Genomic DNA, 125,711 nt, shown 5'->3' with positions numbered 1-125,711 from the left:
GTCCAGAGGGGCAATTTTTTCACTCAAAGGGTGGTGAGTGTCTGGAACGAGCTGCCAGAGGCAGTAGTAGAGGCGGGTACAATTTTGTCTTTTAAAAAGCATTTGGACAGTTACATGGGTAAGATGGGCATAGAGGGATATGGGCCAAGTGCAGGCAACTGGGACTAGCTTAGTGGTATAAACTGGGCGACATGGACATGTTAGGCCGAAGGGCCTGTTTCCATGTTGTAAACTTCTATGATTCTATCCAAAGATTAGATTATGTATTTTTGTTTTTTATAGATTAATCCAAATTACATTCACATGCATGTAACCAAAAAAAAAAATTGGAATACAGGCATGTCAATAAAAGGGAAAATTGCCAAAGACATACATTTAAAATACTTAATAGGACCTTTCCCACAAGATTCTCCCTTTCCTGTACAGTCAAGAAGTCTATGAAATACCCCATCAGCATTTTCCATCCTTTCCTTAGCTGTACTCAGTGATTCCATCTATTGATTATAATCATTTAGATCCCTCCTTTCTACTCCCATGATGGTGTCTTTTATTAATACTGCCACCCTTTTCCTATGTTCCCTGTACTTTCTATATTACCTCCCAGGCTTGCTCTGGCTGCAGCTAGGTCTCTGTAATTGCTAATGCATTAACTCACCACATAAACACTGACTTTTGGCTGTTCTCCCACTTTACAGATGTTTTTCCACCTGCTCTATTATGTTCCTTACCCTCGTACTCAAGAGGCAAAACCCCTTGCAGGCCCCCTGGTCACAGCTGCAGAAAAGGTGATCTATTCACCTAAGCATAACCACCTACAACTACCAGCTGCTTGTGTATATATTTATCATTTCAACAGCACCTCCCAAACCCAAGACCTCCACCACCTACAGGGCAGCAGCTACAAAGGAACACCATCTCCTCCACGTTCCCCTCCAAGTCTCACAGCAACCTGACTCGGACAAATATCGCTGTTCCTTCATGGGCGCGGGATCAAATTCCTGGAACTTCCTACCTAACAGGATCGTGGGACTATCTTCACACGGACTACAGTGGTTCAAGAAGACAGCTCACCACCACCTTCTCAAAGGCAATTAGGGATGACCAATAAATGCTGACCTTGCTAGCGATGCCCATATCCCTAGAATGAATCAAAAAAAACCTTGCCTACCATACGTTTGTGTTGCTTGGGATTACCCTTCCCTGTATTGTATACTGTTACAGGTTCAGACTCACGTATTGAATATCCCCAGCTGTTGCTGAAGCCTATTAACTGAGTTCCTGCAAGTCAACCCGAAGACATTTCTTATATTTGCGGTTGTCTGGGCTACACTCACTCACTCCTACATCAAGTACCTTCTGCACAGTTCTGGCCTGCCCTCATATGATTGATTAATTATCAATTAGCTCTTACCTTATCTAGCCTGATAGCCGCACGAGATGCAGATCACCACATGGTACATATGCAGACGACCATTCTGCCCATTCCCAAGCATCCAGCCATTTCTCAAGTGAATCCAGGGCGTTTGCCTCCACTACCTTACCTCGAAACCCATGCCACATGTTTTTGAACTTGTGCCTCCTTATTTCTACTATGACTTTAATTAGGATATTTAAAATCACTTAATAGAGGTGATAATGACCTGGCTGATAATGAATGGGAAACAACAGCATTGCACACATTTGCAAATGGTAGGTTTTTGTTGCCCCTTCCTCTCCAAAGGCACAGACTTATGCTGAGACAGCAGTTCCATGAGCATCACCCTCTGATACCTTATCCAGGAGGCCTATGAGTGCTGGCAGGCTATTCAACTGGGGGTGGGGCGGTGTGTTCACAGTTATGACCAATGCTGTTCTCAGTAAACGGCCATGGACAATGGAAACCAGCCCAAGTTTTCTTCTCTTTTGCTAAGTATCTTTAAGCTCACTCTAATTCCCTATCGCTGCCCCCAACTGAGATCAGCTCTCTCAGCACATAACAGGCTAAAATCTACATGCATCCTGGTCTGTACGGCTGAGACCTACACTGACCAATTCATTGATCGACTGATCAGACAGGGGAGCCTGGTAGATTTTTAAATCAGCTGCAATCAGAAGGCAGTGGAGGCCAAGTCATTAGATGTATTCAAGAAGGAGATAGATATATTTCTTAATGCTAAAGGGAGCAAGGGATATGGGGAAAAAGCAGGAGCAGGGTACTGAGTGAGACGATCAGCCATGATCATTTTGAATGGCGGAGCAGGCCCGAAGGGCCGAATGGCCGACGCTTGCTCCTATTTTCTATGTTTCTATCCCATCACAGTGCCACAAAGTCTATTGGATGGGATGCAGGTTTCTGTTCTCAAACTTTCCAAAATTAACTTCTCACACACAACTTATAAGTGTGAAAGAGGGAGGAGGAAGAAAATAATAAAATTCACCCTAGGACCTTGCCACCACTAGAGCTCAGCAGAAACCTGCATTCTCAGCCAAGAATAATTTATTGCATAGATCCAGACTTTCACTTTTCTTATAACCAACTGTTATATGCCCATTCCCAGTTATATAGGTGTGTCATTAGAAGACCACTGAATTGATAGCTCTTTTATAATAGCTGATTTTCTAAGAGTAACATAAGAATCAATGCTGATTACCCGCTCCAGAAGTTTTCCCACTGAATTCTTTCCCCATCTCGCTCAGCAATGCCAGCTCCTTTTTTGAAGATTGTTTTTAGAAACCTAGCTCCATGACCATGGTGCAGGGCACCACAAAGCAAAACCCCTCCAGAACTTTCACCTAATGTTCAACTGCATAAGATATCACATAGAAACATAGAAAATAGGAGCAGGAGCGGGCCATTCGGCCCTTCGAGCCTGCTCCGCCATTCAATATGATTATGGCTGATCCTCTATCTCAATACCATATTTCCGCTCTCTCCCCATACCCCTTAATGCCTTTTGTGTCTAGAAATCCATCTATCTCTTTTTAAATATATTCAGTGACTTGGCCTCCACAGCCTTCTGTGGCAGAGAATTCCACAGGTTCACCACCCTCTGAGTGAAGAAATTTCTCCTCATCTTAGTCCTAAATGTCCTACCCCGTATCCTGAGACTGTGACCCCTGGTTCTGGACCCCCCAGCCAGGGGAAACATCCTCCCTGCATCCAGTCTGTCTAGCCCTGTCAGAATTTTATACATTTCAAAGAAATCCCCTCTCATTCTTCTAAATTCGAGTGAATACAGGCCTAGTCGACCCAATCTCTTATACGACAATCCTGCCATCCCAGGAATCAGTCTGGTGAACCTTCGCTGCACTCCCTCTATGGCAAGTATATCCTTTTTTAGATAAGGAGATCAAAACTGCACACAATACACCAGGTGTGGTCTCACTAAGGCCCTGTATAACTGCAGTAAGACATCCTTGCTCCTGTACTCAAATCCTCTTGCAATGAAGGCCAACGTACCATTTGCCTTCCGAACTACTTGCTGCACCTGCATGTTTGCTTTCAGTGATTGGTGTACAAGGACACCCAGGTCCCTTTGTACATCAGCATTTCCCAATCTATCACCATTTAATTAATACTCTGCCTTTCCTTCCAAAGTGGATAACTTCACATTTATCCACGTTATACTACATCTGCCATGTATTTGCCCACTCACTCAACTTGTCTAAATCGCCTTGAAGCCTCTTTGCATCCTCCTCACAACTCACAATCCCAACTAGTTTTGTGTCCTCAGCAAACTTGGAAATATTACATTTGGCTCCCCCATCCAAATCATTGATATATATTGTGAATAGATGGGGCCCAAATACTGATCCCTGCGGTACCCCATTAGTCACTGCCTGCCACCCCGAAAAAGATCCATTTATTCCTACTCTCTGTTTCCTGTCTGTTAACTAATTCTCAATCCATGCCAGTATATTACCCCCAATCTGATTCTCCCTTATCTATTCTACCAGTTACACCCTCAAAAAACTCCAGTAGGTTTGTCAAACATGACTTCTCTTTCATAAATCCATGTTGACTTCGTCTAATCCCGTTGATATTTTCTAAAAGTGTCCTGTTATCACATCCTTTATTATAGACTCTAGCATTTTCCCTACTACTGATGTTAGGCTAACTGGTCTGTAGTTCCCTGTTTTGTCGCTCCCTCCTTTTTTAAATAGTGGGGTTATATTTGCCACCCTCCAATCACTGATCAGAGACTGGCGGGAAGAGAGAAATGTATCAGAAATGAAACAAAATGAAGTTTTTAAAAATCAGTCATGAAAAGAAAACACAGCAATGTTAAGTACAGGACTGAACAAAGTAATTGTGCAACATTGATCCTGTTGTTATGAATTTAAAATACTCGATGCAAATTGGTGAGTACAGGACATAGTCCCGACTTCCTTATTTATACAATCATGAATTTGACTCCATTCCCGAACCCTTCTTCAACAGAACTTTTTTAAAAATCTGCAGAGTGGGGAAAAAACTCTGCAGACTCTTATTAAAAATTGTTGCAATGAAAGCACACTCCCTTATCCATGATAAAATAATTCAGTTTGATGTGCTAAACCTCCACCAGCGTAAAGTAACTCCAACATAACATTAGAATCCGAACTCTCAGATCTAAATAGTCACATCCATACTTTCTGTACTCTTATCCATGCACATTTGAGAACAGCTAATAAGTTTTTCCCTTCATTATTCCCCCCCCAACTTCCTCCCCACCCCGGCCAAAAAAAGGTAACATTTTCAAGTTGATTCTTGCTGAGGTCTAGTTTTAGATTGCTCTATCAGTTTGCTAAATATCAATGATTAATTTAAGTAAAACACACACAAATTAGCTTTAATGAGTGGGATGTATTTATTCTGGTTACAGAACCAGTAATTCATGAAAACTAAAACTTAATTCACTACTCCCCCACCAAAACTATAAAGCATTAAAACAATACAGGTCCAAAACAATTCACTCAAAGTTCTGTTTAAAGGATTAGAATTTTTTTGCGAATATATCAATTTGGTCTTTGAGAACACCAGCTGGTTGGAGAATTAATCACCACTGAATAAATTAATGATCGCTTCCCATGCAGAACTGGTCTGTTCTATATAGGCAGGTTTGGACAGAAAGCTAATAGGCAAAACATTTGGACAAGTTCAATACTCCTCTCAACCAAACCCACTAGTTAAGAGCAGGCCTACTAGGCACATGGAGCATTCATAATACTTCCTCCTCCTTCAAAAGAATGCTTTGCCAAACTGTTTTAAGTGACATTTTTTCAAAAAAGCAAAGTAATGACAAACCAAACTTCATTATGATCCAAATATTTACTTGCATTTGTGCCTCAATGAATTTTGATGCATCTGCATCATTATTAGGTTATCAGCGAAGTACACAGTCATCAAACTGCACTCTTAAATTAGCTACTTATATTGACAAACTTACATTTGAAATTCCACCAATTTATGGTGGAATGTTTTTCCTCTTAAAGCAAAAACACTAAGAAATAGGATTTCATTTTATACGTAAACTGCATATTCTTAGTAACACACTGCATGTTCTTCCTGTGACTGCTTCCAATTGATAAACATCATTTCAAAATTTTATGGAAGGGGAAAAGTTTGAGTCTTGAAGTAAAAGCATCAATATCATTAATGGGAGTCGTATGTCCCATCAGAGAAGACACAGGTAAGAAAGTAAGCTGAGACACTTCTCCATACATTGGCTTTGTGGAGTCATCAATGGTTTTATCTGGTTCATGTTGCCCATGTCCAATCACCTACAAAACCACAAAACAACAGGATTTAGTACAGTAGGATCCTCCTATTAGGTTTCCTCACATATCAAAAACCGAATTTCAATCTGTTATTTGCATCTTACAGCACTTATTCACCCTCTACAAATGGACAATAAATCACAAAGCTGCACAGTCCACATTTTCAGCTTACTGAAACTGCATTTAAAAAAAATTAAAGCTGCATATGAAAAAGTTCTATCTACCTACTGCTGAAAACCCTTTCAACAGGCAACTCTAAGTGCTTAAAACGAATTTTTTAAATTGATCCTAGCGTAGTCTTCAATAATTGTAATTTGTACAGTTGAATTTAGTCAACTACAAGTTTCCTACAGTAACATGGCCATAATCCAAACTCTGTATACAAATCCGTTAAAACGGATTGTGTGGAACTATCTGTTACAGATTCTCAGCAGGGTAGCTCGACTTTATTTTGCAGGCATGTGCACACACCATTTTATTTTAAATTACCGATGACCAGAACAGACAGCTTGGAGATTTGGTCTTAAGTCCGTATGAAAGCTACCATGTGTCTGTCTTGAGCTTATACTGACACAAAATCTACCCTAGGGGAGTCCTGATTAAAACAACATGGATTCTGCACACACAACTTAGCAAACAGATTTTTGTAATCAGCCAAAGCTGGGTCGAACTGATCTCGTTTGCCTATTAACATATTAATTTTTTTCTCTGTACAAAATTCTTTCCTTGTTTGCTTGAATAAAATTCTGTTTGAACAGCAGTTCTTGGTAAAACAGATGAACTGGAGACTGTACATTCACATTTGTAAGTTTAAAAAAAATGTAATTAGCAGTTTATGCTGAAACACCATTTACAGTACAGGAGCCATTTTATCAAAATACAGTAATCAAATTGGAAATGGAGGATAGACTCGAGAGAGATGGGAATGGAATGTGATTTGGAAAAGCATTGTGCTGAGGAACCCTCTATATTTTGAATGTTAGAACCCTACTATGCAGTAATCGATTAATTTGCAAAACAAAATTTGTGCCGACTGGGAAATAAAACAATTAATTAATTGAAAAAAGTTAACGACAACAGCCCCTAATATGAACAACAATGGTACAGAATGCTCATTACATATCAGAATGCTTTTATCATCGATTACATTTTACAACATATTCTTAAGTGTATTTGAATTTGTGCCAAATTCTTTCAGTATTGATTTACAGTTGTGACAAAGAGTTTGGATAGCACAGGAGGACATAATTCCGGATTAAATCCCAACCGTATGGCTCAGCTACTAATGCATTTGAGGCCATGCACTAAATCATTGGTGGGGGGGGGGGGGGGCGGGGTTTGGACATTTAAAAACAAATAAGGACAATAAAAATGTTTGCACTATTTTGGCATCTCATTCAATCTAAAGCAGATGACATTTCCAGTAATGTCTTTCTACATATGTGGTATATACATAGGAGATAAGTTAAATGTAAGGACAATTCTGGTGAGTGCACTGCACTTACATGAATACTAAGTTTTTTACTCTTGTGTCCCTGGTGGGCTTTGAACCACTCCACCATGTCTGCTTTGGTGAATGACTTAAGAGCTTGAATCTGTTAAAATAAAAGATACCATGGTAATAACACGTTAGTTGCACTTTTTAAATACAATCATATAATTTTGCTAGGGCTGTTCTGAATCAATATTAATCAGAGAAAAAAAACCAAACTAAGAAAAACTTTCTGCTCACTTGCCTGAAATTCTATAACTACTGTATTATGGAAGAAGTTGTAGTGTTCCAACGTACATAGAATGGTGCATGTAGGTCCAAGCCCACATTTCCTCATATACCTTAGTGACCAGTTACAGAATGTTAGTACGAAAGGATTGGGAGGGAGGTCTCCCACTCATCCTCAGCTGAGATATATAAAATGTGGATATTGTAAAAATATAACAATATCCAAATTCTTTAAATATAAAAATATATAGAACTTCAAGTAATATCACAAAACACAGCCAATGCGGTAATCTGCAGTTTTACTGCACAACCCTCAACTATAACCAGTATTTAGCCCTTCTTTACCTCTACCTGCATAGAAAGATGATAAAGAACTTGCATTTGTATAGCACCTTTCATGTCCTAAGAACATCCCAATGCACTTCAGCCAAAGAAGTTCTTTTGAAGTGTAATGAATTTGTTACACTTAGAACCATAGAAAAGATACAGCACAGAAGGGGGCTATTCGGCCCATCGTGTCCGCACCGGCTCGAAGAACAAACAGGTGCCCATTCTAATCCCACCTCCCAGCACCCGGTCCGTAGCCTTGCAGCTTACAGCACTTTAGGTGCAGGTCGAAGTACTTTTTAAAAGAGTTGAGGGTCCCTGTCTCTACCACCAATTCGGGCAGCGAATTCCATACACCCACCACCCTCTGGGTAAAAATGTTCTTCATGTCTCCTCTAATCCTTCTGCCAATCAGCTTAAATCTATGTCCTCTAATTCTTGAACTCTCCGCTAGGGTAATGTAGGCAGATTACCTGACTTATCAGGTCTTCATTCTTTGAATAGGGATCCTTCACATACTATAGGAGTAAAGTCTAACTTGACTAATTTTGGGTAAGCTATAAGCTGGGCATGTACATAAAAATATTAGGATGTTGCTGCAGATAGCAGGTGCTGCACACAGATTCCTGCATCATATAAAACCCAGGACCTGAAGCATGGCCTCAACTCTTTTTAACCTTAAACTGACTATCCATTGATATCTAACTCCCCCACACCCCAACAAATTATACCCTGCAGGGATGCATGGGTGGAATCGTAGCATGAGGAGAATGTATAATGTTTGTGGAATGAAGGAGACTTTACAAGGAAGGTAACCTATCCATCTTCTGTATTATGCATCCTCCACATACCAACAGAAAGAGTAGACATGGGTAATGCAGTAGATGTAATATATTTGGATTTTCAAAAGGCCTTCAATAAGGTCTTATCACATTGTAGACTCATGACTAAGGTCAGAGCATTTGGAGTCAGGGGACAGGTAGCAGAATGGATATCAAGCTGACTACAAAACAGAAAACAGAGAGTAGGGGTTAAGGGTAGCTACTCAGACTGGCAAAAGGTGGGAAGTGGTGTTCCACAGGGATCGGTGCTGGGACCACTGTTTACAATTTACATTAATGATTTGGATTCGGGAATCGGAAGTACAATTACAAAATTTGCAGATGACACCAAATTGGGGGGGGGGGCGGTGTAGTTAATACAAAGGAAGAATGCATCTAAATGCAAGAAGACATTAATAAACTTGAAGAATGGCTATGTAATTGCCAAATGAATTTCAATATAGATAAGTGCGAGGAGGTGCATTTTGGTAGGAAGAATAAGAAGGCTAAATGGGGTAGAGGAGCAAAGGGATCTCAAGGTACAAATATACAAATCATTAGAAGTAGCGATGCAAATTAATAAGGCCATAAAAAAGGCAAACCATGCACTGGGATTCATTTACAGACACATTATAGTGGAGAAAAGAAGTCAGAGATTATCTTTGCTGTCCAGGGTGCTCCTGGAGTGGTGGGTGGTTTTGGCAGAGTAGAGTGATGCTAGATAGTGCTTGATGTAGTTCAGCCAGATCTGGCGATGGATGGCTAAACCAGTTGTGCACTAGATACGCTCAAGTCTGCGTTCCTTGGCCTTGAGGGAGAGAAGTTGGAGGCCACACCAGGGGAATGACCAGGATGGGAGTGTGTAAAGGTTTTACTCAGGACAAGGGCATCAAAGACAGAGGTAAGGGAGTGGTTGAGCAGGTCTACAGCTGCAGAAGTAATGTGGAGAATGGAAGGTCAAAGGCTAGGCAATTGAGAGTTTGAAAGTGCATTTGTAAGTGACTTGGGTGAGTTTTTTTCCCCCCAGAAATGGACACAAAGGAAGTGGGGTCAGAAGTGAGTAAGAGGATATGGATGGTGAGAGATACAAGGAAGTGGTCAGTGATGGCTTGTCTGTGATTGAGACATGGAAGTAGAGAGGCCACATGAGATGCCAAGGTTAGGGGGTGGAGAGTTTATATGGAAGGAGAGGTTTAAAGGAGGACAAGAGGGCAGTCAGAGGAGAGAGGAGAAAGTGAGATGAGATGGAGATTGAAATCATTGAGAATCTGGATTCACTCAGTGCAGAGGCTGAGGGAGGGGGGGGGGGCAGTTGAAAACAAGGATTTTAAAACAAAAGAAAGAGGGGTGGAACAAGGTGAGGTGCTCGAAGGAGGAGAAGGTGCCTGAGGAGTAGAGGGAAAGACCAAGATGCGATTTGGCAATACGGGACAAACTGCCATCATGGTGGTTGAAAGGGCGGGGCAGGGTGGCTGCAGTAAGGGGCAAGGTGTCACCATCCGTGAACTGAGTTCAAGGAAGAAAAATAAAACAAAGGGGAAAAAAAAGACAAAAGAAATAGGGAATTTTGAAGCATTCTTCCCCTACCCATTTCTATTAAATCAACTGATCCATTTAATTGTCTCCCAAATTAAAAGCCAACATATATAAGGAAGTCAAAACTTCCCGTCTTTCCCTTCCTAATTCCTGCAAAATGTAAGTGAAATAGTTAAAGTGGAATTAATGTAATGTGGTCCACTACTAAGAAGATGGCTTATTCTCACAACAGTTATTCAAATTTTTTTTTTAAATAACAAAACTTAAAATGCACAAGCTAGAAATTAGTTCGAATATATTAAAAGAAATAAAATTCTCTGCTGAGTCAAGTAAATTTTCATGAACAGCTTGGCCGTGTAGAATAATGCATTGTTGTTTCCTAAAATTTCTTATTCATACTTAGTATTTTATCTTAATACCTCCAGGGTCAGCCTGTCGAAGAGATATTGTTGCGTAAAAACTTCATCCCAGTTTCTGTCTACTTCTTCTCCTAGATGTGTGTCTTCACACAGTTTAAGCTTTATCAATGCTGTAACCTGTTCAAATAAAAACAGGAGTGAGTTTGCAGTAGTGAAATATTTAATTGGGAATGCAGGGTGGCTGAAACCATAGATTACTCACCTCCAGGTGTAGTATTCCTCAAATCAAGCTATCTTCAACACAAAGGGGAAAGAGGGAAGGAAATCCACTAGAAGATACCTTTCCCTGTAATCATTTTCAGCTTGAACATTTGACCTGTTGGGCATGATATAACCAATATCTGCTATGAATTGTGGCCAGTGTTTTGTAATGGTGAAGTTGACTAACCTTCCCTAAAAGATTGTAGGACTCTAAAGTTGGTATGTACAACACTAAATAAAATGGTTTGGGAGGAAGTTGGAATTTTAAAGGCTAAATGTGATGGAATAATTAAAGATGGAAGCAAAGTTATTTAATGAGTATTTCCAAAAGTATTCATGGAGGAAAATAATCGACAAGGGCATTGTTACTCTTCCATGTGACAATGATTATGGATGAAAGGTCTAGAATACCATTCATGATTTGTTTGATCTACTTAAGAGAAGAGAACTTAACTTGGCCCAAGGTTTATTGCCAAAGACCAACTCTAAAACCAGATTCCTGAAAATCCTTAATCAGGATAGCTGGAAAAACACCAAGGTCTTATTCACAGACACACACTGGAGGAAGCTTTTAATTATTTTGTGATTAATGATGTTCCAAATGGGTGGGAAAGCTGTATCCTTAGCTTGACCTTCAAGAGTTCTTGCCAATTCATGTTGGTGTCTTAGTACCAGATGCAATTTGAAGACAGGGTGATCCTCTGGTGTAAACACCAAGAAGCCAGAGTTACTGGGCTCAATTTTCTCACCCGCAATCGGGTGCGTTCGTGGTGGGGGGGGTTGCGAAAATCCGGGATTCCCGGGACGGGTCTGGAGCCCGGCTCCAACCCGCCCGCTTCCGAGTTCCCCAGTGACGTGCTGACATGCGCGCGCAGCCCCTGCATGTGGGACTCCCGCCGGTAATTGAAGCCGGCGGGGTGCCACTTAAAGTACTTAAACAGGTACTTCAGATCGTTTACAGACTTGATTGACCTGATATTTTAGGAGGGATGGGATTTTGAAATTAACTGAGACTGTTTCCCGTACTGGGGGAAACACTCCCAGTTGAAATGGACGTGTTGCAGCCATCAGCCTGTGGCAGCTGCAAAGGTCCATTTGACAGGTGGGGGGGAAAAGAGACCCTCACGCATTGCAGGAGGCCATTCTGTCACTTTGGACAAAGTTTGGCCTCCACCACCCTCCTCCTAACAATAAAATTCACAAACTTGCATACTTACCCCGGTGTCCAGACACATTTACCTACCTTGCGGACCCCCTCAAACTTCCGGATGGGGGCCGCCGTAGCTGCAGTCATGACCTCCTTGGACAGCAAACAGCATCACCAGCCTCGCCGTCCACCTCTGACACGTGGAGCTCCACAACACAATGCTGTGACACATCCACCTGCACAACAGGAGGGAGGGCAACCGCAGAGAGAGATGCATCGCAGAGGGCACTACCCTCGCCACAGGGTCTACAGATCGAGGCTCAGCTTCCTGGACCTCTCTGAGCAGCAGTGCACATGGAGGCTCAGAGTCACTCGACATGTAGTCGTGGACATCTGCAGCCTCCTTCATGCCGAGCTGCTCCCGGCTGGCCCGAGCACCATCTTCTTACCTGTCGCTGTCAAAGTCACCACTGCCCTCAACAACTTCTCCTCCGCATCCTTCCAGGATGCCACCGGGGACATCGCCAACGTCTCTCAGTCGTCTGCACAAAAGAGCCCTGCAAATACACCTACACCCACTCTGCAGTGACACAATGGGTGGCATCATCCCCCATGAAAGGGACCTATTCCACAAGCCAGTCAAGAATGGACAAGACATGGCAGTAGTGGTGATAATAAGATTTATTGTGCATGTGAAATAAAACAAATATAAATAAAAAACATGACAAATCATCAGACACCCTTGTGCATTCCCTTTGTGCTCACAAAACCTTCGCCTTGCGTGTCCGGGAACCCCTAAGTGGTGCTACTCCTGTGGCTTCAGCAGAGGTAGTGGCAGGTTGCTCTTGTCATGCCCTGACCGATGAGATGCTTTGGGCCGACGCCCTCTGGGTTTCGGTGCCCTTGAGGGCCCCTCCAAAGACTGCTCCACCTGCACAGGGGCAGACTCGGCCACCTAGAGAGGAGGCAGCATTGTGGGTACTGGCTGAGAGGGGAGCAACGGGTGAGACGTGGGAGCGCTTTGAGTGGTGTCCCCACTTCCATGACCCCTTTCACCATCATCCCTCTCGTGGCCCAGGCCCACATCACTCCTTCCACCCTGCTGGACGGCAGTTTGGAGAACTTGTGTGAGGTCTTGGAAGGCTACTTGTAAAGTATCTGTCAACCTGTTCAAGGGGGCAGAATGTTGCTCACCCTGAATCAGGCCATTGTCAGGGCCTGAATGGAGTCATTGTTGAGCCGTGCTTGATGCTCGAGGGAGGCTAGTCTTTCCGTCATCGCACATATTCCCACACCTACCCGCGAAACTATCTCAGAGATGTCTTCATGCGCCTGCGACACTATCTCGGAGATATCCTCCTGTACCTGTGCCACCATTCCCCTCATGCAGGAGTTGGACTCCTCCATCCTCTGCGCGATTGTGGAGAGTGGGCGTGGCACCTGTTCCAGCGCCTCGGCAAATTGCTGCTGCCCCTCGACGACTCTCCTTTTCACGGCTGGCTCCCAGGGTTCAGCATCTGGGTCCAGCTGAGCAGAGCCTGGAGAAGAGTACTCCCACCGACGCGGACTCTCCACTGCTGCCCCTGCCACCAGGGTCTGCTTGTGCTCACATGTGCGTGGTGACTCACCATGTGCAAGCCCAACTAAGTGAGGACAGGGACCCACCGAGGTTTATGTATCTGCGCTGGTGGATGTATGGCTCTGATGTGACGATGGACCCTCAGAGGCTGGCAAGTCCTCTGAGGAATCGCCCTCCACAGTCACGGCGGTCGCAGATGGCCCTGCAAGAGAACAGAAAGCAATATTAGGCATGTGGACAGATGTTGAGGTGCTGCAGATGCCAAGTGATGCTAAGATCATTCGTTATCATGAGTGCTGAGTGTTAGCTTTCTGTCACCGGCCACTTGTGCAATTCCAGCCTCGGCATCCGCCATAGACAGGCACTCCAGCGTGCGGCTGATGTCCAATGCCTGCTCCGCATCCGTTAGGACCATCTGGTGTGGCGGGCTCCCTCCGGTCCGTGCGCTCTTCCGGGCGTTCTGTCATCTCTTCTCCTATCAAGGCAAAACACAGAGGCGTGATTGAGTGATGGTTGCATGGTGAGCCGCTGCATGCATTGGTGTAGGTGGGGTTGTGCGTGAGGGAGATGCATGGGAGGGTGCGTGTGCAACATAGCCATGATATTGCATGAGGATTGGGTTGCGTGGTAGTGTTCGAATGGGGACAGGGGCGGTGAGTACATGTAGGCAAGGTGAGGATGATAGATGAGTGGATGTGAGAAGTGATGCAAGAGCGTTGTGGTGGCAGTGCAGAAGGGGTTGTGTGGTGGTGGAGGTGATGTGGAAGAAGGAGTGTGGGAGAATGCGTAAGTATACTCACTTTGCCTGACCTGGTTAGGTCATTAAATCTCTTCCTGCACTGGACCCAGGCTCGTGGCACATTGCCACAGCTGGTGACCTCTTCGGCCAACTCCAGCCAGGCCTTCTTCGTGGTGGAGGGAGGGCACTTCCTCCCATCAGACGGGAAAAAGATTCCCCTCCTCCTCCTCACCCCATCCAGCAGCAGCTGGAGTGAGGAGTCTGAAAATCTTGGGGCAGCCTTCCCTCTGGCCTGCTCCATGGTTCAGCATTGGTTGTTTGCTGCAGGAGGAGCATTGGTGGACTGCCCTTTTAAATAGGGCTCCTCCAGCTGACAGACCTTACTGCACATGCACACTCCACCCGCCGCGCAGCTTACCAGCGGGAAACCCGGAAGCAAAGGTAAGTGGCTCCAATTAGCTGTAATTGCATGTGGAGCACACTGAGAACCCGCTGCCCTGCGAATATCGAGCCCACTATCTCAGCTGGCAAAAAACTACTTTCCTCTGTTCATAGAATCATAGAAGGTCACAGCACGGATGGAGGCCATTTGGCCCATCGAGTCCGCGCCGGCTCTATTCATGAGCAATCCATCTAGTCCCACTGCCCCACTCTATCCCCATAGCCCTGCACATTTTTTCTTTTCCAGTACTTATCCAGTTCCCTTTTGAAGGCCATGATTGAATCTGTCTCTACCACTCCCTCGGGCAGTGCATTCCAGATCCTAACCACTCGCTGTGTAAAAAAGTTTTTCCTCATATCACCTTTGGTTCTTTTTCCAATCACCTTAAATCTATGCCCTCTGGTTCTTGACCCTTTCGCCAAGGGGAACAGTTTCTCTCTATTCACTCTGTCTAGACCCTTCATGATCTTGTTCCAAGATTTGGGCAGAGATTTGCTCAAAGACCTTCTGGCCTGGTCAATTCCCGGAAGCCACTTCGGACGCAGTCTCGAAGACTTTGACTAAGGTAGGAGGGGGACATCTTGCTCCATGGTGGTTGAATTTTACCTGATGACAATTGGGATCTGAGGAAGAGTATTTTGAGAAAAGAGGCTTTATCTCGTACTGGAGACTAAAAAATGGTCAAGTGGTGAGAAACTTTTATAAGATTTGTAACACTACCGTGTGCAACAGTGCATTTTCAGTTTCAATAACAATGGCCAAATACTGGATTCTGTTAACATATTTTTAACTACTGCCCTTCAGGCTTATTTTTAAACTCTAATAAAACTGCATACATTGTACAAGTTACCAACAGCAAGGATGAACACAAACACAGTAATTTGTGAACAAACACAAACTCTGAATTTACCATGGGAGCAAAATATGCACTCTTATAAGTCTTATCTAAAATAGTTAAAAAGAGTGATCCTCAAGTGACCCACAAAGAGAAAGGAGGACTAAATAAAATTTTAGGCCATCACTGGAGAATCAACTCAATGTTGTAAAAATCAACAACTTGCATTTATAGAGCACCTCTAACATAGTAAAACATCCCATGGCACTTCACAGGAGCATAAATCAGACAAAAATTGATACCAAGCCAAAGAAGGAGACATTAAGACAGGTGACCAAGAGAGTGCTGCTGAAGCGGAGAGGTAAAGGGAGGGAATTCCAGAGCTTAGGGCCTAGAGGGTTGAAGGCATGGCCGCCAATGGTGGGACGAAGAACATGGGGGATGCACAAGATGCCAGAGCTGGAGACAGCTGAAAACAGCTACTTGAAGGTAAATCAATGTCAGAGCAGTGGGAGACATTCAAACGGGTGATTCAAGGGGTTCAGAGTAAACATGTTCCCACAAAGAAAAAGGGAGGAGCTGCCAAATCTAGAGCCCCCTGGATGTCAAGAAGTATTCAGGGTAAGATAAGGCAGAAAAAGAAAGCCTATGATAGACTCTGGAAACTCAATACTACAGAAAGCTTAGAGGAGTATACAAATTGCAGGGGTGAAGTTAAAAAGGAAATTAGGAAAGCAAAGAGAGGCCATGAAAAAATATTAGCAGGTAAAATCAAAGAAAACCCAAAGATGTTTTATAAATACATTAAGAGCAAGAGGATAACTAAGGAAAGAGAATGGCCTACTAGAGACCAAAAAGGTAAACTATGTGTGGAGGCGGAAGATGTGGGTATGGTTCTTAATGAATACTTTGCATCTATCTTCACAAAGGAAAGGGATGATGCAGTGAAAGAGGAAATATTAAGGGGATTAGCATCTTTGAAAGTGGATAAATCACCACGGCCGGATGAAGTGTATCCAGGCTGTTAAAAGAAGCCAGGGAGGAAACAGTGGAGGCTTTAACAATCATTTTCCAAACTTCACTGGATAGAGGCGTAGTGCCGGAGGATTGGAGGACTGCTATCGTTGTACCATTGTTTAAAAAGGGAGCAAAGGATAGACCGAGTAATTACAGGCCAGTCAGCCTTACCTCGGTGGTGGGCAAATTATTGGAATCAATTCTGAGGGACAGGATATAAACTGTCACTTAGAAAGGCACAGACTAATCAAGGACAGTCAGCACGGATGTGTGAGGGGAGGTCGTGTCTGACTAACTTGATTGAATTTTTCGAGGAGGTGACAAGGAGGATTGAAGAGGGCAATTGATGTAGTCTACATGGATTTTAGCAAGGCTTTTGACAAGGTCCCACATGATAGATTGGTCAAAAAAGTAAAGGCCCATGGGATCCAAGGGAATGTAGCAAATTGGATCCAAAATTGGCTCAGTGGCAGGAAGCAAAGGGTAATGGTCAATGGGTGTTTTTGCGAATGGAAGGCTGTTTCCAGTGGGGTGCCGCAGGGCTCGGTACTAGGTCCTTTGCTTTATGTGGTATACATTAACGATTTGGACTTAAACATAGGGGGCATTATTAAGAAATTTGCGGATGACACAAAGATAGGCCGTGTGGTTGATAGTGAGGAGGAAAGCTGCTGTAGACTGTAGGAAGATATCAATGGACTGGTCAGATGGGCAGAAAAGAGACAAATGGAGTTCAATCTGGAGAAGTGTGAGGTAATGCATTTGGGGAGAGCAAACAAGGCAAGGGAGTACACAATAAATGGGAGGATGCTGTAGAGGAAGTGAGGGACCTTGGAGTGCATGTCCACAGATCCCTGAAGGTAGCAGGACATGTAGATAAGGTGGTTAAGAAGGCATACGGAATGCTTTCCTTTATTAGCCGAGGCACAGAATATAAAAGCAGGGATGTTATGCTGGAACTGTATAAAACACTAGGTGGCCACAGCTTGAGTACTGCGCACAGTTCTGGTCACATTACAGGAAGGATGTAATTGCACTGGTGAGGGTGCAGAGGAGATTTACGAGGATGTTGCCAGGACTGGAGAATTTTAGCTCTGATGATAGATTGGAAAGGCTGGGGTTGTTTTCCTCGAAACAGAGGAGGCTGAGGGGTGATTTGATTGAGGTGTACAAAATTATGAGGAGCCTAGATAGAATGGATAGGAAGGACCTATTTCTCTTAGCAGAGGGGCCAATAACTAGGGGGCATAGATTTAAAGTGATTAGTAGAAGGATTAGAGTGGAAATGAGGAAAGAATTTTTCACCCAGAGTGTGGTGGGGGTCTGGAACTCACTGCCTGCGATGGTGGTACAGGCAGAAACCCTCAACTCATTTAAAAAATACCTGGATGTGCACCTGAAGAGCAATGACCTGCAGGGCTACAGACCAAATGCGGGAAAGTGGGATTAGGCTGGGTGGCTCGTTTCTCAGCCAGCACGGACACGATGGGCCGAATGGCCTCCTTCTGTGCCGTAAATTTTCTAAGATTCTATGGAGGAACGCAAAGTTCTTGGAGGGTGGTAAAGCTGGAGAAGGTTACAGAGTTAGAGAGGGGTGAGGCCATGGAGAGATTTGAACACGAGGATGGGAATTTTAAAATTGAGGCGTTGGTGGACCAGAAGCCAATGTAGGTCAGTAAGTACAGGGATGACTTGGTGCATGTTAGGATACGGGCATTAGAGTTTTGGATGAGCTTAAGTTTATGGAGGGTGGAAGATGGGAGGCCGGCCAGAAGAGTGTGGGAATAGGAGTATGGGAGTGGAGGTGACAAAAGCAAGGGTGAGGGTTTCAGCAGCAGAAAGGCTGAGGCGATGTTACGGAGGTGGAAGTAGGCGGTCTTTGTGATGGAGATGATACGGGGTCGGAATCTCAGCTCAGGGTCAAATAGGACACCAAAGTTGTGACCAGTCTGGTGCAGCCTCAGACAGTGACCAGGGAGAGGGATGGAATCGGTGGCTAGGGCACAGAGTTTGTGGCAGGGGCCAAAGACAATGGCTTCAGTCTTCCCATTGTTTAAATTGGAGGAAATTTCGTCTCATGCAGGATTGGAAGTAGGATAAGCAACCTGACAACATAGAGGCAGTGAAGGGGTCGACAGTGCTGGTGGTGAGGTAGAGCTGGGTGCCGTCAGCGTACATGTGGAACCTGATGTGTTTTCAGATAATGTCACAGAGGGGAGGATTGTAGATTAGAAATAGTATATACTGCAGGTACATTTGTTCTCTGTAATATTTATGTAACAGTTCCATTCAAATTTTTTTATTTTAAAAAAAAGGTCCATTGGATGGATGAGATCCAAGTAGAAAAATTGGTCTTAATTCAAGACCATATAATACAGTTTTTTAAAAATTCTTTGTAATACGGTTAATATTCCTCACCTGAGCAGAGAAGGACTCTTGACTCATTGTTGTTAGCTTTTTATAAAAGCTGTAAAGAAATTCTTCAATTTTCTTGTCTACTACTTCAGTGCTGTTTAAGATTTTAAATACAATTAATAACATTGAAATCACAAATCAGTAATGATATCTGGGAAATTAGCTCCTAGTATATGAAACTGAATTTTCATTACAAATGTAACTGTTGAGAGTGGGGAAGGGGGAATTTCTATTCTGTTAAGACTTAAATTAACATAAGGTGGTTTTACAAAATGTCAAGGGGTCCAACAGACCCCGAGCATGTTGCAAACCAGGTTTGACACTCTATGCGGTGTCACAAAGTGGTGGGGACCACCCTCTCACACCTTATCACTTTGGAACCAGGCTAGGTCTTCACTTTGAATTTACACTGCCAATTTAGCATTGGTACAAAATGATTTTTGATTTGCAACAATGCTAAATTGGCAGCATAAATGATCAGAGATTCACTGAAGTACAATTTGATCTTGAACATGACCTCAAGTAATGGAGTTAATTCTGTACAGAACACAGATTGTACAACATTTGATCTGCAATAGGATATATTACATATAAAAATTAGAATTATTCAGCTAGGTAATAATGATTATTATTATGCTTCAGTATTACTAAATAAAAGCTAGACATTCCTGAAAAATGATTTAAGCCTTCCAACATGCACTGTACTGAAAGTAAAACAAGGTATTATATATTAAACTTTAATTTTGTTGCTATAAAACTATTGCTATCTTTTTGACAACATTATAAAGCATGGTATAATTTTAGGGGACTGGATAAAGTTTATGTTGGTGAAGTAATGGGTGGTCTTCTGAGGTTGTGGCTTAGACGCATTGCTAGGCAGAGTAAAAGGAAGGCATCTTACTCTGTATCTGGCTATGGTCTACCTGACCTGGGACTGATTGATGCCAACACTGGGTTAAAAATTGGAAGAGGTGCTCTACTCCTCAGCATAGAATCATACAAAATTTACGGCACAGAAGGAGGCTATTCGGCCCATCGTGTCCGCGCCAGCCGAAAATGAACCACCCAGCCTAATTCCACTTTCCAGCACTTGATTCATAGTCTTGTAGGTCACGGCACATCAGGTGCACATCCAGCTACTTTTTAAATATGAGTTGAGGGTTTCTGCCTCTACCACCCTTTCAGGTAGCGAGTTCCAGACCCCCACCACCCTCTGGGTGAAAAATTTTTTCCTCAGCTCCCCTCTACTCCTTCTACCAATCACTTTAAATCTATGCCCCCTGGTTATTGACCTCACTGGAAAATAGGTCCTTTCTATCGACTCTATCTAGGCCCCTCATAATTTTGTACACCTCAATTAAATCACCCCTCAGCCAAAGAGAACAGCCCCAGCCTATCCAATCTGTCAACACAGCTAAAATTCTCCAGCCCTGGCAACATCCTCATAAATCTCCTCTGCACCCTCTCTAGTGCAATTACATCCTTCCTGTAATGTGGTGACCAGAACTGTACACAGTACTCAAGCTGTGGCCTAACCAGTGTTTTATACAGTTCCAGCATAACCTCCCTGCTCTTATATTCTGTGTCTCGGCTAATAAAGAGAAGTATTCCATATGCCTTTTTAACCATCTTATCTACCTGTCCTGCGACCTTCAGGGATCTGTGGACATATACTCCAAGGTCCCTCACTTCCTCCACACCTTTCAGTATCCTTCCATTTATTGTGTACTCCCTTGCCTTGTTTGCCCTCCCCAAATGCATTACCTCACACTTCTCTGGATTGAATTCCATTTGCCACAATAATCTTTCTCACCATAGCATGCAAAACAATTAAAAAAAGATAATTTCCCGAGAGGTGCCGTGCATTGATACTATCCACACTGTCATGAGTGGTAGGACAATATTTAAGATTTCCTACACAATCTCGGCCATGCTAGCAGGAAAGGTGTTCGTCAAATGCCTGTCGGCTACCCACAGAGAACAAGGAACAAAGAAGAGTCACCACCAATTCCAAGCATTGGAGCACTGGCGAAGGTGTGGGAGCATATTGCCCCGCCCCCTCAACCGGAGAATTAGGGTGAGCCAATACAATCTATACAGAAAAGAGAAAAATGCGTAGAGTGGATAGGCTCCTCATGCCCACATGTCCTTCCTAAAAATCCATTTTCTGTTCCCTGTTCTCCTATCTCCATCCTGCTTGTCCAAATATCTTGCATTCCATTCTTTCCTGGCAGCTTTTCCCATCTATCCCTAGACGGTTCGTTTTCCTCCTTGATGTCTTCTTGCTTGGTCACTTATCTCCAACAGGGACAGCTACCTCTCTTTACTCTGCCTGCTTTAATTGTTCACTCATTGGAATATAAAAATGAGCAACAAAAACTAAAGAAATACTAAAGCTATATGAGAATCTGGAATGGAAGAAACAGTGATGGGGGGGCAGATGATTGAAAAAAGGTGCCCCTTCATTCCCTCCTAATTCAAAATTGTGGCTGGGGAGGGGGTGTCATCCCATTTGACAATATACTTGTAAAATCCTTGCACCAAAACTAATATTCAAAGTCAGTCCACTTCTGTAACCTTCATTGAGCCAAATACTTTTATGATATTACAGAACAAACTACAATCAGAACTCACTTAAACTTTGTTGCCTGTGTTTCCACTGTAATAGAGAATCCCAAGATTCCCGAGGTATTTCGGCAGGTGGGATACACATGGTACCTTAAGTAGAGAATACAAAAATGTATGAAGGAAGCCACTTTTTTTAAATTAATAAAATAAGTAGTCAATATATAGTAATAAGCTGCATATTACAGTTGTTTGTTATAGTGGTGAGGAATATTGACATAATACACAGGTTAGCTTTTTATCAGGCAAAAACATATTGAGGCTACCAGTCTTAAGTAACCCAAGCAGCATCATTTTAGTCTTGACTGAAATTGATTCAATAAGATACGGTAATTTCATTTGAGTACAATTGTTTATTTGAGCCTTGTTTGTACCTGTACCTGAATACCTGTAAAGTCACTATCGTGGGCTATATAAACTTTAGGATAGGCACTAGTGCGTGATGAGCACGAGTAGCAGTTTCTTAAAGATCGCATCGCACTGAAACTTACGAGCAAATTCTCTCAACCAGTAGCAAACTTGCCAAACATTTTCAAGTAGTTTGCAAACTATTTCAAGTCTCATTGGCAATCCAATGAACCAATATCTCCCAATATTTTAAAAGACATTTTCCACTATAAAATACCAGAAGAAAAAGATATTACCATTAGATTCTGATTACAACTTCCTTATAACTAACTATTTAACATTCTGGAAAAGCCAACTTTTTTTTAATTTCTATTTCGCCACCACTTCCCTTGACCCCTCGACTGCCTCCGTGCTGTGAGACTGCTTGTCTGACATCAAGTCCTGAATGAGCCACAACTTCCTCCAGATCAACATCGAAAAGAAAGAACCCAATGTTTTTGACCCTTGCCAGACTCTACTCCCTTAACACCAATTCATCGCCCTCCCTGGCATATTTTCAAGCTGAACCAGACTATTTGTAATTGTGGTATTACATTTGACCCTAAGCTGGGCTTTAAACCCCACATCCCATCCATCACTAAGGTTGCTTATTTCTGCCTCTGCAACATTAGCCTGTCTTGTCCTTTTTCCAATGATGATGTGGAGATGCCGGTCAATTGTAAACAATTTTACAACACCAAGTTATAGTCCAATGATTTTTATTTGAAATCTACAAGCTTTCGGAGGCTTCCTCCTTCCTCAGACAATTACCTGAGGAAGGAGGAAGCCTCCGAAAGCTTGTAGATTTCAAATAAAAATCGTTGGACCAAAGCTTGGTGTTGTAAAATTGTTTACAATTTTTCCAATGATGACAGACCTGCTGTGAATTTCCACCATTTTGTCTGTGTTTTTGTGAATTTCTCCTCCTCCCCACCCAAACACCATTTCCCAACTGAAAGGATGTCATCCCAGTATTGTCCAATACTTCATAATAATTTAAATACTGTATTAGTTGAAAAATCCTGATTGTGCAATGACAAGGAAGGCACAAGGGTTTAAAAATCTTCTGTTGATATTAAGTGTCCAAATATTCTTGAAAACAAAATACATAGCTTTTATTAATGTAGTAATGCAGTGTCCTGTTATTAATCAACACACACACACATTGCTGTACTATTGCAGTATTACTGTGCACATTAAAAAGAATCTTCTTAAAAAAAAAACTTAGTTCTACTCTTTTTCTTCCTTATTCTCTTGTCCACATTTTAATTTTTGATTCATATTTATGTTTAAACACTAAACTTTCCTGTGCTGGTTATAAACTACACTATGCACATCTAGCTTCCAGTCATCTATCTGGAGCTGGGACCCACATTATAAAGTTTGGTTTCTAATTAGCTAAAACAGGTCTCAAAAGCTGTGCTTTTAGATAGAGAGTTAGCTCATTGAAGTTTTGCCTAGCTGTATCATTGGAGCAACCAGGTCAAACTTACTACTTTTCTTCAGGACCAACGTCAAGAACTCCAGCTACAGAAGGTAACTCAATGGCAGCCCAGGGAGCTGGGCGTACAAGAACAAGTTATTTACCCTTAGCCCTTCTTCAGCTATCCACTCTGACTGAAATGGAACTCCCATATCTCTACTGCAACAGTTGTCTCCGAGCCCGATTTCCTCTCTTGTGCCAGACATTAATTTCCCTCAATAAGTCTACTCAAGTCCTCCAAAGATTTATCTGGAGATGCTCTTCCAGCATCTTTCTTGCACTCTTGAAAAAGATACTAGAAGCTGGTTCCCTCTCTGAGCCTGTCTCCCTCTCTGCCCCAACCTTTGTCTTTCTCTATTTTACCAATATGCTCAGTGCTCCACTGAACTTTCCTCGTTTGTCCCTTTAAGTTCTAAATACACCATTCTACACAATTTCGCATCCCTTTAACCCCAATGGTTTGAAATCAAGATTAATTACATAATCTCCCACTCTAAACAGTGGAGCTCCATGGGCTCGATTTTCCAGTGAAGTAGTAGATGCGTTTGGCGCTTCGAAAATCCCGAGCGGGTTCTGAACCCGGCTCCAACCCGCAGACTTCCGGGTTCCGCACTGACGCGTCTGGGTGCGCGCGCGCCTCCCAAATGCGGAAGTCCACCAGCAATTAAAGCCAGCGGGATGATAGTTAAGAGACTTATGTAGATACTTGAAGTACTTAATTTTATCCACATTAAAGCAGGGGTTTAAATATCCTCAGCGTGTTTCCCGTGCTGTGGGAAACACTCCATGTTCTACCAGACGTGTTTGAGCCAGCAGCCAGTTGCACATTCAAATGCTTGATTGACAGATGCGGAGAAAAGGTGAGTTCTTGCTGCAAGGCACTCAGTTCTTTCACACAAACTTTTGGCAGTGAGATCTTTATGTTTTCACTGAAAATTCTTACTTTCCACTCACAATTCTTCTGTTCACATATTTAACAACTTTTCGGACCCCCTCAAACTCATACCATCAGGATGGGAGAGGCACCATAGATGCATTCACCACTACATCTGAGGACGAGCAACATCAGCCTCGCCAGGCACGGCGTGCAGTTCCACCACTCGCAGCTCCACAACACAGTATTGCGCCACAGGCACCTGCACAAGAGCACAGAGGGCAACAAGAGAGAGAGCAACATCGCAGGAGGCACTACCCTCGCCATAGGGTCTACAGACCGAGGCTCAGCTTCCTGGACCTCTGAGAAGCAGTGCATATGGAGGCTCAGAGTGAGTCGCCAGGTAGTCGCAGACATCTGCAGCCTCCTTCATGCCAAACAGCTCCCAGCTGGGCCGAGCGGCATCTCATTACCCGTTGCTGTCAAAGTCAACACTGCCCTCAACTTCTTCGCCTCCGGATCATTCCTGCGTGCCACCAGAGACATCGCCGGGGTCTCAGTCATCTGCACACAAGTGTACAAGGCAGATCACCGACGGCTTGCTTCGCAAGGCCTCGCACTACGTCAACTTCCCCATGGACGACCTCAGCCAGACGGAGAGGGCAGTGGGATTCCACTCTGTGCTGGCTTCCCATGGGTGCAGGGAGCAATCGATTGCACCCATATAGCAATCTGAACATCTCCACACGAGCCAGGACTGTTCGTCAACAGAAAGGGGTATCACTCCATCAAAACTCAGCTCGTTTGTGACCACCGCAAAAGATTCCTTCACGGTGTGTGCCAGATTCCCTGGCAGCTGCCACGATTCCTTCATCCTGAGGGAATCCAACATCCCGCCCCTCTTCCACACACAAAACACCCTCAAGGGCTGGCTCCTCAGGGACAAGGGACACCCCCGCACACGTGGCTCATGACACCTCTGAGGAACCACATCACCAAGCAACAGCGTCAAAATATAACGACAGTCCATCGCCACCAGGTCTAAAATTAAGCATGCTCTGGGCTGCTCAAGATGCGATTTAGGTGCCTTGATCATTCTGGGGGAGCGCTTCAATACGCACCAGACAGAGTGGGACGCATTATAGTAGTGTGTTGTGCCCTGCACAACATGGCACAACAGAGAGAGGTGCCGCTTGAGGAGGCCCCATCCACATTGAGGAGGAGGACGAGGAGACAGAGGAGGAGGAGGATGAAGAAGAACCCATGGGCAGAGCATCGGCTCACCTGGCTGCTCGTGAGGCCAGGGAGTCACTGATATGTGAACGGTTCTCCTAACATCAGACAGTGTGAAGAGTCCAGTCGTCACACCACCTGGAAAGAGCAGAGCCCACACCAGGCCACCCACCCCCCCACCCCTCCCTGCACAAAACAGTCCTGGAACTACACACACACCCACTGTAAAGTGACCCAATGGGTGGCATCAAGTGTCGCCGTTCATGGTGAGCCTGATGAAAGGGCCCCATCACAAAAACCAGTCAAGAATGGGCAAGATGTGGCAGTAGTGGTGACAATCATAACATTTAATGTCACTTTAACAAAAAGCAAATATAAATGAAAAACATGACAGTCTGTCAAACACCCTTGTGCATACCCTTTGTGCTCACAAAACCTATGCCTTTCTCTTACGACTACTTCTACGTGGTGCATCCCCTGTGGCTGCAGCAGAGGTAGTGGCAGGTTGCTCATGTTCATGCCTTGACTGCTTAGATGCTTTGGGCCTACGCCCTCTGGGTTTTGGAGCCCGTGAGGGCCCCTCCAAAGACTGCTCCACCTGCACCTGTGCAGGGGCAGACTCGGCCACCTGGAGGTAGCATCATGGGTACTGGTTGAGAGGGGGGCAATGGGTGAGACGTGGGAGTGCTTTGAGTGGCGTTCCCACATCCATGTCCCCTATCGCCATCATCTCTCCCCTGGGCCAGGGCCACATCACTCCTACCACTCTGCTGGACAACGGTGTGGAGGATATGTGTGAAGCCTTGTAAGGCCAGTGCTCGTGTATCTGCCTGCCTGTTTAAGGCGGCAGAAGTTGTTCACCCTGAGTCCGAACTAATTTTGTTAGGGCCTGAATGGGCTCATTTGTGAGCCGTGCTTGAAGCTCAACGGAGGCCAGCCTTCTCTCCATCGCAGACATTCCTGCACTTACCTGTGGCATTATCTCAGAGAGTTGCTCACATCCCTGTGACACTATCTCAGAGATTCCCTCCCGTACCTGTGCCACCATTCCACTCATGCAGGATCCTCCATCCTCTGCGCTATTGTGGAGAGTGCACGTGGCACCTGTTCCAGTACCTCGCAAATGTGCTGCTGTCCCTCGATCATTCTCCTTTCAAAGGATGGCCGCCGGGGTTCAGCATCTGTGTCCAGCTGAGCAGAGCCTGGAGAGGAGTGCTCCCACCGACGGGGACTCTCCAGAGCTGCCCCTGCCACCAGTGTTTGCTCGTGCTCACGTGTTAGCTGGGTTGGTGACTCACCAGGTGCCAACCCAACTAACTGAGTACTAGGACCCACGGAGGTGTGAGTATCTGCGCTGGTGGATGGCTTGCTCTGATGTGATGGTGTGTCCTCAGAGGCTGGTAGGTCCTCCAAGGAATCGCCCTTTGCCGTCACTGCGATCGCTGAAGGCTCTGTAAGAGAACAGAAGGCAATGTTAAGCATCATCACAGATGTGTCATGTTGCGATGAGCATACTGAGGTGTTCAAGATGGTAAGGCATGTTAACATCAATTCATATTGTGTGTGATGAATGTTAAAGTTGCGTCACCAGACATTTGTTGGGTGCCAGTCTCGTCGTCCCCGAGGGTGCAGCTGAGCTCCAGCACCTCCTGCCCATGTCTGTGAGGACCACTACTTGTTGTGGCCCCCCTATGGTCCTCGCCTTTTCGCGTGCATTTTGCGCCCTCTTCTCCTAGAAGGGGACAAAGAACAGACGTGTGAGTGAGTGATGGTGAAGTGGCTAACCATGAATGTATTGCTTTGGGTGAGGCTGACCGTGAAAGAGGCGCATCAGAGGGTGAGTATGAGACAGAGCCATGACATTGGATGAGGATTGGGGTGAGTGATAGTGGTGGGGTGACCATTGGGGAGGTGAGGAAGTGCAGGTAAGTTGAGGCTGAGCCTTAAGTGGGTGTGAGGAGTGATGTGATAGAATAGTGTTGGCAGTGCAGAATGAGTTGGGGGGTGGAGGCAGTGATGTGGAAGACACAGTGTAGGAGAATGAGTAAGTGTACTCACTTTGACTGACCTAGTTAGGTCATTGAAGCGCTTCCTGCACTGGATCCATGTGCGTGAGATGTTGCTGCTGCTGGTGACCTCCTCTGCCACCTCGAGCCAGGCCTTCTTGGTGGCAGAGGCAGGCCACTTCCTCCCGTCCGCCAGGTAAAACACGTCCCTCCTCCTTCTCATCCCATCCAGTAGCACCTGGAGTGAGGCATTGTTGAATCTTGGAGCAGCCTTGCCCCTGTGCTGCTCCATTGTGGTTTGTGGGTGTTTACTCCAGCAAAAGCCTTTGGAGCAATGGCCCTTTAAATACAGCTCCTCCAGCTAACAGCCGGTGATGTGGGAGCACAGTCTGCCCACTGCGCAGCTTTCCGACGGCAAACCCGGAAGCCACGTTAAGTGGCACCAATTGAATTGCGATTGCGTGGGAAATGGACATTTTTTATTGGTCGGGTTACCTGCGCGCCCATTCACCACCTCCCCCCCCACCCCGCTGCTATCCTGCCTCCACTCTAATATCAGGGCCCATATCATCTTCACTTTTTTCTCTCTTTTTAAATCCTGAGCTTGACATCTCCTAACCATTATTTTCTGATTTAACTAGACTTCACATTTACTCTTTTCAACCTTGGTGACATCATGCAATATGAGCCTTATTCTTTCACCTTATTTTCTCAATAAATTAGAAAAAAAATCTTGCTGGTTGGGACCCAGGCACAATGCACATCATTAAACAGGAGTAGAAAAATATTTACCCAAGTGTTTCTTTTGTCCTCAGAAAATCAAAGCAAGGTTCTTCCATGTGCATCTGAAATTCAGGAACAAAAATATTTCAGCAAAAAAATATCTTGTGCTCTATGCAATATATAGTAGCCATTTTGTTAATTTTTGTGTGTGTGTGTGTGTGTTTGTTTTAGGCCCCCCTTTTATAAGAAGGGGGGATTAGGGTGTGTTCATGTGCAGAAAAACCAAAAAACCCAAAATAAGTGTCAAATTAAAATTTTACTATATCGGTCCAGGATGCATTCCAGTCCCTGCGGTGCCCACCTGTCACGGAAAGCCTCAAGCGTACCGGCAGATACCGCGTGCTCCCTCTCCAGGGCCATTTTGTTAATTGTATCCATGTGATTTATATCAATTAGTGTTAATTGTATTCAGGTGGTGTGTGTCAATTGGGCCCTCTCTTGTATCCATTTATAAGAGAGCTCATGTAAGGTGTGGTGTGAGTGTAGTGTGCAGCTCTGTCATTTCAGTTGAATGTGACCGAAATATTTGTGCCAAATTGGTGGTGATTGATTTATTTTTTGTTCTTGGGATGAAGGCCACAATTATTGTCTGTCCCTAGTTGTCCTCAGAAGGTTATGGTGCATTTCCTTCTTGAACTGCTGCAAATAGTTGCAGTGATGGTGCTCCCATGATAAAATCTACATCAGGGATGCAGGTTTGGCTATATGCCAGGATAAATGCAAGGAAGGCTTATTTGAAACAGGGTCACTGCACTCCCTGATGGACTAGTTGGTAAGTGCAACTCTTGGTACTTAGACATATAGACAAAAGTTCTCTTATCTGTGTTCCAGTTTGGTGTTGAATTAGCTGATCCCAATCGGGGTGCTAATAAAGGCCTTGGCAGCCCTGAGTTAAAGAGGAGTGAAAATAAAATCAGCTAGGGTTGTTACTCTTGATTGTTATCCAGTGACACATGCTGGAAAGTGCAGGTATGTGAATGGACATCAGGTGATGTCAGGATTGAACTCAGATGTGATACCCTCCATAACTGAAAAACCTGCTGACACACAATCTGCAGGCTCACACCTGAAGACAGGACATTTGGATCAGGCTGCCAATGCTAGTGGAATTCTACTTTGGTGGCTTCAGGAGAGATGGGGAGGAAAAATTGCCCTGCCCCAAAAAAGTTTTTTTTAAAAAAACTATAGATTTGAGTTTCACATCAGTTGTAGAGGAAAATCTTTGAGATGACAAAGACCAAATCAGTGAATGTTGGAAAATCTTAACTTGTTAAAGGACAATTGACATTGATTCAGAATGTTTAACTAACCTGCTTTTTTAAAATTGTTACTGAGTGTGGACAGGTAAAATGCAGTTGATAAATAATTGTTTTTTCAAAAGCTTTTGACAAGCTGCCACAACAGAAATCAATAGCTAAAGAGGAGGAGGAGGAGGAGGAGGGGTGGGGCTGATTAGGGAGCATAAAGGAGATCTTTTCATGGAGGCAGAGAGCTTAGCCAATGTACTAAATGAGTACTTAGCATCTGTCTTTGCCAAGGAAGAAGATGCTGCCACAGTCTCAGTAAAGGAAGATATAGTTGAGATACTGGATGAGCTAAAAATTGATAAAGAAGAGATACTTGAAAGGCTAACTGTACTTAAAGTAGAAAAGTCACCTGGTCCAGATGGGATGCATCCTAGGTTGCAGAGGGGAGTAAGGGTGGAAATTGCAGAGGTACTGGCCATAATCTTCCAAATATCCTTAGATATGGGGGTGGTGCCAGAGGACTGGAGAATTGCAAATGTTACACCCTTGTTCAAAAAAGGTGTAAGGATGAATCCAGCAACTACAGGCCAGTCAGTTTAGCCTCAGTGGTGGGGAAACTTCTAGAAACGATAATCCATGACAGAATTAAGTCACTTGGATGAGGGTGAATTGATTAAGGAAAGCCAGCATGGATTTGTTAAAGGCAAATTGTGTTTAACTAACCTGAGAGTTTTTTGATGAGGTAACAGAGAGGATAAATGAGGGCAATGCAGTTGATATGGTGTATACGGACTTTCAAATGATGTATGATAAAGTGCCACATGGTAGGCTTATCAAGATTGCAGCCCAGGGAATAACGGGGGGCAGTAGCAACATTGATACAGAATTGGCTAAGTGACAGGAAACAGAGTAGTGGTGAACAGTTGATTTTCAGACTGGAGGGAGGTGTACAGCGGTGTTAACCAGGGGGCCACTGCCTTTCTTGAGAGAGAGAGAGAGAGAGATAGATATATATATATATAATTAATGACGTGGACTTGAGTGTACAGGACACAATTTCAAAATTTGCAGATAACACAAAACTTAGAAGGAGGATAGTGATAGACTTCAAGAGGATACAGGTGGTGGCATAAGTGGACACATGGCAGATGAAATTTAACGTAGAAAAATGTGAAGTGATACATTTTGGTAGGAAAAATGAGAAGCAGCAATATAAACTAGAGTGCACAACTCAAAGGGGTACAGGAACAGAGATCTGGGGGTATATGTGCACAAATTGTTGAAGGTGGCAGGGCAGGTTGAGAAAGTGGTTTTTAAAAAAGCAATCGGGATCCTGGGCTTTATAAATAGGTGCAGCATACAAAAGTATGCAAGTCATGATGAACCTTTTATAGAACACTGGTTTGGCCACAACTCTAGTATTGTGTCCAGTTCTGGGCACTGCACTTTAGGAAAGATGTGAAGGCCTTAGAAAGGGTGCTGAAGAGATTTACTAGAATGATTCCAGGGATGAGGGACTTCAGTTACGTGGATAGACTTGAAAAGCTGGGGTTGTTTTCCTTGGAACAGAGACTGTTGCGAGGAGATTTGATAGAAGTATTCAAAATCATGAAGGGTCTAGACCGTGTGAAACTGTTCCCATTGGCGGAAGGGTCAAGGAACAGAGGACATAGATTTAAGGTGATTGGCAAAATAACCAAAGGTGACATGAGGAAAAACTTTCTTACACAGCGAGTGATTAGAATCTGGAATGCACTGCCTGAGGGGGTGGTGGAGGCAGATTCAATCATGGCCTTCAAAAGGGAACTGGATAAGTACTTGAAAGGGAAAAGGGCGGGGGAGTGGGACTAGCTGGATTGCTCTTGCATAGAGCCGGCACGGACTCGATGGGCTGAATGGCCTCCTTCCGTGCTATAACCTTTCTATGATTTTAAGATATAGGTCAAAGTAAAGTGTGGTGCTGGATAGAAAATTGGCTCAGAACAGGAAACACAAGATTTCCATAAAGGTAAACTGCTCAGGCTGGAAATATTTTAAGAATAAGGGTACTTCTTAAAAATTTGTCCTTGCGATGAGGGCAGTACTGGCAAGGCCCATCCCCAATTGCCCTGAAAAGCTGGTGGTGTGCCTTCTCTTTATCCACTGTATGCCTTACATAAGAAATAGGAGCAGCAGTAGGCCATCTGGCCCCTTGAGCCTGCTCTGCCATTCAACAAGATCATGACTAATCTTCTACCTCAATCTCTGTTTTGAATGTACTAATGTCTTGGGACCTCATGTATTCTTGAACATGTGTGCACAGACACAGAGATACATCATATTTATATTACTGACTTTGAAAATAGTAAGATTCCAAGATTATCACTGGAACAAAGGGGGAAGTTAGAATTTTATAACCATTATTAGAACATGGAGTACTTTTTACTTCAAATGTCTATTGAAGCAGAGATTATATATTCTTTTAAAAAGGGAACTGGAAAGGTAAGCAAAGAATTTGAATGGACAGTTCTAATTGAAGAGCTAGGACAGGTAGAGGTGAAACAGACCAAATGAACTACATCAGTGCTGTAATTTCTATGAACCTAAGGTAACATAAGCAAAATCTCCTAAATTTGCAGATACCACCAAGATAGGAGGTAGGGAAAATAATGAACAATTCAACAAGATTTAATATTCTAAAGGCTTTGTGACAAACATTAACGAGGTCTCGATCATTCTTTCAACTGTTAGCCTTTTTTTATTCTAAACATACAAGAGCACCTTGTACACAGATTAGTAGAGTTTACTTACAATAAGTAGTTCCATGAGTGCGTATTCCTTTACTTTCCGAGGACCTGACTGAAAAGTAAAGAAAAATGAAAATTAACCCTTTTCTTCTTTTTAAAAAAAAAACTCAACTGTTAATGGCCACATTAAGATAAGCAACAGAATGTTAAAACGAAAGGGCAAAAGGCCTGTATAATCATGTGAGCTGAGATGGATTTTGTTTATATTAATATTTAATACAGTTCATTCATAATATCATCCAGCTACATGGACAACTTTAGATTTGGCAAAATTAATGTCGAAATAAAGTTCACATTCTCTGCAAAAATTTGTTGACTAAAGAAATAAAGGAAAAGATCACTGTACATGAAGATCATCTTGTGCTTCTGTGATCTTTTGTACACAAGTGTGCAATTTGGATATTAGCCCCACTGTTTTGATAGACATTTTACGATAATATTAATCCTTTTTGACTCTGCTACAATTATAATTAGGATGTTGCCTGTAAGGGCCTATGAGTATTACAGCACAAAGGTGCTCCAAAAAAGTTACTGAAAGCAGAATGTAGTTATACTTTTGACTGTCAACAATGTGTGTTTGTTATCTGAGGAGGTGCAGAGTGAACGTTAGTTATTTCCTCACAGGGAAAAACAAGTAGGTATAAGTCAGTCGCATTAAGAGAGCTGAAAATAACTAAAATTGGATGAAAAACAAATAGATTGCTATTAGTGACCCACCTGGAAATAAACAGTGACCTCTGAATTGGCATCACATTTGTTAAGAGATCTCACTTTGCACACATGTGGTTTATTGGGTAGTTCCACTACCTTGAACTGGACAGGTATATGCTTCAGCAATGACTTGCACTGCAGCTTCCTGTTATATAATTAACATAATTCTTATTCACCAAACAAAAGTAGAGTAACAATCAGTCTTGTTTTTAAAATGTTGTTACAAGATGGCAAATTTCATATAATTAGCAACACTTCAGAGCTTTAGGAAAGAAAATATTGTGCTATTCATTAGAACAATACACTAAAAAATCATTTATGAATTTAGTTTTTTGGACAAAATGCTTAAAATGCTGAGAAGAAACAAAGTACTTACTTCACAACATAACTTAGAAATTCAACAGACTCCTTGGGAAAGGAAAAAAAATGTTAGTTTCATACTTTGATTAATAATCATGAACTTTTAGTAACAATTAAAAGTAATTTGATTAAAGTGAATAAAGCAGATTTGCTCCATATACACAGCATGAAAGAGGATATTTATATCTTAACTATCCTTATACCAGAATGGTTTTTTAACATGCTAAAATGTCATCAGAGGCTGCCTTCTTCCCAGCATTATATATAAATTGAGTAGACCGCAGCTTGTTGGGATGCAAGTTTGATTCTCCCCCTCTGATATCTCCTTGCAATGACATTAAAATCTCAGCAAACAGGGTGTCTCAGTTAAGCCGCAAGTTTTCAGATTAGGGTCCCTGGACCCCGGGAGTCAGCTAGATTATCAGACTTCTGTATTGGTTTACTTATGTTATTTCTGTTGCAGTGTATGAATTAAAAACAAGTGTTCTGCAATCAAAGCAATGTTTTACTTTGAACTGCTGACACTGCCTTATGGAAGGTAGGATGGTACTCTTTGGGATGTCAACATTTTCAGTTCCCCACACAAGTTGGAAAACCACTGCACTTGGCCTCATTTGCCTCCTGGCAGCCAGTTCCTAGTGACATCGGCAGCAGCCTGGGGCTAGATTACCTGCCCAGTTGTGTGAAATGGAGGAGTTGAGGGAATAAGGTCCACCAGCAATAACAATAACTTGCATTTACATAGCACCTTTACTGTAGAAAAACCACCAAGTACTTCAGAGGCTTATGGAAGAAAATGGATATTGAGTCAGAGGGAGATATTAGGAGGTGTAATCAAAAGCTTGGTGAAAGAAGTGTGTTTTAAGGAAGGTCTTGAAGGAAGAGCAGGAGGTGGAGAGACAGGGATTTAGGAAAGGAATTCCAGAGCATGGGGCCTAGGCAGCAATGCCACGGCTGTCAAAAGAGAGGGGGAATGTACAAAAGAGAGTTCATAGGGAGGAGAGGGTCTGCAACGTTGGAGTAGTTAGAGACGGGGAGCGACAAGGTCATCGGGTAATTTAAACACAAGGATGATAGTTTTAAATCTGAGGCATTAGGGGGTCTGAGAGCCAATGTGGATCAGCGAGGGCAGGGATGAGCAAGCAGGACTTGGTACAGCAGCAGAGTTTTGATGAGGTAAACTTTATGGAGGGTGGAAAATAGGAAGCCAGCCAGAAGAGTAATGGAGTAATTAAGTCTAGAGGGGACAATGGCATAGATGAGGATTTCTGCAGCAGATGTGCTGAAGGAGGTGTGGAAGTGGGTGATATTACGAGGTGGAAGTAGGCAGCCCAGGGTCACAAAGGAAGCTAAGGTGGTGAGCAGTCTGGTTCAGTCAAAGAGCGAAGCTGGGGAGGGGATGGAGTTTGTGGCAGGGACTAAAGACAATGGCTTGGATCTTCCCAATGTTTAGCTGAAGAAAATTGCGGCTCAAAGATTTGATGTCGGATAAGCAGTCTACAGCACAGACAGTGAAGGGGTTGAGAAAGGTGGTGGAGAGGGAGAGCTGGGTGTAATCAGCGTACATGTGGAAGCTGACCCCGGAGTGGCAGCAGGTAGATGAATAACAAGAATGGATTCTCGGGAAGAAAAATCAATAGCAGAGGATTTGGTGGAGGGAAGAACAATGGGGATATGTACCATCACAGGAGAGTAATTAACCCTTAATAAGTTTAATAAGCAGAAACCAAAACAGTTCAATACTATTGGACTCACAATACAGATTTCACAATAGCATGTGATGATACTGTTATCAAACAGCACTAGAAATAAAGTTTACCCACATAACGGTGACTGCATTTCAGAAGTAATTGATTGTAAAGCACTTTTGGATGTCCTGAGGATGTGGTAAGTGTTATATAAATGCAAGTCCTTCATTTCACACTAACTATATCAGTACATTAACATGCATCTTAACTTTTTTTGCTTGTTTTCTCTTCTCCTCCTTTCTGGAAGGAATCAACGCCTCCTGGAGTACCATTACACAAGCCTCCAGTATCTCAGCCAAATAGCCATTCTTCATGTATGAGTCTAGACAATGAGTGTTGGCAGAGTGCACAACAGCCAAGTTCAATCCTGTCCTCACCCAATATCCATACATGCACATTTTCTAGCAGCAATCAAGAGCAAGAACCCATGGCTGTTTTCATCCCATTCTTAGCAAGGGAATATGAGCCCAACTATGGTGTCTTATTGCCACCCAAGTTGAGATCAGCTACCTCAGCACAGGCTGGGAATCGAACCCAGAACCTTCTGGTCCATACAGCACCCTTCACTGTCTGTGCTGTAGACTGCTTATCTGACATCAACTTTATGCAGCAGAATTGTGGAAATGTAGAGCACTGAAACACTTCATCCACAATATTAATATTCTTTAGAATTACATTTTTGTTTTGTCTTAGAAATGCTAATGTATGCTCAAAGTTAATAGAAACAACATTTAGCTGGCTAACAAAGTCACATTAAAACATTTACTTTGCTTGTGAAATTTCCTTGTACTAATCCTTCTACAAAAAGTTGGGATTTTAAGATCTGCACAAATGACATCAGTGACTCGACCGTGGAACCACCTTTCATCAAAGTTTGGTACTTCTGCATCAAAGACCACCGTCCGTGTTCTAGAATCAATAGACGTATATCTCTGCAAAAAGAAAACACAATAGAAAGTCTACTTACTGACGCACGTATTTCAAATTTGCTATTTAAAATGAAACAATTTCTGTTATGATTTTAGCAAGGGCCAGGATATTTTGGATTTTTCACTCCCTCCTTTCCTGCAAGTGGTGTCTTATGCTGGGGTAGAGTTCCACAGGTCTTAGAAGCTCTGCAGTAGCCAAGTCAAGTGATTATTTTTCACATGTGAGCCTCAACTGAGTATTAGCGGGTTATTAGACAAGGAGATGAGGAGGCATAGGTTAATGAAAGCCGAACACTCATTATTACCCAATGCACATTGTACATTTCAATTAAGACATTATTTTTGATTATTAATCATTTACAGAGAATCTAGAAGCAAAACAACATTTCATTTGTATATCAAGGTGCTACTAGATTTTTTTTTTTTGAGTTGTAGCTCTGAAGTGAGCAACTTTTGTGCTGTACTCTCAGCTGATTATACTGCCACTTTCCTACAGTTATTGTGTCGTCCCATCAAAGACGGGTTGAGGAGGCAAGTCTGGGAGCACTTCTTATTTAGATACACCAACCAGAAATTTCTGCAAGGGTACTCCCGATCAGCTTAACTTCAGCAAGAACCCTAGAAAAATACAATTTACGCCAAAGTTATAGTTGACAATCGGGGAGCCCCCACAAAAATTCTACCCTACTATGTCCTTTGCAAACACTGCAGAACACAATATGAACAATCCTTATTGTACAGGTACATACAGAAGTTCCAGGATATGAGTAGTATCATTAGAGAAGCATTCTTCCTGAAGTAATGGAAACCCTTACATTTCCAACAGTACCATAAGGGGAGCTTTATAGATCCACTAATTACTCACAATCTCCAGTGCTGTGTATCATACACAAAGCTTCAATATTACCATTATCCATATGTAATCAACTATTAACCCAAAAATAACTTCGCTGAGCTGCTTTACAATAGCTAATGAATGTCGCTGGTACTCTACACTATCAAGGCATCATCAGACTCGACTTTAATAGAGACATCAACGAGAAAAAAACATGGGTGGTATCAGTGCATGCAGCTAATGTAAGATTGTTACATTATTATCATAGTAGGTACAGCATAGCAGGAGGCCATTCGGCCAATCATACCTGTGCTGCTCTTTGAACAAGCTATCCAATTAGTCCCATTCCCCTGCTCTTTCCCCATAGCCCTGTAAATTTTTTCCCTTCAAGTATTTATCTAATTCCCTTTTGAAAGTTACTATTGAATCTGCTTCCACCACCCTTTCAGGCAGCGCATTCCACATCATTACAATTCGTTGCATAAAAAAATGTTTCCTCATGTCGCCTCTGGCTCTTTTGCCGATCACCTTAAATCTGTGTCCTCTGGTTACCGACCCTTCTGCCAAGGAAACAGTTTCTCCTTATTTACTCTATCAAAACCATTCATGATCTTGAACACCTCAAATCAAATTTCCCCTTAATCTTTTCTGTTCTAAGGAGAACAACCCCAGCTTCTCCAGTCACTCCACATAACTGAAGTCCTTCATCCCAATTCTAGTAAATCTCTTCTGCACCCTCTCTAAAGCCTTGACATCCTTCCTAAAGTGTGGTGCCCAGAATTGAACACAATACTCCAGATGAGGCTCAACCTGTGTTTTATTATCTTACATTACATTCAATTGGTTACAGAAGTCAGGTTGAACACCTGTTAAAATTCTGTCACCTAAGTACTTAACACCACATTTGGGTTTACTTTTAGAGAAAGTGTTAAAATCTGGGAACAGTTTTATACTTGCATCTACTTTTTGCTAAAAAATAATGGAGAGGAAAATATACCTCATAGGTCCAATACAAATCACTGTTGGAAGTGGACTTGGGAGTCACTAGATGGCAATGATGAGAAATGGCTGACTTTGGCAAACACTAGAGTACAATATTTAAACCTGCAGTTTCTCAATGTGATCATCAGCTTTGAATATTATTTTCTCAACAGAACAGGTCTGCAGTTCAACTATTCAGAAAAAAGCAGTGATCTGAAACTAGACCCTGACACTTACATATGCTACTAGCAGCAGATCAGAACCTATTGGACACCATAAGTAAGCATCCAGAATACATGGCTAAAACAATGAAAGCAACTGACCAAGTTATCAAACAAAAGAATGGTTATTTGAGAGGCACCAAAAAAAGTCACAAATGTCCTGTGCCTAAGCTCACAAACTGACCTAAAATTACAATTAAAGCATGAATAAAATCTTCATGAATTCTTCTCACTTACTTGCCCAGTTTTTCAGGTTTGATTAGAACATTGAAGTAACTCTTTTTTAATTGTTCCACGATCATTTCAAACACATCTGGAGTGGTTGCAAAGTCAGCCAGATGGTCAATGATGAGTTGGAACAGAAGCTGGAGAAAAATAAAAGTTATTTAAATGATTCAAGTGTAAAATTTTGTGAAAAGCACATAAGTGGATATTGGAAAGACAAACCACCCACACATTTGGTATAAAGTGCTTTTCATCATTTTGTACATTATAGTGAGGCTATTCGGAATACATCTTTCCCCTTGTACATAATTTTCCAGAGTACTCCCTTCTTTAGCTAACCACCAGAAAGTGCATAACACTCCATCCAATTTCCTTCTCTTATGGGAAGCTACCCATCCAACCCCAGTCTAGGAACTTACAGCTTACGACAGCCAAGTTCAAGACTCCAAACTTGCATTACTCTCTTTCAGGGCATTATAGAGTAAATTATCATAGTATCCTGTGTGGTAATTTACCCTATGTCATTATTTCCTAGGACCTCAAATCCATGGAACTTCTCATCACCTTCAGTCTTTGCTTTCTTCTATAATTTTCAAGCTTTTAAAACCCAAATCTCTATTTCCTGATTTATGTTGCTTTTTTTAAAAACAGTGGAGGGGGGTGAGGAAAGTCTCATTTGAGACTAGAGGAGAGCAGGATTTATAAATATGTAAATAGAAGCAGAGGCTTAATTGAAATAACCAATGAGAAAATATTAACAGAGAAGAAAGAGCGGAAGAAGAGGCAGTAGCAGGGGTAAGGAAAATCAAAAACTTAAAACAGAAAATCAGGGAAGAGAATAGGGTCAACATTCCAAAACAATGGAGATAAGTGGTATATGTGTGAATGTACTATGCATTCATAACAAAATTGCAGAGTTGGAATTATTGGAAAATAACTTTGGGGGGAATGTAAGGACCCAGGATTGAAAGGGTTAAACAGGATAACAACAAAATTTGATGGAGTTTTGCTAGTGCCTTGTGTTGTCACCGAGCATATCGTAGCTGTGTGAAAGTTGAACATAATAATGTAGCTTTAGGCCATAATATTTTGAAATAGCTGATCAATGTTTCGGAATGTCTGAACAGATGGTACTGTATAAGAAAGTAGACTGCAGAAACAAATAAGATAGTGTGCGATGCCCTTGGGAAATGCTGAAGTCTATGGACGTATAAGAGGATGACTCCTACAGGAGTTCAATAGCCTTCAGAAACGGAAAGGGAAAGCATAAGCTGGGTCAAAAGTAGTTGATGTTTACCGGTGCTGATTGCAAGGACATCAATAGTCACATGCTGAGACAAGTGTAATAATATTCACGGGAAAGCTGAGAAACTAAAGAGAGTTAAAGTACAACTGTCACATAACATTGATAAGAAAAGATATAAAAGGTGAGAGTCTACAGCTAGATGGGGAGCTATGACAAATCGTCCACAGAAGAGAGGGGCCGTGGCTGGCATACCTCCTAGAAAAAAGATAATCACTGTGTTCTGTTCTTACTGCTATGCTGGTACTTGAAGTCTGTCATAAATAAAGATTAAATTGATTTCATTTTTTAAAATATACATGAGTAGTCATGTCTGATTTGACAGGCCTGAAGTTAAATTATATTCAGAGACACAGTACATATCGACAGTGCTATCAAGCAGCACTTACTCACCAAAAACCTGCTTACCGATGCTCAGTTTGGGTTCCGCCAGGACCACTCGGCTCCAGACCTCATTACAGCCTTGGTCCAAACATGGACAAAAGAGCTGAATTCTAGAGGTGAGGTGAGAGTGACTGCCCTTGATATCAAGGCAGCATTTGACCGAGTGTGGCACCAAGGAGCCCTAGTAAAATTGAAGTCAGTGGGAATCAGGGGGAAAACTCTCCAGTGGCTGAAGTCATACCTAGCACAAAGGACGATGGTAGTGGTTGTTGGAGGCCAATCATCTCAGCCCCAGGACATTGCTGCAGGAGTTCCTCAGGGCAGTGTCCTAGGCCCAACCATCTTCAGCTGCTTCATCAATGACCTTCCCTCTATCATAAGGTCAGAAATGGGGATGTTCGCTGATGATTGCACAGTGTTCAGTTCCATTCGCAACCCCTCAGATAATGAAGCAGTCCATGCCCACGTGCAGCAAGACCTGGACAACATCCAGGCTTGGGCTCATAAGTGGTAAGTAACATTCGCGCCAGACAAATGCCAGGCAATGACCATCTCCAACAAGAGAGAGTCCAGCCACCTCCCCTTGACATTCAACGGCATTACCATCACCAAATCCCCCACCATCAACATCCTGGGGGTCACCATTGACCAGAAACTTAACTGGACCAGCCATATAAATACTGTGGCTACAAGAGCAGGTCAGAGGCTGGGTATTCTGTGGCGAGTGACTCACCTCCTGACTCCCCAAAGCCTTTCCACCATCTACAAGGCACAAGTCAGGAGTGTGATGGAATACTCTCCACTTGCCTGGATGAATGCAGCTCCAACAACACTCAAGAAGCTTGACACCATCCAGGACAAAGCAGCCCACTTGATTGACCCCATCCACCACCCCAAACATTCACTCCCTTCACCACCGGCGCACAGTGGCTGCAGTGTGTACCATCCACAGGATGCCCTGCAGCAACTCGCCAAGGCTTCTTCGACAGCACCTCCCAAACCCGCGACCTCTACCACCTAGAAGGACAAGAGCAGCAGGCACATGGGAACACCACCACCTGCACGTTCCCCTCCAAGTCACACACCATCCAGACTTGGAAATATATCGCCGTTCCTTCATTGTCGCTGGGTCAAAATCCTGGAACTCCCTTCCTAACAGCACTGTGGGAGAACCTTCACCACACGCACTGCAGCGGTTCAAGAAGGCGGCTCACCACCACCTTCTCAAGGGCAATTAGGGATGGGCAATAAATGCTGGCCTCGCCAGCGACGCCCACATCCCATGAACGAATAATGAAAAACACAGTACATATAATTTTGGCTAACATAGGCATTAATAACTATGGAGTTTACAATATTGGAGTTATAACGGAGATACAGCTTTGGTTTGGAAAAGACTGTGAAGTTAATATTCCTGGGTATAATGATTTCAGGAGAGATCGTGACAGGAAAAAAGTGTTGCGTTGGGGGGGGGGGGGGGCGGGGGGGAGGGGGCTATGTTAGCAAAGGATTCTTTCACAGCACCAGAATATAAGGATGTCCTCGGGGGTTGCCCGAAGACAGAATCCATCTGGAAAGAGTTAAGAAATTGGAAGGGAAATGGTACAAATCTCTGTGTGCACTGAAAACCAGCAGGCATTGGAGAAGAGATAGAGGGTGAGAACTACAGATAGTTCAGAAAGATATGCAAGAACAATAGGGCAGTAAACTGGCTAATTTTAATTATCCCAAGATAGACTGTTAAAGCTAAAGGTAATGCATGTACTCAAAGTGGGAATGAATTATAGAATGCATCCAGGACTGCAACCCATCTCCGTACTTTTCTAGTCAAACAAGAAAAGGTTCATTGCTCGATTTCGTTCTGGGAAATGAAGTGAGACAGATAATTGATGCGCGAGTAGGAGAACAATTGGGAAATAGCGACCACATTTTTACGTTCAATGTAAGAATAGAAAAGGATAGGAAGAGTCAAAGTTAAGGATGCTGGAATGGAAAAGAGCAAAGTTCAGCAAGGTAAGAATGGAACAGGCCCAAATTAACTGGCAAAAAAGTTAGCAAACAGGTTGATCGATCAGCAGTGGGAAATCTTCAAATGAAATGGAAAGAGTACAAAATAAAGATATTTCGAGAAGGCAAAATAGAAGTGCATCAGAGAATAGAGTTTTGTGGAGAGAGATAAAAATGAAAGAAAAACTTAAAAAGGAGGCATGAAAAAAATTAAGGCCAACAATACTAAAGAAAAATCAAGAGGAATATGGCAAGTGTAGTGGGAAAGTGAAAAGGCAGAAACAGAGATGAAGGGCTAAAGAGGAACATGAAAAAAAGGCCAGGCAGATAATATAAAAGGAAATACTACGGTCTTTTATAACCATGAAAAAGGTAAAAGATTAGTTAAAAAGGCAGAACCATTCAAGGATGAAGGAGGGAGTCTAATTTTGGACAGTATGGTGGATATGTTAAATAAATATTTTGCATTGGTTATTACAAATGATGATGGAAGTGAGAATGTAAGTGTACTGGAGGAGGATATGAAACAATTGTTGAGATGATTATAGAAAAGAAATTGTGTCATGGGATTGGTGAATAGCCAATGTAACACCTTTGTTCAAGAAGGGAGAGAAGGACAAACTTGATATCTATAGACCAGTTAGTCCAATGTTTGTTAGAACATAAGAACATAAGAAATAGGAGCAGGAGTAGGCCAATCGGCCCCTCGAGCCTGCTCCGCCATTCAATAAGATCATGGCTGATCTGATCCTAACCTCAAATTTAAATTCATGTCCAATTTCCTGCCCGCTCCCCGTAACCCCTAATTCCCTTTACTTCTAGGAAACTGTCTATTTCTGTTTTAAATTTATTTAATGATGTAGTTTCCACAGCTTCCTGGGGCAGCAAATTCCACATTTGTTATTGTCAAACTCTTAGAATCCATAATGGAAGATAAAATTAACAAGCATTTAGAAATACATGGATTAATCAAGGACAGCCAGCATAGATCCATTAAAGGCAAGTCATGTTTGACAAATCTAGTTTTTTTGAAGTGAAGAATAGATAAAGGTGAAAGCAGTAGATGTAATGTATATGGATTTTCAGAAGACATTCAATAAGGTATTTCAAGAGATGTTAGAAAAATTCAGATGTATGGTATGAGAAAATGGAACAACATGGTGAAAAAGTTGGATGGCAGACATGAAACAAAGAGTCTGGGTAAATGGGGAGTGTTACTTGGATTGGAGACGGGTTTCAAGTTGTGTACCCCTGGGGTCAATGCTGGGTCCATTTTTGTACTTGGTATATATAGATTATTTGGTTTGGGGCATAAGGAGTACAATCTCAATTTACCGATGACATAAAAACACCCAAAATGTTAACTCATCTGTTCTCTCCACAGATGCTGCTTGACCGGCTGTGTTTCTAGAATCTTCTGTTTCTGTTTCAGATTTCTAGTATCTGCAGTTTTTTGCTTTTTGTTTACAAAAGCAGAAGGTTTGACAAACAGCGAGGAGAACTGTAAAAGACTTCACGAACATATAGACAGGTTAGCGGAATAGGCAGCCAAGTAGCAGATGCAATTTAATATGGAAAAGAGTGAGATAATACATCTTTGGAGGAAAAATAATGAATATGTGTATACACTCAATGGAAGACATTAACAGGGTTTGGATGAATAGTGAGTTCAAATACATAATTCCCTGAAAGTGAGAGTACAGATAGAGCCATTAAAATTTCAACAACATTTTAGTTTTCTAAAGAGGGGCATAAAGTACGAGTAAAAGAAGTCATGATGGATTTATACAAAACATTGGTTATGCCAGTTAGAGTACTATGTGCAGTTTTGGGCAATCCATTATAGAAAGTACATTAAAGCCATAAAGAGCAGAGCGTACAGTATAGATTCACCAGGATGATGCCAGGAATGGGAAACTGTAGTTATGAGGAGAGACTTGAAATTCTGAGACTATTTCCACTGGAAAGGAGAAAGCTAAGAGAAGAATTAATAGGAGGTTTTTAAAATCATTAAAAATGTTGATAGACTGACTCGGGAAAGACTTTTTGATCTAGTTCAGTGATGAGGGGTCATCGCTTTAAAACTGTCACGAAGAGAACGAAGAGGTTAGGAGACCATGCATATTTTAAAAGAAAATTGGATAAATATTTGGAGCAAAGCAAGATAATAAGGCTATGGGGAGAGCGGGCCAGTGGGATTAGTTTTGAATTGCCAGCACAGACACAATAAGCCAAATAGCCTCTTTTTGTGCTGTAAACGTCCATGTACCATTGTTCTTAAACCTCAATAGTATCCTGGCTAGGGCAGTGGCCCTTCACTCTAGTTTCTCAATGAAAAGAAATCTCTTTAGAAAGGGCAAAGGATAGTTAGGTATAAGAAATACAAAAAAATCTCAATGGTGCAGTAAGAAGTGCTCCGAGGTTGGGCTGAGGCACACAGTAGAGAGAGCTTTACTCTGCATTCACCATACTATACCCAATGTGGAAATGCTCAATCCTGACCGAAATAGGAAAACATTCCATTTCCCAATATTAACATCCCGCACCTTAATGAGCACAAAAGTCACCAAAGAAAAATTATAAGAACAAGGGTTTAAATTAAAAATATATATTCACACAAACAATATCCCAGCTGGAATATCAAATTACTATTCAATTCAATGCATATATAGCACCTTCATGCAGGTGTCAAACAATTAAAACTTCAGCTTTTACTGGAACATACAATGTAAAAGGTATAGTGGAATTCAAATCAACTCCTACTTACCCCAAGTTTGTGGTTAAATCCTTTCACTTTGATGACTAGTCCATGCTCTTCAGCCACTAGTTTGTATTCTAATTGAGCAACATCGGCCTCATATGCAGGTTCAGCTAAATTGTGAGCCACAATATTGACAAATAAGTCAAACAGCACCAAGCTGGGGGGGGTGGTGGAAGAAAGGTTACACATTACTGTATGCAACTACGTAACACACTAGAAATACTGTATTAATAAAAATATTACAATTACTATTGCTCATAGCTGTTTCAAATAGGCCTCCTGGACAAATAACACAAGAACAAGAGAATGAATACAGAAGAGAAGGCTGCTTTGGCCCCCGAAGTTCAGTTCTTCTGCAGGCTACATAGAATCTGCATAGTCAAGTATTTTATTCCACTTAGTCATCTGAAGAAAAATGTTAGAAAATGCTTCCCTAACCCACATAGCCAAAAAAAACTCCACAGTTACACCTCCATTACTCAAATCTAGCCAGATCCTTTCCGCAGGAAACATTTCCATGCAAGAACCATTATGTTGCAAGGAGTGTTAAATTATGTGACTATACTTTTTCCTTTAAGCTTCAATCCAATTCCTACTTATATATTCAACCAACTCATTTTTAGAAAAGTTAACCACATATGCACTACTCTGGGGAAACACATCCTTCTACTCTCTTAAGGCTTCTTAACTTAGACTCATCCTTTAGCTCTGCTCTCACAGTTCAGGTTAAATAGCCTGCATTATCTATACCTTTCAACCGTTTCTCCACTGAAATTAACATTAGTTCTGCTGGGTTATAAGTTCTTTGTCACACTGTAATCAAACCCTCCCAGAGCAGTGGCCATGTGGTACCTCAGTTTTGCATTTCTCAGCTCCCCAAAAATACTACAGAGAAACTCTGATAGTCCAACCAACTCTACTCTGCTTCTGAAATTGCTGTTAAATTTTGCTATTTAACTATAAATAATAATATAAAATCAAAGTATTATATAAAAAAGAAAAAATGTATGACTTTAAAACGTGGACTGAATTATGCCTCTGCGCCATACCCTCATCCTCTAATCCAGTTTCACTTGAAGACTACACCTGATCTAGACTCCCCTGTGCAACACCACCAGAGAGCACATTATTATCCTTTGGGTAGCTGAAACTGCCTTTTGAAATATGGGACAGGGGGACTCTGGGCATTATAGTTGAATAGCAAAATATTTGCAAGACTGCCCCTACCACCAGAAAAGTTTGAAAACAACTGATCTACATTAAAATCCATTCTCCATTCACTTAATTGATCCAGATTGCTTTTATTCTTTTCACCTAGCCACATACTTTAGTGTCATCAGCAAATTTTGCAATATAATATTGTAAAATTCTGTCACCCCAATTTATTATTAATTGAACAATTTTTGTATCTGTTTACAAGTTCCCCACACCTTCCTGCAGATTTAATAGTTGTTCTTTAAGCCTCAGGAGTGCTCCTACAAATGGGTTGCAATTCAATGTTTCTCTTCTTCTGTAAGGTGTCAATTTCCCTATTGTGTAGTTTATTTATTGGATCATCCATCTCGGCCACCTCCTGATATCTCCACCATCACAGAAGCCAGTCTTCAGCCAATTCGATTCATTCCTCGTGATATCAGGAAACGGGTGAGTGCACTGGATACAGCAAAGGCTATGGGCCTCGACAACATCTCAGCTGTAGTGCTGAAAACATGTGCTCCAGAACTAGCCACGCCTCTAGCCAAACTGTTCCAGTACAGCTACAACACTGGCATCTACCCTACAATGTGGAAAATTGTCCAGGTATGTCCTGTCCACAAAAAGCAGACAAATCCAATCCGGCCAATTACCGCCCCATCAATCTACTCTCAATCATCAGCAAAGTGATGGAAGGTGTCATGGACAGTGCTATCAAGCGGCACTTACTCACCAATAACCGACTCACCGATGCTCAGTTTGGGTTCAGCCAGGACCACTCGGCTCCAGACCTCATTACAGCCTTGGTCCAAACATGGACAAAAGAGCTGAATTCTAGAGGTGAAATGAGAGAGACTGCCCGATATAAAGGCAGCATTTGACCGAGTGTGGCAACAAGGAGCCCTAGTAAAATTGAAGTCAATGGGAATCGGGGGGAATACTCTCCAGTGGCTGGAGTCATGCCTAGCACAAAGGAAGATGGTAGTGGTTGTTGAAGGCCAATCATCTCAGCCCCAGGACATTGCTGCAGGAGTTCCTCAGGGCAGTGTCCTGGGTCCAACCATCTTCAGCTGCTTCGTCAATGACCTTCCCTCCATCATAAGGTCAGAAACGAGGATGTTCGCTGATGATTGCACAGTGTTCAGTTCCATTCACAACCCCTCAGATAATGAAGCAGTCCATGCCCGCATGCAGCAAGACCTGGACAACATCCAGGCTTGGGCTCATAAGTGGCAAGTAACATTCGCACCAGACAAGTGCCAGGCAATGACCATCTCCAACAAGAGAGTCTAATCACCGCCCCTTGCCGAATCCCCCATCATCAACATCCTGGGGGTCACCACTGACCAGAAATTTAACTGGACCAGCCACATAAATACTGTGGCTACAAGAGCAGGTCAGAGGCTGGGTATTCTGCGGCAAGTGACTCACCTCCTGACTCCCCAAAGCCTTTCCACCATCTACAAGGCACAAGTCAGGAGTGTGATGGAATACGCTCCACTTGCCTGGATGAGTGCAGCTCCAACAACACTCAAGAAGCTTGACACCATCCAGGACAAAGCAGCCTTCTTGATTGGCACCCCATCCACCACCCCAAACATTCTCTCCCTTCACCACCGGCACACCGTGGCTGCAGTGTGTACCATCTATAGGATGCACTGCAGCAACTCGCCAAGGCTTCTTCGACAGCACCTCCCAAACCCGCGACCTCTACCACCTAGAAGGACAAGGGCAGCAGGCACATGGGAATAACACCACCTGCATGTTCCCCTCCAAGTCACACACCATCCCGACTTGGAGATATAGCGCCGTTCCTTCATCGTCGCTGGGTCAAAATCCTGGAACTCCCTACCTGACAGCACACGGAATGCAGCGGTTCAAGAAAGCAGCTCACCACCACCTTCTCAAGGGCAATAAATGCTGGCCTTGCCAGTGACGCCCACATCCCATGAACGAATAAAAAAAAAATTACTAATACTTTATCTCTTTGGTTTAACCCTTTATTAGCTACATTGTATTAACTACATTTTCTCTACTTTAATAAAGTTCTTTGTTTTTTATTGGTTGAATCTTGTGCCAGTCACTCCAAAAGTTTACCTATTACCAAGTACCATATTGCCCTTGTGGATGCTAGAGCTACTGTGCCTGCTGGCCATTCTTGCTGCAAGTACATCTGTGGGTTTTGCATTTCTCTTTGTGTAAATGGCAAAAAGAATTGAAATAGTAAAGTGGGCAACAGTTGTATTGCCATCCCTCACCTTGTTAAGCACAAGAAACAATTCATCCCACATGGAAGAAAAAAAACTGAAGAGAGAGTTTACAATATGATGGCTCTTGGCAAGGAGGCTGAGGGAAGATTTAATTGAGGTATATAAAATCATGACAGGACTAGATAGAGTGGATAGAGAGGACCTATTTCCCTTAGCAGATGGGTCAGTGACCGGGGACATAGATTTAAAGTAATTGGCAGATGCATTAGAGGGGAGCTAAGGAGAATTCTTTTCACCCAGAGGGTGGTGGGGGTCTAGAACTCACTGCCTGAAAGAGTGGTCGAAGCAGAAACCCTCAACTCATTTAAAAAGTACTTGGATGTGCACTTGAAGTGCCATAACCTACAGGGCTACGAACCAAGTGCTGGAAAGTGGGATTAAGCTGGATGCTCTTTTGTGGCCGGCACAGACATAATGGGCCGAATGGCCTCCTTCTGTGCGTAACTTTCTATGATTTTATGAAATGTACTACAAAATTAATGCTGAAAACTACTTAATGGTCTTATTCCACGTAATTCACATTATTCACTTATGCCAGGACTTGTTATGCTCTCAATAGGACACTAAACAAGAAAACGCTAGAAGTCTCAGACACACACAGTGCAGTTTGTCCCCAGAGCCAAAAAATAGATGTGACAATATTGTACCAAAATTAGCCTCTCAGAGTGAAGCACTTCAATCTCATAGTACTACTTCAAAACAGACACTAAAAGACAGCAAAGTGCTCAGAAGATGGACTTCAAAAAAACAGTATTGAAGGAGATGGCAAATGAAACTAGACACACCTTGATGGATACCTTAAGAGAATCACTAAAATGGGAACTTGCTCCAAGGGACTGGAGAGAGGAAAATGCAGCACCAATTTATAAAAAAAAGGATACTCAGGGACCTATAGGCATGTAAGCTTGACATCAGTATTTGCAAAAATAACAGATAATATTCCAAAATTGTGAAGCATCAGGAGGAATATAGGATGATAAAAAGTTATCAAAAAGGCCTTACTGATGGTAAATCTTGTTTGCAAAAGTTGTGTGAGGATATGACTGAATTAGTTGACAAGGGAACTCAGCAGATTGAATATTACCTGGACTTTATCAAAACCTTTTATAACACAGCAAATTATGAATTATAAAGACATGAACTTTAACCCGGAAGAACAGGTGAGTTGAGGGCAGGGGGCAGTAAAAATTTTTTAAACTTTGGAGCAGGAATGAATCCCGGCTCCAACCCACCAAAAACACGTTTCACCCAGACGCATCTGAGTGCATGCGCACTTCAGGAACCCGGATGTCCCGCCGGCAATTAAAGCCGGCAGGATGACATTTAAAGGGGCAATTAACATCGTTCAAATAGTTAACTAAATTAAATTTTTGTGGATTGAGACAGACAAACGCTTTTAACTCTACCTGAACATGTCTCCCGTGGCCTCTGAAACACGCCATGAAAACGGAGGCGAGTTGCAGACGGCAGCCATTTGGACATTTAAACCAGTGACTGACACGCGAATAAAAGGTGAGTTTTTCAGGCAGGGCAATCAGTTCTCTCAAACATTTGGCTGGGAGTTCTTTGTGTTTAGACTGAGATTTCTTTCTTCACACTCCGAATTCTTGTTCTCACACATATTTACACACATTTTGGACCCCCTCAAACTGACACTATCAGGATGGTGGGCACAATGGATGCATTAAGCACTACATCTGAGGAGGATGCACATTAGCATCTGCGGCAGGCATCCGTGCAGTTCTGGGAGTTGCAGCTCCATAAGACAGAGGTGCGCCACAAGGACCTGCAGAAGATAAGAGAGGGGAAGAACGGAGGGGCCGATGAGCAGGAGGCACTACCCTCATGAGGGTCTATAGGCAGAGGTTGAGCTTCCTGGACCTCTCTGAGGAGCAGTGCCTACGAAGGCTCTGATTGAGTCACCAGGTGGTCGCAGACATCTGCAGGCTCTTTCACGCAGAGCTGCTCCCAGATGGGCTTGACGGGTTTGACGCATTGCACGTCGCAGTTAAAGTCACCACTGCCCTCAATTTCTTTGCCTCCGCATCCTTCCAGGGCGCCACCAGTTACATCGCTAGGATCTCTCAGTCATCTGCCCATAGGTGTATACGACAGGTCACAGATGGCTTGTTTGCCAGGGCATCCCACTACATCACCTTCCCCATCAACGACATCAGCCAGACTGAGAGGACAGTGGGTTTCCACTCTCTGGCTGGCTTCCCACGGGTACAGAGTGCTATTGATTGCACACATGTAGCAATTTGAGCACCTCCACATGAACCAGGAACGTTCATCAACCGAAAGGGATATCACTCCATCAATGCGCAGCTGGTTTGCGACCACCGGAGGAGGTTTCTGCAGGAATGTGCCAAATTCCCTGGCAGCTGCCGTGATTCCTTCATTCTGCACGAATCCAACATCCTGGCCCTCTTCCACGCACAAAACAGACTCAAGGTTGGCTCCGTGGAGACAAGGGATACCCCCCTGCCGACGTGGCTCATGCCACCTGTGAGAAACCCCACCAGCGAGGCACAGCAGCGGTACAACAACAGTCACATCACCGCCAGGTCTGTCACTGAACAAGCCATAGGAATGCTGAAGATGCCCTTCCGATGCCTGTATCAATCTGGTGGAGCCCTTCACTACTCACCGGCCAGGGTGTGTAGAATAATACACGTGTGTTGCGTCCTGCACAACATCGGTCAATAGAGGGGTATACTGGTGGATGAGGTCCCATGCGATCAAGAAGCATCCGCACACGCCATCAAAATTGAAGACGACAACGAGGAGGAGAAGGAGGAGGAAGAGGACGTCAACGATAAGCGAATCATTGGCAAAGCAGCACCTCAACTGGCTCCTCGTCATGCCAGGGAGTCACTCATATTTGATAGATTCTCATAGGGAGATCCGCAAAGTGACCTTGGTCAAGTACTTAGACCACTTGTAACAACCACCACCACCCCCCCAGGTTGCACTAAACAGTCCTACAACTACACATACACCCATTGTAAACACGCCCAATGGGTGACATCAAGTCTCGCCGTTCACGATGAAGCACGATAGGGCGCTTTCAAAAGGGACTCAAGAATGGGCAAGACGTGGCAGTAAGAATCATAACATTTAATATGAATTTAACAAAAACCAAATCTAAATGAAAAACATGACAGTCTGTCAGACACCCCTGTGATTACAAAACCTTCGACTTCCTCTTCCTACAGCTTCTACGTGGTGCATCCCCTGTGGCTGCAGCAGAGGTAGTGGCAGGTTGCTCAGATTCATGCCTGGACTGTTTAGATGCTTTCAGCCTATGACCTCTGGGTTTTGAAGCCCGTGAGGGCCCCTCCAAAGTCTGCTCCACCTGCACCTCTGCAGGGGCAGACTCGGCCATCTAGAGAGGAGGCAGTATTGTGGGTGCTGGTTGAGGGAGGGGGCAACGGGCGAGATGTGAGAGCGCTTTGAGTAGCATCCCCACTTCCATGTCCACCGTATGACTTATCTCCAAGGCTTCCTCCTCCTCCGCCTCTGTGAGGGCCACAATTTGTGGAGACCCCCCTCAGGTCCTCGCCCTCTCTGCATTTTGCGCTCTCTCCTACAAGGGGAGAAAGTACAGACGTGTGAGGGTGACGTGGTCACCCGATGGATGCATTGCTTTGGGTCAGGGTGACAATGAAAGAGATGCATCAGAGGGTGACTATCAGACAGATTGATCATACTGCATCAGGATTGGAGTGAGTGGGAGAGGTGGGTGCACAAATGGGGGGTGAAGAAGTGCACTGAAAGTGAAGATAACTTGACACTGAGCCTTAAGAGGGTGTGAGAAGTGATGTGATGGAGTAGGCTTCGCGCGGCAGTGTGGTGGGGTGGGTAATGTTCACCACAGAATGCAGGTGAATCAGTAACTGTACTCACTTTTCCTGACTTGGTTAGGTTATTAAATCTCTTCCTGCTCTGTAGTCAAGACCAGGGCACCAGCTCCTGCTGCTGACCTGGTCTGCCACTTCCAGCCACGCCCTCTTTGTGACAGAACCAGGTTTCTTCCTCCTATCCAGTGGATATAGAAGCTCCCTCCTGTTTCTCACAGCGCCCAGTAATGTCTCCGGGGCGGCGTCTGAGAACCTGGGTCCTAGCTTGGCTCTGGAATGATCCTTACTCATTTTTGCCTCATTTCTCCTTCAAAATGCATTGTTGGAGTGACCCTTTAAATAGTGGGCTTTAAATGAGTCATGTGGGTGCGCGGTACGCCCGCTGCACAACTTGAGGACGCGAAATCCGGGAGTTCAGTTAGGTGGCTTCAATTGAGTCGCAATTGCTCAGGAACATGCACAAAGATTTTTCCCGGGTTTCACCTCCTGCTGAGGTCCCACCTCATGGTTAAAATTTAGGCCATAGGATAGAACAGAAGCTTTTGAAATGGATAACTAACTGGCTACTTCAGAGGATGCAAAAGGTAATTGTTAAAGGAGAAGCATCTATGTAGAAATAGATGACTAGCAAAGTACCAAAGAGATACTTATTGGGCTACTGTAGTTTTCAATGTATGTTAATAATTTGGAGGAAAGGTCAGTAACAATTATACCAAATTGAGAGAGATCACAAACTGTAGACAATAAGAGCAATTGCAGAGGGACCGGGGACAGCCAAAACGTGCAAGATGTCTTTTAATGTCAGGAAGTGCAATATTATGGACCTGGGGAAGCAAAACAAACAGTGGGGGTACAAAATAAATGGGAACTGTCTACACGAAACGACACAGCAAAAATAACTCTAGGTTTTAGTGGAAAACATACTTAAATCATCAGCACAGTATGCAGCAGTAGTGGAAAATACAAACAGAATCTTGGGATATAGCACATCCCAGGAAGAGATAGTTGGCTTGTATAAAACACTGTTCTATCCCCGCACCCCTCCTTCCTTTCCTCCCCCCCGCCCCCCACCCAACCCTGAACATTATGTAGAGATCTGCGCAATGTACAAGGGAGATTTAGTGGCCTAGGAGAGAGTACAAATGCCAACTAAACTAATAAAAGAGATTGTGTACATGAGCTATGAAGAAAGTCTAAGGGTACGAGGGATGTTTACACTGGAAAAAAGGCAGCTTAGTGGTCACCTTATTGAGGTATTTAAGATCTTCTAGAGAATAGACAAACTGCATCCTAGAATGATGTTCAATATTACCAAACTCCAGGCAAGAGGACGCAGATGTAAACTTGGAAAGAAATGGTGAATATCCAGTTAAGCTATAACTGCTTCATGCAGAGTGTGATAAACATGTAGAGAGGCAGGGAAAGTGGTGGATGATAGATACATTTTTGGCAGACAGGGCCATTGAAGGGTATCAGAGGTAAAGTGGGGTAAGCAGGGTAGGATCTTGGGACTGATCTGATGGATAGAGGTGGACATTTCCAGTCCTATGTCATTAAGGAAATTGGGACATATGGACCGGTTAGTTTAAGCATGTCTGGTGATGCATCATGAGTAACCATGGTCTTCTGGAGCTCACTTGCTTGTCATAGGTAGTTGGACAAGAATTTCCCAGAGCTTGTGCTGAGGTTGGAGACAGATTTTTTTCCCTCTCCGTTTTTTAGTCTACCCCAGAAGTTAGCATTACTAGTAGTTGGGGAAGGTGATGCACAAAGTTGCACTGTCTAAAGGATAGGGGTGTATGGGAGCACAGCTTTTTTTTCCGCATGGTCATAAGTCACGTTAGCATACAAGTCACTCTTTCAAGCATGACAAAACCTTTGTTTACGTGTTTCTCCTCCACCATATTATTCGGTACCGCTTTTAGACAAATATTGTTGCATCTGTGCACTACATCTCCCCTTTTTATGATTGTTGTCCTAGCTGCTAAAATGTTATTATAAACATATGTGCTTTCATGTTTACCTCTAATTAATATATATTAAGCTGTGACATCATCCAATTAGTTTACTACAAAATGCAGTAAAATTCTAAGCCTTACATGCTCTAATTTGTGCTGCATTTATGACAATTAATTCTGATTACTTTTCTTTATTCGTTCATGGGATGTGGGCGTCGCTGGCAAGGCCGGCATTTATTGCCCATCCCTAATTGCTCTTGAGAAGGTGGTGGTGAGCTGCCTTCTTGAACCGCTGCAGTCCTTCTGGTGAAGGTTCTCCCACAGTGCTGTTAGGAAGGGAGTTCCAGAATTTCGACCCAGCAACGATGAAGGAACGGCGATATATTTCCAAGGCGGGATGGTGTGTGACTTGCAGGTGGTGTTGTTCCCATATACCTGCTTGTCCTTCTAGGTGGTAGAGGTCGCGGGTTTGGGAGGTGCTGTCGAAGAAGCCTTGGCTGCTAATGGCCCACAGCGCCTCATGGATGCCCAGTTTTGAGCTGCTAGATCTGTTCTGAATCTATCCCATTTAGCACGGTGGTAGTGCCACACAACACGTTGGATGATGTCCTCAGTGCGAAGATGGGACTTCGTCTCCACGAGGACTGTGCGGTGGTCACTCCTACCAATACTGACATGGACAGATGCATTTGTGACAGATAGATTGGTGAGGACGAGGTCAAGTAGGTTTTTCTCTCATGTTGGTTCGCTCACCACCTGCCGCAGGCCCAGTCTGCAGCTATGTCCTTCAGGACTCGGCCGGCCCGGTCAGTAGTGGTGCTACCAAGCCACTCTTGGTGATGGACATTGAAGTCCCCCACCCAGAGTACATTCTGCGCCCTTGCTACCCTCAGTGCTTCCTCCAAGCGGTGTTCAACATGGAGGAGGACTGATTCATCGGCTGAGGGAGGGCGGTAGGTGGTAATCAGCAGGAGGTTTCCTTGCTCATGTTTGACCTGATGCCATGAGATTTCATGGGGTCCAGAGTCAATGTTGAGGACTCCCAGGGCCACCCCCTCCTGACTGTATATCACTGTACCGCCACCTCTGGTGGGTCTGTCCTGCCGGTGAGACAGGACATACCCAGGGATAGTGATGGAAGAGTCTGGGACGTTGGCTGAAAGGTATGATTCTGTGAGTAAGGCTGTCAGGCTGTTGCTTGACTAGTCTGTGGGACAGCTCTCCCAATTTTGGCACAAGTCCCCAGATGTTAGTGAGGAGGACTTTGCAGGGTTGACTGGGCTGGGTTTGCCTTTGTCGTGTCTGGTGCCTAGTGGTCCATCCGGTTTTATTCTTATTGTGACTTTTTTTAGCGAGATTTTACAACTGAGTGGCTTGCTAGGCCATTTCAGAGGGCAATTAAGAATCAACCACATTGCTGAGGGTCTGGAGTCACATGTAGACCAGACCGGGTAAGGATGGCAGGTTTCCTTCCCTAAAGGGCATTAGTGAACCAGATGGGTTTTTACGACAATCCGGTAGTATCATGGCCACCATTACTGATACTAGTATTTTAATTAATTGGATTTAAATTCCCCAGCTGCCGTGGCAGGATTTGAACTCATGACTCTGGATTATTAGTCCAGGCCTCTGGATTACTAGTCCAGTAGCATAACCGTACCCTTACTTGCAGTTGTTATTTCTCTGATTGTTATATAATTATACTGATTATATAAACTCTTACTTTTCTGGAGACTTATGAATGTGAGGCGATATCAAGTGGAATCGGATGTAACCTGTAAAGTAAAAATTTCTATGAACTTCATAAAAAGCAACACTGTATCTACTCATTTGCTGAAAACAAAATTTACTTATACCTAGATATAATAAACTAAAAGGTATGCTGTAAAACCAAGATTAAAAGTTACACTATGTTATTTAAATAAAATGCATACAAACTATATGTGCTGCTGCTTCATGGTATAATGCAAGGTATTACCAAGGAGATTACATACTTACCAAAAACAATGAAAAAAATCAAATATATGGCTATTAATTTCACGAGGCTATGCTTAACACAGTAACAATATTACAAGTAGGATAATCCCTAGTAACATGTGCTCTGCAGGGGCAGAAAGGACAGAGATTTCAGAATGCAAGGGACGTGCTCATCAAAACTGTCCTCAAACCACTGAAGTATTGAAAAAGAACATAAAACCTTAATACCAGCTCAGGAAAGAATGCTGTATTGTGCAAGATGACTAGTACTTGAGAAAGGGGAAAAAACAAAACTGAATCACAAGACGAAAGAAAGTTGCTCCCTCAACAAAATACAATGGCACAAAATCAATGAGGGTGATCAAGGAACTTAAAATAATGAATTCTGTGATTGTGGAGATATAAACGGACAAAAAAGTTAAGAAAGTTATCAGACTTCTAGTACCTCTGACAAATAAACAATTTTAAACAGACTATGTAGACTCCTCCAAACGTTCAGTGAGTTTCCCTAATGAATAGCTGAGCCTTAAGAGCAAGAATGTTCCAGGTTCAATCCCAGGCTGTGCTAGGTTCGCAGCAGTAGGAATACAATGTCCCTTAGTTAAGGAGGAGAAAATTAACTGGCATTCCTGCTTCTGATCACTCTCCAGCAAACTTTGCCATTAGAGCGCAATTGTGGATCTCAGATACTGAGGACAGTATCCAATTTGGCTGTGATGCCTCCGAGTCAAATTGCCCACTGGCACTCATTGTGACGGTTCACATTAAAAATGGTCACTTGTACATGTTACAGGAGGGCAATTAACACCCTTGGAACTGTACAAGTCAATGAATTGCTGCTGCAACCCTCACTTGCAGTAAACCAGGTAGAGAAAAAATTGAAAAGGTATCCTACCTTTAGGAATTTCAAACTTATTATCTTTTTTGTACCATAAACAACCATGCTTATTATCTACAATTTTCACCGGGTATGCGGTATCAGTACAATCAGACTTCTTCAGCGTAAAATCAGTTGCTGAAAAAGAAAGGGAACCATTAGCTTTATTGTTGGCAATAAAATGAACAAAATAAATTTCACTTACCAAATTTCTCTGGTTCAAATTTTTTCTTTAAGACTTTATTTAGTGATTTTAGTTAGCTGTAAAACTAAATACAAACTTTTTAATACACAACTCACCTATATACTTGTTCTCTTCTGGCAGATGAAGAGTGGGGTTCAACTGAAAGTCACTTGCCCATATCTCAGACCAATTTTTGTCAATATCTGTTAGAAACAGAAGAATGAAGATATCCTGTAAAATAATCAACTACCAGAAGAAAGCTATTAAAGAAAACAGTCAGTGATATGTTTTTTTCTTAAATGCGACAGAAAAGACAGGATACTGTTTGCTCACCCATGAGGTAAAGAAACAATGTATGAGTAGCCGGCCTCATAAACCACAAGCAATGAAGCTCAATAGGTTATTTCAAATGAAATGGACAAATATACAGTGTTTTATTATATAACATAGTGGCAAAACCAGCATTTTTGATTCTTTAAATTTGCTAAAAATACAAACATTCTCATCCATGGAGGGAAAGCAGTTCCACATAGTTATATGGTATACTGCTGTGAAAATGTAGCCTTAAGTCAAACGCATACACAAACTGCTAGGCATAAAGAAGTTTTCATATCATTATCATATTTCATGAATGCTGAGCTGATTGTGGGACCATTTTTACGGCATAAAGTCCTACATGCAATACCATATGCAAGTTACAAAAGAGAAATCAAGAACAACTGGATGCTCCAATGGGACGACTTTAACATCTTTCTGAATGGAATTTTTCAGTAGATGCGGAAAGCCACTCAGCTGAAATCTATATTGTGAAACCATATTCTAAACAGGTTGTTCTAATGCCTTCCCATCTCCAGTCTACATTTGTTCAAATCCTATTGCCTCCAACCCTACGTACAATAAGAAGCCTGTCCACTTCCTTTATTTCCTCACAACTTTCAAGGCACTGAATATTTGCTCAAGCGCTGTTCTATAGGTGCCCCTTAGTACTTTGTCGAAGTAGCCAGTATTGATGCCTGAAACTTGTCAGTAGGCTATTCCAAGCATAGGGAGCATCCTATCAGAACTCAATACTCTCCTCTCCTTCCAACAAGTGAACAGCAACAATGTTCCCCTCCCTAAACCTTGGATACCAATGACAATTGTAAAGTTCCAACTGCTGTCCCATCTGAGATGTTAAATGACCACAGGTCAGCAATTAAACCTAGGAACTTCCTGGTCTAACTGGCTCAACTATTCACCAGCTAAACTCAACCACCATTCCACTTCATCAAATTACTCCATAACTTTTATCACCTGAAAACATTTACATTAGCAATACTCTCTTGTTGCGCTGCTTCACCGAATGATGAAGTCATCATGATTTAGTCATCGGAGTATATGAACTGGTCAGAAAGCTTGTTATTCAATAGTGATGCTCAACGTCACATTTAACAGTGGAAAAAATTAGGTCAGTGAAAGGTTAGCAAATTTAAAATTCTAATTAGTAAACCAGAACAGAATTAGAATCATAGAATGGCTACAGGACAGGAGGCCATTTGGCCCGTCGAGCCCGTGCCGGCTCTCTGCAAGAGCAATCCAGTTAGTCCCACTCCCCTGCCCTATCTCTGTAGCCCTGCAAATATTTTCCCCTTCAACTACTTACCCATTTCCCTTTTGAAAGTCACGATTGAATCTGCCTCCACCACCCTTTCAGGCAGTGCATTCCAGATCATAGCCACTCGCTGCGTAAAAAAGATTTTCCTCATGTCGCCTTTGGTTCTTATGCCAATCAATGTAAATCTGTGTCCTCTGTTTCCCAACCCTTCCACCAATGGGAAGGGTTTCTCTCTATCTACACTGTCTAGACCCCTCATGATTTTGTATACCTCTATCAAATCTCGTCTCAACCTTCTTTGCTCCAAGGAGAACAACCCCAGCTTCTCCAGTCTATCCAGGTAACTGAAGTCCCTCATCCCTGGAACCATTCTAGTAAGTCTTTTCTGCATGCTCTCTAAGGCCTTCGCATCCATCCTGAAGTGTGGTGCCCAGAATTGGACACAATACTCCAGTTGTGGCCGAACCAGTGTTTTATAAAGGTTCATCATAACCACCTGGCTTTTGTACTCTATGCCTTTATTTATGAAGCCCAGGATCCAGTATGCTTTTTTAACTGCTTTTTCAAACTGCCCTGCCACCTTCAATGACCTAAGCACATATACCCCCAGGTCTGTGTGTTCCGGCACTCCCTTTAGAATTGTACCACTTAGTTTATATTGCCTCTCCTCGTTCTTCCTATCAAAATGTATCACTTCGCACTTCTCTGGATTAAATTTCATCTGCCATGTGTCTGCCCATTCCACCAGCCTGTCTATGTCCTCTTGGATGTCCAAGTGTTGTACAGGCAACAAGAAAATATATCAAGGAAAGCAGTGGTCCTAGTACTGTCCCCTGGGGAACACTACTGCATACCTTCCTCCAGTCCAAAAAACAACCGTTCACCACTACTCTCTGTTTCCTGTCTCTTAGCCAATTTCATATCCATGCTGCCACTTCCCCTTTTATTCCACGGGCTTCAACTTTGCTGACAAGCCTGTCATGTGGCACTTTATCAAATGCCTTTTCATCAACCGCATTGCCCTCATCAACTCTCTCTGTTACCTCAAAAAACTCATTCAAGTTAGTTAAACATGATTTGCCTTTAACAAATCCATGCTGGCTTTCCTTAATTAATCCACACTTGTCCAAGTGACTGTTCATTTTGTCCCGGATTATCTTTTCTAAAAGCTTCCCCACCACCAAGGTTAAATTGACTGGCCTGTAGTTGCCGGGTTTATCCTTACACCCTTTTTTTGAACAAGGGTGTAACATTTGAGATTCTCCAGTCCTCTGGCACCACCCCCGATTCTAAGGATAATTGGAAGATTATGGCCAGTACCTCCGCAATTTCCACGCTTACTTCCCTCAGCAACCTAGGATGCATCCCATCCGGATCAGGTGACTTATCTACTTTAAGTACAGCCAGCGTTTCTAGTCCTCTTCTTTATCCATTATTAGCCCATTCAATATCTCAACGACCTCCTCTTTTACTGTGACTTAGGCAGCATCTTCATCCGTGGTAAAGACAGATGCAAAGTACTCATTTAGTATCTCGGCTATGCCCTCTGCCTCCATGAGTGGGTCTCCTTTTTGGTCCCTAGTCGGCCCCACCCCTCCTCTTACTACCCATTTACTATTTATATGCCAATAGAAGATTTTTGGATTCCCTTTTATGTTAGTTGCCAGTCTATTCTCATACTCTCTCTTTGCCCCTCTTATTTCCTTTTTCACTTCCCCTCTGTACTTTTTATATTCAGCCTGGTTCTCACTTGTATTATCAACCTGACATCTGTCATATGCCCCCTTTTTCTGGTTCATCTTACTCTCGCTCTCTTTCGTCATCCAGGGATCTCTGACTTTGGTTGCCCTACCTTTCCCCCTCGTGGGAATGTACGTAGACTGTACCCGAACCATTTCCTCTTTAAAGGCCGTCCATTGTGCAATTACAGTTTTGCCTGCCAATCTTTGATTTCAATTTATCCAGGCCAGATCCGTTCTCAATCCACTGAAATTGGCCCTCCTCCAATTAAGTATTTTTACTCTGGATCGCTTCTTGTCCTTTTCCATAGCTAATCTAAACCTTATGATACTATGATCGCTGTTCCCTAAATGTTCCCCAACTGACACATGCTCCACCTCATTCCCCAGAACCAGATCCAGCAATGCCTCCTTCCCCCTTGGGCCGGAAACGTACTGGTCAAGGAAATTCTCCTGGATGCACTTCAGAAATTCTTCTCCCACTCTGCCCTTTACGCTATTACAATCCCAGTCAATATTAGGATAATTGAAGTCCCCTTTATCACTAATCTATGGTTCTTGCACCTCTCTGCAATTTCCCTGCAAATTTGTTCCTCTATATCCTTCCCACTAGTTGGTGGCCTATAGAATACATCCAGTAGTGTATTGGCACCTTTATTGTTTCTTGGGCCTGATGTTAGCAGGGCTGCGGGTTCTCGGCGAGGGGTCTATCGGGCGGGTGGGTAAAGCGCCCGGTGAAATTAGTCAGCTTCCCGTGCGATCATAGCAGACAATCCACTAATTGGATCCACTTACCTGGTCCTCCTGGTTCCCCACTGCCGATCTGCGCGTCGGGCGGGCTGCGCATGCGCAGTAAGATCTGTCAGCTGGAGGAGCTCTATTTAAAGGGGCAGTCCTCCACTGACAGATGCTGCAACAAATAGCAAAAATTACAGCATGCAGCAGCCCGGGGGAAGGCTGCTCCCAGTTTAATGATGCCTCACTCCAGGTATCAATACATTGGGTGAGGAGGAGGGGGAGGACAGAGATCTTCCTCCCGGCAGGCGGGAGGAAGTGGCCTGCCTCTGCCACCAGGAAGGCCTGGCTCGAGGTGGCAGAGGAGGTCACCAGCGCAACCAACATATTGCCCACCGGCATACAGTGCAGGAGGCGCTCCAATGACCTCAGTAGGTCAGCCAAAGTGAGTAAACGTAGTCATTCCCCTACACTCCGTCTGCCACATCACTGCCCCCACCTCACATCTCCTTCAGCACTGCCAACACTACTCTGTCACATCACCCCTCATACCCACTCAAACTTCATCCTCATCTTACCTGCACCTACTCACCTCGCCAGTACTCATCCCGCCACTACCACTCAACCCAATCCTCATACAATCTCATGGCTCTATCTCATACTCACCCTCTCGTGCATCTCTTTCACGGCCAGCCTCACTCAACCTGCCACTACCTGTGCTGCAGCCACAGGGCATGCATCACATATGTGCAGTAGGCAGCGTAAGGCAAACGTGTCGTGAGCATGAAGGGGATGCACAAGGATGTTTGAGGGTTTGTCATGGGTGTTACTTATATTGAATTTCTGAACAACTCACATTACATATTATATTGGCACCACTACTGCCATGTCTTCGCGAATCCTGTCTGGTTTGTGCAATAATGCCCGCTCCTGAGGATCACTATGAGGACCCACAACTGATGCCACCCATTGTGTCACTGCAGAGTGGGTGTAGGTGTATTTGCAGGGCTCTTCTGCGCAGACGACTGAGAGACATCGGTGATGTCCCCGGTTGCACCCTGGAAGGATGCGGAGGAGAAGTTGTTGAGGGCAGTGGTGACCTTGACAGCGGTGACCTTGACAGCGACAGGTAAGAAGATGGTGCTCGGGCCAGCCAGGAGCAGCTCGGCATGAAAGAGGCTGCAGATGTCCACGACGACATGTCGAGTGACTCTGAGCCTCCATGTGCACTGCTGCTCAGAGAGGTCCAGGAGGCTGAGCCTCGGTCTGTGGACCCTGTGGCGAGGGTAGTGCCCTCTGCGACGCATCTCTCTCTGCGGTAGCCCTCCCTCCTGCTGTACAGGTGGATGTGTCACAGCACTCTGTTGTGGAGCTCCACGTGTCAGAGGTGGACGGCGTGGCTGGTGAGGCTGGTGATGCTGTTCGCCCTCCGAGGAGGTCATGACTGCAGCTACGGCGGCCCCCATCCGCAAGATGTACATCTGAGGGGGTCCGCAAGGTAGGTACATGTCTCCGGACCCCGGGGTAAGTGTGCAGGTTGGTGACTTTGACTGTCAGGAGGAGGGTGGTGGACACCAAACTTTGTCCCAAGTGACAGAGTGGCCTTCTGCAATGGATGAGGGTCTCCCCCCACCACCTGTCAAATGGACCTTTGCAGCTGCCACAGGCTGACAGCTGCAACACGTCCATTTGACCTGGGAGTGTTTCCCCCAGTGTGGGAAACAGTCCCAGTTTGTTCGAAAATCCCACCCCTCCTCACATAATCCCTTTATCAGGTCAGTTAATGACCTGAAATACCTAAATAAATACTTTCAAGTGACATCCCGCTGGCTTTAATTGCCTGCGGGATTCCCACCAGCGGGGGCTGCGCGCGCACGCTGGCGCATCAGCGGGGAACCCGGAAGTGTGAGGGTTTGGGGCGGGCTCCGGTCCAGCTCCAGGATTCTCCGATTTTCGGAGCCCCCCGCCAGGAACGCACCCGATAGCGGGAGCTAAAATGACGCCCCTTATCTCTAACCAAATAGATTCTGTCCTTGGCCTCTCCAGGACATCCTCTCTGTCCAGCACTGCAATATTCTCCTTAATCAATACTGCTACCACCCCCCCTCCTTTCTTTCCTTCCCTATCTTTCCTGAACACATTGTATCCAGGAATATTTAGTACCCAACCCTGCCCTTTTTTGAGCCAGGTCTCCATTATTGCCACAACATCATATTCCTATGTGGCTATTTGCGCCTGCAGCTCACCAACCTTGATTACCACACTTTGTGCATTTACACACATGCACTGTAAACCTATCTTAGACCTTCTTGTATTGCCTTAGTCTGATCCCACCCAATACCGCACTATTTCTTACTCTAGTGCTATATGTCTCTCCCAATCCTTTGTGCACCTTGTTTCTCCTTTCTAATGCTACATCCTGGTGACCATCCCCTTGCCAAATTAGTTTAAACCCTCCCCCACAGCACTAATGAACCTCCCCACGAGGTTATTGGTCGCAGCTCTGTTGAGTTGCAACCTGTCCGGTCTGTACAGGTCCCATCTCCCCCAGAACCAGTCCCAGTGCCCCAGGAATCTAAAGCCCTCCCTCCTGCATCATCTCTCCAGCCATGCATTAATCTGCTCTATCCTCCTATTTCTATACTCACTAGCACCGGGAGTAATCCGGAGATTACTACCTTTGAGGTCCTGCTTATTAATCTCTATCTTAGCTCCCGAAAATCTGCCTGCAGGACCTCATCCCTCTTTCTACCTATGATGCTGGTACCGATATAGACCTCAACCTCTGGCTGTTTACCCTCCCCCTCTGCAGCCGTTCAGTGACATCCATGATCCTGGCACCAGAAAGGCAACATACCATCCTGGAATCACATCTGAAGTTTGCACTACACACAGAAATTTTGCCAGACACAGTTGACAGAGAAAATATATACATCTTACCAATATAATATTTTCACCTGTCCTGTGCACGCAAACACAGTAACAGATATATATACAAAGCATCTCGTTGTGATTGCATACTATTAAATATCATTACGTCAACCAGGTTGTAGTCATCCAGATTATAAAGCCAGTCCTTTCACTGGCCACTTTACCTTCAATATCATAGGGAGTCCCAAACCAACGCTCTGTTAATCTACAGTTCCCTTCATTGTTGGGAGAAAGGAGAATCAGATTTGCTTTTTGTGGGGTGAGGAGGGACAGAGCAGCAGCAATCACCTGAAAACAAAAAAAAAAAACAGATTTAGACTGACTCTTCGACTGAACTATCAAAAATAAAGACAAAATCTACTATATATTAAAAGAGATATTTCACATATGTAGCAACAGTAACAGCATTTCAAAATAATTAATTCAAGCGTTCTGGGGTGTTTCTGAGAGGCATGATGAGACACTATACAAGGAAACTTCTTTCTTTCTTCGAACATTCAACAACGATTTGGAAAACGATCAGATAAAAAATTAATGTTTGTGCTTCCCATATCGGACTTATCTTTAGCTGACTCTTTTCCATTCACAACCACAAGTAGAAATCACCCCCGTTGTAATTTTATGTGTACACACCACTAAATATTATTTTGAAACAAAATTCACAAAGCACTCATATGCATCAATTTAAAAATATTTGACAGGTCCTAGGACAGCAATCAGCACTCTGGAGCACCAACTTCCTGTGCCACACAATGACAGAACAGAGGTCTGATGCCTCCAACGCCACAAAGTTTCCGATCTCAGCCATACAGCTGTAGGAAAACACCAAAGTCCAGCTGCTTCTCTATCACTAGGAGCCAAAATAAAAGCGGAAAGGTTCAATGGAATTTTTTCAGTACAAAAACTCTGTCCCCAGTCTCTCTCTCCAGACCGGTGAGCCTGACATCTGTAGTGGGTAAGTTGTTAGAGGGTATTCTGAGAGACAGGATCTACAGGCATTTGGAGAGGCAGGGACTGATTAGGAACAGTCAGCATGGTTTTGTGAGAGGAAAATCATGTCTCACGAATTTGATTGAGTTTTTTGAAGGGGTAACCAAGAAGATAGATGAGGGCTGTGCAGTAGACGTGGTCTACATGGACTTCAGCAAAGCATTTGACAAGGTACCGCATGGTAGGTTGTTACATAAGGTTAAATCTTACGGGATCCAAGGTGAGGTAGCCAATTGGATACAAAATTGGCTTGACGACAGAAGACAGAGGGTGGTTGTAGAGGGTTGTTTTTCAAACTGGAGGCCTGTGTCCAGCGGTGTGCCTCAGGGATCGGTGCTGGGTCCGCTGTTATTTGTTATTTATATTAATGATTTGGATGAGAATTCAGGAGGCATGGTTAGTAAGTTTGCAGATGACACCAAGATTGGTGGCATTGTGGACAGTGAAGAAGGTTATCTGGGATTGCAACGGGATCTTGATCAATTGGGCCAGTGGGCCGATGAATGGCAGATGGAGTTTAATTTCGATAAATGTGAGGTGATGCATTTTGGTAGATCGAATCGGGCCAGGACCTACTCCGTTAATGGTAGGGCGTTGGGGAGAGTTATAGAACAAAGAGATCTAGGAGTACAGGTTCATAGCTCCTTGAAAGTGGAGTCACAGGTGGATAGGGTGGTGAAGAAGGCATTCAGCATGCTTGGTTTCATTGGTCAGAACATTGAATACAGGAGTTGGGATGTCTTGTTGAAGTTGTACAGGACATTAGTACGGCCACACTTGGAATACTGTGTACAGTTCTGGTCACCCTATTATAGAAAGGATATTATTAAACTAAAAAGAGTGCAGAAAAGATTTACTGGGATGCTACCGGGACTTGATGGTTTGTCTTATAGGGAGAGGTTAGATAGACTGGGACTTTTTTCCCCTGGAGAGTAGGAGGTTAAGGGGTGATCTTATAGAAGTCTATAAAATAATGAGGGGCATAGATAAGGTCGATAGTCAAAATCTTTTCCCAAAGGTAGGGGAGTCTATAACGAGGGGACATAGATTTAAGGTGAGAGGGGAGAGATACAAAAGGGTCCAGAGGGGCAATTTTTTCACTCAAAGGGTGGTGAGTTTCTGGAACGAGCTGCCAGAGGCAGTAGTAGAGGCGGGTACAATTTTGTCTTTTAAAAAGCATTTGGACAGTTACATGGGTAAGATGGGTATAGAGGGATACGGGCCAAGTGCAGGCAATTGGGACTAGCTTAGTGTTATAAACTGGGCGACATGGACATGTTGGGCCGAAGGGCCTGTTTCCATGTTGTAACTTCTATGTTTCTATTGCTTCACACCAAGTAGCCACGAACCCCAGAACAATCACAGGCAGTCAAATGCTGCTAGTAGTGCTTTTTCTAGGTCAGGTGCCCCTGGATGGACTCCAAGTACTAGCTCCCATTAATAGTAATGGAGTTGCTTCATGATGTGTGCTTGAGGCCCCAACAATCTACGTCATTGGAGGATCTCGCAAAGCAAGTGGAGACCTAAAATCACACCACCTCAATAAAGCAAAAACTTCTGCTCAAGTTGTTTCCCAACAGGTAGGAGATATACCTTACTGGAGTATTTTTTTTAAAAACGAGCAGAGGAGTGCCTTGTATTAAGGTACTTTCCCCATCCCCCCACCCCCTCCGGAATTTTCTTCTCAAGAAAAGGCTAATTTACAGCTAGGATTCTTCCTGAATAAATCTGAAAATTCCTCAGCCACCAGAACAGTATATATATATATATACATACATACATTGCATATACCACGAAGCAAGCTTTTTCCAAATTATTTCAAATATGGTATCAAAAGGAAGATGAAATTAATTTACACACACTGGCATTAGGAAAGACTAAGAGGAAGGTGCCTACACAATGGTGTAAATAAAATATATTCCTCACAACAGTCGGTGTATAGATCACATGCACCTGCAACAGTCAGGCGTTACTAAGCCTCACATTACTCAGGGTCTTTTCTATATACTGCTATGTAATGTATATTCTCTTTATGCATACAGAATTCATATGAAAGATATTACCAAAGTTATCAAAATTACTGCTGCTTGGGAGGGTGGAGTGATAAGACTTTCTAACAATCGCAAAGCCTCACCCCATACTGCAACAGTGCCGAATTCAAGGAATGCTTTTCAGAAGTAGTACAGTTATAGCATTTTTGAATCACACTAACATGATAATACTGAGACATTCTGATGCAAAAATAATGAAGGAGAATTCTCCCAATAGTAAGTAAATTCCACAGCATAGTTTTTATTACATAATGTGACAATTAACTCCGTATCATTCACCTCTGGCCTGTACTCAAATAGTAACTGGTCTCCAGTGAGGAAATCTTCTTTTTTGAAAAGCTGCATATTTTCACAAAGATTTTCTACATAATCAATGGGATCCGTCTAGGGAAAGAATATCAAAAGGTCAGGATCACAGCTCTAATGTAGTACCTTGCTGATCAATTTGTAGAAAATTACAGAGGGTGGGAGAAGAGAATGGGAAGGGAAGCAACACAATATATACCTGTTCCTGATAATGGAATTCATTATCTTCAATCTTCTGAATCTCTTTATAAATTCTGGGGGAAAATTATATATAGTGTAATTTAACACATTTATTTATTACTCCTTAGAACACAAAATAAAGCAGCCCTAATGCCTTAGTGGATATAGGCAGTTCCTATTGTGGTACTAAACAACATAGACCAGGAAGTTCTAGGCTCAATCTTCTGTCTATGCTGAGTTAAGAGCGAGGTCACACTGCCCCTGGACTAGGGAAGGGAAAAAATTGCCATGATTCTTGCTCTTAATTGCTATCCTCTGCTGAAAAGAATGCATATATGGATTTCAGGAGAATACAAAATTGGGCATTGTTGTGATGCCCAACATCAGAGGCTTGAATTATGAGGAAAGACTGGAAAAATTCTGGCTATTTTACCTTGAAAAGCAACTGAGAGTGAACCCCACAGAAGCATACAAGACAGTAAATGGTATAGAAAAGATAAATCTAGAACCTTACTTCAAATTAAACCATGAGGAAATGGGTACAACAAAGTCAAACTGTCAAAAGGCAAATTTATGACTGATGTCAGGAAGCTCTTCTTCACAAAATAGTGATCAATGCTCCTCAAATTTCTGGGTAGGCTAGTGGAAGCAAATCACCATTAAATTATTTAAGGAACAGCTGAATTCTGTGAGGGTTTGGAGGGGGGGGGCGCGGGGAGGGTGCTGTGGAAGACAACAGTTTTCTTCTGAATGGGTGAAGTAGTATCGGTGAGTGGGATTCCTCATTAGTAACCATCTTGTGATTCCCTTCCACCTCCTCCATGACTGAGCATCCCACCAACATTCATCATCAAGACTGACTTGGGCGTCACTTGGGGGAGAAACCAGAGGGTTGCCAGCAACTACAAACTGTACCCGAGCATGAGTCAACGGTTTCAGGAAAGGTGGCAGCAAAAGATTAGTGGGGAAAAAGAAAAAGGAAAGAAAATATTTTTCATAAAACAAGGTCACTCGCTCTCTGTACATATTTTTCTATTTCACCTGCACAGTTTACATATCTGAGTAAATCACAATGGCAAGCAAGGTTTTCAGTGTATTTTATGAGCAAAAATATAAAGGCACACAACTAAAAAAAAATCACCTTTCCTGAGGACCAAGGCATTGTAGCATTTTCATATACTGAAACACAATATGTGCAACCTATATTAAAAACAAAATGATTGTCATTATACAGTAAACATATTCAATTGGTAATTAATGTTCATAAATTGGCAATAACAATAATTTGCATTGAATTTGAGTAAATTAGGGAATTATTCAAAATAATCACCAACTTGTAGGACCAAAGAGTAAAACATTTTGCAAGCATTATTGAAATGAATGAAAAGGATGGATAAACAATTACTACTGACTGCCTTTACCTCATAGAACTGCTGATAGCCATGATCAGTTAACGTAATGGAGATGTTGAACACGGAATATGTTGAATTTTGTTCAAATCCAGTTTCACCATTTCCTCCAAATAAGGCAAGAGCCAAACACCTGGAAAAATTACATACTTTACTTGTGTATGTGTAGAACAAACATGTAACACAAATTATTTCAGCAAGAAAATTTAGGACACAATGAGGCCAACATGTGTGTCAGTGGTGCTCAGTGTGCACCAGTTCACAGGACACAATACACTATAAACAGGGATGGAGACTGGTAATCTTGGAACTCCATCCATTTCCACTGGGCCTAGGTGCAGGAATGGGGTGGCAGCTACATAATAATATTTAAATGACACAGAAATTACATCATAATCCATGTAATTCTATGTACTAATGCTTCCCGCATCTTTCTCTGGCCTTTATGCCGGTACTGCGATGAGAAAAATGCAGTTTTGTAGAGGTTCCCTTAATTCAATCACTAGTCATAATGGGGTAAGTTCACGCTCATTTACGCCGGTAATATCAGCGCAATCGTCGCTGGGTCAAAATCCTGGAACTCCCTACCTAACAGCATTGTGGGAGAACCTTCATCACATGGACTGCTGCGGTTCAAGAAGGCAGCTCACCACCACCTTCTCAAGGGCAATTAGAGATGGGCAATAAATGCTGGCCTTGCCAGCGATGCCCACATCCCATGAACAAATAAAAAAAAATCCGGGCGGAATTAAGCGAACCAGCGCAAAAGATCAGGGAATTTTAAACGTAACTGAGTAACGCCCAAAACCACTCACGTCCATGTTTTCCGCGATCTATTACGCTGGTTTAAGATTCAATTCACTCAAATCAGGCCCCGCCCACAAAACTGGCTATGCCCCCAACTCTGGGGGGGGGGGGGGGGGTGAGGGGGGGAGGGGAAATTTAGAAACCTAAAGAGAAAAGTCAAGGCATTAGAGCAGTGTAGCGATTTGGGTAAAGATAAGCAGAGTCTCACAGGAAGGGACAGAGAGTTTAACAGTCATAGTGCATCAGCGAATAAGATCAAAGCAGGGGAAAATGGTAAAATGTTAAGATTAAAGGCTCTTTATCTGAATGCATGAAGCATTCGTAACAAGATAGACGAATTAGTGGCACATATGAAGATAAATGGGTTTGATCAAATAGCCATTACAGAGAAGTGGTTGCAAGGTGACCAAGGTTGGGAACTAAATATTCCAGGGTACCTGATGTTTTGAAAAGACAGACAGAATGGAAAAGGCGGGGGAGAAGCCCTGATAATAAAAGATAACATAAGGACAGAAGCGAGAAAGAATCTTGGCCCGGAAGATCAGGAAGTAGAATCAGTATGGGAGGAAATAAGAAATAACAAGAGGCAGAAAACACTGGTGGGAGTAGTTTATAGGCCCCCTAACAGTAGGTATACCGTTGGACTGAGAATTAATCAAGAAATAATAGGACTTTGTAGCAAAGATAATGCAATAATCATGGGGGACTTTAATCTTCATATAGTCTGGGCAAATCAAATTGGCAAAGGTAGTTTGGAGGACAAGTTCATAGAATGCACAATGGAAAGTTTCCCAGAACAATACATCATGGAACCAACCAGGGAACAGGCTATTTTAGATCTTGTATTGTGCAGTGAGATGGGTTAATTAGTAATCTCATAGTAAAGGACCCTCTGGGGAAGAGTGTTCATAATATGATAGAATTTCACATTGAGTTCCAGAGTAACGTACTTAAGTCCAAAACTAGAGTCTTAAACTTAAACAAAGCCAATTACACAGGTATGAGGGGCAAGGTGGCCAAGGTTGATTGGGAAGTTAGATTAAAAGATATGATGGTAGATAAGTAATGGTGACCATATAAAGAAATAATTCATAATTCTCAATGAATATACATTCCATTGAGGAATAAAAACTCCACAGGAATAGTGATCCATCCATGGCTAACTAAAGAGGTTAAGGATAAAATTAGATTAAAAGAAGAGGCTTAGAATGTTGCCAGGAAGAATAGTACGCCTGAGGATTGGGAGAGTTTTAGAAACCAGCAAAGAATGACTAAAAAATTGATAAAGAGGGAGAAAATAGAATATGAGAATAAATTAGCAAGAAATATAAAAACAGATTACAAGAGCTTCTACATGTATGTAAAAAGGAAGAGAGTAGCGAAAGTAAACATGGGTCCCTTAGAAGCTGAGTCAGAAGAAAGTATAATGGGGAATAAGGAAATGGCAGAGACATTAAACAAATATTTTGTATCTGTCTTCACAGTAGAAGACACAAAAAACAAACCAGAAATAGTGAGGAACCAAGGCTAATGAGAGTGAGGAACTTAAAGTAATTAATACGAGTAAAGAAAAAGTACTGGAGAAATTAATGGGACTAAAAGCCGACAACTCCCCTGGACCCGATGGCCTACATCCTAGGGTTCTAAAAGAGGTGGCTGCAGAGGTAGAGGATGCATTGGTTGTGATCTTCCAAAATTCCCCAGATTCTATAACGATCCCAGTGGATTGGAAGGTAGCAATTCTATTCAAGGAGGGAGAGAGAAAACAGGGAACTAGGGGGATAGAATATAAAAACAGGGAGGTATTGCTGCAGTTATATAAGGTATTGGCAAGACCGCACCTGGAATACTGCATACAGTTTTGGTCTCCATACTTAAGACATACTTGCTCTCGAGGCAGTACAAAGAAGGTTCATTCGGTTAATCCCGGGGATGAGGGGGCGGACATATGAGGAGAGGTTGAGTCGATTGGGACTCTACTCATTGGAGTTCAGAAGAATGAGAGGCGATCTTATTGAAACATATAAGATTGTGAAGGGGCTTGATCGGGTGGATGCGGTAAGGATGTTCCCAAGGATGGGTGAAACTAGAACTAGGGGGCATAATCTTAGAATAAGGGGCTGCTCTTTCAAAACTGAGATGAGGAGAAACTTCTTCACTCAGAGGGTAGTAGGTCTGTGGAATTTGCTGCCCCAGGAAGCTGTGGAAGCTACATCATTAAATAAATTTAAAACAGAAATAGACAGTTTCCTAGAAGTGAAGGGAATTAGGGGTTACAGGGAGCGGGCAGGAAATTGGACATGAATTTAGATTTGAGGTTAGGATCAGATCAGCCATGATCTTATTGAATGGCGGAGCAGGCTCGAGGGGCCGATTGGCCTACTCCTGCTCCTATTTCTTATGTTCTTATGTACAGGCCAGTTAGCCTGACATCAGCAGTCAGGAAAATGCTGGAATCTATTATTAAGGACGTGGTAACGGGACACTTAGAAAATCATAATATGATTAGGCAGAGTCAACATGGTTTTATGAAAGGCAAATCATGTTTGACAATTCTATTAGAGATTTTTGAGGATGTAAGTAGCAGGGTAGATAAAAGTGAACCAGTGGATGTAGTGTATTTGGATTTTCAAAAGGCATTCGATAAGGTGCCACTCAAAAGGTTGTTACACAAGATAAGGGCTCATGGGGTTGGGGGTAATATATTAGCATGGATAGAGGATTGGTTAATGGACAGAAAACAGAGAGTAGGAATAAACGGGTCATTTTCAGGTTGGCAGGCTGTAACTAGTGGGGTGCCGCAAGGATCAGTGTTTGGGCCTTGGCTATTTGCAATCTATATTAATGACTTAGATGAAGAGACTGAGTGCAATGTATCCAAGTTTGCTGACGATACAAAGTTGATGGGAAAGTAAGCTGTGAGGAGGACACAAAGAATCTGCAAAGGGATATAGACAGGTTAAGTGAGTGGGCGAGAAGGTGGCAGTTGGAGTATAATGTGGGGAAATGTGAGGTTATTCACTTTGGTAGGAAGAATAGAAAAACAGTTTTTTTTAAATGGTAAGAAACTATTAAATGTTGGTGTTCAGAGGGATTTGCGTGTCCTTGTACATGAAACACAGAAAGTTAACATGCAGGTACAACAAGCAATTAGGAAGGCAAATGGCATGTTGGCCTTTATTGCAAGGGGGTTGGAGTACAAGATTAAGGCAGTCTTGCTGCCATTGTACAGGGCTTTGGTCAGACCACACCTGGAGTACTGTGTACAGTTTTGGTCTCCTTACCTAAGGAAGGATATACTTATCTTAGAAGCGGTGCAATGAAAGGTTCATTAGATTGATTCTTGGGATGAGAGGGTTGACCTATGAGGAGAGGTTGAGTAGAATGGGCCTATGCTATCTGGAGTTTAGAAGAATGAGAGGTGATTTCATTGAAACATATAAGATTCTGAGTGGGCTTGACAGGTTAGATGCTGAGAGGCTGTTTCCCCTGGCTGGAGAGTCTAGAACTAGGGGGCACAGTCTCAGGATAAGGGGAAGGCCATTTAGGACTGAGATGAGGAGAAATTTCTTCACTCAGAGGGTTGTGAATCTTTGCAATTCTCTACCCCCATGGGCTGTAGATGCTCAGTGGTTGAGCATATTCAAGACTGAGATCGATAGATTTTTGGACTTTAGGGGAGTCAAAGGATATGGGGATCAGGCGAAAGTGGAGTTGAGGTCGAAGATCCGCCATGATCTTATTGAATGGTGAAGCAGGCTCGAGGGGCTGTATGGCCTACTCTTGTTCATATTTCTTATGTTCTTTTGTAGCAGCTGGTGACATAATTGTTATAGTGTGCCTGAGTCAGAATTTGTAGCCCTGATTTTAACTCGGGGCAGGAATCCAGGGTACGGAGGCCAAGTGGGTGGCAATCTGTCCAGCCCCTCGGAGTTAAAGTCTCCCGTGCCTCATTTAAATTTCCCGATGCTGACTCCCACCTGAAGCTGGCGGGGGTGACGTGGAGGCCAGCAGGTGGGAGTGGAAAATCGTGCAGCTGCATGCTGTCCCCAGGGACCGAAAGAAATGATCCCCCAAAAGGTAAGCGAGCAGGAAGGAGGGGAAAAGAGAGCCTGGGGCAGAGAATGCCCAAGGTTTCCCTGTTTGGCCATAAGAAGCACTCCTGCTCCTTCGGGTCACAAGGAACCTCTCAAAATTTTAAAAATGTAATACTTTCCTGAGCTTGCTCAGATCCGATCCTGTTGGGCCCCATCCTTTCCTGGCAGCTTGAAGACTATGCTCGATTCACACATCTCTGTTTTAAATTGGCGTCGGGGTCTAAGTGACAATAGTAAACCCCTACATTTCAATATTTGTGACGGGTGGCTTCCATGCTCCCGAAAACCTGGGAGTTAAAATGTTGGTGGGCGGGAACTCCGTGGGAACTCAACGCCTTCCACTGGGTTCCATTTTAAATCCCGCCTGCACCATTCCCGCCAAGTGAGCAGGGTTAAAATCAACCCTTGTAAGTGTTCTTGAGGTGCTACTGAGTGCTATGTAGCACATATGACAGGATGTGCAGTCTGCGTAAAGTTTCTTTTTAAAAATAAACTTTGTCTACCTTTTCTTTTTCTTGAGTCTTTTAAGATTTTTCCAGTTTTTTTTTGCCTTTTGTTCATTTTGCTTTAGCTTTTTTTTGTAATTTTCAGGTAGTCAGTCAATGGTTCCTGCTCGGTTTGCTGATCTAATTTTCTGTTTTATTTTTAGCTTCGATGTTGGCTTTGTTTCTTTTTAATTGGTAGACAATTTTTTTTATTGTATGTTGTTTTGGCCTTAGATGCATCAGACTCAGTTTATGTGGTATTATGCAGCAGATGTCAGTGTGCAAGTAGTGCCGATTGGAAAGGGGTCAAAGGTCATTGCTACTACTGCTATGAGTCAAATTGACTGGATCAGAAAAAGACCAACATTACATTAGCTTTCTGGTTTACTTTTTGTGCCTGTGCACTAGGTTTTAGTGATTCTGCTGCCTATAACCTAACTTACACCAAAGTCCTGTTCACCCACCACCCCTGTGCTCGCTGACCTACATTGGCTCCCAGTCCGGCAACGCCTCGATTTTAAAATTCTCATCCTTGTTTTCAAATCCCTCCATGGCCCCGCCCACCTATCGCTGTAACCTCCTCCACGATCTCTTCGCTCCTCCAATTCCGGCCTCTTGCGTATCCCCGATTTTCATCACTCCACGTTGGTGGCCATGCCTTCAGCTGCCTAGGACCTAAGCTCTGGAATTCCCTCCCTAAACCTCTCTGCCTCTCCATCTCTCCTCCTATAAGACGCTCCTTAAAACCTACCTCTTCGACCAAGCTTTTGGTCACCTGTCCTAATGTCTCCGTACGTGGCTTGGTGTCAAATTTTGTCGGATAATCGCTCCTGGGACGTTTTAACTACATTAAAGGCGCCATTTAAATGCAAGTTGTTGTTATTGTTGTGTACATGGATACCCAAATAACCTTTGCTCCTCTACAGTTCCTAGTCTCTCACTATTAAGAAAATATTCCGATCCAAAGTGAATGACCTCAAACTTCCCCACATTGAACTCCATCTGCCAGTTTTGCCTACTCACTTAATGGCCCCAAAATTTACAGGGAGGCGGGGAGAGAGCAGGGCCCATCAGCAGCCGGGAAACCCAGAAATGCCAGCAATGCGGAGGTCCTGCCGAATTTAACAAAGTGGCAGCAGGGGGGGGGGGTCAGCGCATCCTGGGGGTGGGGATTCGGCAGAAGAAATTCTTGGTTTTCCATGTATAAGTACAAATAATAAAAGCAAAGAAGTAATGCTGAATTTGTACGAGTTAGGCTGGGCTGGGGGTTGGAGTAGTGTGCACAGTTCTAGGCAACCCTTTATAGGAAGAAGATAAAAGCAATGGAAAGGTGAAGGATAGATTCAATAGAATGTTACCAAGGATCAGTGGTTACAGTTATGAAGAACAACTTGCTAGGTTTTGCTCCCAAATGCTATTCAGTGATTCCTACAGAATTGTGCACAATCATGGACATCAAATAAGAACAAGGTCAGAATCAGGCTTAGCCATGATATGCCCCACAATCAAATAACATGCTCCCTCGGCTCACACAGGAGGATTGGCTATTTGAGTTAAATACCAGAGCACTGCTGGTATCCAAGCAATGAAATAGCATTTTCAGGAGAAAAGGGGGAGAAAATTAGTTTAAAAAATAATCAGTGCTTTGAAGTGGAAAAAATCAATCCAGAATCATGAGTGCAGCAGAGCAAAAAGGAAAGAAAGGGGGCGGGGGGATTTCACTAGCTTCCACATATTATATAGTAACAATCTAATCTAGCCGTTCAAATGATGTCAAATTACAAAATAAAATCTAATCAGTTTATGAATAATATTAGTCTTTAAGAGTTCTTTAAGTCATCTTTAAGTGACTGAATTTAAGATCTCTTTTTTTTATATAAATGACATCATCTATGTTTATTTCAGTGAGGCAGGAGATTGATGTGGAACTTTCTTTATGCCATAGTGCTTTGTGATGCAAAACAATGGCTTATTAATTTTGACATGAGAACCAAAGGCATATTAGACCACATTACATATTGCCAGATTTTCCTTTCCAAGGCAGTGAGCTTGAGTAAGGTTAACACTAAAAATTAATCATTTAGCATACATCATAAAGTATCTTTGCCAGGTTTCTAAAATTTGACCTTCATAATGCCCAGTACTTACTTCTTCCGAAGCAGGGACAGGATACTGCCGTTACCTTCGTGTCCTATTAGCCACGATATATAGTGGAGTGGTTTAATCCTGACAAATTTTTAAAATATTACAAAACAACATTAGTCACATCAGGATTTAAACAAAATAAACTTTACCTTTAAATTAACTAAGGTTGCTATTAAACTATACTTCTGCATCAATGGGAAGCCATTTTAAGATGCACATCGATCAAAAAATGACAGTCTGAATCCTGATTGCATTAAAGGCGAGAGTTGAGACTACACCATAGTCTCATACTGCTTGAGCTTTCCAACAGGCATAGCGTAACTCCAGCTCAGTATCAAATCATTTTTGATGGCTGTCGGGTAGTCCACGACATCCTGAGAAGTTTAGAAACTTACTGTGATTTTCTTTAACGTTGTAAAAGAAGCACTGCTCCTGCCTGCGTAGGAAGCGGAGCTCTAGAGTATGGATCCAAGCACGTATGTACAGTGTTCCCTTATCACTCAGTGTGACCTGCAGCATGCCACAACTAGCAAATTTAACTTGGGTATACTATTGTGCATTGCACTATACAGAAACCAGTCTGAGGGCCGTGTCTTCAGTGCAACTGCAGTACTGAGAAAAATTGCAGGTGAGAGGAACATTATTATACATTAGGGCAAAAAGCAGCTTTCAGATTAACCATAAATGATTTAAACTACTACATGTAAGCACCCAGCTTCACTTCAATTTGTTGGAAGAACTCAAATAAAGTGTTGACAACATATGCCAATACACATGCTGCGAAAACAGCTTCATCTTTCTGTTGTACAGATTTTTAATGCTTTTTGGTGGTGCTTGGTTAAACTGTACTATAGCACTGTTAGTGCTGATCTTGACTTACTAGTGTTTGCGCAATTCATAGAGAGAAAACCATGTGATTTATTCAGTAATCCTGGGTAAAATGACCCTTGGATCACTACACGAGAACACACTCGCAGAATTGGAATGGAGAACTGACTGATCCTCTAATTTTAAAAATTTGTGTGTTCTCCCTGTGCATCTTGAATCTGCACAGGACATGTAATGATGGGGACCTGCTAAATCCTGAATATGCAGCCAGAAAAGGGCTGCTGCTCAAAATTAAAGGGATATAGCTACTTAAAGGCAAGCCACCCACAGGATAAAAATGATGTAAGCCTTTTTAAACATTCAGAAATGGTCACAGTAGTTTTCTGACTTTGCTAAGGCTCGGGAAGAAACAGAATAATTGACAGACGAGGATGGAAGGACAGGTGATGCAATGTGTAAACACAAAACACTTTCTGTGGGAAAATGGCAGAGTGTTGTTGCCCTGACCCCCTGTTTGATGGCTGGCAGTAAACATTCTGTTGTATCAGTGGGGCGCAAAAAGGCTTGCCCAGTTTGGCACTCTAGCGTACTCTGCCCAGAGGACAGCACTGCACTATGCCTGGGAATAGGAGACAGCAAACTGAACACTGTCTGCAGTAGCTGGAATCAGATGCAGGAGAAGATAGCAAGATAAGAACTAACCAACAGTACCATGTATCACGTAGATTGCACGTTTCAAAAGTTGTAACCTATCAATCCGTTTCATATTCAACCATCTTCAGCTAGAAATACCGAGTGGATGATCCGTCTCAGCCTCCTCCCGATATCCTCACCATCACAGAAGCTAGTCTTCAGCCAATTCGATTCACTCCACGTGATATCAAGAAATGGCTGAGTGCACTGGATACAGTAAAGGCTATGGGCCCCGACAACATCCCGGCTGTAATGCTGAAGACTTGTGCTCCAGAAGTAGCCTCTAGCCAAGCTGTTCCAGTACAGCTACAACAATGGCATCTAGCCGACAATGTGGAAAATTGCCCAGGTATGTCCTATCCACAAAAAGCAGGACAAATCCAATCCGGCCAATTACCGCCCCATCAGTCTAATCTCAATCATCAGCAAAGTGATGGAAGGTGTCGTTGATAGTGCTATCAAATGGCACTTACTCACCAATAACCTGCTCACCGATGCTCGGTTTGGGTTCCGCCAGGACCACTCAGCTCCAGACTTCATTACAGCCTTGGTCCAAACATGGACAGAAGAGCTGAAATCCAGAGGTGAGGTGAGAGTGACTGCCCTTGACATCAAGGCAGCAATTGACCGAGTGTGGCACCAAGGAGCCCTAGTAAAATTGAAATCAATGGGAATCAGGGAGAAAACTCTCCAGTGGCTGGAGTCATACCTAGCACAAAAGAAGATGGTAGTGGTTGTTGGAGGCCAATCATCTCAGCCCCAGGACATTGCTGCAGGAGTTCCTCAGGGCAGTGTCCTGGGTCCAACCATCTTCAGCTGCTTCATCAATGACCTTCCCTGCATCATAAGGTCAGAAATGGGGATGTTCGCTGATGATTGCACAGTGTTCAGTTCCATTCGCAACCCCTCAGATAATGAAGCAGTCCGTGCCCGCATGCAGCAACATCTGGACAACATCCAGACTTGGGCTGATAAGTGGCAAGTAACATTCACGCTAGACAAGTGCCAGGCAATGACCATGTCCAACAAAAGAGAGTCTAACCATCTCCCCTTGACATTCAACGGCATTACCATCGCCGAATCCCCCACCGTCAACATCCTGGGGGGTCACCATTGACCAGAAACTTAACTGGACCAGCCATATAAATACTGTGGCTACAAGAGCAGGTCAGAGGCTGGGTATTCTGCGACGAGTGACTCGCCTCCTGACTCCCCAATGCCTTTCCACCATCTACAAGGCACAAGTCAGGAGTGTGATGGAATACTCTCCACTTGCCTACATGAGTGCAGCTCCAACAACACGCAAGAAGCTCGACACCATCCTGAACAAAGCAGCCCACTTGATTGGCACCCCATTGACCACCCTAAACATTCTCTCCCTTCATCACTGGCGCACAGTGTGTACCATCTACAGGATGCACTGCAGCAACTCGCCAAGGCTTCTTCGACAGCACCTCCCAAACCCGCGACCTCTACCACCTAGAAGGACAAGAGCAGCAGGCACATGGGAACAACACAACCTGCACATTCCCCTCCAAGTCACACACCATCCCGACTTGGAAATATATCGCCGTTCCTTCATCGTCGCTGGGTCAAAATCCTGGAACTCCCCAACTAACAGCACTGTGGGAGAGCCTTCACCACACGGAGTGCAGCGGTTCAAGAAGGTGGCTCATCACCACCTTCTCAAGGGCAATTAGGGATGGGCAATAAATGCTGGCCTTGCCAACGACGTTCACATCCCATGAACGAATAATAAAAAAATATTTACTACCCACCTATACCAAGCCTTCGCAAAACTTTAAAGCTCTTTCTTTGCACCTCATACAGCCCCATACCTCAACAGGGCACACAGTCAAGATGTAATTTACAATTGAGAGCTTTGCACACTCACATCTTCTAAGAGCTTCAGGGTGGGCACATGGCAGCAATCAGTAACCACCTGCACTTTGGGAAATTGACCAAAGTGGTAACGTTAAGCATGCTTGCCATGGTATTCAGTGAGAAAGGTGATACAACTGCTGGCTATGCTGACCAACACAGCAGTCACCTTTTTGATCCAGTGCCTGATATTCCAGTGCTGGCCAGGAATGAACTACAGGCAACTAAGGGCCACGGTGATCTTTCCGGCCACTTGTATATCCGCTCCTATGTTGCGTTTGCTGCAGGTGGCCCTGCTGCAAAAGACAAAGCTGTGGTCTGCAGACCTGTAGCAACCCAAGATAGTTGTCCTGGGTCATTGGCAGCTAGGTACGCCAAGATCTATAGAATGGTCTTGGGCCTGATAATCTTCCTGGCGTCCCTTTCATTTTGTACCACCTCAACCATGAAATACTGTATTTGAGGTGATTCAAAAAAATTACTTGAAGGATTTTAAAAATGGCCACCATTATTCCCCCAAAATACTCAGAAATATGTTAAAAATATAACAAAGTCACTCCATTTCAAAGGTGCTGTAAACACTATCAAAAAATCCTTCCAAAGGCTACTTAAGGGCTTCTGCGACCATGGAGCTTCCTTAACTCCCATTTCAATGGGTGGACAGTAAAAAAATTGCACCTAGCATAAACAACACTGAATTGTGCTCATTGCGCATATTAATTCTTCTTGCATTAAATCTAGGACCGTAATGAGGCTTGCATAGGAAATGACTACAAGCACACGTCCACTACAAACAGAAGAGCACAGAATCTGTCCCAAGGGCTGCTCTCAATGGTCGTTATGCACAAATTGCACACCTGCTCTCCTGGTGCACAGGACTGCAAAATCAGCCCTTACACTCCATCTCAGGTACTGCTCAAGAGTGACAGATCAGGAGACTGTGTGTGCTTATGTATATATACTTCGATCGCTGACACCTCTCCAACAGCAGTACGGGCAACCAATACAATAGAGTGCTCCCCACTCGCACCATTACACAAAAAGAGTCTATAGTATTCTGCATGGTCAATATAACAGGAGTATTTAATCAGAAAAATATCATTGTTATAAATATGCACTTTATGCCATAAAAACACCGGGCTAGATGTTCTGCCCATTGACTATGAATGAACAGCAAAGCTAGCTCACCATGCTTGGAAGCCAAGCATATTGTGGAGATAAATGAACAGCCCAAAATATACAAGAGCTGCGAGCTAAAGTCTGATAGTCTTATTGCAAAGATGTTGCAATGAACTGAGAGTTTTACAATGAAAATAAGGTACAAGTAGAATAAAAAGGAAGAACTGCAAATGCTAGAAATCTGAAATAAAAACAGAACATGCTAGAAATACTCAGCAGGTCAGTTAGCATCAATAAAAAGAAGACAAATTATGACATTTCAGGTGGGTATAAGTCATCAGAAGGGTAGACGTAAATCTTTGCTTTGTTTTATATGCCGTACAAAAATTTAAGTATTTTGCTCATACACAGTAACCTGCAATTTTATACCTGTAATGCTGTTTCTGAGGTGGAAGTGCCCACGTTATATTCAGAGAGTGAACTTTCTTCACAGGGACAACTGCAAGATAAAATGGTTTTGACATTTTGTATAAAAATGTCTTTATTAACATGCAAGTTTAAACAGATCTATTGCAGTTGCATCAAATTTGAAATTTATTGTGGTGCATTTGCTTGTAAGAACATAACATAAGAAATAGGAGCAGGAGTACGCCATACGGCCCGTCTAGCCTGCTCCGCCATTCATTAAGATCATGGCTGATCATCTTCCTCAACTCCACTTTCCCACCCTATCCCTTGATTTCCTTAGTGTCCAAAAATTTCCCTTAGTGTCCATGTGAATTTTAAATATTGAAATGTATGTGTGTGAAAGAAGCACATTATATTTGAAGCTATTTGATTTAAATGTGTTTTGAATGCAGATGCATTGATAGTCTTCAAAATAACTCATGCTCGTCAGAGATAGGACACAGATATTTTGAAAGAAGGCATCCAGCCTTAGTAAAGGTTTTTTCAAGTGTGACTATTCATACGTCTCTTTTACCTTAGTTAATTTGTTCAAAAACATAAGTATATAGAAGATTCTCAATTGGCACTCAAAGGATGAGGATTTTTTTCCTTTACTTAGTCCAATGTTGCAATTGAGCTGTCAGCTGTTAGTAACAAAAAGCATAAACTCTGCATTTATGGATACTAAAGTTGACAAAACATATACAATTGTACAAATTCAATTAACTTTCCTATTTCCACACTAAATCATTATGGCATTTTAAGAGAACTTGGTAAATTAATTTCCGATAATACACATACCTCTATAAAGTTTATTAAAAGCAGCTGTATCAAAGGGATCCCTGACATCAGAGAAGTCTGGTTTGAGCAGACCACTTCACAAAAAAAAACACATGGGACATTAGGAGAAAATAAAGATTTACTTGTAACATTTTTCAGGAATCAGCACCAAGGATTACATTTCTATTTTAGAAGTGCGATTTTAAGCCAATAATTAATTTGCTTTATCAATATGCAGTTAGTGATCACATTCATCTGATGATAAACCTGAAGCTGTTTATGAAAAAAGAAAATTTTTTAAACCTATTTGGCTTACATAGTCTAAGCATTCTTTAAATTAACAAGTTCTTGGGCTTCCCTCAATGGCTCAGCAAATTTATCCAGTGGAGAGCTGAATCATGCAGACAGAAAAATTTCAAATTCAATCCCTAGTCTATGCTGAGTTTGCTAATCTCAACCAGGGTAACAGTAAAGTTATTACGTGACCTCAGTGCCCCTGAATTATGAAGGGTGGAGAGGCGGGGAATTAGCCAGCGTTCCCACTCCTGATCACTACCCAATGATCCCTGTTGGAAGTCCGTGTGTGGGGATGTCAGGTAAGGAGAGGATCAGGCTCACTAGGGATGGCCCCATAATCAAGTACCCTATCAAAGGTCACCGTCAAGGCTCATGCATGAATATTAGCCACCTGACTAAAGTACTGGAGGGTGACTACTGCCCATGGAACCACACTCCAGCAAGAAGTCATCCAACACCTTCAGGAAAGGAAGAATAGGAAGGAAAATGTTGGGAAAAAAGGTACAAATGTTCTTAAAATATTAAAATGAATTTTAACTGGTACTTATATTTTGCATCAGATTTTATAATACACAGAACAGGTCTTACTTGTTTGGTACTTGAGAAAAAATTTCCTTCACCCAAGCTTCCAAAGTATCCAGGCTTTCTGCAATTGTTAAAAAGGAATTAGTAATAGATCAACCAATCTCATCACAGATTCACTAAACTGTTGCCATATTTTAGCAATTAAAGTTTACATTGACTAATAGAAATCATAGATATACCCTTCAATATTTTCAATGTATACTTACACTAGTTCATTACTTATACAATTGATTTAAAAATAATTTATGTTAAAGTGGATTCAAAGTTTATATATGAATTATGAACATTCCATATAGAACTATAATCATTTCTGCAAATCAATTTTTGAACCTTCAGTGTAGCACAACAGACAGTATATGATCCTCACCAGATCATGAAGCATCTCCATTACAAAAGACTTGCTGTAAAAAAAATCTCATACTTCAAGTATGAGATTTACAGTTAACTAAAGAATCATAGAATGATCCAGCACAGGAGGCCATTCGGCCCATCGTGCCTGTACCACAGCACTCCCCAGCTCTTTCCCCATAGCCCTGAAAATGTTTCCACTTCAACTATTTATCCAATTCCATTTTGAAAGTTATTACTGAATCTACACCACCACCCTTTCAGGCAGTGCATTCAAAATCATAACAGGGCAGAAATTACTCTCCTGTGAACACCGTTCCTCAATGGCGTCCTCTGTCTCCGCTGGCGAATCGATGGAGCAAGTTCACAGATTTGCACATGTGCACTAAAACCCAGAAATCATGAACTTGATCCTATTGGTTTTCCAGCCATTTGACAGCTACAAATTAAAGGGGAATTGCACGCCATAATCATTGAAATCACAGAAAAATCATAAACTTACCCATCTGCCCAGCTGGAACGTAACTACTTACGCCACCAAAAGGTACGCTGAAAAATACCAGCTCTACACTACTTTTGAAAAGCACGATGACTCTTAATGACTGCCAAACAACTAAAAATTAAATGTTAAAAATGTGGTGTCTCATATTACTCATTATTGTAATATTTTTGGTCATTAAACATTTTTTAAAAATTAAAAAAAAGTTTTAAAATTTTTTTTTACTTTTCACTTCTGTCTCTTTAATTTAATTAAATTACTTCTTTGGCTTTTTATAAAAAAAATAAAATGTTTATTTACAATGACTTGCAGAATATTACTTTAAATGAGTGAACTTTGCTTGCCTGCTTGTGGGCGTGACTTCTCTTCATGACAGACTTTGTGCCGTGTTTTCCATTCTCACAGACATTTCCCATGCGAATCAACCCACGCTTTTCAGAGGCTGGGTTGATGTTGCGCATTTTTTGAAAACTTCCAAATCACGCAAGTCTACACCACAGAGCCCCGCAGTGAGTAAATTCATACACTTAATTTGCAGGAGCTGCTGCGAACGTTGCCACGCGGCTCTGATCAAGTTCCGGCTCAACAACTCGCTGTGTAAATTTTGTTTCCTAAGAAACATAAGAAATAGGAGCCGGAGTAGGCCTAACGGCCCCTCGAGCCAGCTCCGCCATTCAATAAGATCATAGCTGATCTTTTACCTCAACTCCACTTTCCCTCCCGCTCCCTATACCCCTTGATTCTCGGAGTCCAAAAATCTATCGATCTCAGCCTTGAATATACTCAACAACTGAGTATCCACAGCACTCTGGGGTACAGAATTCCAAATATTCGCGACCCTCTGAATGAAGAAATTCCTCCTCATCTTAGTCCTAAATGTCCGACCCCTTATCCTGAGACTAAGTATCCTAGTTCTTGACACACCAGCCAGGGAAAACAGCCTATCAGCAGCTAACCTGTCAAGCCGTCTTAGAATCTTATATGTTTCAGTGAGATCACTTCTCATTCTTCTAAACTCCAAAGAGTATAGGCCCCTTCTACTCAATCTTTCCTCATAGGACAACCCTCTCATCCCAGGAATCTAGTGAACCTTCGTTGCACTGCCTCTAAGGTAAGTATATCCTTCCTAAGGTAAGGAGACCAAAACTGTACACTGTACTCCAGGTATGGTCCCGCCAAAGCCGTGTACAATTGCAGCAAGACTTCCTTACTCTTGTACTCCAATCCCCATGCAATAAAGGCCAACATACCATTTGCCTTTCTAATTGCTTGCTGTACCCACATGCTAACTTTCTGTCATCTCCTGTCACCTCTGATTCTTTTGCCAATTACCTTAAATCTGTGTCCTCTGGTTACTGACCCTTCTGCCACTGGAAACAGTTTCTCCTTATTTACTCTATCAAAACCCTTCATGATTTTGAACACCTCTATCAAATTTCCCCTTAACCTTCTCTGCTCTAAGGAGAACAACCCCAGTTTCTCTAGTCTCTCCACGTAACTGAAGTCTTACATCCCTGGTACCATTCTAGTAAATCTCCTCAGCACCCTAAGGCCTTGACATCCTTCCTGAAGTGTGGTGTCCAGAATTGGACACAATATTCCAGCTGGGGCCTAACCAGTATTTTATAGAGGTTTAGCATAACTTCCTCGCTTTTGTACTCTATGCCTCTATTTATAAAGCCACAGATCCCATATGCCTTTCTAACAGCCTTCTCAACTTGTCCTGCCACCTTCAAAGACTTGTGTACGTATACCCCCAGTTCTCTCTGTTCCTGCACCCCCTTTAAAACTGTACCATTTAGTTTATATTGCTTCTCCTCATTCTTCCTACCAAAATGAATCACTTCATGTTTTTCTGCGTTAAATTTTTAATTTGCCATGTGTCTGCCCTTTCATTACTCTGTCTTTGTCCTCCTGAAGTCTGTTACTATCCTCCTCACAGGTTACTACATTTCCAAGTTTCACTTCATCTGCAAACTTTGAAGTTATGCCCTGTATACCCAAGTCCAGTTCTTTAATATAAATCCAAAATACCCTATATTATATGACAAGAGTTATCTCTTAATCCCTTCCCAATAGCTACAGTTTTTATATTTCTCAATATTTCTAAATATTTATGTAATATATTAGTTGCTTGCTTGTAGGCATTGCAGGTGGAGAGACAAGACCAAGTACAGTCTTCAGGTGAAGCACGATTAGAGGCTGGGGAATAATTGGGCCAGAGCACACAGTCATAATTCAGTCCCCATCTTACAGCCATACATTCTGCCCTTATTTCTGTATTTCCATTATAAATTATGTCCAAAGCCATTCAACAAATGCTCAGCATAACTTTTGACAATCTATCTATAATATAGCTGTGTGCACTTCCCGTCAACTTTTCCATTATAAAGTCCTGTGTCCACATTTATAATGAAAACCACTGTAATTACACTGTCTCGCTAGTGGAGGCACTACAACACTACCATTGGTGTAAGGGTATGATTAGAGAGTGACAAGTTTACATAGATAATTTCCATTATAAATTCTACTGATCATTTGTTGAATAGTTTTGGAAATCATATAGTATTTGGAATAAGTAGGCTAAGAAACATATTGTTATGAACTAAAATGAAATGTGAAACATAGAAACATAGAAAATAGGAACAGGAGAAGGCCATTCGGCCCTTCGAGCCTGCTCCACCATTCAATATGATCATGGCTGATCCTCTATCCCTATACCATATTCCCGCTCTCTCCCCATATCCCTTGATGCCTTTTGTGTCCAGAAATTTATCTAGCTCCTTCTTAAATATATTCAGTGACTTGGCCTCCACAGCCTTCTGTGGTAGAGAATTCCACAGGTTCACCACCCTCTGAGTGAAGAAATTTCTTCTCATCTCAGTCCTAAATGTCCTACTCCGTATCCTGAGACTGTGACCCCTTGTTCTGGACCCCCCAGCCAGGGGAAACATCCTCCCTGCATCCAGTCTGTCTAGCCCTGTCAGAATTTTATACATTTCAATGAGATCCCCTCTCATTCTTCTAAACTCGAGTGAATACAGGCCGAGTCGACCCATTCTTTCCTCATACGACAGTCCTGCCATCCCAGGAATCAGTCTGGTGAACCTTCACTGCACTCCCTCTATGGCAAGTATATCCTTTCTTAGGTAAGGAGACCAAAACTGCACACAATACTCCAGATGTGGTCTCACCAAGGCCCTGTATAACTGCAGTAAGACATCCTTGCTCCTGTATTCAAATCCTCTTGCAATGAAGGCCAACATACCATTTGCCTTCCTAACTGCTTGCTGCACCTGCATGTTTGCTTTCGGTGACTGGTGTACAAGGACACCCAGGTCCCTTTGTACATAAACATTTCCCAATCTATCACCATTTAATTAATACTCTGCCTTTCTGTTTTTCCTTCCGAAGCATACCATTCACCAAAGTGAGCATTCAATATTCACCTTTTGACTGGACAGCCAGAGTCATGTAATGAGCAGAATAATGTCGCTTCCAAAACTCTTTAAGTCTTGCGTAAGTGTCAATATTCTTCTCTTTTGGCGTATGTTTCAGAGTCTGAGAATTTCCTGTTGATATTACAAATAAATATGAATCTACACAATGTAAAGACAAAATTAAAACATTTGGATAGACTAGCAAGGTAAAAGGGAATGAGACATCTTACCCCAAAAGAATTTTCCCATAGGATGTCCAGGCCTAGCAAGGCTTCCAAATAACAATTCTTTCCTGCTGGAGTCAGATGGTGTAGCAAGCTGAAACTCTGCCCAAAAGAAAAGTGTGAAGCACTCGTTAAATATTAGTTTCTTAGTCCACACCCCTGACTAAGACTCCTAGAAACTGTAATGGATGAGGCTGTGTTGGTCCCAAGTTCAACTAGATTCAACAGCAAGTTATAGTTAATCAATGGTATTAAGGGATATGGGGCTATGGCGGATATGTGGAGTTAGGTCACAGTTCAGCCATGATCTCATTGAATGGTGGAACGGGCTCGAGGGGCTAAATGGCCTATTCCTGTTCCTATGGTCATTTTCAGCGCAATAAATCGATATAAGGCACTAGAAAAAATTAATACATACATTGAAATTGCACCTTACCACTATCTACTGCCTCTACTTCCCGGTCAATGGTGTCTTGGATCATTAAGGGGCCAATGAAAAACTGTGCCCATCTGGAAGAAACGCACAATAAGACATGTTTCTTAGTATGAAAGTAATGTCTCTGCTGTCAGTAAATTCACAGGAGAACATCAAAATTCAGTTTTAGAAAGTTAATGAACTGGTGCTTTTTTTTCCCCCTATTAAAAATACAGGAAAGAGAGATTATTTGCAAGAGATGTAATGTCAGAAAAAGGGAAGTGGGGGAAAGGAAGGTTTTGAGTGCAGATCTGGAAGGGTCAGTGCTATTATTCCCCATGTACATAAATGATCTGGAGACTAAAACCATTGTAAGCTGGTCATATTTGCTGAATTAGCAGCACAGACAGAAAATGATATGCAAAAAAATTTACATTGGTTACTGCTAAATTTCTTGTCGCACTGCCTAGTCAGATGAATCCACATTTTTTTTCCATATACAAGATAGCAACTGAATTGGGAGAGGTGTCAAAAATTCACACCATGTGGCCATCTGGTGGCAAAAGCCTGCAACTACTTCATGACAATTCACAACAAAACTGAATGAGAAGTGTTGACATAGCAATTTAGTGGTACACGTCACCAAAAAAGTATGGCCAAAAATCATGACAACAGCGAATAAGGTTCTAGCCAGGAACTATGATCCATACATCCTATTTTTTATAAATAGAACAGGGGTGTCAAACATACGGCTCATGGGCCGGATGCAGCTCCATCCGGCCTGCAGTGCGGCATGCTTAAAGCTGTCATGTATTCTGGAATAGGACACGAATCTCCCGGGCACTGCTTCTAACAGCCCAGGAAAACTGTGCCTTTTAAACTTTGCATTACACCAGCCCCCCTGCTTCTGCCGCAGAGAGCCAGCACTCGCTTAGGAGTGACCGGAAACATGGAGGGGAGAGAGAGAGGAGCAGGGAGTGGTGCGGAATTGGGCTGGAAAAGAGGGCGACTGGGGGGCAGGAGATTGGAATCTGGGGTGGGGGGGGGGAGCAGGATACCGAGATTGGAACTGGGGGATGCGGAAGATTGAGATTGAGACCGGGGGTGGGGGGGGGGGAGGGGGTCAGGAGAGTGTTGGGAGATTGGAACTTTTGGGGGGGGAGGGGGGTGGTGTCGGGAGATTGGGACTGGGTGGACGTCAGGAGATTGGGATTGGGGTTGGGGGGGGGGGGGGGGAGGGGGGGGGCGAGAAAGAGATCAATGGAGTGGGGTGTGCATGAGGGACAGCCTTTTCTGCAGAGCCAGGAGCACCAGCAGCAGCAACGTGGTGAGTGAGAGCAGTGCCAAGAAAGGAGCAGCCAGTAAAGGGGTGAGTGAAACCTGGGTACTTTATTGTGGGTAAATAGTGAAAGATTGTTTCCACTAGTGGGTGAATCAGGAACATGGGTACGGAAACTGAGGATTCTCAATGTATGCAGGGAGCATCCTGAGCTCAAATACATGGAGGAATGAGATGCAGGCAGGCTGACTACGGGCTGGCAGCAGCCAAGACTTATACCGTGGAACTGAGCGAGGCATTCCTGCTCCTTGAAGCTCCCACAGAAGGGGAAGTAAAAAAAAAACTTTCCCTACCGTTTCTTCAGTGGCCTCCAGCGGTTCCTTTAAGGACCACTGCTTAGCCCGCTGTAGAACTGGAAAAACTAGTCGGAGCTTGCACGGCACATGCTCCACGTAGTATTTAACACATTTTGCAAGAGGGTTCTGAAACAGCTGCAGGATCTTTCTTTGGATATTTAAATTGATCCAACAGTGATTTCAAGCAGCCACCAGATACACCTAAAAACAGTGAGGACCAATATGGCGGCCCGTTTTACACCCAAAAACGGGTGAAATGCGTAACAATTTCTATCCCAGTGTCCAAATAACTTTTGCTGAATGTGGCCAAGTGCCAGGATGTCAGATCAGGCCTATCACGTAAATTAAATGTGACACCCCTGATATAGATGAAACTGGATTGACATGGCAAATGAAATTAAACACTGATAAATGTATATCATTACACATAAGCCAAAAATGTGGGTCCTAAATGCACAATGAGTGGAATTAAATTACCACAAGGAGTTTTAAAAAGGAATCTGAGTGTAATAGCGGATATGCAACTTTGAATGAACAGACAATACGATGAAACAAATGAAAAGCTAAGCGGAATGCAAGTCTACAGACGTCAGACTAAGGTGTTACAATGCTTTAGTCAGACCACATTTGCAGTACCATGTTCAATTTTGATCACCACACTACAAAGGACATATATTTGTATTAGAGAAATACAGAAACATATCAAAACTGATCAAGTAAATAGGATAAGCTGTGAGAAAACTTAAGCTTTACAATCTAGAAACACAGTTAAGTAATTAAATACTGAAATAGTAGAAATCAAACAACCCAGATTATTACTTCAAGGTATGCAGAGAAAGTAGGATTAGAATCTACCACTGCCTTCCAGTTATCAATTTCCACAAACAGAATGTACAAAAACTAGAAGTAGCCCTTTGATGACCATGGTTTCTTCCCTGAAAGTTTGACTAGCATAAAATCTCCAACAGACTCTGTTAAATAATATAATTGTAATTAGTTAATCATAGACACCTAAATGGGTAGATGGCATAGTGTTTATGTTACTGGACGAGTAATCCAGAGGCCTCGACTAATAATCTGAAGTCATGCGTTCAAATCCCGCCACGGCAGCTGGGGGAATTAAAATTCAATTAATTAAATAAAAATCTGGAATTAAAAAAACTAGTAATGGTGGCCATGAAACTACCGAATTGTCGTAAAAACCCATCTGTTTCACTAATGCCCTTTAGGGAAGGAAACCTGCCGTCCTTACCCGGTCTGGCCTATATGTGACTCCAGACCCACAGCAATGTGGTTGATTCTTAATCACTCTCTGAAATGGCCTAGCAAGCCACTCAGTTGTAAAATCTCGCTACGAAAAGTCATAATAAGAATAAAACTGGATGGACCACCGGACACGACAAAGGCAAGCCAAGCCCAGTCGACCCTGCAAAGTCCTCCTCACTAACATCTGGGGACTTGTGCCAAAATTGAGAGAGCTGTCCCACAGACTAGTCAAGCAACAGCCCGACATATCCAAACTCACCGAATCATACCTTTCAGCCAACGTCCCCGACTCTTCCATCACCATCCCTGGGGTGGCAGTACAGTGATGTACAGTCAGGAGGGAGTGGCCTTTGGGGTCCTCAACATTGACTCCGGACCCCATGAAATCTTATGGCATCAGGCCAAACATGGGCAAGGTTACCACCTGCTGATGAATCAGTCCTCCTCCATGTTGAGGAAGCACTGAGGGTAGCAAGGGCACAGAATGTACACTGGGTGGGGGACTTCAACGTCCATCACCAAGTGTGGCTCAGTAGAACCACTACTGACCGAGCTGGCCGAGTCCTTAAGGACATAACTGCCAGACTGTAGTGCTGATGACTTGTGCTCCAGAACTAGCCGCGCCTCTAACCAAACTGTTCCAGTACAGCTACAACACTAGCATCTACCCAACAACGTGGAAAATTGCCCAGGTATGCCCTGTCCACAAAAAGCAGGACAAATCCAATCCGGCCAATTACCGCCCCTCAGTCATCAGCACAGTGGTGGAAGGTGTCATAGACAGTGCTATCAAGCGGCACTTACTCACCAATAACCTGCTTACCGATGCTCAGTTTGGGTTCCACCAGGACCACTCGGCTCCAGACCTCATTACAGCCTTGGTTCAAACATGGACAAAAGAGCTAAATTCCAGAGGTGAGGTGAGAGTAACTGCCCTTGACATCAAGGCAGCATTTGACCAAGTGTGGCACCAAAGAGCCCTAGTAAAATTGAAGTCAATGGGAATCGGGGGTGAAAACTCTCCAGTGGCTGGAGTCATACCTAGCACAAAGGACGATGGTAGTGGTTGTTGGAGGCCAATCATCTCAGCCCCAGGACATTGCTGTAGGAGTTCCTCAGGGCAGTGTCCAAGGCCCAACCATCTTCAGCTGCTTCATCAATGACCTTCCCTCCATCTTAAGGTCAGAAATGGGGATGTTCGCTGATGATTGCACAGTGTTCAGTTCCATTTGCAACCCCTCAGATAATGAAGCAGTCAGTGCCCACTTGCAGCAAGACCTGGACAATCTCCAGGCTTGCGTTGATAAGTGGCAAGTGTCAGGCAATGACCATGTCCAACAAGAGAGAGTCTAACCGCCTCTCCTTGACATTCAACGGCATTACCATCGCCGAATCCCCCACCATCAACATCCTGGGGGTCACCATTGACCAGAAACTTAACTGGACCAGCCACACAAGTACTGTGGCTACAACAGCAGGTCAGAGGCTGGGTATTCTACGGCGAGTGACTCACCTCCTGACTCCCAAAAGCCTTTCCAACGTCTACAAGGCACAAGTCAGGAGTGTGATGGAATACTCTCCACTTGCCTGGATGAGTTAAGCTCCAACAACACTCAAGAGGCTCAACACCATCCAGGACAATGCAGCCTGCTTGATTGGCACCCCATCCACCACCCTAAACATTCATTCCCTCCACAACCAGCGCACAGTGGCTGCAATGTGTACCATTCACAGGCTGCACTGCAGCAACTCGCCAAGGCTTCTTCGACAGCACCTTCAAAACCCACAACCTCTACCACCTAAAAGGACAAGGGCAGCAGGCACATGGGAACAAAACCACCTGCACATTCTCCTCCAAGTCACACACCATCCCGACTTGGAAATATTTCATTGTTACTGGGTCAAAATCCTGGAACTCCCTACCCAACAGCACTGTGGGAGAACCTTCACCACACGGACTGCAGCGGTTCAAGAAGGCAGCTCACCACCACCTTCTCAAGGGCAATTAAGGATGAGCAATAAATGCTGGCCTTGCCAGCAACGCCCACATCCCATGAATGAATAAAATAAATCTTCTACTAACTTGATGTATTTTATCTCCTTGTTAATTTCCTGAACAGTACAACGTAGACTCCAGCTGAAAAGATGTGGGAGTGAACATTAGCTAGTTCACAGCCATAACTGATACTGCTCTTTGTGGACATCTTTGGTAAATGCTTTAGTGTGACCAAAAGTGGAACCTAAACCAAATGTACTTGCCCTCCCTTAGTGGGCCACTTGCCTTCACTTAATGCTACCCTGGTGACCCAGGCAATATCAGCAGCTTGCTCTCTGGGGTTAAATGATAAACTTAATCCTTAATAAAAGTCAAGAAGTTATAGAATACATGCTTACCTATCAAGGGCCTCCTTGAAATACTTTCTCTGGATGTCAAACTGAAATACTGTATGCTCACAATCTGTTGATGCATTGTCACTACCACCATGTTTTTTCAGGAAGGCATCAAATCCATTCTCATCAGGATATCTTTCGCTCCCCATAAAGACCACTGCAACAAGAGTCAAATGAATACTCTAAACAAAATACTGAGATTATGAAATACCTAGAATTAACAGCAATACAATTGACTCAAATTATAAAAATCACATTTTGTTGAGTAAGTAAAATACAATTTCATTGCAGGGCTGAAGTGACATTTATCAAGCAGTGATGGAAGGAAAGGTGGTTAGGTCATAGAGTCATAGAGTTATACAGCACGGATAGAGGCCCTTCGGCCCATCGTGTCCGCGCCGGCCATCAGCCCTGTCTACTCTAATCCCATATTCCAGCATTTGGTCCGTAGCCTTGTATGCTATGGCATTTCAAGTGCTCATCCAAATGCTTCTTGAATGTTGTGAGGGTTCCTGCCTCCACAACCCTTTCAGGCAGTGAGTTCCAGACTCCAACCACCCTCTGGGTGAAAAAGTTCTTTCTCAAATCCCCTCTAAACCTCCCGCCTTTTACCTTGAATCTATGTCCCCTTGTTATAGTACCCTCAACGAAGGGAAAAAGCTCCTTAGTATCCATCCTATCTGTGCCCCTCATAATTTTGTACACCTCAATCATGTCCCCCCTCAGCCTCCTCTGCTCCAAGGAAAACAAACCCAATCTTCCCAGTCTCTCTTCATAGCTGAAGCGCTCCAGCCCTGGTAACATCCTGGTGAATCTCCTCTGCACCCTCTCCAAAGCGATCACATCCTTCCTGTAGTGTGGCGACCAGAACTGCACACAGTACTCCAGCTGTGGCCTAACCAGTGTTTTATACAGCTCCATCATAACCTCCTTGCTCTTATATTCTATGCCTCGGCTAATAAAGGCAAGTATCCCATATGCCTTCTTTACCACCTTATCTACCTGTTCCGCCGCCTTCAGGGATCTGTGAACTTGTACACCAAGATCCCTCTGACCCTCTGTCTTGCCTAGGGTCCTCCCATTCATTGTGTATTCCCTTGCCTTGTTAGTCCCTCCAAAGTGCATCACCTCGCACTTTTCCGGGTTAAATTCCATTTGCCACTGTTCCGCCCATCTGACCAACCCATCTATATCGTCCTGCAGACTGAGGCTATCCTCCTCGCTATTTACCACCCTACCAATTTTTGTATCATCAGCGAACTTACTGATCATACCTTTTACATTCATATCCAAGTCATTAATGTAGACCACAAACAGCAAGGGACCCAGCACCGATCCCTGTGGTACCCCACTGGCCACAGGCTTCCAGTCACAAAAACAACCTTCGACCATCACCCTCTGCCTTCTGCCACTAAGCCAGTTTTGTATCCAAAGTGCCAAGGCACCCTGGATTCCATGATCAAAGAGGTAGGTTTTGAGGAAGTAACAGAGGAGACTCAGGTGGATATTCCAAAGTGTGGGACCAATGCTGCTTAAAGTGGAGTGGGAGAGGTCAAGTTGAAAAGGAGGCCAGAGTCAGGGTGCAGAGGGCGCATGCTGGACCAAAGAAGAAGGTTGCACAGTTAGGGAGGGGGTGAGGTCATTGGAAAGGATGAGGTCAATGAAGGAAGAGGTAAGGCAGCTATTGAGCAGGTTGAGTGCAGCAATGTAGCAAGATGGATGGAGAGCCAGAGAAGAAGTTGGCAGTTTGAAAAGACATTGGAAAGGGAGAAGGGAGATTTTTCTCCAAGGGTGGAGGGTAATTGTGGTGGAGTCTAAAGCAGACAGGACGAAGTGAATGTTCAGAGACACAATGGAGTGATCAGAGATGACTAATTCAAAGAGGTAGCCCAGGATGGGGTGGGAGTGGTGGTTGGGGGTGGGTGGCGGTGTTCTGTAGAGGGTGATGTCGAGTGAAGACAAAAATGCAGAGAATTTGGACCAGAAGTCATTTGGGGTATTTAGACGAAGGTTGAAATCACACAGGATGACATGTTGCTCAGTGCAGTGGCTGAGTGGGGTAAAAAGGGAGGAGGTTTCAGCTGAATAGTTACCAGGGAACTTGAGAGTGTGGTAGCGAGAAGGACTTCGAAAGAGTGTAGGTGGTAGTTTGAGGGTCCAAGGTGGAGAAGGTGCCAGAGCAATAAGGGAACAGGTTGAGATGGGACCTGGCAATGAGAGCCATGCAACAGCCAGGAATATTAGGGCAGTGGATGCGATGGAAAGTATAACCAGGAAAGGTGGCCTCAGTTAGGGAAAAAGGAAGGTAGCAGATCAGCAAAAACTTTGGTGGAAAAGGTTCTGTTTGTATTGGCAGATTATTATTAACAGAGTTCATGTTGGCACCTCAACACCTTCAAGAGAAGGAAAACGAAGGAGAGATTTGGGTGAGAAAATAAAAATAAAAAAAATACATTTAAAACAAGGAAGTCCTCATTGGTTATTCTACATTCAACCAAATATTTTAAAATCACATTTACCTTAATTATTTTCCAAACATACCAGCAAGATCCCTGCGGATTAACATAAATCTATAGAATAGCTTGTGCAAAACAAATCTGAGATCAACTTGTCAACACAAACATTACACAAAAGACATCAAGAGCTACAAAGAACTTAACCAGCTCATATTAAATGATATCCTACCCAACACAAATTAAGACCTACATCAGAATCAACCACAATAGCATTCGCACACCAATTCAGTATGGGTAGTATTTAAGGGTTTAACCCCAAACATATTAAGGTTGGATTATAAACAGACTTAACTCACTGTGTTCCAAAAAATGTGCTAGTCCTGGAAGGTCTTCAGGATCACTAAAACTTCCAATCCCAACACAAAGGGCAGCAGCTGACTGTGAACAATGAATGTCATTAGAAAAGAATTAGTTGTAAGAATAACATTAATTTTCTCCCCTTCCTTATGCCACACTAAAGGAGAGACAGATAACTTGCTCCTAGGCCTCTGCCAATGTTGCTCTGAAACCAGCTACTAGATGGTGTGAAATGCTTCCACAATTTTCCCTTTCCTGCAGCAGTGTGGACAATACAGACAACTTAGTAGGTGAAAGATCAATCACAAACCAACATTCTACCTCTCCCTGCTGCAGTGCATAGATACACCAGCTTTCGACCAGAAAATAATACTTAACCACTTAAAAAGCAATAGAATATTGGTCTTGCATTTCCTTCAGTTTAAAATTGAAACAAATATTCCATCCACAAATATCACTATATAGTAGTACAATATCTCCTTTTGTCATTGGAATGCATTTGGACTCCCAACTTAAGGTTGCATTCAATACCTTACCTCTACTGACATTTAAAATAGTTTGCTCTCATCAGGCAAGTTTGGTCAATTCTTATCCACGTTGGAAGATGGAGCACTGCATGAAAACAAATTGCTCCATTTTATGGGGTGAATGGAGAAGAACAAATCCTACATCACAGAAATGTACACCTCTTCTTAGCCAATCACAATTCCAACTGAAGGAAGACATGTAGCAGGTGAGTTGGGACAGCAATTATATAATTGTGGCTGTTGTATTAAAAATATTTTAAAAGTAACTGTTCTACACGTTATTCCTGAAGTTAAAACCTCATCAATAACAATCATATCCATGCAATTTCTAGCATGGAGGAAAAGAGCTTTCCCACAGCTAGGCAGAGGAGATAAAATAGACAGACTCACGTTAACACCATTCACTCACATCTTCTAATAGCTGGTTCAGAAGTACTACAAGGAGAGCCCAGGCAATGAGTCATTGGTGACTAGTATGTGGAACATTAAAGAGAGAAAAATCACAAATATGGAAATATGTTTATTTCAATCTTACATTTTGGTGCAGAAGGATGTCCAAACTGTAAAAATATACATTGGTGAAATGTACCTCAAATTTTGTCTTTACGGTTTGGAAATCAGCTTTATCCTACATGGTGTGCTATACAATTCAGCACTTTGGGTGCATTGCAAAATAGTAATTCCTCAAGTTTTCAGGTTTAAAAATCTGCATGAAAGTTCAATCTGTCTGCTGGATTTAACAGGAGTGGTTAGCCGCTGGACAAGCACAAGGCAAATGATTTATATAAATTCAAACCATTAACAAATGCTGGAGTATACACAAAGGATAGCATGTACCACTGTGTAGAAATCACAAATTTGTCTCACGTGTTCATTGTTCATTTTAGAGTACAGTTACATTACCAGTTTAGTGAAGGTGTAAAGCAGTTTTCACTTTGCACCAATGCTAAACTTGTGCACAGTTAACACAGAGTTAAGGTCCACCCTGACTCTGGAATGAAGCAGAGTGAAACTCCGTCCTTAAGGGAGTCTGAACCCACTTTGCTCCAGTGTCGGGTTAGACCCAGACTCTGAATTTAAATTGCAATTGCACTATAATTATTCTGCACTAATGCTGCAATAGTATATATGCACTCTTGCAAATAGGAACAAATGTAACACAATAGGTGTCACCAACATCAATTTAAACAGGAAATGTATTCCATAGAATTGTCAGATAATCCTAAACGTCCCCAAAAATATCTGTACACTTCTTAATATCTCTAAGTTACTCCTTGTTACAATATTTTGTGCTTTAAAATTGCCTGGGTGGACATTTTGAATTCTGATAACATCCCTATCTGCACCATCTCTTGCTGCATATGTAATTGAAAATAATCAGAGTGTAATTGTACTGCTGGTTATGTCTGGTCATGGATGTGGATTTTCGCAGTCCAATTACATTAAAAATTAAGTACCAGTGAAGATTTACTGGTATGGTTCAATGCAAAAAAAGTGAGAAATAAATCTTTACCTGCTTTTCTGAATGTTTTTTGTTTCCACTACATGTCCCGACTACTTCTCCAAATTCATTCTCATCATCTTCCTCTTCAGATTCTTCTCCAGACTCATCAACTGAAGACAACTCAGAACTGTCATCATCACTATCGCTTTCGTCTTCCTCGATCTGCATATCCGAATCAGGCTTTGATCCTTGACCAATGGACATGTCTGAGATTAAGAGTGTGCTTATACCATTTTCCAACTTGATATATCTGAAATATATTTTGAGTACATATTTTAAACAAATTATCTTTTCATACCAAAAAAAGTATTTCCGGTCACAAGAACGATAGCATTCATTATTAAATCTATTGTGTATTTTATAATGTTTGGTCTTAATCACATTTTATAATTGCTACAGACACAGATATTGAAATTTTATGCTCATGTAAATTCATGTTCTTACTTCTTTTTATGATTATATTTTTGGGTGGTTTTTCCCTGTAATTTTGCCCACTGTCTTGAGGTGCATGAACTACTCCCAGGCTAGTATCGATGCGTGCAAGGAGCTCCCCCCCCAACCCCGATGGGAGATCCCACAACTCAGCATCTTCAAACTCAATGGGCGCTAAATTGGGCCTTGCAGCACGTTTCCCGTTTGACGTGCGCCGGACGCCTTCTTGGTACAGGAGATAGCGCATGTGCAAATACCAAACACCGGCTGCATGTAACGTAGGGAGAAAATGGATACAATCAGTGTGCAACGCTGATTTAAAGTGAGAGAGATCATTTTGGCACTTAACGCACAGTCTTAACCAACACCAGCGCTATTTAAAGGGACCATGCAGGATTTACGGGTTAGTGACTGGATTATTGATTCTGGCTGCAGAGACATTTGTAACTGTTTTTGAAGGTCTCCTATACTTGAATACTAGGACGTGGGGACATAGCCTAACATTTAGAGCCAGGACGTGCAGGAATGAATTTGGGAAACGCTTCTACACGCAAAGGGTGGGCGAAGTTTGGAACGCTCTTCTACAAATAGCAGTTGATGCTAGGTCACTTGTGAATGTTAAATCTGAGATTGATAGATTTCTGTGAACCAAGGGTATTAAGGGATAAGGGGCTAAGACGGGTATATGGAATTAGGTTACAGGTTCACCATGATCTCATTGAATGGCGGAACAGGCACGAGGGGCTAAATGCCACTGCCATTTGCTGCCCCTGATATGCGCCACCTTCTCCTGCAAGAAAGTGGGACATGTGTCTGGGTGATGTGCCTGTCATGGGTGAATAGCTGCCAGCGTGTGTGGCCTGTGAGTTGCGGGTGGACGGCTTACATCAGTGGTAATGTGTAAGGGTGAGAGGAAGCATCTGATTGGAAGAGTTGAGTGCTGATGGAAAGAGTTTGTTGGTATGAGGGGTATAGTGCATGGAGCAGTGGATGCGGCTGGTGGTGTAGTTGGTAGAAGACGTCACTTGACAGTTGACCTCACTCACCTTGATCACTCGTGTCAAAGCAATGAACTTCTTTCTGCACTGCATCCATGTTCATGGTGCTATGTGCCTGTCATTGACTTTGTCCTCTACTGCCTCCCGCTGCCGTTTGGGCATATGTCTGGAGGGCCTCTTGCCACCCTCCACCCCGCGGATACAGGTTGTCCCTTCTTCTGTCCACCGCTTGCACCAAGGCTTCTAGTGCATCATCAAAGAACCTTGGTGCACATACTCTCGCAGGCCTGGTACAAACTCAGGTCGGCAGATTTGAGAGGTCTGGCATGCATATTGGAGGATGTGGGATTTAGTAGTGCGCAACCTTTATTCAATGTTTTAACATAACTCATCAGTGTATAAACATAGGACGGGACCTGCATCTGTGTTTTACGTGTGTGATGTCTGATCTGCGTTCAACTCTGTGCCGACAGCTGACTGTTATTTTTAGCAAATAGCAGGTACCGTCTACCTTTAAGAGATTCTAAGAGACATCCTCCCTTTGAGAGACTGGGGCATCCCCTGCTGGTGGAGAGTGCAAATTGCACTGAATTGACGTGCAAGGTCTGGATTTGAACACAACTTGCAGGTGAACTTCGTCCTGCCTGCGCAGGGGTCATTGGGCATGGGTTAATAGCGGATCACGCTACCTATACCCAACAATAGTTTCTATCAAATTTTTCCCCCAATATGTTTCAGATCTGGAACTGAGCAGAGTGGGATTTAAATCTGTGCTCTAGTACTCTGCCACACCATCATTTATTTCATTTTTCAATTGGTTCAAAATCAGTTTTATGCTGTATGAGAAATATACAACATGCTTATTATCTGATTGGACCAGCTGGATCCGGAAATGTGCCAGAATGAGGCACATTTTTTTTTTTAAAAGGGGACTTTTTTCCTCTACTTCCAAATTTTCTCCCCTCTAAGGTGCCCAACTCATGTTCGAGTATGATCCAGTACTTCAATCGAGTGGCCACACTTCAAATATGAGCCCAGACAGTGAGCGTTGACAGACTATTCAACAAGATGGAGCATGAGAGTTGAGCCCACCCTGTCTTCACCCAATGTCCAGCAGGGATCACTGGACAGAGATCAGTAAGTAGTAATTCTGGTTTATTTTTCCTCCTCCAACGCCTGATATGAAACATGAAGGACAACTGTCACATCTAACCCTGCCCTGTTCATTGTTGATTTAAAAAAAAACCAAAATAAAAAGTTTGGAAAAAAATATGCCACTCCTATAAGCAGCAAACTGAAAATGGCTGAGTTCTTTGAATTCAAATCCGTTGCGAAAATAGATTACCTTCTCAACAAATTGTATTGCAAAATTACTTACTCGTATTTGATCATTAAAGAACACAACCAACCAGTGCCTTGTTTGTGTGGCACTCATTAAAAATTCCAACGACATAGAAACATAGAAAATAGGAGCAAGAGTAGGCCTGCTCCACCATTCAAAATGATCATGGCTGATCGTCTAACTCAGTACCCTGTTCCTGTTTTTTCCACATATCCCTTGATCCCTTTAGCATTAAGAAATATATCTATCTCCTTCTTGAATACATGAGAACATAAGAAATAGGAGCAAGAGTAGGCCAATCGGCCCCTTGAGCCTGCTCCGCCATTCAATAAGATCATGACTGATCTGATCCTAACCTCAAATTTAAATTCATGTCCAATTTCCAGCCCGCTCCCCTTAATCCCTAATTCCCTTCACTTCTAGGAAACTGTCTATTTCTGTTTTAAATTTATTTAATGATGCAGCTTCCACAGCTTCCTGGGGCAGCAAATTCCACAGACTTACCACCCTCTGAGTGAAGAAGTTTCTCCTCATCTCAGTTTTGAAAGAGCAGCCCCTTATTCTAAGATTATGCCCCCTAGTTCTAGTTTCACCCATCCTTGGGAACATCCTTACCGCATCCACCCGATCAAGCCCCTTCACAATCTTATATGTTTCAATAAGATCGCCTCTCATTCTTCTGAACTCCAATGAGTAGAGTCCCAATCCACTCAACCTCTCCTCATATGTCCAACCCCTCATCCCCTGGATTAACCGAGTGAACCTTCTTTGTACTGCCTCGAGAGCAAGTATGTCTTTTCTTAAGTATGGACATCTAATAACCTGGCCTCCACTGCCTTCTGTGGTGGAGAATTCCAGAGGTTCACCACCCTCTGAGTAAAGAAATGTCTCCTCACCTCGGTTCTAAATGGCATACCCCGTATCCTGAGACAGTGACCCCTGGTTCTGGACTCCCCAGCCATCGGGAACATCTTCCCTGCATCTAGTCTGTCTAGTCCTGTTAGAATTTTATATGTTTCGATGAGATCACCTCTCATTCTTCTAAACTCTAGTGAATCTGGGCCTAGTCAACCCAATCTCTCCTCATACGTTTGTCCTGCCATCCCAGGAATCAGTCTGGTAAACCTTCGTTGCACTCCCTCCATGGCAAGGACATCCTTCCTCAGATAAGGAGACCAAAACTGCACACAATGCTCCAGATGTGGTCTCACCAAGGCCCTGTATAACTGCAGTAAGACATCCCTGCTCCTGTACTCAAATCCTCTTGCAATGAAGGCCAACAAACCATTCACCTTCCTAGCTGCTTGATGCACCTTAATGCTTGCTTTCAGCGACTGGTGTACAAGGACACCCAGGTCTTGTTGCACCTCCCCTTTTCCCAATCAATCACCATTCAGATAATAATCTGCCTTTCTGTTTTTACAACCAAAGTGGATAACCTCACATTTATCCATGTTATACCGCATCTGCCATGTTCTTGCCCACTCACACGACTTGTCTAAATCACATTGGAGCCTCACGGCTCACATTCCACCCCAGCTTTGTGTCGTCTGCAAACTTGGAAATGTTACATTTAGTTCCCCCATCCAAATCATTGATATGTATTGTGAATAGCTGGGGCCCAAGCACTGATCCCTGCGGTACCCCACCAGTCACTGCCTGCCACCCAGAAAAAGACCCGTTTATTCCTACTCTCTGTTTCCTGTCTGTCAACCAATTCTCAATCCATGCCAGTATATTCCTCCCAATTCCATGTGCTTTAATTTTGCACACTAACCTCTTGTGTGGGACCTTATCAAAAGCCTTCTGAAAATCCAAGTACACCACATCCACTGGTTCTCCCCTATCTATTATTCTACTAGTTACCTCCTCAAAAAACTCTAGTAGATTTGGTAAGCATGATTTCCCTTTCATAAACCCATGCTGACTTTGGCCAATGCTGTTAATGCTTTCTAAGTGTTCTGTTATCACATCTTTTATAATAGACTCTAGCATTTTCCCCACTACTGATGTTAGGCTAACTGGTCTGTAATTCCTTGTTTTTTCTCTCCCTCCTTTTTTAAATAGTAGGGTTACATTTGCCACCCTCCAGTGATGAGATGTAGATTTGTTCACACAATTACCCACACAGTGGGGTTCAACAACGAATTAAGAGCAGGAGTAGGCCATTCGGCTCCTCGAGCCTGCTCTGCCATTTGATAAGATCATGGCTGATCTGATTGTGACCTCAACCCTACTTTCCCATCTACCTACTATAACCTTTGACTCCCTTGTTAATCAGGAATCTAACTCAGCCTTAAAAATATTCGATGACCCTGTCTCCACATGGTGGACTAAACACTGCTACATCGTCCATGCAGCAAACATCCCTCCCCACAAGCTGCACGTTAGGCACCCCATTTCCTTGAGTATCTATCATTTAGATTAATTTGCAAAATCAGTTAGGGCTTTAGTAAAAAGACGACAAACTTTTAAGTAATCTCAAGCAGATGTTGTAGCAAACTTAGCATATTTTACTCCACGAGAGGACCGGCAATGCCGAGGGTCTCTTGTATTGGAAAGATTCCCTTTCTGGAGGAATGGAGACCAAAAATGCATAAGCCAGTTACCCAAAATGACTACGAAGGAAGTTTAGCTAATAGTCCCCAGGTTCAGCCTTTGCTCATCTCTTCACCTGAGGAATCAGCACAATGGAATACTGTTCCTTTCATCCTTACCAAAAGAATATGCACCACGGGTAGCTCTGCTGCACAGGCTGGGAGGAAAAAGAGTAGCAGAGCTATAGTGATAGGGGACTCAATTGTAAGGGGAATAGACAGGCGTTTCTGCGGCCGCAACCGAGACTCCAGGATGGTGTGTTGCCTCCCTGGTGCAAGGATCAAGGATGTCTCGGAGCGGCTACAGAACATTTTGGAGGGGGAGGGCGAACAGCCAGCTGTCGTGGTGCACATAGGCACCAACGATATAGGTAAAAAAGGGGATGAGGTCCTAAAAGCAGAATATAGGGAGTTAGGAGGTAAATTAAAAAATAGGACCTCAAAGGTAGTAATCTCAGGATTGCTGCCAGTGCCACGTGCTAGTCAGAGTAGAAATAGGAGGATATTTCAAATGAATATGTGGCTAGAGGAATGGTGCAAGGGGGAGGGATTCAAATTCCTGGGACACTGGAAACGGTTCTGGGGGAGGTGGGACCAGTACAAACCGGACGGTCTGCACCTGGGCAGGGCCGGGACCGCTGTCCTAGGAGGAGTGTTTGCTAGTGCTGTTGGGGAGGGTTTAAACTAAAGTGGCAGGGGGTTGGGAACCTGAGCAGGGAGAGAGAGGAAAGCGTAACAGGAAGGGACAGAAGGTATGGAGTAATAGGTAAAGTGTTAAAAAAGGAAAAAGCAGGAACTAAGCGTCACAAAACAGATTTGAAAGTTCTTTATCTGAATGCACGTAGCATTCGTAATAAAATGGACGAGTTAACGGCACAAATAACTACGTATGGGTATGATCTTGTGGCCATTACAGAAACATGGCTGCAGGGTGACAACGACTGGGAATTAAATATGCCAGGGTATTTAACAATCAGGAAGGACAGGCAGGAAGGAAGGGGAGGTGGGGTGGCTATGTTAATAAAGGAAGGAATCACTGTAATACAGAGAAATGATATTGGGACAAAGCATCAAGATAATGAAACAGTTTGGGTGGAGATAAGGAATAATAAGGGGAAAAAAACATTAGTGGGCGTAGTATATAGGCCTCCTAATAGTTGCAACTCTGCTGGAAGAAGTATTAATCAGGAGATAGTCGGGGCATGTAATAAGGGAACAGCCATAATTATGGGGGATTTTAATTATCATATTAACTGGACAAATCAAATTGTGCAGAGCAGCCTTGAGGACGAGTTCATTGAGTGCATCAGGGATGGATTTCTTGAGCAGTATGTAACTGATCCTACAAGGGGGCAGGCAACCTTGGACCTGGTCCTGTGTAATGAGTCAGGATTAATTAATAATGTCCTAGTTAAGGATCCCCTTGGAACGAGCGACCACAACATGGTTGAATTCCATATCCAATTAGAGGGTGAGAAGGTTGATTCTCAAACAAGCGTACTGAGCTTGAATAAAGGAGACTATGATGGTATGAGAGCGAAATTGATTAAAGTGGACTGGGAAAATAGATTAAAGGGTAAGACGGTACATGAGCAGTGGTGTTCATTTAGGGAGTTATTTTACAACTTTCAAAATAAATATATTCCACTGAGGAAAAAAGGGTGTAAAAGAAATGACAGCCACCCGTGGCTAAGTAAAGAAATCAAGGATAGTATCCGACTAAAAACAAGGACATATAAGGTAGCCAAACTTAGTGGGAGGATAGAAGATTGGGAATTCTTCAAAAGACAGCAAAAAGTAACTAAAGGATTGATTAAGAAAGGGAAGTTAGATTATGAAAAGAAATTAGCAAAAAATATAAAAACAGATAGCAAGAGTTTCTATAGTTATATAAAAAGAAAAAGGGTGGCTAAGGCAAACATAGGTCCCTTAGAGGATGAGACCGGGAAATTAATGGTGGGAAACATGGAGATGGCAAAAATGCTGAACAAATATTTTGTTTCAGTCTTTACAGTAGAGGACACTAAGAATATCCCAACACTGGACAAACAGGGGACTCTCGGGGGGGAGGAGCTAAATACGATTAAAATCACTCAAGAGATGGTACTCAGTAAAATAATGGGACTCAAGGCGGATAAATCCCCTGGACCTGATGGCTTCCATCCTAGGGTCTTGAGGGAAGTGGCAGTAGGGATTGTGGATGCTTTGGTGATAGTTTTCCAAAATTCCCTGGACTCAGGAGAGGTCCCGGCAGATTGGAAAACTGCTAATGTAACACCGTTATTTAAAAAGGGTAGTAGGCAGAAGGCTGGAAATTATAGGCCAGTTAGCTTAACATCTGTGGTGGGTAAAATTTTGGAGTCTATTATTAAGGAGACAGTAACGGAACATTTAGATAAGCATAATTTAATAGGACAAAGTCAGCATGGCTTTATGAAGGGGAAGTCATGTCTGACAAATTTGCTTGAGTTCTTCGAGGATATAACGTATAGGGTGGATAAAGGGGAACCAGTGGACGTAGTGTATTTAGACTTCCAGAAGGCATTCGACAAGGTGCCACATAAAAGATTATTACTTAAGATAAAAAATCACGGGATTGGGGGTAATATTCTGGCATGGGTGGAGGATTGGTTATCAAACAGGAAGCAGAGAGTTGGGATAAATGGTTCATTTTCGGACTGGCAACCAGTAACCAGTGGTGTTCCACAGGGGTCGGTGCTGGGTCCCCAACTCTTTACAATCTATATTAACGATTTGGAGGAGGGGACCGAGTGCAACATATCAAAATTTGCAGATGATACAAAGATGGGAGGGAAAGTAGAGAGTGAGGAGGACATAAAAAACCTGCAAGGGGATATAGACAGGCTGGGTGAGTGGGCGGAGATTTGGCAGATGCAATATAATATTGGAAAATGTGAGGTTATGCACTTTGGCAGGAAAAATCAGAGAGCAAGTTATTTTCTTAATGGCGAGAGACTGGAAAGTACTGCAGTACAAAGGGATCTGGGGGTCCTAGTGCAAGAAAATCAAAAAGTTGGTATGCAGGTGCAGCAGGTGATCAAGAAAGCCAACGGAATGTTGGCTTATATTGCTAGGGGGATAGAATATAAAAACAAGGAGGTATTGCTGCAGTTATATAAGGTATTGGTGAGACCGCACCTGGAATACTGCATACAGTTTTGGTCTCCATACTTAAGAAAAGACATACTTGCTCTCGAGGCAGTACAAAGAAGGTTCACTCGGTTAATCCCGGGGATGAGGGGGCGGACATATGAGGAGAGGTTGAGTCGATTGGGACTCTACTCATTGGAGTTCAGAAGAATGAGAGGCGATCTTATTGAAACATATAAGATTGTGAAGGGTCTTGATCGGGTGGATGCAGTAAGGATGTTCCCAAAGATGGGTGAAACTAGAACTAGGGGGCATAATCTTAGAATAAGGGGCTGCTCTTTCAAAACTGAGATGAGGAGAAACTTCTTCACTCAGAGGGTGGTAGGTCTGTGGAATTTGCTGCCCCAGGAAGCTGTGGAAGCTACATCATTAGATAAATTTAAAACAGAAATAGACAGTTTCCTAGAAGTAAAGGGAATTAGGGGTTATGGGGAGCGGGCAGGAAATTGGACATGAAGCTGAGTTCGGATCGGTCAATGCCCTGTGGGTGGCGGAGAGGGCCCAGGGGCTATGTGGCCGGGTCCTGCTCCGACTTCTTGTGTTCTTTAGATTTGTGGTTGGGATCAGATCAGCCATGATCTTATTGAATGGCGGAGCAGGCTCGAGGGGCCGATTGGCCTACTCCTGCTCCAATTTCTTATGTTCTTATGTTCTTATGTAATATGAACCAGAAGCATACAGGCGTGATTTGACACAAAAACATATTATACTGTGCATTTCATAACTTGAGCAACCCAGAGATAGGGTCACAGCACACAGTGCAGGACATAACCAAAACTGAAAAGAGTAAAAGATGTAGATCAGGAAATAGAATTAGCTGACATCAAGTTTGGGTTTTAAAAACTTCCAGACCGTAGGAGGAAGCCGACCAAGTTAAGGAGAAGGACTTATTTATATTGTGCCTTTTACGTTCTCAAGATGTCCCAAAGCATTTCACAACTAATTACGTACTTTTGAAGTGCAGTCACTATCGTTTTGTAGGTAAATGTAACAGTCAATTTATGCAGAGCAAAGTGCTACGTACAACAATGAGATGACTAGTTAAACTGTTTTGGTGATATTGGCCTTGTCATCTAACCCTTGTAAATTTATTTTCTGATTGTCCATGTTTATTTAACACTTACACCTCCAACGCCTTTGGGAAAAAAAGTTTTCCACTAACGCACTGAAATAAACTGTGGCATTTACAGTAATAAAGATGTTAAGAAAGCATACGGAATACTTTCCTTTATTAGCTGAGACACAGAATGTAAGAGCAGGAAGGTTATACTGGAACTATGTAAAACACTGGTTAGGCCACAGCTTGAGTACTGTGTACAGTTCTGGTCACCAATTAGAGGAAGGATGTAATTGCACTAGAGAGGGTACAGAGGAGATTTATGAGGACGATGCCAGGACTGGAGAATTTTAGCTATGAGAAAAGATTGTATAGGCTGGATTTTTTTTCTTTGGAACGGAGGAGGCTGAGGGGTAATTTAATTGAGGTGTACAAAATTATGAGGGGCCTAGACAGAATGGATAGGAAGGACCTACTTCCTTCAGCAGAGAGGTCAATAACCAGGGGCATAGATTTGAAGTGATTGGTAGAAGGATCGCCTGAAAGGGTGGCCGAGGCAGAAACCCTCAACTCATTTAAAAAGTAACTGGACGTGCACATGAAGTGCCGTAACCTACAAGGCTACGGACCAAGTGGTGGAAGGTGGGATTAGGCTGGGTGGCCCATTTTCGGCCGGCGAAGACACGATGGGCCAAATTTTCTATGATTCTATAATGTCAGGGGTAGTTTTAGGTAAAGTTTGCTTACGTTATTTCTGAAATCTACACTTTATTTCCTTCAGTTTAAATACATTTCTTACCTGTTCTCTTGTGCCTCCTCTATTTTGCATTTTGGAACTAGCCCTATACCACCCAAGTTTATAACAGCCCATGATGGTAGCCAGTGTTTAGCTAATCAGGAAACAGACTACCATAGCTTGAGAACCACCAATTCAAATCATTACATTTAAAACAGTCTGACATTTGGAACTTGAAACCAGCCCGAATGCCCCAGATAACTTAGTGGCACACAGCGTGGGCAATACAGTGCCACTTAAACAAACAAGTTCATCGGGGTATGGGTTAAATCATGCACTGCTAAAAACACACTATGAAAAGACTGTATCCACTCATGTTAATTCCATCAATTTGTATCAAAAGGCCAGCCTATCATACATAAACAAGTTTCAATTCCACATCAGTCAGAGAATTCTAGGCTGACAAACTGCTTGAGCTTTGCTCTTACAGTTTGTAGCATCATCAGAACATTTGCAGGGTAATCTGCTTTCATCATTCCAGTATCTCTTCTGTGGTATATCTCGAGTCAAAAGAAATTTGGCAAAAATTCTACCGTCTAAGAAAATCAACTGTCACTTTGCAGCATCATTTTATAATTGCAACAAAATGGACCTATTATACTCACTTGGACCAATTTCCCTGTAACAATATGGATCATACTCGTATGCAGCAAAGTACTGTAACGATATGACTCACACTTCTGTGGATTAACAGCATTGTAACAATATAGATCACACTTGCATAGAGCAATATCACCAATGATATGAATATTTTGGTACAGACATTCAGTAACAGCACTAACAATATGGGTCTATCGCATTCCTGTCATGTAATACGGTAACAAAATAGAAGTATCATACTCACATGGAGTAACAGTACTCAACAATATGGATCTATTACACTTGTATGTATCTTACACGCTTGTGGAGAAACAGCACTGTAACAATGTGGTTTTATATATTCATCTGGAATAACTGCATTGTAACAATATGGCTAGGTTACTTCAGAGGGCAGTCAAGAGTCACATATAGACCAGTCAAGGACAGCATATTTCCTTCCCTAAAGGACATTAGTGAGTCAGTTGGTTGGCAATCCAACAGTTTTATGGTCACTTTTACTGATAGCAGCATTTTAAATTTTTAAACTGAGTTCAAATTCTCAAACTGCCATGGTGGGATTTGAGCTCTTTGGATTATTAGTCCAATAACATAACCACTGCACTACCGTTCCCGATATTACTGTGGTGTACACCATGGAATAACAATCTACATTAGAAGATTTTTTTGCGCTTCATGCCGATAACACTGCAATTAAGAAAAACTTGCATTCTACATCTGCAGTACATCCCAAAGCGCTTCACAGCCAATTAAGTAATTTTGACATGATGTCATTGTTGTAATATAGGAAAACAGAGCAGCAAGGTCCCACAAATAATGAGATAAATGGCCAGATAATCTCTTTTATTGGTGTTGGTCGAGGGATAAATATTGGTTGGGACACTGGGAGAACTTCCCTGCTCTTCTTTGATTAGTACCATGGGATCTTTTAAATTCACTTAAGCAAGCAGTTGGGCCCTTGGTTTAATGTCTCATCTGGAAGATGGCACCTCTGACAATACAGCACTCTTTCAGTACTGCACAGAAATGCCAGGCTAGATTATGTGCTAAAGTCTTGGGCTTGGACCCAAAACCTTCTGACACAGAGGGAAGAATGTTAGCACTGAGCCACGCCTGGGACAGAATAGGTGGCAATGTGGTGTAAAACATTCCACATTGACATCAGTAGCAACCACTCTGAAATGCATCTGTCAATTTAATTCATATTTGTTTTGATATCATTTAATTTTACTTGACCTGCAGTTTAAGTAAAATAATCGTGGAGGAATTGTGGTATACGATTATCAGGGTATACGATTTTTGTGTAAATCGCGTCCCAGCTTAACATCCATCACTACAAACTGCATGAACGATCACAACTGCAACTCACAAAAAATAGTTCAAAGTAAATTATTAGGTCAGCCATTACTTTTGGAGATGCTGATCAAATGTTATTTCCACAAACATTTCTTCACACTAAGTATATTTGAATACATTTTATAGTACATCCTGCTAATAAACTGGTCTCCAGATAATTTTTGTTTGTCATTTAGGTCCCTCAAAATGTTCCACATTGCAGAGTTGACAACTGTTCATTTTTCCACCAGTACCATTGTTTTTTTTAAATTGATGTTAGTTGACAGTTGAAAGTAGCCAATTTTCTACCCTAGCAGAGAGAATAGTTCAGGTTTGCTGGTTTGCTCACTATGTTGCTATACTACTATGTTTGCCTATATAACAGGCACTACTTCCATGTGATGTATTGAATCTGAAGCGCTTTAAGAGACGATTCAAGTGCTATTAAATACAATCTATCCCAACTGACAAATCAGCTGGAAACAAGTCAGCAACTTGCTCCCAGATTTCCCGCTATTCCCAAATTATAAACTTTTTCATGGGAGCAGTCTCCCTGGAGGAGGGGGATCATATCTCCATCCGATTATCTCTCCTTCCTCTTCGGGTACTACATGGCACTTCCTTTTCCCAGCATGAATGGTTAGGGATGTAATGCGTTCTTCCCATGCATTTTATCAACAAAAATTTGATTGCGATTTTTTTTTTCTTTCGGATGCAAAGAGAATATCCCGCCCTTCTAACGGAGAGAAGGAATCGCCCCTTCCGAGACCCCTTTAGGCCATTTCCCCCCTCGCGGGTGACGACCCGAGATGCGGGTGAATGTGTGTGGGCTGTTCGACAGGCTCGCATTACCTGTACTCTTTGGGATCACTCGGAGATTTGACGATGTCCGGATCGCTTCGGTTTTTCTCGGGTTTAAATTCCTCCTCCTGCGCCGAGGTGTCTGCCGCCGCCGCCGCTGCTGCCGTGCTGGTGTCTGCATCCTCCGGGTTCTGCCTCACACTCTGGCCCGAATCTCTGCTCGACGATTTAGATTTGTTCCTCACAGGCATAGCCAGGCCAGGCCGCGTCGACCAGCGTGAGAAGCCGAGAGGCTGAACGCAGCCGATCCGGAGCGAACTCCTAACGCAACCCAGGGGGGTGGAAGCGGGGGACCAGGCTGCCAACACCCAGCTGAAGGCCTCGGTCGAAACGTCCAGCCGGTCAAACTTGCAAAATGGTTTAAATGTTGCAAGAGAGCGTTTATATAAAAAAATAACCAGACCCGTCGTAATGTTTTTTTTAAAAAAAAACCCACAGTAAATGAGGGGAGGATGTGGAGGTCTGATCCCTGGCTGTAAGATGTTGGAGCAGTAGGTCAGTGACACTTTGCCGACAACACGGTCTCCTCACGGGTCACCAAACCGTCCGCACCGCTCAACCAAACCGACTGGCAGGGGGTTGGTCCCGCCCACTTCATCCTGATTGGTGCTTTTGTATAAAGCGATGATTCTGGACGGCTCTGCTGCACGTCAATCATCGATCATGACTATTATGTTAGGTTGAAACGCTGGCAGGTGGCACGTTGTCTCCCGTAAGAAGCACGGACATAGAATGTACGGCACAGAAACAGGCCATTCGGCCCCACTGGTCAATGGTGGCGTTTATGCTCCACACCAGCCTCCTCTCATCCTACTCAATCGAACCCTATCAACATTAACTTTAAAAAAAATGTATATACTGGACGCTAACTTCCCAATGTGAAACACCAAAAGTACAGTTGCAAACCGTCGGTTGCTAAAGATGCCTCCAAGAAGCTCAATTTCCTCGCTTGTCCCAGATGCTGATTCTCCTCTCAAAGTTGTTTAACAAACCCCAATACTTGTGGCATTTAAGACATGTGTCCAAACAGTTTTCTTGCATGGTTCAAAACTCCTAGGCGTGCACACACAACAGCTTCCTTTGGCCCATGTGCAAAATGTAAGGAATCTTGCAACACCAGGTTATAGTCCAACAATTTTATTTTAAGATTCCTTGTAAGATTCCTTACATTTGTCCACCCCAGTCCATCACCGGCATCTCCACATCATGTGCAAAATGTACGACCAAGCTAAGAAACGGATTTATGGCAAAACGAGGAAGCAGCTTTGAGGAAGGAGAGCTCCAGTCTACGCTGATGTAAGCCACTGGTTACCCTGAAGGGGGAAATAACCCTGTCGTGGGCACACCTCTTAACTAAAACCCCTCATATAAGGACTTTGATCAGTAAGCCTTGTATGTGACTTTGGACTTAGATGTCTAATACTTCAAGTTGGCTTGCACAATGCTCAAACTGCCTGGTGTAAGTTTTTACACCATGCCGAAAGCAGATGCATGGCACGTAGTTGATGAGGAAACTCTGAGACTGTTTATATTTGTTCTCTGGATCTGGGTGATGCTGACAACATCACATTTATTGCCCATCCCTACTTGCCTCGAGAAGGTAGTGCTGGGCCTTCTCCTTGAACCACTGCAGTCCTTGTGGTAATGGCACTCCCATAATGATTGGAATTCAAAGATATTAATGAAGCGACAATGAAGGAGCATAGCTATATATGTCCAGGTCAGGAAGGAGTGTGACTAGGAGGGGAATTTGAAGGTGATGGTGTTCCCATGATATTGCTACTGTTGTCCTTGGTGGTAGAGGTTTCAGCAAAGGAAAGTGCTGTTGAAGTAATATTGGTGAGTTGCTGCAGTGCAGCCTATTGGCAGACGTACTGCAGCCATAGCGCACCGATGATGGTGGGGCTGGATATTGAATCCAGTGACAAGGGTACTGATTCTCCACGCCCGGGTGGCCCTGGAGAGGGATCACGCGGTGTCTGCCGGTACACTTGAGGCTTTCCTTGTGTGGTGGGCACCGCAGGGACTGGAGTGCTTTGTTGATTGGGGCAATGAGATTATTATTTAACCTTGTTTATTTGTTTTTTTCTTTGGGTCTGATTTGTGGGGTTTATATATAAAAAATATATAAAGTTAACTCCTTAACCCCTCCACCTTCCAAACAGGGGGCCTGAATTAAAAGAGTGACTAAACGACACCTCCTTAACCCTCCCCCTTCTAAAAAGGGGGCCTGAATTAAAAGAGTGACAAGGGTACTGATCAAGTGAATTGCTTTGTCCTGGATGCTGTCGAGCTTCTTGTCTGTTGTTACAGCTGCACCCATGTAGGGTGAATAGTGAGTACTCCATCATACTCCTAACTTGAGCTTCATAAGATTATGCAGGAGCTTTAAAAGTTTAGGAGGTGAGCTATTCATTGCAGAATACCCAGCCTCTGCTCTATTCTTGTAGCAATGGTACTATAACAGTCCAATTAAGCTTCTGGTCAATGGTGAACTCCAAGATTTTGATGGTAGGGGACTAGGCGATGGTGGCACTGTTGAAGGTCAGGGGGAGATGGCTGGACTTTCTTGTTGGAGATGGTCATTATCTGGCACTTATGTGGCACAAATGTAACCTGACAATTATCAGCCCAAGTCTGGTGTACTGGGGCAGGAACAGAGAGACCTGGGGGTGCACATACACTATTCTTTGAAGGTGGCAGGACAAGTTGAGAAGGCTGTTAAAAAGCATATGGGATCCTGGGCTTTATTAATAGAGGCATACAGTACAAAAGCAAGGAAGTAATGCTAAACTTTATAAAACACTGGTTAGGCCTCAGCTGGAGCATTATGACCAATTCTGGGCACCACACTTTAGGAAGGATGTCAAGACCTTAGAGAGGGTGTAGAAGAGATTTACTAGAATGGTACCAGGGATGACGGACTTCAATTATGTGGAGAAGCTGGAAAAGCTGGGGTTGTTCTCCATAGAAAGAAAAGGTTAAAGGAAGATTTGATAGAGGTGTTCAAAATCATGAATGGTTTTGATAGAGTAAATAAGGAGAAACTGTTTCTAGTGGCAGAAGGGTCGATAACCAGAGGACACAGATTTAAGGTGATCGGCGAAAGAGCCAGAGGCGACAAGAGGAAACATTTTTTTACGCAGTGAGTTGTAATGATGTGGGATTCTCTGCCTGAAAGGGTGGTGGAAGCAGATTCAATAGAAGCAATTTCAAAATGGGAATTGGAAAAATACTTGAAGGGAAAAAATTTGCAGGGCCATGGGGAAAGAGCAGGGGAATGGAACTGATTGGATAGCTCTTTCAAAGAGCCAGCACAGGCACAATAGGCCAAATAGCCTCTTCCTGTGCTATACCTACAATGATATGATACTATGATATGTCCTGCTGTAAGCTAGCAGAAGCTGTTTCATTATTAGAGTCCTTGAAAGTGCAAGATTGTACCCTTGCTCACAGTATAGTGGGCAAGTGAGATCACTATAATGGTATCTATATGTACCTTTTTTATATGATTTTATGTGACTAAATACTCTGGTGCTGGATGTGTGAACCAAACAGGACTAATAGCAGAGCGGGGAGCTCTTAGATCACATCAACTTGCAAGAAAGGCAGCCTCAGCATTCCGCCTTCTGGTTTGTTTACACAAACAAATTAAAAGATGAAACAAACAACCCTGACTTAGTTAGGACTGGGACCCTCATCAGATACTGGGTAGCCATAAACAATGAAGCCTTACAAGGCAGGTCCATGAAACCTGGCCTGGAATCTGAAGGAGTCAAGGGAGGCCTGGAGAACTATGAATTCCCAGCCTTGTCACGAAGACAAGACTAGATAAGATGAAACAAAACAGTCTTGAGCTACTGTGAAAAGTCATGATTGGTTAAGACCCGAGGTGGGACACAAGCCGCTTCTGCAGACCCCTGAAAGGTGGAAGATAACAAGGAAGGCTGACCCTTTTTCCTTAAAGAAACAAAGAACTCGAGGCACCATCGGGCACCTCGCCTTTTTGGGAGACCCCAACAGGGCAGGGTTCATGTCAATAGCTGACCCGGGGTCCACCTCCAAAAGTGGCATAAAAGGACCACCCCGCACTGGTATTAGGTTGTAGAGGCATAGCAGGAGTAACGTAACTACGGCTGACTTTGGCAGGCCCACCAAACAGCTATTTGACGAAGGATCCGGATCGACAGAAGTAGGACTGAGAACAAGGAGTCCAACAGGTCAACCCCGGCCAGGACAAAGGACGCGTGAGCCGTCCAACAGAAGTGGCTCCAGGCGGAGCAAGATTGAGGACAAGGAGTCCAAGAGGTCAACCCTGGCGGGTCTAAAGAGACGTGTGAATCGAAGTGGATGAGGGACCCTAGGCGGGGTGGAAACCACTTCTAAACTTCTGAGGTGGACACAAATCTACACTGTGCGGAAGGGGTGATATGATCTCTTGCTCTGTGCTGTAAACTATGGCCCCAACGCTACTTGTATTGGTTCTTGTGTGAAATCTAATGAAGTACCTTTTTACCAAATTGGGGTGTCACGTCAATTACCCAGCAACATGGAATAAATAAAAACCCCTACAAATTGCCAACTCCGCCAGGACGTGACTAAAATTGGTGCTCATTTGGCTTCACAAAAGGTCTCAAGACCGCCTATTCAGCTGGTATGTTGGCTTGGGAGGGACAACCGAAAGGGAGTGCATATACCAGTGGTATTTGTGTCTAAGAGGATGGCTAGTCACGCGAGAAACTTGGAGTCGGTCCTACAGGCAGAATGGGAAAAATTAAACAGTACTGAAGCAATAAGACAGTTGTGAGCGATAGTGGGGACAATCTCCCTGTGGTGACTTCATCCAGAAACAGATGGATGAGGGTACCATCAAGCTTAAAAGAGGCTGTCACCTACTAAGCTAAATCACCCTCTTCTGAGCGAAGAGGAACGAGCACTTAAGAACCAATATGGAGAAAGAACTGAGCCAGCTCAAAGAACGGGCCCTCGAGCTAGGCAAAGGAAAGACCCAGATGGGGAAAGAGAATAAGAAAACAAAACGGGACCTCACAAACATGCTGCAACAGCAGCAGACTCAGGGGTGCATGTCCGTTGCGCTAGCTGTCAGATCGCAGGAGATGAAAGATAGAATTCGGGAAATGGAGGGGATAATTAGGGATCTGACCCAGGAACTGGAGGTTGCATGAGAGGCTCTGCGAGAAGAAATAGCTAAGCCAGGAAGAGAGGCCGATCATTCCACGTCACCTCAGGATAACCGAGCTGGAGGGCAGACTGGGACACCAAAAAGCCGTTGTTTCAGCCATAACCAGGGGACAGGAGGTACTCTTGACTGGGAGGGACCATCGACCCCCTATTCCTACCCTTGACGTTAACCAGGAGTTGAAGGGAAAAGAGCTGATGCCCCTAAATGTGATAACAACCCGAACGACAACGGGACCCAAGGGAGGACAGGGGCCCACCATAGTACAATCAGAGCCGCTACGGCCAAATATTGCGCAGGCGCTACCCAGAGAACTCAGCCCAGTTCAACAGGGGAACGACCCAATCACCTTCAAAAGCACATGGGGGCATTTCAGGCATGTCCATCCCGAGTTAGAGGAGGTGGATTTGAAACAGGTGCTGTTGGCAGTGACCGATGCAGAAATAAGAGCATGTATCAACTTTTCAACCCTTGACCCGGACGCTGATGCATCGGCTCTGTTGACGAGATCAATGACGTACTGGGAATTAGGGGCATCAATGTGATGCTCTACTGATCTCAGACATTGCAAAGCCCCACTGAGCACCTGATCACGTTCAGAAATAGACTGTATGATCTGTATGAATGGACCCAGTGTAGGCGAGGGAAGCAAGATTTTCACCATGGCAAGGAGTTTAAGCAGATGTTCTTACAACAACTGCATTGGTTGGTACGCACTGCACTACGGGTGTCAGTCTCAATGCGTTCCGATTGGGACGACCACCTGGCAGCGGCAGTGCAGGCATGGGGGGCGGTACGGGAATACACCCCACGGGGGCCAATGGTAGGAAGCCGGGGAAAACCCATTACTCTTGTGGAAGGCCCACAGGGACCCCCAAGACCACCCTTTGGGAAAAACAACAATATCCCACAAAAGAATGGGCAGTGCTACAATTGTGCCAGAACTGGCCATTACGTCAAGGAATGCAGACAGCCACCGCGTTATGATACATGGGAAATAAAGGGCCCCGAGGTAGAACCTCCATGCCAATCCTCCCAGGAGCCCCCCAGTGCCTCCTCTCTAGAACAAAAGATGGATAAACTCCTCACACTAATGACGGCAGGTGCCCTATCAGGGATTGGGGCCTTACCAGTGGCGGTGAACAATACTAGCACACCCTTGGCACAACCAGTACCTCCACCCTCAAGCACAACTGGCGCACCCAGTGTGTGGCCCGCATCCCCGACCTCCCGACGACAGTCACCGCAAGGTGTTAGGATTCCCACAAAAACGTATTCTGGCATGCGGTTTCAGCGTGATACCTATATGAGATCAGTAGTTTGCGCTGAAGTAGTAGGGGGTCTGACGCAGTCTATGCTTCTCAATACGGGCTCATCGGTCACTATCATTCACACCTCATGCCCCAAATATTACAAAAGGGCAGAGCAGCCTAGGGCAGTGCTGAGTGGTTTTGACGGATCAACACAGTGTGCCTATCAGCTAGGACCAATTCAGTTGAAATTTGGGAATTTCCAATGCACCATTGATACTGCCGTCACGATGCAGACGACTAACGAGCAGGGAATAATAGGAGCGGGTCTTATGAGTCAGTGTAGAGTTGTCATCGATTACGCAAATGACTATTTGTGGCTTGGTGGTGAGGGAAAAGTCAGGGCTTGAGTGAGAGGCACCACCGATACTGACAGTGTTTTGGAGATCTCTAACGTGCATTTAGTGTATGCTATAAAGAAGTCGGAGAATTGCGAACCTGTGTCCCATGAGGATCCCCGGGTACTCTCCTTACTGTGTAAATGGGCAGCGGTATTCGTGACTCACAAACATAGCTGTGGCCGGATGCAAGGAGAGGAGGTTGTGAACAGCCCACCACATCCGTTTGCCAAGCAATATCCTATCCCTTCTGAAAGCCACCCATATGTAAAGGCTACCATCGATTCTTTGTTAAAACAGGGTGTTGTTAGGATGAGCACGTTCACCACAAATTCCCCAATCTAGCCCGTTAAAAAGCCGGACAATAGCTGGCGTTTGACAATTGACTATCGCAAATTAAACTCAGTAACCCCCGCTTGCTCACCAGTGGTCAGGGAAATGCCAACACTGTTGTGCCAAATACCCACTGGCAACAAGCACTTCTCCACTCTGGATGTTGCCAACGGCTTCTAGAGCATTCCGGTTCGGGAAGATGATCAATACAAATTTGCCTTCACTTTCCAGGATCAGAGTTTATACCTGGACTGTTCTACCTCAGGGCTTTCACAATGCCCCTACTATCTTCCACAAACGAATGGCATATGCTAACAAAAACTTTTCCAAACCACGCTGTTTATTGCAATATGTATATGACCTGTTGTTGGCGACAGACACAGAAGCAGAACATCTTACACTGTTGGATGAATCGCTGCAACTATTAGGGGCGGCGGGGCTCAAATTTAATCCTCGCAAGGCCCAACTACTGAAAGAACAAATGACATTTCTCGGAGGTTCGATCTCGGCAGCGGGACAAACCCCCGATCAGCATAAAGTAGATGTCATTCAGCGCCTTCCCCTGCCGGTCTCTAAAACTGCACTTGGATCCTTTCTGGGACTGGTAGGGTATCAGAGATCTTTCATTCCCTGCTTCGCCGAGCTAGCGAAGCCCTTGTACGACCTTTTAAAAGGGGATCAGGATAAGGTGAATTCAGAATGGACTGAAAAACACACCACCGTGATGTCCCAACTTAAGGTGGCAGTCATGCAGGTGACGTGCCTGATCACCCATGACCTGAATCAGACATTCCATCTAGAGGTAGGAGCCACGGACCAGAGCTTGGCAACGGTCCTATGTCCGGAGGTGCAGGGAAAAATGCTACCCATTGCGTATGCCTCGCGAGTTTTGGCCGGGGTAGAAACAAAGTACAGTGTCTGCGAGAGACATCTATTAGCGACGTTTTGGGCAGTTAAACAATTCACGTATATCACAGGATTACAATCGACTGTACTGCACTCTCCCCACACACCTCTTAACCTGCTACTTAAGCCTGGGGACACCTTGGTTTCATCCGCTCGGTTGAGCCACTGGACATTGCTGTTGACGCAGCGGGCTCTAAAGGTCACCCCAAAGCAAACCACCCTCCTTCCTCAGCTGCTATTGTACAAGGGTGATCTGCATGAGTGTCCCTTGCCCCTCCTGGATTTTGTGGATCACTCAGTTCTTAAACAACCGATAGCGGACGTGCCAGACGTATACATTGACAGTTCATCATTCCATCACAAGGGCACAGCATATGCAGGTTTCGCAGTGTTACTTCCCGATAAAACGATGCAGCACAAGTGTGTGCCCCGCTTGGCCCAATATGACAAGGTGGCAGCCCTCTTGACAGCTGTAATTGAGACCTCTGACCATGCCATTAATATCTGGTCTGACAGTGCCTATACTACTACCACCATGTTATCCCTGCCTCTGTACTTTAAGAGTAACTTTTGTACGTTTGATGGTAAGCCTCTAGTACACGGGAAGTTATTCCAACTATTAAGGGACGCATTGAAAGGTAGATGGCAACCATGTTTTATCGGTGAGGTCAAGGCCCAGACCAAAGGGACTGACTCCCACTCAAAAGGTGACTCCCTGGCGGAGTCAGAATCAGTCCAATCAATCTTTGCCATTACTTCCCTCAAACACCCAATTATTGACTTGCACAACCTCCAGTCATCGGTAGAATCCTACCAACAGGTGATTGAATGGCATCAGCAATCTAGACCTCTACCTCAGCCCACTCCATGGGCCCATCTGACCTCCCTTATGACAGGTGAGGCAGACGCCACTAATGCAGACCCCCTTCTGATGTATCAATCTACTGCAGATCCCTTCCTGGTCATTTGCGTACTGCCAATGTTAAGTGAGGAACTCTTTGACACGTTCCACACAGATCCAGTAGGGGGCCACTGCTCGCAGAGAGCACCATCCACAAAATAAGGAGGGTGGGGTAGTGGCCAGGGTTGGGGGATGATCTCAGCTAACGGGTGGCATGATGCCTCACATGCCTACAACACAACCCCGCAACACACACAAACCAGGCTTTCCTCCGGAACGCCACTCCTCCACAGGGACCCTTGACCCTCCTCCAAATTGATTTCATTGGTCCCTTACCCAAAGCGCCAGCCGGGCATACCTATGGCTTAGTGGATTGCTTCACCAAGTCGACACTCCCTTGCAGCAGCGCAATTGAGTGAGGTGATCTGCGGGTGGGGAGTGGCAGTACAGGTAGATAGTGATCAGGGATCGCACTTCACCAGTAAGATATTCACCGAACTACAGGACTAATGGGAATCACCCACAAGCTGCATATATCCCATCACCCACAGTCATCGGGAATTGTAGAAAGGGGAAACCGGAGTTTAAAAACAGTGCTTAAAAAGATCACCCCGCACAATGGGCGAGCATGCTGCCTGTGTGCGTGATGGCCATTTGATCAACCCATCATAGCACTACAGGCATATCACCATACCAGGCTATGACGGGGAGGCTCATGCGCACACCTGGGCCCTTGTTATGGCCCACGGCAACACCACTGCAGATGGGAGCAATGGAATATCAGTGGCTAGAGAAAACGGTAGATTATGTTAATAAGACTAATGAGTTTGTAGCTGCTAAAATCGGAAAGAGCAGAGAACAGAGGAAGCGCTACTTTGACAAAAAAGTCAGGCCGTTTGAATACCAGTTGGGAAACGCAGTAACGGTCCTGAACTATGGAAAAAAAGACCACATCTTTTAGGCTAAATGGAAAAGGCCATTGCCGATTGTAGTCCGTCTTAGTCCAGTGGTCTACAATCCCGAGAAGGGAAAGAAGAAGAACACTAAATGATACCATATCAATCAGTTAAAATCAGGAAAGGCTGAATAAATTGAAGAGAATGCCTCAGCACTGAATCCGTGGTTTTAACTCAAGTAAAACTATTCCACCCCACGAGTAGTGTCTGGGCATTTAGAAAGAGGTCGGTGTTGGTGGAGATGATGGGGCAGGCCTATAGGCCAGCATGGGGATGGGATAACTTGACAATAAAGGAAGGCTAAAGGAATGATATGCCACTCCCATGGTTGAATAGCCACTAACAGATAGCCGAATAATTATGTGAAATGCTATGTTCATATGTAATTGTTTCATGTTCATTACGCGAACGTAATCTGGTGTATTATATTTTATGTCTTGTAGATGTGTGACACGGAGAGAGGTAAATATGGACCCACAATGAGGTGGCCATGTGGTTCATCCTGATTGGAACCTGGACATTGGGGGTTCCCAGGGAGCTTACCAGCCAGACTGTATGCTGAGGGTAGAAGGGGTAAGCCTGCAAAATGAGACAGAACCATATTTCATTTCCAACCTTCACACGCGGGAGGGGCTGTTCTTCCGAGAATGTAATATCACACAAACAACCACCGCAACATACAGAGTCAAAGAAGGCACCGGGGTGTGCATAGGATGTGAGTGTGAGGATTATGGGAGGGTCTAGCAGCAAATGGTGGTCTTTGGGGTAAAGGTCCAAAATGCACAGGAGGGCAGGGTGAAGGTACGGCAGTCGTACGACCCCAAGCAGGAGAGGGTTAAATCAATCATGGAAGGGGGCAAAGAGGAGTGCTGGCCCCGGTTTTGGAAAAATAATGAGGGATATTACACATGCCTCAGAGTAACAGGAACACATGGGTACCACAATACCGCCTGTCACTAGGGAAGGGATGACAGGCCGTGGGAGGACTGTGATAACCCATCCCCCTGCTATGCATATAGCATTGACTCAACCAATAGGTTCCAGCTCTGTATCGTGCACATGCTATTGGGGCACTGTGTGCACTGGAGATTTCCCAGATGTTGTCACCCCGAGGGAGAAGCACATGTGGTGAGGCTAAAGACCCGACTCCAACCCCCGCGGCCCAAGCCTGGCCAGGACCAACTGGCAAAGATAGGGTGTCCCAAGCTACAACCAGCGCCTGCCAATGAACTTCTTGTCACCTCCACAGATACGGTTCTCTATAATGACCTACATTATGAAACCGTCCCCGTCCTCCTGAACCTGATTAATATCGGGCTGCCCGAGTGGTGTAAGCCTGAGCACCGACAACTGTACAGAGACATGCTGCACCAACTTATAGGGACATTCTGGGAGACTAATAGTAGGATGGCAGGAAATGAGGATCCAGAGGTCTCATATACATAAAATACTATACTCCCACAGAGGCCCTACGCATGCAAAGCACCCAGGCTGAGCTCATCCTAAACAGAAATGTGGCACGCCAGAGAAAGAGGAGGGACCTTATACAGGACGGAATACTAGGTGGAGTTGGAGGCCTAGCAGGGATAAATACACCGGATATAGAGTATAGCAGACAGTATGCAGACCTTGAGGTATAATCTGCAGGAGATCTTGAGAAAGGAAGGTGATATCTGGGAGGGCACCCTCCTCAAGGGGGCCAACATCCAGGTTAATATCTTAGATCTACTAGAGCATTCGAGGCAGGCCACTCACACAATCAACGCCCTTATAAGAGAAACCCAGAATGCCTCAGCTGAGGCATCTATGGGAATCATCTGCACAGTGTACGGAGCTTGGATGATCGAACAGGCCAGGGAAAACCTCCGCCTGATCGGATCAGGCCTCCTACCACACTGGGTGACCAATAAAGACTTCAAAAGATGGGATATCAGGCATGACGCTCTAATTCCCCAAATATGCCAGGTGAGAAGGCTTGGGTCCCCATGTATGCAGCATCCAATTAGAACATGCATCCGAGGGACAATCTTATATGGGACTTGTCCTGAGGATCCCCCTTATTAGGCTCGAGAAGCCGGCCGGTCAGGGTGGAGAACATAGGCGTAATGCAGGGGCAAGTACTAGTAGGATACAAACATCTCCGCTCTTTTGTGGCAGTTATTGAAATTACACCTGGATAGCCCCCGATCTATCGGGATGTGCTCGGGCCCAAGATGCCTGGTTATGCCCCCATGATGTCACCACCCACTATGTACCCGCGTGTGGGTTCAGTACCAACTGCTCCATGTTGGCCTAGGCAGGGTGGCAGTACCCATTGCGTTACAGCCATCAAGGAAAGGACAGGTATTGCATAACCATGGCAGTCAGTCGTACGCTGTATGGGGACAACATCACTTGTCCGATCATCTGTTCCAGCTTCTGCTTTAAGCCCCATTTGCCCTCTAAGATTGGACAGTAGGTGTTGTCAAACATTGATGACCATACACAAATCAATGAGACAGTGGATGACCCCCTTAGGACCGAGTTACACACTTATGTTGCCAGCTATGACATTCCCCTGCTAATGGAAGACTTCCAGGTCTTGGTAACACGACTAACACGTCCCTAAAACATTTCTACCTTCTCCAACAGGATAATGCACTGATAGACGATGATACTGAAAATCTTGAGGCGGAATCTCACTGGTGGGACATGGAGTCAAACGTATCAGTCCACCCCTGTGTGCGTATTGCCTCTCACCTCCTTGTAGTGTTGCAGCTCTTGTTGAGCATTTACTTAATGTATGTTACTCGCCTTGTTAAACGAATAATTGCTAAATTAAGATGCCGTACTGAATACCTAAAAACAACTCAGTTTATGAGGGAACTAAAGTGAGGGGTCGGAGAGGACTCCACCCCCTCAAGGCAGGGGCTGTAAGATTGTACCCTTGCTCACAGTACAGTGGGCAAATGAGATCACTATAATGGTGTCTGTATGTGTATTTTTTTTTAATATGATTTTATGTGACTAAATACTCTGGTGCTGGATGTGTGAACCGTGCGGGACTAATAGCAGAGTGGGGAGCTCTTAGATCACATCAACTTGCAAGAAAGGCAGCCTCAGCATTCCGCCTTCTGGTTTACATGAACAAATTAAAAAATGAAACAAACAAACAAACAACCCTGACTTAGTTAGGGCTGGGACCCTTATCAGATACTGGGTAGCCATAAACAATGAAGCCTAACAAGGCTGGTCCATGAAACCTGGCTTGGAATCTGAAGGAGTCAAGGGAGGCCTGGAGAACTATGGACTCCCAGCCTTGACACAAAGACAAGAGCAGATAAGATGAGGCAAAACAGCCTTGAGCTACTGTGTAAAGTCATGATTGGTTAAGACCAGAGGTGGGACATAAGCTGCTTCTGCAGACCCCTGAAAGGTGGAAGATAACAGGGAAGGCTGACCCTTTTTTCTTAAACAAACAAAGAACTCAAGGCACCAATGGGCATCTCGCATTTTTTGGGAGACCCCAATAGGGCAGGGGCTCATGTCAATAGCTGACCCTGGAACCACCTCCAAAAGTGGCATAAAAGGAGCAGCCCACGCTGGTACTAGGTTGTAGAAACATAGCAGGAGTAACGTAACTACAGCTGACTTTGGAAGCCCACCAAACAGCTATTTGACGAAGGATCAAGATCGACAGAAGTAGGACTGAGGACAAGGAGTCCAAGAGGTCAACCCCGACCAGGACAAAGGACGCGTGAGCTGTCTAATAAAAGTGGCTCCAGGCAGAGCAAGACTGAGGACAAGGAGTCCAAGAGGTCAACCCTGGCGGGGCTAAAGAGACGTGTGAATCGAAGTGGATGAGGGACCCCAGGCGGGGTGGAAACCGCTTTCTTCTAGACTCCTGAGGTGGACACATGAAATCTCATGGCATCAGGTCAAATATGGGCAAGGAAATCTCCTGCTGATTACCACCTACAGCCCTCCCTCAGCTGATGAATCAGCCCTCCTCCATGTTGAGCACCACTTGGAGGAAACACTGAGGGTAGCAAGGGCACAAAATGTACTCTAGGTGGGGGACTTCAATGTCCATCACCAAGAATGGCTCGGTAGCACCACGACTGACCGAGCTGGCCGAGTCCTGAAGGACATAACTGCCAGACTGGGCCTGTGGCAGGTGGTGAGCAAACCAACACAAGAGAAAAACTTACTTGACCTCGTCCTCACCAATCTACCTGTCGCAAATGCATCTGTCCATGACAGTATTGGTAGGAGTGACCACTGCACAGTCC

At 43.6% G+C, this 125,711-nt stretch overlaps 1 protein-coding gene across 4 annotated transcripts; it reads right to left on the bottom strand.

The window, feature by feature from the left end:
* Positions 1–4,810: 4,810 nt before the first annotated feature.
* Positions 4,811–112,060, bottom strand: LOC137325297 (nardilysin-like). Of its 4 annotated transcripts, none has more exons than XM_067990220.1 (31): positions 111,488–112,060; positions 98,320–98,560; positions 96,279–96,360; positions 93,470–93,623; positions 88,196–88,269; positions 87,766–87,861; positions 87,545–87,667; positions 83,252–83,309; positions 82,388–82,461; positions 81,569–81,638; positions 76,622–76,699; positions 69,097–69,217; positions 68,817–68,875; positions 67,695–67,749; positions 67,469–67,573; positions 64,313–64,436; positions 57,266–57,352; positions 56,984–57,103; positions 55,835–55,886; positions 44,833–44,983; positions 38,384–38,511; positions 35,947–36,112; positions 33,449–33,480; positions 33,079–33,217; positions 32,366–32,413; positions 28,338–28,390; positions 21,572–21,655; positions 18,941–19,031; positions 10,563–10,679; positions 7,245–7,334; positions 4,811–5,742 (listed from the first exon to the last, which is right to left on the bottom strand). In XM_067990220.1, the coding sequence occupies exons 1-31, from the start codon at positions 111,685–111,687 to the stop codon at positions 5,554–5,556; spliced, it is 3,261 nt and encodes a 1,086-aa protein (XP_067846321.1). In that variant the 5' UTR covers positions 111,688–112,060; the 3' UTR covers positions 4,811–5,553. The 4 variants fall into 4 exon arrangements, 2 of the variants coding, with proteins under 2 accessions (XP_067846321.1, XP_067846322.1); XM_067990221.1 differs by having other exon boundaries at positions 98,320–98,498; XR_010963856.1 differs by lacking the exons at positions 4,811–5,742; positions 7,245–7,334; positions 10,563–10,679 and adding exons at positions 10,686–13,691; positions 13,808–13,964; positions 15,054–15,293.
* Positions 112,061–125,711: the final 13,651 nt, after the last annotated feature.

Source organism: Heptranchias perlo, chromosome 9 (assembly GCF_035084215.1).
Source record: "Heptranchias perlo isolate sHepPer1 chromosome 9, sHepPer1.hap1, whole genome shotgun sequence".
Taxonomy (NCBI): domain Eukaryota; kingdom Metazoa; phylum Chordata; class Chondrichthyes; order Hexanchiformes; family Hexanchidae; genus Heptranchias; species Heptranchias perlo.
Note: the sequence above shows the minus strand (reverse complement) of the source record. Positions and strands in the feature narration are given on the sequence as shown.

Bases quoted from the DNA above. Each gene is read 5' to 3' on its own strand.
- LOC137325297 (XM_067990220.1), bottom strand. From the start codon at position 111,687: ATGCCTGTGAGGAACAAATCTAAATCGTCGAGCAGAGATTCGGGCCAG. The intron at 82,462-83,251 runs GTAAGACCTGTT...TTTTTTGTGAAG, and splicing joins TTTTCTCAAGTACCAAACAA to TGGTCTGCTCAAACCAGACT. The intron at 36,113-38,383 runs GTAAGTGAGAAG...TTCTTTTTGCAG, and splicing joins AAACCTGAAAAACTGGGCAA to AGATATACGTCTATTGATTC.